Source organism: Drosophila kikkawai, chromosome 3L (assembly GCF_030179895.1).
Source record: "Drosophila kikkawai strain 14028-0561.14 chromosome 3L, DkikHiC1v2, whole genome shotgun sequence".
In the NCBI taxonomy this organism is placed as follows: domain Eukaryota; kingdom Metazoa; phylum Arthropoda; class Insecta; order Diptera; family Drosophilidae; genus Drosophila; species Drosophila kikkawai.
In genome coordinates, this window is record NC_091730.1 from 8,094,468 (window position 1) to 8,238,646 (window position 144,179).

The window sequence follows — 144,179 nt, forward strand, 5'->3', positions numbered from 1 at the left end:
GTTTTCGGTAACATGGCAAACACATGTCAAAGACGTTTAAAAGATTTATTGATTTGTGCGATTTTTAGGCGCAAATTCGTATTGAATTCTGAGAACGAATCAATCGGACATTGATTATGTATTTAGCACCCTTGATGCTGCTGTCGTCACTAGACTGGGGGAACCCCTTAACTTTATTCCCATAATTATGCACGATTATGGTTATTAGTTTTATGCCTCTAATTAATTCCATTTTATGAGCAGGCTACCTAAAAAAAGCGTGGCCCAAAACGTGGAATGGCTTTCATGTAGCAAAGTCGTCGTTTATGGGCACTTAAACTTAACCTTCAAAAATTTGATGAAATGTTTAGGGATAAATGTATATAAATCAAACGAATGTAGAATAAAAATCTTAAAATTGTATGTAATAAAGGAAAAGACCTAAATCTATTATATAAAAATAAGTCGAGTTTTCTGCGGGGATCAATTAACTCCAGAACGCACGAACCGATTTCCACGGTTTTGCATTCGTTGGAAAGGTCTCGGAATTTGTGATTTTATGCAGTAAAGAAAATTCAGGAAAAATTGCAACAGAAAGCGGGAAAATCATTTTTGCATAAAGCGCCAACACTGACACATAGCATGCCATAATTTTCTACTCAGTTTATTTTATGACAAATCGAAATTGTGTTCATTTTTTAAAAAAATAAGTTATTCGATTCATATCAGTGCAATTGGAAACCAGCATTTGTATTTAGGGTGGTAAGTTGAACTGTGTAAATTATGTGGATTATGTTAAATTAACCGCTCTGCCTATAGTCGAAAATGCCTATAGCACGACGTGTGAACATCGGTCTCCGCACAAGGCATGCAATCCAGCAACAAGTGTATTCACAGAACTTAAGCGAGGAGAGACGAAATGTAGTAAGGGAAAATGCCCGATTGAGACAACGCGTGGGCACACGAAGATCAACTGGTGTGCAGCATCTAAGCGGATCCCAACCAGCGTGGCAGTCTCCTAACAGCAGCCTTCCTGGACATAGCCATCGACCTCAGGACAAATTTCAAGAATCCTGAGATAGAGTGCTAGAAAATATTCGTTATCCGAAGGTGTCGCGGGTGAGACCGTGCCCCCGGTGTTGCCCATATCCGTTTTGTCCACTGGAGGGTCCCAACAATTGTCCTCTCAGAGCCCCAGTTCCCTACCAGGGTGTCAGGCCCGGACTACCGGCCGAAATTGGTAAGGCGGATAATCAGCTTACCTTGAAAAAACCCCTTATGGCAATACCACCAACGAGACAGTTTCATCTTTCCTCCATTGTCGGAACTTCCTATTTATTGAAACCATATTTCCACTATTCAGTTGGTCTCTAAAAGACTTTCGGATAGGGACCACTTAGTAGTTCTAGGTGATTTTAACATCCCAGGGGCTCTTTGGTCCCTAGATAATTCCATTAACCACAATACATCACAAAAAAGAACACTTCAATTAAACGGATAATTTGCCGAAGGTGGCGTAACGGAGTTCGCCTGGCTTACTAGTTTAGTTATAAAAATAATCCCTAAATACACGAAAAGGGTAAAGAAAAATTCGTTTTACCTAAATTGATGACATTTGATTCATTTGAGTGACTACTTAATAGCGATTAGCTTTTGTATTCATTTCGCTATTCAAAAATATATAGATGCAGCTACAGCAACCGAATTTAAACCCAATAAACTAGTTCCCAAAACTAATAATATTATTTTAAGCTGTCTTTTTATTTAGTTTTGTGTTTCCTCTTTTCGATACTTAACAAATTGGTTGGTCTCGCTTGGCAATGCGCGTCAATGGGTTTGGCGGTTTCAATAATTCACACCGATTCTGGGGCTATATGTATATATGTATAATCTCCCCGGGTTTCGATTCAGTTTTATGCAGATGAGACAGTGTCAATATTGGTGCAAGTTTTGTCAGCCAAAATCGAGCTGAATTTATAATTTATTTTTTCCCAAGTCAATCTTTATATTAAGTGTATCGCATTCATAATGGGAAATGTCTATATTTTGTGTGAAATCGAACTGGAGATACTCTGTGGGGGTTCCAAAATTTATAAGCAATACAAAAATAACAAATTTCCTTAAAAATATCAACCTTTATCGTGGTGATAATGTGATTTTTTTAGATTATCTAAGCTCAGTTTATGATAAATTATTTACCCTTAAATAGCTCTCAAACTAAGAGCAAATATTCAAATTACTAAAACCTTATATTTATTTCATAAAAGTATCCAAACTTCACTATAATCCCAACAAATATAGACTCGTTGTTGCATTGGCAACTCAACTAAAATATATTCACAAAATTAACTGCTCTAAAAGGTTGGCATGTGTCCAAACATGAAGACTTTATCCAAGAGTGTTTTAAATTAAATTCAAATTAATTGGACCGAAATCGTGTGCATATTAATTTCACTGAAACTGAAACTTAAACCGATACATTTAAATATTGCCAAATATGTCGCATTGACTTTTAGCATTTTCCAACGTGCGCAGCCACTAACCCGTTGGCCTTCCGGGAAGTCTGTCATAAAACGTCTAAATATTTTTATAGCCTAAACAGCAAATTGTGGAATTAATTATTATTGAAGTTTTCACAAACAAATTTAAGTAGCTTTTTATTTATGGGGTCCATTTTTAATTACTTATTAAGAAAGCATGCATAATTTTGGTAGTATTTTAAACTTAACACCTCGCTAATAAAAACTACCAAATCTATTCTTATTTAAATTTATTTTAGTTTAATATTCCTTGTGCATTGGCTATCCTTTAAAATTCATGTTTAACGGCCCTGTCTTAAAGTGGTTTGATGGATCGGGTTTCATTAACACGAGAATTCGTATAAAAACTTTGGCAAACTGCAAAAGAGTCGTCACTCAGAGTCCGTCTTCAATCAAGCCAAGATGTTCCGCTACGTAAGTCAAAAAGGATATATTTTTCAAGTAAAAAAAGATCCTGTGATAAGGAGATAAAATTATAAATAGATAAAATTGTGCTAAAGTGTTAATTGATGTCTACTAACTACAAAGAATAAATACAAATATCCTCAGCTAATTGATAATATACCCTTTGATTCACCAGTTGCTCGTCGCCTCCGCCTTCCTGGCCTGCGCCTATGCTGCCTCCAACTACAACCAGGATGCTGGTGCCTACATCACCAAGAGCGCTGCTGACATCCAGCCCGATGGCCACTATAACTACGCCTATGAGACCAGCAACGGCATTGCCGCCCAGGAGTCCGGCCTCGGAGGCTACCAGGCCAACGGTGGATACTCCTATTATTCGCCCGAGGGAGAGCTGGTCCAGATCCAGTATGTTGCTGACGAGAACGGCTTCCAGCCCCAGGGTGCCCTGCTGCCCACTCCTCCCCCAATCCCAGCTGCCATCCTGAAGTCCCTGGAGTACATCCGCACTCATCCCCAGTACGTTGAGCCCGCCTATCACCGCGGTTAAGTGGAGGTGACTGGATAAGCTGTAAACGCCTTTTGAAGCTTTACTAAGAATTGTAAATATGTATATTTTCGAGGAGATTAAATAAAACGAGAAGTTGTATATAAAATTAACATTGGTTTAAATTTGTTAAAAATGCAGTTAAGAATGTGTAAAATTGTGTGGTTTTAAGATTAAACGATCATTAATCAAGATAGTACGTTAAAAAAAATATAGGGACATTTAAGAGTTCAAAAATTATAATATTTAGGGTTAGAATTCAGCAGACTTTTTATTAGTTGTCACTTATGTATATCGGTATTCGAATTATATTTCAAACCCATACAAAATTGTAGGAAAGTTAAATTCTTAAAAGACGACTTCTGTGGACATACTTACCAAGCTGTGTAGAATTGCAAAATGGAAAAGTAAGCTTTATTTATTTATATATTTAACTCAATAAATACTTTTAACGGTTATAAGAATATATATTTTAATCTAAGAAAAACACTTTAAGAGTTAGCTACAAAGGAAACTAACTTCGAGAAGCCATAATTTGTATACCTTTGCAGTTTGCCAAAGGATCATGGAATCGAATAAGAAATAGATCATAACTAAGCCAAAAAAGCATACAATTCAATTCGGAAAGCTTTTCTATGCTAGTTTTTTCCTGGCTTAAAAAAAACTAAAATACTAGACAAAATAATAATATGGAAATTTTTAAGGAATCTGCCTTAACTTTAATAGAAGTGTTCCTAACTTAATTTCCAAATCAAAGCTTAAACTTCAAATCCTAACGGTTTTAATGAGTTCCTTTAGTTTCCGATAGGGGGCTTTTTCGACAAGTTTTCATCAGGATGGCAACGCCAATACCAATCGATTTATCCTTTCAACATCGATAATTGATAGAAATTTCAGTATTGCCAGTGATGAGCCCTTGAGCTGGCTAGATTCCGAGAAAAAGAAGTAAAATAAACTTGTTTTCTTATAAAATAAAATGTTGATGTCACGAATGCATTTATTGCTAGAATATGTTTCATAAAAATTAATATTTTTAAGCCTATAAGCCTGTGGCAAATTTTTAAAGCTTTCCCAATTTAAAATAAGCTAGATCTAGCTAGCCTGAAACAAGCTAGACTGGCAACACCAATGTTCGAGCAACATTGAACTATAAAATTAAAACACTTGATTTTACCAAATTTCGACCAGGATGCTGGCCCACAGGATGCAGCTATGGAGGACGACCAACACGGCGGTGGCCCTTCAATCCATCACTGGCCGTTGGGCCGCACAGGTAAGCTGGAAGTGGAGAATATCAGCCGGTTATCTGTGACATAACCTGCAAGTGGGCAATGTTTCCACCGAAAAATTCAAGCAAAATTCAATGAAAACTTTAAATTACAGAACTCCAGCGTGGGCAGAAGAGATCTCCACCAGCAGAGGTTCATTCGTGGCAGCCCCCTGCCGCTGGCAGTCAGTGGGAAATGGCTGAATCCCCACCAGTTGCGCTTTGCCAGCGGAGGAGCAGCTGCAGCAGCAGCGGGAGTTAACACAGCACCCGGCGGGGAATTCATGCAGGCTGTATCCACCACGAAACTGGTTGACCTTCCCGACATACCAGCGGCCCCGACGCCCCCTGTCCTGGGCACAAATGGAATCGACGTTATGGAGGCGGTCAATGCGGCGGGAGAGCCCACCTTCGCCTCGATAGGATTGGGCGGCTGGTCGCCAATTGGCATTGTCCAGAACTGCATGGAGTTCCTGCACTGCACCTGGGACCTGCCCTGGTGGGGAGCCATCGCCATCGGAACCCTTGTGGTGCGCACTATTATCTTCCCGCTGGTCATCGTGGCGCAACGGAACTCGGCCAAGATGAACAACAATATGCCGCAGATGCAGATGCTCCAGCTGAAGATGACCGAGGCCAGGCAGTCGGGCAATGCCATCGAATCGGCGCGTTATGCCCAGGAAATGATGCTGTTCATGAAGGAAAAGGGCGTCAATCCTCTGAAGAACATGGTAGTGCCATTGGCTCAGGCGCCGCTCTTCATCAGCTTCTTCATGGGCCTGCGACAGATGGCCAATACGCCGGTGGACTCTATGCGTGACGGAGGCCTCTTCTGGTTCACCGATCTGACGCTGGCGGATCCCTACTACCTACTGCCCATGATCACCAGTGCCACGCTGTACCTGACCATTGAAATCGGCACGGATTCGGCGCGCTTATCCGCCGCCAACATGAACACCATGAAGTATGTCCTGAGAGCCCTGCCCATCGTCATCTTTCCCTTTACGATGAACTTCCCCGCCGCCATCCTGACCTACTGGGCCTGCAGTAACTTTATATCGCTAGGTCAGGTGGCTCTGCTGCGGATACCCTCTGTGCGGGATTACTTCAAGATTGAGAAGATGCAGACGCACAAGCCAAGCGCCCTGCCTCCAAAGAAGGGATTCGTTGGTGGCATGAAGGAGTGTAAGTATCAGGGGGAAAAGTGGAGGAGTGCAACAGAAATATTTATCATTTCAATTTATTTTCCAGCCTGGGACAACATGAAGATCACCAAGGAGATCGAGGAACGGCAACGCCTGGACGAGATCAGGTTTGCCAAGGCGGGCAAGGGTCCGCTGGTCAAGACCTTCAAATACGATCCCACCAAGATCACAAAGACCGCTACCGCGGAGCCGCACATGCGTTTAAAGGAGCCGCCCAATGAGCAGCGATAGTGTTTGACCGCCGGAGCTGTGTCCTGTTACGTTAACTTAACCCATTTAGCCCATAGTAAACCCCCTGTAAACTTTGAAAGTTTTGCTGCTAAAAAAATATATAAAATTTAAAAAACCAAAACTGGGTGATTGATGTTAGATTCGGGTGGGAAAATGTAATATTGGTAGAAGATAAGTTTGTTTTAGGATATAGAAATGTTATTGGCCATAAATTGAAGGTTATTACTTGAGATAAGATAAACCAAGGAAGTCACTTCAATGGAGAATAATCTAACGACTTTTGTAAATACCACAAATGATGGAAAATCTATTAAACAGGCGTCTCGGAAAGCTGATCATCCCTGCAATCTTTGGAGAGTTAAAAATAGATAAGCTAATAATTTAGTTAAACAGCTTGTAATATCTGTAATTCTTGGCAGTTTGCTTACAACTAACTCTATAAAATCTATATTATTGTTAGAGAAACAAAGCGCAAGACACATCAAGGTGGAAAGCTTTAGAAATATCAATTAATTAGCATCAAGTACATCGAATACAAGCTTAACTTACTAAACATCCAACTAAATCCCAAAACAACTCTTTTTAAATCTCTATAAAATCATAGATTATTATTACTAAACTCAACAAGTGATAGAGGATAAAGCTATTAATCAATCAACCACTCGCAGAGATGCACTGGTTGATCACCTCGGCCAGGTGCTTGTTCTCCAGGGCGGCCGCCACTCGTTCCTTGTCCGCCAGCTGCTTATTCACCGCCTGCTCGGAGGCATGTGTTCCGGGCGTTATTTCCACGGTGACCTTGAAGCGCGGCGGCAACGAACGGAGCAGCTTCACCCGAATGGACAAGCCAATTAGCGTGGCCATCGAGCAGTGGGGAATCGTGGGGGTGAAGCTAATGTGCACGGAATTCTGGGCATCGTTGATGCGGATGAGCTCTTCCTGCACCACATGTAGCTGCTCCAGGGTCAGCGGATGCTCAGGGTCATTGATGTTCCTTATGAGATCTGAGAATAACCTCTTTTAATGTCAATTTCTTTAACTCTTCTTTGATGAACTCACCGAAAATCTCCCTTTTGTCAAAGGGATCCGACACGTTTTCGTCCTCATCATTGGCCGTTAGCACTCTTTCCTTGATCTTATCATAGACATTTGGGTTTATATTCTCAATTTCTGTGGGCATTTTGCTTTGTTTACTTCGTATTTACTTTGTTTTCACGTTTTTTATGGAAATTGAAGGAAAATAAACTGAAACAATGTGTCTGCCCAAAAAAAAATAATATACTTAATATGACCACTCTTTTTGTGAAGGCATGGCCACACTTTTAAGCGCGTTGTGCAAATTTAAAATTGATTCAAAATCAATTATTTAAACGATTTTTAGCATATTAGCGCTAATTAATTGTAAAACAAGATAATTCATGTATACTTTTGCAGGTTTTAAGTATAAATCACAACAGAGGTGCATGTAAACCCCAAGTGGCTGCTATATCTAAGTTGCATTTTCAAACGAATCGTTAACAAATTAAGCATACAATAAATTGTTAATGCCTTGTACAGACACATTTGATTTGAATTTTGATTTGTTATTAAATCAAAGCAATTTCTGTAGAATCCAGATCAATCAAATTGTCGCGCGAGGGAAGCACAGATTTACAGGAAAAAATCACCGGCAAATTGACATGTCTCCTCGGTGTTCGCTTACGTAAAAGGGCGTAATTACAGACGTCTCGGACGATCCATATTTATGTGCTCTTCAAATTAGCTACCTCAACGTTCAGATAGTTGACTCAAGTTAAGTTTTAGTCCATCCCCCGCCTGATCCGTTTGCTTCTTTGCAACCCGGTGCTAACTAGACGACACTATCTGGGGATCCGTGCTTGGCTCTGACTAAGCCTTGAGCCCATTTCGCTGACCGCGCTCTCATTTCATTTATTACTTCTATATATAAATATCATATATTTTTTTTGAGAAGCCGGCGCACTTGACGTCGATTTCCTCGACTTATAATTAACCGGCGACTTGTGAGTAACAACGTGGAAAAGCCGTATTTACATAGCGAACGGGTTTCCGGCGCACTTGGCGTGCATCTATTGGCAATTAGCACCGAATTACAAACTGGTTAACAGCCGACCGGCGGAGAGATGCCTCTTGGTTGGAGATCGCATAAAATGGGTTTGCTTCGTCGTTGGAAGCAGCAGTTTGGGTTAAATTACCAAGCGGTTAACATCTGTAGAGGAAAGGATATGAAGTCGGTTGTAAGTAGACGCATAAAGATCCCTTATCTCTCATTTATTTATTTGTATTCATTATTTACTCTTATTTCCAGATTATTCTTCTGGCCTTGGTGGCCTTCTGCCAGGCAGCTCCCCTGGATACCAAAGAGTCGTCTACTCCTGAAACCTCCACTGTGGGCGTGGGTCCCATCAGTCCCGATGTGATCAGTGAGCCCAAGCCCACCGAGGGCAAGGTCGTTCTGCTGAGGGATAGCCCTTTGAATCGCCAGAAGCGCGATGAGCATAAGAAGCCTGACAGTGTGAAGGCTCGTGAAGGATTGCAGCACAATCCCCATCGCCAGCCGGTGGAACCGCCAAAGCCCCATAGTGTGCAGGCAGCTCCCGTCAAGCCCGATAGTGTGAAGGCTCACGAAGGACACAATCCTCACAAGCGGGAAGCTCACCACGAGCCGGGTCATGAGGAACAGCCTCAGAAAGAGGAGTTGCCAGTGGCCCAAACCTTGCCAACCGCCGCTCCTGCCGTTGAGCTGGCCAAGAAGGAGAAGCGTGAAACCGAGGAGAAGCCCGATAGCGTAAAGACCAAGGATTCCCTGGCTCATATTGAGCATCCAGCTACCTTGCAGGCAGACAGCGTTAAGCCCCCCACAGAAGAGCATCCTGCTGAGAAGAAGGCCAAGCGAGAGGCTCACCATGAGGAGGGACACCAGGAGCAGCCTCAGAAGGAGGATTTGCCAGTGCCCCATGCTCTGCCAGCCGCTGCACCCGCCGTTGATCTGGCCAAGAAGCAGGAGAAGCGTGAGACCCAGGAGAAGCCCGACAGTGATCATGCCAAGGAAGCCAAGGTTGGAACTGCTGACGTTCACGACGTTGTGAAAGCTCTTTCGGGTCTGCATCCCGTCTCGGACTTGACCAAGAAGCAGGAGAAGCGCGATATCCCGGTGCCCACTCAGACGAAGGCCACCGCCGAGCCGGCAGGCACCACCAAGTCAGAGGGCGGCAGCACCACGCCCTCAGCTCCCCACTTCAAGCGCCCGGTGCCAGTGGATGTGCTCTTGCACCAGAAGCACGACGAAAAGTCCACTTCCAGCTCCGAAGAAAGCAAGGAGAGCAAGGAGAAAGTCAAGGCCTAAACTTTAAAAGTCGTTAATTGGACCATCACGAGATTTTTAGTCATCGAAAATGAACGAAAAAAATAAATAAACAATAATATTTACACACTTACATAAGCAACTTTAGTTTGATAATTAATCAATAAATAAGGGGGAATTATTTATGGGGCATTTCAAAAGAAAATTAGAGAAAATCAAGAAAGGAAGCTGTTAAGAATGGATTTATTTTAGTCAAGCAGACATAGTTTTTTTTGCAGATTTTCCTAGATCTACCTGATTTTTCTATAAATTGACGAAATACGAATTATTATTATCTTTTCTTTATTATCATGTTGGTTTTTATTAATTAAAAACCCCTTTTAATGTTATTTAACATCAAGTTCAGCACTTTAAAGTTTTTATAACCGTGAAGTTAGTAATTAGATAATTAATAATCGATTTATAAAAATCGTAAAATAAAAAATATTTATATTGTCTCACGTAAGCTTTGTTTTGCTAATTCATCACTAAATATTTATGACTTTTAGAAAGTTAAGAGACAACTATGGGACTTAAGTAGTGTTCCAAAGTTAACAAAACAACGAAAAAAAAAAAAGGAATAATATATCACGAGGGATTTTTCTAGGGGTTTTTCCATTAAGCCTTCCCTAATTATTACAATTAGCGCTTCAAGTTAACTAGCTGTATTTTTAAGTAATTCAAAAAGTACACAAATATTTACAGAAACTTTATTAAGATGCCCTATGGAGATGGAGGAATAGATGAATAAATCAATTGAGAGAAAAGATGATAGGAAATTGTTATTAAGGAAAGTCAAATTGAGGTTTTTATTTTATTTTATTTCAAAGTTTGACTAAAAAATATATATTTTATAATTCTATGTTAACTTCATGGAAAATTCTTATTTAGAATGTTATTCAATTTATTTTCTTGTGTTTTTAATATTAAACTTTGCAAAAAATCCAATAGATAATATAGAAATTCTTCCAAAAACCACACTTTCTTGTTAACATTATTATTAAGCAAATATTTATGAAAACTTATGAGGCTTCTCTACCTTCTAAAACGATCTCCAGATTGTTTGCTCTCTGTGCCAGGCACTAAACATATTAATTAACGACTTTATTTTCTATTTACCAAATAAATATTTACGATGTTAGCTAGACGAGGGTGTAACCAACACCTCCGCCACTGGTTCCTCCTCCTTTTGCGCTGCTCCAAAGTAATCATCAGATTTGTAAACCTCAAAAGGTTGATATTCGCCGTCCACCAGATTGGAGCGGGGCTGCGAGGCGGAGTTCAGGGGATCGGCAGCAGTCAGCTTAGCTTTGAGGGGTTTTAGTAGCAGTCCCTTGATGCTGTAATCCGTCACATGCAGCTCCTCCTCCGCCATGTCCACCGATCTCTCAACTTCGCTTAGGTTGGCACTCACAGCGGCCACAAACTGCTCCAGGCCATCGATCCGTGTGCGCAATTGGTCGAAGCTGTCGCTGAAGCCCAAGATGCTGCACACATTGTTGGCCATCATGCCATTGGACTCGGCACGCACCTGAAAATGATGAATTATTGTAAAAAACAATTGAATGAACGAATGGAATGCCCACCGAAGACAACAAAGTTTCGAATTCATCGAGTCTGGCCAGCATATCGTCTATATTGGTGCACAGCGGGTTTATCTCCTTGTCCAGATCGGCGCTCTGAATGATTTTGGCATAATCCTGCGATACATTATTCAGATTTACGGACATTTCTTGAATTTGTTTATATTTATTTTTATTTGAAGCAGTATGACCAGCTGGTAAAAAGTTTAGGGAAAGTGAAGGTAGGCAAGCCTGGTCACTCTGTTTCACTGTTTAATTCTTGCTATAAAAAGTTAAATATTACAAATAAATGCATGCTATATAAGAATACAATTATATTACCCAAAAAAATAACTAAAAACCATAAAATATGCAATGTCCTGCAATATAAAAAATTACTTAATCAAAAGCAAACAGATCGTGCTATAAAAATATTCCCTGAGAAAATTTGTCATTTTGCACCAGCATCCTCTACGGTCACTTTAACTATTGATTTGTGATTGAATTTTTGAAACTGTGGAAAAACAAACAGAATTGGAGCACAATGAGCGGCTACCGAGGCATGGGCGGCGGTGGATTCCCGTACCGCAAGCCAGCTAGTTCCGGCAACAATATGAACGCCGTGCCCCCGCCCCCGATGTTGAATGCTCGCGGCTATGTCGGCCGGGGCGGCGGCAGCGCATCCTTGTCCGCCGCCGGCGCTGGTTCCCGTGGAGGAAGCAGCACCAGCGCCACTTCCAAGCACGGCTATTCAACGCTGGACTCCATCAGTCAATATACAAACGCCACCAACTTTGTGGGGAAACGGAAACAGCATACGGACGACGATTACTTCGACGACGACGACGAACCCGCCCAGCAGCATCGGGACCTGGAGCAGGCCTATATACCGGCACCAGGCTCGCCGGGAGCTCCTCCTTCATCGGCGGCGGCTGCATCTTCTTCCAAGCAGGACTCTGATTCTGATGAGGATCCGCTGGAGCAGTTCATGGCCGGCATCAATCAGCAGGTGGAGAAGGAGAAGCGTCAGCAGCAGCCCAAGCCCCAGACGCAGGCGATACGCGGCGACATCGATGACGAGGACGACGAGGAGAGCTACTATCGCTACATGAAAGAGAATCCAACAGCCGGCCTGCGGGACGATGGCTCCGACCAGGAGGTGGAGTACGACGAGGATGGCAACCCGATAGCGCCGCCCAAGAAGAAGGATATTGACCCGCTGCCGCCCATCTATCACTCTGAGATCGAGTACGAGCCCTTCGAGAAGAACTTCTACACGCAGCACGAGGACATAGCGGCTCTCGACGAGGATCAGGTCAGGGAACTGCGGCGCACGCTGGGCGTCAAGGTGACTGGACCGTCGCCACCCAAGCCAGTAACCTCCTTTGGCCACTTTGGCTTCGACGATGCCCTGATCAAGGCCGTGCGCAAGGCGGAGTACACACAGCCCACGCCCATCCAGGCGCAGGCGGTGCCCACAGCCCTGTCCGGCAGGGATATCATTGGGATAGCCAAGACTGGCTCCGGCAAGACGGCTGCCTTCATTTGGCCCCTGCTAATGCACCTGATGGACCAGCGGGAGCTTAAACCTGGCGACGGTCCCATCGGTTTGATCTTGGCCCCGACCAGGGAGCTCTCCCTGCAGATCTACAACGAGGCGAAGAAGTTCGGCAAGGTGTACAACCTGAATGTGGTTTGCTGCTACGGCGGCGGGTCGAAGTGGGAACAGAGCAAGGCTCTGGAGCAGGGAGCAGAGATCATAGTGGCCACGCCCGGTCGCATGATCGATATGGTTAAGATGAAGGCCACCAATCTGAGGCGAGTGACGTTCCTGGTCCTAGACGAAGCCGATCGGATGTTCCACATGGGCTTTGAGCCGCAGGTGCGCTCCATTTGCAACCACGTCCGACCGGATCGACAGACCCTGCTCTTCTCGGCGACCTTCAAGAAGCGCATCGAACGCCTGGCCCGGGATGTGCTCTCCGATCCCGTGCGCATTGTCCAGGGCGACCTGAACGAAGCCAACCAGGACATCACACAGTCTGTCTTTGTCTTCCCCAATCCGCTGCAGAAGTGGAACTGGCTGTTGTGCCACCTGGTGAAGTTCCTTTCGGAGGGCAGTGTCCTTATTTTTGTGACCAAAAAGGCCGATGCCGAAACGGTGGCAAGCAACCTGTTGGTGAAGGAATACAACTGCCTGCTGCTCCACGGCGACATGGATCAGGCGGACAGGAACAAGGTTATAATGCAGTTCAAGCGCAAGGAATGCGACATCCTGGTGGCCACCGATGTGGCGGCTCGAGGCCTGGACATTCCACACATCCGGAATGTGGTGAACTACGATATTGCCCGGGATATTGATACGCACACTCACCGTATTGGCAGGACAGGAAGAGCCGGGGAGAAGGGCAATGCCTTCACGCTAGTCACCGACAAGGACAAGGAGTTCGCGGGTCATTTGGTGCGGAATCTGGAGGGTGCGGACCAGGAGGTGCCGGACGATCTAATGGAGCTGGCCATGAAGAGTTCCTGGTTCCGGAGCTCCCGTTTCAAGCAGGGCAAAGGAAGGAAACCCACCAATACTCACACCGGCTTGGGTTATCGGGAGCGAGAGCGGGGCAATGGAAGGGGAGCGGGAGCTGAAGCTAGTTCTGGGACGGGTTCTGGAGCCAAGTCACCCAGTAGGAGTACCTCAGAGGGACCTGCGTCCAAGTCGGCTGCCAACGCGGGACCAGCCACCGATCGGTATGCGGCCATGCGGGAGGCATTCCGGTCGCAGTACAACAACCAGTTCAGGGCTTCCAGCGATCGGACCTGGGAGAAGACGCTGCCCGAGGCTGGAGTATTTGCGGCACCAATGGCGCCACCACCAACGTCCACGCAGGGTGCTTCCTCCTCCTCCTCGTCCTCATCCGCCTCAACCAGCGCCCAGGACGCCAAGAGGGCCAAGAAGAGCCGCTGGAATTGAAAATGCACTCACTACGTTTGGGTTTATTTCTCTTCATATTATTTAATGTGTATTTGCTTTTGTTCCATCTTTTAAAAGTACAGCTTATCGACTAAATTTAAACATATATATATATATATTTATTCCGATATATATTGTTCATTCATAAATATTACGTTAGTTAAATACTCGTATGTACAACTCTCTCTCTCTTCCTTGATCCGATCGATCGATCCCGCAAATCCAAATAAAAATCATTCATTAATTGTAATCTTGGTTATGTGTATTTTATTTTGAATAAAATCACATTTGCGCATCCCAACTGCCTATCGATATTTTGTTAATCGTTAAATTGTTACTCGTTACTTGTTAATCGTTAATCGTGTATCGTGTATCGCGTCGTTTTCTTTTCATTTAAGCGAGAGAAGATATCGAACTGGAAATTGTCGAAATCTTGAAGCTAAATTGTTCGTTAATCGTTTTTTTTTATGAAATATTGTTTTACAATGAAACCACTACGAATTTTGTTTTCTTTTCCTCATTTTCGATATATATATATATATCCATATATGTAGGTGTTAATATAATATAATTTAATTACGTGTGTGTCCTTTGATAACATTGAGAAGAGATTGAGATTCATTTAACTACCACATCGAGGCGATTTTTGCGTAAATTTGTCTTGTTTTTTTTTCGTTTTCATTTTTTTTTTAGTTTTTGTTTCAAGCGCTGAACTGGGAATTAGCCTGGGCAAAGCTTAAAAATTTCGCTATATTTGAATATCATATCATATATATTTTGTCCTTTATATATAGTATATACTCTATTCAAAGACTCGTCGGTGTGTGGGTGTTACATATTTTTTTGTATATAAAAATTGGTCCATGTTAACCACATCGTACGAAAAACATATGGTAAGGCCAAACTGAAAGGGAAAATTCTGGACAAAATCAAAGAAACTGTGTGGGGGGTTAAAAAGTAAAACTCAAAGAAAACATAACGCTTTAATTTTAGTTTTGAAATACTTTTTGTTTTTTTTTTCTCATTTATTATTATCAGTATTTAAATGTATTAATTAGCTTTGTGTGTGTGTGTGTGTGTGTGTTGGGGGAGGGGGTGTGTTCTTGTTGCCGCATATATAACATACATATCCATATATACAATATATTTAAGATCTAGCATTAAATTTGATTTACACTTTTAATAGTTTGTTTGTTTCTCCTCCTCTAATTATGCAGTTTTTCTTGCGTTACTTTTGTCACTTAATTGTACACATTTACGGTTCTGTTCATTATAGTTAATAATTCTTAATGTTTTTTCTGTTAAATTTCGTTTTAATCCGTTTATCTTTATATGTAGATAGGCTTTAAAAAATAATTAAAATTATGCAACAATTAAAATGTAAATGTTTTCATTTTATAAATGTAATAAAATTGTTGGGATTTCACTTGTATGTATTTTTTTGTTTTTTGTTTTGTATTTCTCATTTTTTGCGCTTTTATTTTTGTTCCTTTGCTCAATGCTTTTTTTGTTTTTCGTTTTTTTAAATATTTGTAATACTTTGTAAACTGAGGCCAGGAAACATTTTGCAAATAAAAAAACAAATTAAGAAAAAACAAAATGAAAAAGAAACAGAAAATGTAACGAACTGCATCGGAAATTACACATTTAAATTCGTAAATTTCATTGAAGGAATTTTTTATGCTCTCAACTGAATTGTTTGATTTCTTTAATATTTTTTATATGGTATAATGACTGATTTTGTTATTTTTTTACGCTTTCTCTATGTATTTATGTTTTTTTTTTCGATTTTTGTGGGTTTTTTTTAGTTAGCTTTAAATTAAATGCCAATTAATTTAATTAATTAATTTTTAAATCACATTTCATTGTTTTTCAACACGGGCAAATTTAAATTTCCGCTTCGATTTTTCATCTTCCTTCTGTGTTGTTATTGTAATAGTTTTCTTCCTTTTTTTTGTGTGTATTTTTGTTGTTGTTTTTGCTGCTGCTGTTGGTTTTGTGTGAGGAAACGAAAATGTTGTTTTTGTTGAAGTACGCAACTTTCTTCTAGTGCACATTTCATTAAAATTAATAATACTATATACAATTTATGGTATTTCTGCCATTTTTCAATTATCCATCATCTCTCTCTCTCTCTCTGTCAGCATGTCGAAGCCCATTTTTTAATAATTTTTTGTAGGGGGCTTAGTCAAATAACGTGGCCAGCAAGTCGTCGCTGGCATTGTTGTTGCTGCTGCCACTAGAGGGTGGCGTGTTAAGATCGGGCTGGGGATCCAGATAGGATAGGATTTCCATGGGATCCACATCCTGCAGCAGCTAAAAGAGATAGAAGGGATTTTATTAATACAAATTAAAGGGATTTGTGGATAAAATTTATAGAAACTAATTTAAAAAAATAAATTAAAAAGCTAAAAGAAATGTTTTTAAATCTGATAAATTAATATTTGTATAAAAAATTAATTATAAAAACTTAAAAATATACAAATTAAAGGGATTTGTGAATACAAAATAATTTTAAAAAATAAATAAAAATGGAAAATTAATTTTTTATAAATCAGAAAATAATTCTAAAATTTTAAAAATAAATAAAAAGGAAAAATAATTCTTTATAAATAAGATAAATTAATATTTTTATATAAAATAATTATATAAACTCAAAAACATAAATAAAATATAATAAAATAATTCTTTATAAATCAGAAAATAATTATAAAAACTAATGAAAATCTTCCAATTTTATTAAAATTTATTTCTTAATTTCTTAAATATATTTTTCGTAATTTTTTTTAATACTTACATCGTGTGCCGTATCATTTATTCCCGCTGCCGCCGCATCGAAACTCTGAAGCTCGGCGCTCAGATCACTTTCACTAAACTTCAGCTGCGTTTGGCTGCTCATCAGCGAGTTGAGCAGCTGCTCCTGCTGCTGCTGCTGGCTATCTGCTGCTCCTCCTCCGCTCGACATGCCCCCGCCCATGCGATTGGGCGTGCCCGGTGTCTGTGGCGAATTGTGGCCTGTGCTGCTGCTATTGTTATTATTATTATTGCTGGTGCCATTGCTGCTGCCATTGGCATTGGGCGTGCCCCCACTGATGGGTTCATTGTGGGAGCTGCTGACACTGGGCGGTCCGCCAGGTGTCATTGGATGGCTGGCTGCACCAGGAGTGTGCGGAGTGTGGGGCATCTATAGGTGAGAAAAATATATATGCTTTAGTTTCTCTCAAAGAACAAGAATTTTCTTGAGAGTCTTACCTGATCGCTGAGCGACTTTTCCATGGCATTAAGCTGATCTAGGGAATTGACGCCGCCATCGTTGCCGGCCAAGCCGCCGCTGCCGTCGCTGTGGTTGCCACTGAAGCCATCATAGCTGCTGCGATTGCCACTGGAAATTAAATAAATAAATTAATAAAATATTTAAAAAAAAATCTCCTCTATAAAGGATACTTACTGCTGGCTGTTGTTGCCACCGTTGCCCATCATATTGCCGCTGGCAATGGAGTTCATGTCGTGCATGTTGTAGGGACTCATCGCCTGCGCGCTGTCCCAAGTGGGCAGCTGCGTGGAGCCCGGCGACATGACCTCCGACTTGGCAATATCGTCGCACAGTTCCTGCTTGATGCTGGGCGGCATGCCGGAGCTGGGGCCACCGCCGCTTCCATTGGGATTCGGATTGCTGCCGCTGGGATTGCTGCTAGGAACATTCGAGGGGGGCGGGGCATTGGGCATGCCGCCATTATGCTGCAACGCCCGCCAGTTGGCCGAGGAATCGATGATCACCTCGTCCACGTCCGAGTTGCTCAGCGTATTGAGTATGGCCCAGATGTACTGATCGATTTCCAGCGTGTCGGTGATGGCCGACTTGCTGCACTCGGGACACCGCCAAGAGCCGCGCTCGCTGTTAATCATCAGATACGCCTCCAGGTCGAAGCACTGAACGTGCTTGCACTCATGTCCCCTGGCCGGGAGTCGTATTCGAGACTTGGTGATGGGGCACTTCAATGAGATCTTGGCGCACTGCTGCCCACCATTCTGCTGGCTTGCCGCATCCGATCCAGGTGTCTGGCCCTCGCTGGGCAAGCTCAGGTTGCGCTTGATCTTCTGCACGCTGTGCTCCAGAGGCAACAGGTTGCGCTTGTGCAGCGTCTGGAGCACCTGGCGCACCGATGGTCGATGGACTAGCTGCAGCACGAACAGGTGTGACTGTTGGGAAGAGAGAGAATATATTTAATTAATAAATAATTCTAGGAAACATTAATTTTAAAAGCTACTTACACAACAGCAGGAACTGGCGGTCAACTGAAGCGTATTCCTGCCCGGCTGGCAAACGGCCTTCAAGTAGAGGGGACGCAGGGCGGTGCTGTTCTTCTCGGACCGCTCGATATTCAGGGGCGTGGCATTCGCGGAGACGGTGACCGTGTGCGGCCAGTTGGTGTTCATCTGCCGGTCATCCTGGTGGAAGCACTTTAACTGCAGCTCCAAATCGGTTCTGAAAATTATGAAAAATATATGTAATTAAGGGAAAAGCTTAAAGAAAAGTTTATTCTTTAAGACCTACCGGCACATGAGCGTGTTGTAGACATTCTGCTTGAGATGGAACACGTGATTGCTGACCGAGAGATTGTGCAGCAGGCGGAAAGGAGCCAGGATGATGCCGTCGCGCACCGGGAATGTCAGTCTCATTTCTTCGCCTTTAAAGAAAAATACAAAAAGTTAATTACAATTTTAAAATTTCTAAAACATTTTGAAACTCACTGTTGTCCATGGGTGGCTTAATGTCCGGATTGGGGCTGACATAGGGCACACTGCAGGCGGGTGTCAGCGGTGGCGTGGGATTGCCAGGAACTGGACTGTGCTGATAGTTTTGCTGGAAACTATAAAAGAAATACCATTAATTACTATTCCCTTATAATCCTTGAGATAATCAAACTCACCCTTGATTCTGGTAGGGATTGCCGGTGGTGGCCACGCCGCCCGGACCCGCCGGGCACATGCCACCTGCCTGCTGCATGCCGCCGCCTTGACCTCCACTGCCGGGATAAAACTGACCCTGATGCGAGCCGGGTCCGCCGGCACCGCCGTAGCCCACTCCGGGCATACCGCCGCCACCGCCGGATGCCTGGGGCATGAAGCGCTGCTGGCTCATGCAGCCAGCAGGACCGGGACCCATGCCGCCGGCTGTCATGCCGCCGGGACCCATGGGTCCCATGACGGGACCACCGTTTGGACCCATTCCATTGCCGGCCGACATGCGACCATAGCCACCGTTGCCGGCGCCCATGGGTCCGCCACGTCCGCCATAGCCGTTGCCAGCTCCACCCGCCTGCATGGGCAGGGGAACTCCTCCGCCTGCGCCGGGATGCATCTGCTGGTTGCCGTACATCTGCGCCTGCTGTTGCTGCTGCATGGGATTGCCGGGATACATGCCGCCAACGCCCACGCCGCCTGCTCCGCCCGCCGCCGCCGCTGCCCGCTTCTGGGCCATGTGCATCTGCGGATGCGGATACGGAGCCATGCGACGCTGCTGCTGTTGCTGCTGCTGTTGCTGTTGCTGCTGGGCTGTGAGCGAAGGAGGCGCCTGCTGTGGGTAGCCACCGTTGGCCATGCCCTGCATCTTGGCCATTGGATTCATGCCGCCCATCTGCTGCTGCGCTGCCTGCTGTTGCATGGGATTCATGCCCATGCCATTGGAGCCACCCACACCGGGGCCCATTGACATGTTTTGCATCTGATTCATGGGCGTCATCTGTAAGGGAAATTTGAGATTTAGATTAAATTTTTCAAGGGGGATTCCCCACTATAAAGTCAGTTCTTGGTTATTCCATATCTTGGGCATTTTTTTAGAGCTTGTACTTTGATCAAACTTAATGTGCTCTCAGCAAAGTGAAACTGCGCACTTAAAAGCTGTAATCTTATTTTAAAAGAATTTTAAGAAATATAAATAGATCTTGGAAATTGTCAGCTCAAAAATTATCAGGAAATATAAAGTACTATAAATTCTTTGAATATTAAAAATTACAAAAATATCTCACATAAAAATTCCAAGAAAATCGAGCTCTCAAAAAGAGATAATTAGAATAAGTTGAAGTCCCAAGAGAAAAGTCTCTTACTTTCCCCTGTGACTGAATTTCTAGGGAATAACTCAAACCCCGGGAAGCTTTGGCAGATGATGCCATTCCCCATTAAAAAAAAAGAAAGAAACCAATTAAGCGTAAAACTTTTCAACGTTTTCGCGTAGCTACTGGGGAATCGCCAGATTGAAGGAAATAATTCTGCTACTGAGCTTGAGCGGATTACTGTCGCTCTGCTGGCAGTCACAAATTTGTCATTTCTGAAGCCACAGCAGACTTCTGTTTGCGTTTTTTCTGGGTGCGATTCAAAGTGATTCGATAATGGGCCAGACCAGGCGGCGAAATCTGTTTATGGCCGCCAATGAATTGTCAACAGCTGGCTATATACCAGCTACACATGTGTGTGTGAAGTCATTCAATCATCCAGTTAACCCATTATCGCCATTATCCCCTTGGCTACTCACTTGATGATGCCTCTGGGGTCCGATGTTGCCTCCACCGCCGTAGCCCATGCCCATGCCTTGGCCATTATAGCCACCTTGGCCGGAACCGCCGTTCATGTACTGGGCATTCATGTTGCCCATCATGCCGCTATTAGGGCCAGGATGCATGCCGCCGCCCATCTGTAAGATATAAGATAGAAGAAAATTAGTCATTAAAGCAAGATATCAAGATTAAGATCGATTAAATTCGCTTCAAGATCTTTTAAGATCATGTTTCTTTATATTTTCATATACTATACGAATCCTCACCTGACTGTAACCACCCATGGCATCCATGCTGGACATGTGTGACTGCTGCTGGTGGTGCTGTTGCTGTTGGTGGTGTTGCTGCTGCTGCTGGTGATGCTGCTGACTGGCAGCCACCATTCCCGGATATCCCTGACCGTTGGAACTGCCGCCGCTAAGGCCGCCCAGTGATGTGGTCGAGTTAGAGCTGCCGGCTGTGAACTCCGAATTGGGTCCAAAGGTGTTGTTCAGGCTGCGCAGGCTGTCGCCGCCGACAAGGTCATTGCCCAGCATAAAGTTTGCCCCACTGCCTCCTGTTCTCTGCTGCTGTTGCTGCTGCTGCTGTTGGTAGGCCAGGAAATTGTCACGCTGCTGTTGCTGCTGGTACTGGTGTTGCTGCTGCTGGTTGTAGTACTGCTGCTGCTGCTGTTGCTGCAACTGTTGCTGCTGCTGCTGCTGTGGATCCACGCCGGCTGTGCTGGCACCTGGCGGTGAGATTTGGCCCCCTGTGGCTGGCGCCCTTGAGGAGCCCGCCTGCTGGTTCATTTCATCATTTTTCCTGCAAGAGTCGCAACAGAGACAAAAACTCGGATAAGTAACCTTTAACGTGGTGATTATAAAGCAAGGATTTAGTATATAAATAGGAATAATCCTTTCTATCCCTTGGTTAAGCATATTGTCCCCGTTTCATAAGACCGAGTTGTGCAGAAGAAATGTTAGAAACCAAAAAGGCAACAACCAGAAAGTGGGAATTTAAAAGGCAATTTTGATGATAAAAAAGTGACAAATTAAGCAAATATAAGATAATTGTATTTAATTCTACTTTATATTTCTTAATATTTAAAATAAATAACATATAATCTGCATACATTTTATTAGAAAATTAAAGTATTTCCTGTGAAGCTTATCTAGGAAATATTTAAAATATTTGTATCTCTCTTCTAAAAATTTAATTTAGATTATTTTCCCAGCATTTTAATCAATTTTCTTAGAACATAGCTTTCAAAAAATTTCAAATTTTTTGATGAATTTTAGTTTAAATTCAACTGATAATTTTTTTTTGTGATTTTCCAAGAGTTTTTCGGTTTACTAAGAATTTAATTCTATTTCTGTTGGCAGCTGTTCTTTTGTTTTTTGTTGTTTTAGGTTCTCTTATCTTGTGAGACGGTTAGTCACATCACAGAACTGAGAGTTGATTCTGATTTTGAGTTGGTTTTCTGCCCGCTTGGAATCATTATTCGACGACCTCCTCCATCGATGATGTCAGCCCGTGGTGGTGGTGGCCTGAGGCTTATGTTCGTGATTTTACCCCAGTATCCCTGGAACACCCGCTTCTTGCCCGCTTCTAACTACCTTCTAGCACCCCAGCCAAGTGTGCACCACCCAACCATATCTCCATCATCGTCATTGTCAACGTCATTCATTGTGCGCTGTGTTGCTGTTGCTGTGGCAATTGCAATTGCATTTTCCATCTTCTCCATTGCTTATATTTCCCATTGCACTTGTTCGCTCATTGCTGGCGACGCTTTGCCCCTCGATTTGCTGTGACATTTAAGCCCGAAAATGTCAAATGGGCTCAGGGCTTAGGTTTGTTTCCACCTCCTCGCACCTCTTCTCATTTTATATTTTTTCCTCCCCTTCGCACTCAATCCATTGAAATTGTTTTCGCATTCGCTTTGATGGCGCGACTTTTAAGGTAAAAATAATTAAGCATATTTGCCAGGCAGACAATAAACAATATGAAGCATATATGAGCGCGAAACGCAGTGCGAATGCGAAGCAGAAAACACATCAAATGGAAAAGTGTTTTGAGAGACGAAATTGGCAATACTCTAGAAAATCTCATTTAAATATAATTGAATTGTTTAATAATATAAAATAATATTGAGTTTATTAAAATTATTAATTCGATTGATTAATTGAACATTTAATATAAAAGTGACCACAGGGCGTATACGTTATATTTGGTATATGTGATTTTTAGCTTGATGCTTGTATATCTTATATTTAAATGATTTAATTTATTGCAAATGACACAAATTTTCATATATTTTCTATATTTTTAGATATCGACGACCAACACTGCGTATGCGTAATTTTCCCTACATTTATCATAGAAAATATTCTATAAAATATTCTAAATAAAATCTAACTAAAAATGTAAATAAATTGTGTTTCTTAATAATTGAACCCCTTTTTAAGGGTAAAATCCTAACCGTAACACCAACAAAAAATCGCACATTAAAAATATAAAGTAACACGCTCACAATAATTGCGCATCTACAAAAGCGGCTCAACGCAAACACACATAGCACAGCGCACAACACAAAGGCAAATAAAGTTGGAAACAAGAAACAAACGAAAAAAAAAGAAACATAAATAAATAATACAACAAAAAAACGTAACGAAACGTAACAAAAGCAACAACAATTGCAGCAGCGAGCGAAATGCAAATAAATGGCACACTAAGCGATTGGCTGATAATCGCATGACGAAAAGCCCGAGCCGGCAAAGTCTACAAAGATCGCCATAGAGATCGAGTGCGGAGAATTGGCGGGGGAGAGAGCAGGATCGGTAGAAGATTCATGGTCGGGGTGGCACAAGGGGGTGGAGCAGGTAGCCAACTGAACCTGTGATTGCCGCGAGACTGTGACGATAAATTAGCATCGAGCCGCCAGCTAATGCCAACTGCGGAGAGTAGAGCGGGAAGAGTATAGAACGGAGGTAAACAGAGCAAAGCGGGTCATTAGGTCGAATGGGAGACAGAGAGAAGGAGATATAGAAAAAGATGGAATATAAACAAGACATGAGGGGGATTTGGCGGGGTAATAACATAGACTACAGTGGTCACTCGTTGAGTGGAGAATTGGAGAGAATTTAAGAATAAGAAAATTTGTAGACTGTCAAGAAACACATACTTTTTTTTAACAAATACAAGTTAAAAGATATATTTTATTTATATTTTTCTACAAATTTAAATTTTCTTATTTTTTTTAAGTAATTCTCTAAGAGAGATTCCTGTGTTTAGATACCCCGTATGGCCTTATGTTTTATCAACAAGAATATATGCACTTAGAAACCGAGTGACCTTCGCTGAGTTCGGTGATAAAATATCACCAGATGTTTTGGAAGTTATAGAAACCAAGATAGAATACTCATGAAAAATGTACGGGAAAAAGAAGTCAAGATACGGTGAAGATAACCAGGCCAAAACCACTAAAACAATCTGAATAATTACTGGAAAAAGAGCAGATATACATGTATTGGCGAATGGAGAGTTCCAGCAGGCAAACACAACCAAGTTGTGCACTTGCGATCATATAATCTTGTCATTATGTGACTTGCACTGCAAAAACAGTTGGCAAAAAGCACATAGAAAAGGGGTTTCTCCTCCTCTGAAGGGGGTGTGAGAATACAGCAACGATCTCTGATGACGCCGCTGTGCGCTTTTGTTTCTCAGTTTTCCCCCTAGATCGAGGCGAGTTCTCGTCGCCGCCTTTTGTACTTTGATTAGATATAAATTTCTTCATTGATTAGATAAAAATAAAGCAAAACAGGTAACTCGCCAGAGAGAGAGAGATAGCAAGGGAGAGCAGACGGAAGACATGCGAGCAAAGTTTAGAACCACTAAAAAATATCAGTTCAGAGGCCAGGCGATACACGTGCTCGAAGATATAGCTTCATATCGGAATCAGTGCACGATCTCTGGCCCCCTCTATCACGCCCTCTCGGTACGCCACCGTCTCTATCGCTCCCATTTAGTTTGCTTGTGTAATTGTAAATGGTGCGCACTTTGATTTGCTGTGGTAATAAAAATTATTTCTCATTTGGCACACGAAATGATTTCCGTATGTCAACCGGGGGCATGGGCGGTGTTTAAAGGTTTTATTCAAGGGACAGCCGCTTTTTTTTGCTACATTTTTCTTTAGTTTTTTTCGTAAGGTCTTATTTTACATATTTTATTTTTGAGTATATTTTCGCAATTTATGTTCATTGTTTGGGTAGATTTTTGCCAATATGAATTATGGGGCTCAGACGGCAATGCGACACTCGGCTTTGGTTTGAGTTTGAGTTCGGGGGATACATCCTTTCGGAGGACATGTGTCTGTCTGCTGCTAGTCTTTATTATGCTTTACAAAAAATATACAAGAAATCTAACTTTTTTATTTATATTTTCTCCTCTACTTTTATTGTTGTTTGCGTGTGTTGTTTTTTTTTTCAGCCCGCTTTTGAGCTTTCGTCTTGTTTTTCTTTTTGTACTTTTTTTTTATAGTAGACGACAGTTGGCGTCATGTAACAAAACAAGTAATATATACACAAAATGTGAGTGTGTGTGTTTTAGAGGCCATGAAAAATTGTGAGACACGTGCGTGGAGCCAATGACAGAACAAAATGTTTGGAATAAGTTGATTTTCTCATTGGAAAGAGGCAGGTTTAAATTTGTATTATGCAGGGGAAAAATAAATATGACATTCCAGGATTAGAAATAATATAAATTGGAATTTTTAAATCTTATTCTCATATTTTTAAGTGGATTTATTGCAATATGAAAGTCAAAGGCTTGTTTTATTTTTGAATTACTTGATCAATAAACTTCTTTCTTTATTTGTTTTTAAATAACAATATACCACTAATTTTTTGTCTTGCTATTTAGTAAATTTAATATATTTTATTACCAAAAAATATCACATTTTCTTTGCCTGCATTTATCCCTTTTTTGCAAAAGCAATAACACATCAAAAATTTTTGATTTGTTCTCTTTGCCGTTTTCTGTGTTGCCATTCTATCCGCTGCCTGTTCTGCCCCGTTTTTGGGCTCATCATTCACTCAAAACTCCATGCCGCCCCATATCCTGTCATATCCTTTATTTTCCCCTTATTGTTTCGCCGCCGCCGCCGCTGCTGCTGCTGGACTCCCAACCCTCTCGCACCGCTGAAATGCGTTTGACAGTTGTTTTTCAAGGGTGTTTGAGCCACCGAAACCACCCCCAACTCCTCGCGGGGCTGCACTTTTCGCATATAAAAATTTCTTTCGCTCTTTCCAGTACCAATTTTGAGTTGGCAGTTGTCGTCTGTCTTTGTTTTTTCTCTGCCCCCCTGGAATCATTTTTTTCCATATTGCCTTATGACGGGGAGGTTGCTGCTGCTGCTGCCTTTTTTATTTGCTTGGTTTTTTTTCGGAAATTTTTTTCTAGTGGAAACGGATGGTAATAATTTTTTCCGTTTAGTTTTTCAGGACTTTGTATGCCATTCGAATTTTGACGGCGCCTGCTGGTATGCAACGCTTTTTGTCGCCTCGAGCTCGTGTGCGCTCGAAAATTCTTTTGGCAAACTTCTCTCTCTCGCTCTTTCCCTACCTCCCACTTTGATTGAATTTCCCGCCGCTGCCGAGTTTTCCTTGGCCGATCCGATCGCTTTCATAATTCATCTCTGCCTCGCATAAATTGCAATCTGAATGAAAATACAAATAAATCAGCATAATAGACTCGACCCCGGCAAATAATAATAATAAAAAAAAAAGAAAACGCTACCAACCACCAGGAGCTGCCAGCCAGCAACCCTCCGTTGGAGTGGATTTTTTTTTTCGGGGGTTGAGGGGTGAACACAATAAAAATCGAACTGTAAACAAAAAAAAAAAAAGAAATAAAATAAAAGGCAAAGAAAGAGCTGCGGCAAAAAAAAAGCGAAGAAAAATCGCACAATTTTTGATTAAAAATCCAATGCAAATAATACAGATGGTCAGCAACTCGCCATGGATGGAGAGAGAGAGGGCTTCGAGGGCGGGGTACTTTTTTGAATATGTGCAAAAACATATTCCGCACACACACCCTGCACAGCCCGACCGCTTTTTCCCTGACAAAATGTTTGCCTCCAACTTTTGTGCTCGGTTTGCATTTTGCGGATTTGCAAATTCATTTTTATAAATGTTTTGCCGCTTGTGGGCTGTGCTGCTGCAGGAGGGTGGCTGTCCCACATGTGGTATGAGTAATATTTGAAATATTCCACCCATCCTCCTCCCTCCTTCTCTGCCTTTTTGTGCATGTTTTCAGCACCTGTAACTGGCTTTTATTTATTGGCCAGCCAGAACGGTTAGCTGATGTCTGTTTTCTCTATTTTTCCCTTTCTTTTGTTTGGCTGGAAATTGCGTATACGCAACGTGCGCCGGCCCTAAAAATATTTGCAATACTTTTTAGGCGTTGTATTTGTTGTTCTGTGGTGCCGGGATTTGGTTTGTTTGTAGCTGCTAATTTGCATACTAAAATGTAGGATTGCTTGGGATTATAGTTTAGGGTACAGTGGGTGACGTTGTTTCAATGATAATTTATGGCGACACTTTAAACTTTGGCAAAAAAATTGGAAATTATTCTAAACGTTCGAAATTCTACTAATTTCTCTCTGTGCAAATGCAATATTATTTAACGTTATGGCATAGTTTGTGGCCACTGTGATTGGCAGCACTCAGAATAAATATATATAAACAGGTGTCGATGCATTATTCAATTCGGAAATTACATTTCACTGTTTGCTTGTTCCCTCTTTGTTTTTGTTTGTTATTGTTGTTGCTGCTCGTGGTTGTTGCTGGGTGTCTGCTAGTTTGTCCTTGTGGTGTTGTAACCAAAATCGTTTTGATGGCTGACTGGCTAGTGTCGCCGTCGAAGTCTGCTCGTGTTCGCGATAAACAAATACAAAAAAATAATGTAAAAAAAAACCCTAAACAAAAAGCGCCGTGGTTGTTGTAACACACGCGCTAATCAGGTCGCTAATGGATGCCCTACCAACACACAACAACACCCCCTTGCACCTGGCCATCCCCCCGTGACTATCAATCAGCTGCGAGTGTGTGTGTGTGTGGTTTTTGCACACCTTACGTAGCAAGTTTTTCTTTTTTCGATGTTTTGGGTTCGATTTGGCTGGCAAGCGAGTCTGGTTTTGCTTTGCTTATCTTATCTATCGCGTTTTGCTCAAACTAAATTTATGCCAGTCAACGGGGTACAAAAAAAAAAAGGAGGAAAAATGTGTATAGAGAGAGAGAGGGACATTTTAGTGCTCAGTGCGATCTATTCCATTGTCATCGGCTTCGTTGCGTTTTTGGCATTTATCTAATCGCCAATTAAGCAAGAAAAAACCCAACGAAAATCATAAACAATCGGACAGACATAAACATTAAAAATAAATCGAAGGCTGCGACTGTCAACGTTCGCAACAAAAACAGCAACAACAAAACGAAATCCACAAAAATAAATGTACGACGAGAAAAAAAAAAAAGAAGCTGCAATAATTTTGTTCAAGTATTTTTGCGCACACTCACACATTGAGGAACATGCATAAATCACATTAAAAATAAAACAAAACAAAACGAAAATTGCAACAGCAACGAGCAAAACTTGAAGCGACTCAAAACCCAACGCATAAATCGTTGACGTCGACGCCAGCGTCGTACTTGAAAACCAGTTTCGAACAAAAATGTCTACTGAAGTACAGCTAAATGACAACAGAAATAACAACAACATCAGAGGTAGTAGCACCAGTAACCAAAATAAACTCAACAAAATGTGTTTAAGAAAATGCTAACTAAAAATATTTGCCATCGAAAAAAAGGTTAGACAGAAGAGATATGAAAATGGGACAGGAAGCAAGGTGATTGATAAGGCCTAGTCGCACTTAGCTGATATGTTGAGAAGCGCAGAGAGAGGCGCATTCCGCAGGTAATGCCACCACCAACAGGTGGAGCCACCTACATTATATATCAGTTGCCTCTCCAGGAAGTTAACAAAGATTTAAGAATAAATTCAATGCTAATTTAACCATAATAAAATCTTTCCGATTTCAATGCTTATCACGTCACCTTTTAATGCACTGCCTTGTTTCACAACCCCTTCAAGATTATTCCAGAAATGCGACTACTTATCAGCTGTTGTACTCAGTTTTATAGTGCCTAAACATATGGTTTAAATATATAAATTCCCCTGACTTGCACTCACCCACTTCCTGAGCCTAATCAATTCTTTCCCACACCCCCCATACCTTCACCTTGATTACTTTCCATTCACAAAAACCCGAGCGACCATTTTGCGTCGAATTAGTGCTGAATGCAGACGTACTGACGTACTAAATGGAGGCACTACCTGGCCGTAAACAGCGATAAGCAATTATCGATAACCAAGAACCATTTCTGCATACCTAAGTGCGATTTTATGTCGGCCAAAAACCAGAGCAAAAAGCAGCAGCAGATGGCCAGTATTGAAGTACAGGTAGTAGGTTCGGTTCGGTTCCATTCAGAGAGTGAAAATTTCCATTGTTTCCATTTTCGGTTGCAAAACTAGCAGAGAACTATGGAGTTTTGGGTTTCATGGCTCTTTTTGTTATTTTTCCCTATAGATATAGTACGATCTGTGGTTATAATTAGCTTGTCAGTCGTCCCCCCTTCCAACCAAAAGGCTGATAAGAGCTGGTTACCTCTGATTTGGGTCTCGGTGCGGTGAGTTCTGGGCCCATCGATTGTGATAGTACCTACAATGGTATGGTATGGTATGGTATGGCATGGCATTGTATTTTTTCGGTGATTGTCGGTCGCCGGGAATGCGGTGCTAGTATAGTTATCTGTGCGGTTGTTGTGGCTCTGCTAAGCATATATTTTACTATATCTATGCGAATGTGTGGGTTTTCAGTGCGGTCTAGTTTGATATCAGGTTCGTTCAGGGGCTTTTAATTGGGTCGTTAAATGTTTTCGTTCGTTTTCAGTTTTTGTTGCGTTTTGGGAACTTTTATCATGTGACTAAAACGAACTCTGAATGGAAGCGTATCGAATCGAAGCGGATTGGAGTGCCAGGGCGAGAGTGCGACTCTTCAAGGTGCCTTGGCGAAGAGCCCGAGGCGAAAAGTCAACTGCTTAACCCATTAATGCCCAATCAAATTCAAATTGTATGATTAGATATGCACACGAGCAGAGTTTGCTCTCGGCTTCTCCCGGTCTGCCTCGGTCTCGGTCTCGATGACCTTCAGGTCTGCCTTGATGAGGGGTTAAAGTCGCCTTGCCTTAGGGGTGGCTTCGGCTTACACATGTAACTATTGGCATGCCCTCGAGTGTGTTACGAGGGTTGCTGCTCAGTTTCCAGCCCCCGTTCTGATGGGTTTATTAATACCCAGACGCTCCTCCACTCGCTAAATTGTTCCATGTATGTTTCTGTTTGTTTCTTTCGGGGTTTAATCACCGAGAATACAGAATGTGCCGACTATATACACTCTCACTCTCCCTCCTGCTTTACCTCTGCCCTCTTCCCTCCCCCCCTCTTTCCGCTGTCTAATGACTGAGGGGTTGTTGTTGCAATCGCAGCCTTTTGCGATTTGCAAATGGTTTTCCGCGTTTAGGTTTTGTTTTTCTGTCATTTACTCGTTTGTATCACATTTTTATTTCCCGTGTGAAAATCGCAAACAGATGAGCGAGCGGCAAACAGGAAGTGGCCAGGATGGATGAATGGATGGAAGGAGAGTGAGCGAGTGAGTGAGGAAGTGGAGGACTTCCCTTACTTCCTTACTTTTTAGGTAGCAATCCAAGCCTCTGAAGTCTAAAGTCTCTGAAGTCCTTTCGGTGGTTGCTTGATGGGTTGTGATTTGGTTGCCTCGGTGGTTGATTGATGATTGTCTCGCGCTCTGTTTCCCCGAGTTTCTGTGATCCTTTATTTTTAGTTTTTTTTGCCAGGAATGAGGTGTCGAGTGGGGTGCTGGTGGGTTGATGACATTAGAGGGTGTTTACGATAAGCTCGGGGCGTTAATTAACCGTTAGATTGATCTGGCAACCGGAATTTTAAACTGTTTCGTTGCTGCGGAAAATTGAGAGAATTTTGATTGAAGAGACAAATAGAAAGGAAGCGTGAAGTGATCATCCCCATTGTAGTTTTTTAATAGGCAATTGAGATACATTGTGGCTTGACATTATTTGAACAAATTTAAAAGCAAATTGCTGACAGATTTTCCTAGTTCTTTAATTTTAAATAAGTATTTTACTACAACATCTCTTCCTTCTTATTTCATAGACAAATTTTCCTTCAGCGGAAGTGAAACAAAAAGACATTGTACATCACTTTTGCTGAATGGTTTGCCTACGGCTGATCTTCCGAGAAGGTTAATTCCCATCTCATTGGCATATTTCGAGATCATTTTCCACCGATCTCGATCTATTATTCTTCGGGAATCTTCCAGGCAAAAATATCTACATTTCCCGTTTCATGGGAACGCCCGCTCGTCGACGGCCTACCTGTTCTTACTTCTTTTGGGTTAAGCGGAGCTGCGACTATTGCAAATGGGTTAAGGTTTACCTGGGGTCGGCATTTTTTATTCTTCTTCTTCTCGCGGTCTCTGTACTTTTATACCGTAAGACGTTCGACCTTTTCTTTGTTGCTTTCATCTTCTTCGCAGCGATGATGAATTACAAGCGAACCGAAAAAATGTCTGCCGAGAAAACTCCCATTGTGTGTGTGGTTGTTGTTTGTCGAGGGGAAAATGGGGAAAAATGCGTGGCATGTGAGAAAACGAAAATCGAAAAACGGCAAACAAGATACGGGAGGGAAAATTTCTGTAAGCTGGAGTGGGGGAGAGGTCGTCGCTGTGTATGGGTGTGTGTGCGCGCGAGTGTGGAGTGACCTTTTTTTGGGTCTCTGAATTTTTTTCCAGCACCTCTGCCCCTTTTTCCCAAGTCACACAAACTCAGAAAAGAAACCGAAACAGAAACCGAAGAAGACGCAGCAAACATACATACAAGAAATGGGCGAAAACATTGTCGAACTGAAAAGTAAGTGACAGACTTGAGTTGTTTTTCAGGCAAACGAAGCGGATCGTTGGGAAAATTTCTTTCTTGGTATCGATATACCCACTTCCAACTGCAACTATAAACAGCTGAAGTCAAGATATTGGTACTTATTAGGGGAATTTTTGAGGAGTTTAAATACCTAATTAAATTAGTTTGAGAGTAATTGAAAAACTAAGTTTTAATAATTATTTTTATATTTTTCTTTAGCTCTTAAATAATATTACATGAAAAAATACAAGATCTTTTCTTATAGAATATATTTTCAAACACTTTAATTGTTTGATGAGAATCGATTTATTATTGTTATCAGAACTTAAAGTAACAGTTTTATTATTTAAGACTTTAATTGTGTAATTAAATATGGTATATATTTGTATTGAATTGATAAGTAAATTAAAAAAATTTGTTTATAACAAATTTAAAGAATTAAAAATTTAAAGATAATTGTTGTGAAGCTTGAACAGCAATGTAAAGAAAAAAATATATTCTTTAAACATATAAAATACACAAAGTAACCCCATAACCTGTAGATATCTTTATATCTTAAGATCTATTATCTTGACCGCTACTGTACATATACCCCAATGGTACTTCTAGAAAACGCTTCAATGGAAAACTCCAGATACAAATACCTATGTGCGTACTACAACAAAGCAACAGCAGTGGGTCGAAATGTTTTTTGTTTTTTTTTTTTTTTTGCCTAAATATCTTTGAGTCTCTGAACTGAATGGTTTCTTGGCTTCTTCCCTTCAGATACATTTCATGGTGTATCTGTGTGTGTTTGTTTGTGTGCGTCGTGTGTCAATTATGGGTCAGCTGTGCGTGAGAGCGAGAGAGGAAGCGAGACAGAGAGCTTAAGCGAGGGGGCGGTTGTTGGGAGGCGGTCGAAAAAACAGCTGATTTGGGAATTCGGCATCAGAAGTCGGTCAGGAATTAATCTTTCGATTGTGTATGTTTAAAGTGTCTGGGAAAGCCCGTGAATCTTGGGGGAGGATTTCAATTTTAACCAATTTAAATTAAGTGGAAAAATTTGTTTCTATTGAGTGAATAAATATTTAGCTAAGAAATGTAATATCAGAAATATTTACATTCAATTAATGAGAAGCAATTGTTAAGATTACAAAATATTTACAAATTGGTAAATAAGATGTATGTATGAGTATTTAAAAATTTTTCTATCAGAAAATTGTGTGGAAATTTATGTTTTAAACTGATTTTAATTTAAGTTATAATTATTGTTAAATACAGTAAAAATTTAAAAATCTTGTAGAAAATGTATAAAAATATTTATTGTAAGTTTATGTAGAAAGGAATAAAAATTAATTTATTTAACACATTTTCAATCACAACTACGTATTTATAAATTTAAAAAAAAATTATAATTTTTAAAACCCTCGAAAATTTTTGTTGACTTTGAATTATTTTACAAAACTAATTTCTTCTCACGATTATTCCCCTTAAACTATATTCACGAATCTTACAAACTAATTAAACTACACAACTATTATTATTAATATTATGTATGATTCAACGAACAACAAACAAAGCATAAGAGACACGAAAAAAATTTACATAAAATATCTAAAAACAAAAGCACATTCCATTTAATTATTTTCTGGGTTTTAGTTTTTCCTTTTTTTGGTTTTTATAATTTTGATTCAAGCACAACAATTAAAAGTTTTCTAGTGGAGAAGAAATAAAATTGTTGATATGGCCATAAAGAATTTTAACTTGTTGTTTTTGTTTTGGTACTTTGTGTGTGTGTTTATAAATTGTTTTATTTTTAGCCCAGGTGAAACATTATTTTTAGCCGGGGCAATTTTATTGACTGTCGAGATGAGGAGATACTCAGAGACACACAAAGTTGAAGTTGAAAAATTCTTTTGGCTCATTTGCTGTGATTATTTTTGTTTTCATTTTTTTTTTTTTTTTTTTTTATATTTTGTTTTCTTGTTTGGTTTAAGTGGAATTTATTTTTAGATATTTTACCTAAGTTTTCTTTTTCTTTTGGGTTTTATGGCAACAGCGCGTGGTGTATTAATTGTTGTTGTTGGTTGTTGAAGTTGTTGTTGGTGCTGTTGTTGTTGCTCTTGTTGTTATTTAAGGTGGGGACAGGTGCACGTTGCAGAAGAAGAAGCAGCAGCTGCTATGTGCTATCTCTTTCCCGCTAAAGTTGTTGCTGTTATCAGTTTATCACTAAAGAGTTTTTCCTTTTCGGTTTGCTCGCACTTTTCACTAGTTCTTTGTTTTGTTTTGTTAATTTATAGAATTTAGGGGTTCTTTAATTTTTGTTTATTTCTTTGGAAACTTACTTTTTGGAATTGCGCTTCGTTGTTTGTTTGGAATACATGGGAATTTTGTCAACAATCAATTGCATGGCATCAACAAATACATGGGACAACAACACTTGTGTTGTTTTTTGCAGTAGATTTTAATTGTTGCTGTTTTTTTTTTTGTTGTTGTTGTTGTTAATTTTTATTAAGGTTCACTGCAGCATTTTCAAAACACACTCTTTCTCTTACTTTTCACTTTTATGCTGATTTGTTTCTTTCTCTATTTTTTCTTCGTTGCGTTTTTTGTTTGTTTGTTACGCTTTCACATTTGTTGTTGGGATGTTGCACAAGTTTCTTTTTGTATTTATTTATTTACTTTTTGTTGCTGTTGTTTTTTGGTTGCCTAGCAAAAGTGTTGTAGTTTTAAAAATATTTTTTATATATTTTTGATGTTGTTGTTGAAATTTGAAGATTTTGTGCTAGTTTTAAGCGATAATACTGTTGTTGTTGTTTAGTAGTAATCCAAGATGTTGCGCCGCTAACAGGAACTTTGGGGCACTTAATCCAAAAAATGTGTGCTCTATGCGGTTTGTTTACGTTTTTTTACGCTTTCTTGTATCTTGTCACTTGTCACTTAAACATAAGTTTTGCAATTCTTGTTTGTTTCTTTTGTCACTTGTAGATTTGCGTTTTGTCACTACTTTTGTTGAGTTAGAAATTTTCGAAAAAATTACGTTGGATTTCGCGACTTGTGATAAAACTCTGGTTGGTTTCACATGAGCCGTGGCTTTGAGATTTTTTGGCCTGGCTTCGCTTCGATTCGATCCGTTTCAACCGAACGAGACGACAACGTTCGACGGGAGCCAGAAAGGAACTGAATGAAGTTGGCAGCTGAGGCTGACATCCGGCGACCGACTGAACGACTGTGCAGCAGCGGTGGCCAGCAGCTGCCGCTGGGCACCGCTGCTCGGCTCGGAGCCGAACTCACCCACACGGCAAGCCGAACCGAACACGAAGTACAGTTCGCTCTCGCGGCGAGAACTCTCTATCGGGTTGATTTATTTCAGGTTGGTATTTCGTATTTCGTATTCATTTCGGTCTGTTAAGGGGCGACGACGCGCGAGCACTTAAGTAAAATAATAATTATGTATACGTATGTCAATTTGTTTGACTTCTTCGCCTCGCGCTTCCCTACCTTTTCTACTACCATTTCAATTTGGTAGGGTAGTAGTAGAATTCACTACCTTTTTCGAGCGTCACAGCCTCTTCAGCCTGGCATTTGTGGGGCGCTCTCTCGAGGGGGAAAAAAGGTAGTTTGGTAGTAGATCTGCTGCTACTACCTTTTGGTACAAAGCGGGCAGCTGACATTTATTGGGTTTGTTTTGAAAGCGCTTAATGGGTGCGAGTGCGAGTGTGCGTGTGTGTGTCAGTGTTGGCGAGTGTGTTTGCGTTAAGTAGATTTTTCAGCACATTTGTCTTAATTGTTGTGATTTGTGGTTGATTTTTGAATGATTTACGGCGTGTGCAGTGCCAAGCGGGATTAATTGTTTTTTAAATGTTAGCTAAGGAGACCCGATAATTACTATATTTCTATATTCATATTCTAAAAATATATATTCGGAACAATAACTAAATAAAGTTATTTTAAGAAATTATAATTAATTATAAATGGGTAAACATGTCAGCTTAAAATTGTTATTTAATTTGCTCCACTTTAACCCTTTAAGAACTTTGCATTTGCAGTGACCGCACAATTGATATACTTTAATTACCCGAATAAAAAACATTTAACAATTTAATCTGAGCATATCAATTGCCCACACTCGTACACACACACGCACACACTCTCTCACATTTCACGCTCTCGCGCTCTCTTGGCAAAATCCACTCCCAATTTATCACTCAATTAGCACGGAAAAATGTAGTAGTGTATTTACTACGCTTCTGTCTCGCGCTCTCTCTCTCTCTCCCAGTCTCTCCATCTCGCTCACACTCGTTGACTGTGCGGCTTATAGCTATCTCTCTCGTCGCTCTTGCACAGCGTGAGAAACTCTCTTTCTGGTATCGGGTGTTCATCTCAATGAAATTGTAGCATATTTGTTGCCATATCGAGATTAAATTTTCAAAACACAAACGAGCACAGCACGAGAGAGAGAGAAAGAGAGAGAGAGAGAGAGAGTGTGAGCCAGAAAGAGATGGGGAGCACTACGCTACCAACCAAGCGAAAGAGATGGCCTTAGCCCGAGAGAAAGAGAGAGAGCGAGTGAGAGTTCGTTTGTATGCGTGGCTTGTAAGCTTTTGTATAATGCTCGAGGTGGGGATAAGTGCGGGGGCGGTAGGAGGGGGAGATGGGTGGTTGGGTGGCTGGGTGATTTTGTGGGTGGTTCGTTTGGGGTCGCGATTTATTGATGACGCCAGCGTCGACAGAGACGCCGCCAGCGACAGCGACGGCGACCGTGTTAATGTGTTTGTTGCTCTCTGGCATAAAATTATGTTTTATTTTATTTAACATGCTCTGCCTCGATTTTTGGCAGTCCTTGTCATAATTCTGATAAAATGGTTTTTCCCCCTTTGCGGACGGAGGGGGGAGTTGGGCAGAGAATATCCTGCCTCTCTGCCCAAAAAGGAAGTCTTTTTATTTTCCAGGCTCGAGTGCTGAGAAACAACAACAAAAATGGCAACAACAACTCATCGCAATAATGACGATGATGGAAGTAATGATGATGTTGGTATGTTATGTTGGCAGCAGCAGCAGCTTCATTGGGTTATGCTTATATGGGTTTGTATTTTCATATTTTTTTGTTGTATTTTTGTATTTTCGTATTTTGTATTTGGGTTCGAGTTTGAGTTTGAGTCGAGTTCAGGCCCTCAGTACACACATTCACTTGGTGTGGTGTGCCGTGTGTGTAGTACAGTGATGACTCGTAAAAAATTAGCAAGGATATTTGGAGGAAATAATAAATTCGCCAATTAAAACTATAATTTAATTATAAAATAATTCGAAAGAATTTATTGAAAGAGCCTACAAAAAGGGTTATAATGTTTACCAAGTTATTTTTTTCAATAAGGCATTTAAATTGCATAAATTTCTTACAAATTAAAGGAAAATTGCTAGTAACTGTTGAGGATGCTTGCAACATTGAAAGGATAACGTTTGATTTACAACAGTAACCAAAACTCATTAAACCATTTCTTTTAAATTAACTTCAATGTGAACTGCATTTGATGCTTAAATTATGCTATTATTGGAGGCTTCACTGTGCTTACGGTTGTGCGTTTGGGTACTGTGTGTAAAAGGAAGTGTACTGCGTTGTAGGCCGTCGTCGTCATCGTCATCGTCATCGCTTTCCGCTGCTGTTGTTTGTGCTGCTGTTGGTGTTGTTGTTGAACTGCTGCTGTGGTTGTTGTTGTAGTTGTTCCCTGTGTGGTTGTTATTGTTGGTGTTGTTTTTTTTTTTTTTTTCAGCACGTGTGTGAGTGTGAGTGAGGGAGGGACAATGGGTCTGTTTGTCGCTCAGTCCTCTGCCACTTCTTCATCATCGTCCTCGTCCTGCGACCTCCTCCCTTCAGCCTACTCCCTCCTATCCTTCCTTGTCCCTTCATCCTGCGGGTATCTGCATCTGTATCTGTATCCGTATCTGTATCTGTGTAAATGCGTTGGTTGTTGGCTTGTTTCGCCACCGTTCCTCCCCCGTTTCCAACATCCTCGATCATCGGTTCCTTGCGGCTGCCTACGTGCGTTTGTTCGGGTGCCGTGTGTGTTGTTGTCGTCGGTTGCTGTCCCTCTGCCTGTGCCTGTGACCGTGCCTGTGTTCCTATTCCTGTTACTTTGGCTGTGACGAAGCACTGGAACTGCCAAATTGCTAAACAGCCATAAAACAGGGTGTCCCCGGCATGCGTGTGGGGGTGTGAGTGAGGAGGGGATTTAAGCTAATCGCAGGTTAGCTAATCAGAGAATGTTTGGGCTAACAACAAATTAAATAAGAAATTACCACAGAAAAAAGCTAACCAGAGATTAAGAAATTATTATTATTTGAGGAAAGAAAATTTATAAATTATTTTAAGTCTCATATGGGATATAAAAGTTTCATTATGTTATTTAAAATGAAGTCTCCCCTGTCCCTTAATTGAATTAAAATATAAAGTCCAAGTACATTTTCACCGAGTTGTCTCAATTTATTTGGGACTCACCCTGTTCCGGTGGCCAAAAACGGCTGTAAAAACAATTTAATGGATAAAACGACAAAAATCTGGTTTTCACAAAAACCAAAAAGCCAACACAGCCAACATCCAGGAGCAACAACAAAAGCAGGCGACGAAAGCGCTGAGGGGGGATAAAGGGGGCTGGAAAAAGGGGGGGGGGGGGGGAGTTAGGAAGTTGCTGTTGCTCGGCTGGAAGAAGAACACTCATGGGAACAACATCAGCAGCAGCAGCAACATACGTAGTCGCAGCAGCAGCAGCAGCAAAGCCAGCAAAAGCAGCAGCAAATGTTGAGATTACACTAAAAGTAACTGCCAACAGCAGCAGCGACGTCAGCAGAAGCAGAATGCAACGCAATGAGAGAGTGCAGCACTAAAATCAATTATGTAGCCAGCGCAGCAGCAACACCAACAGCAACAACATCAACAGCAGCAGCAGCAGCAACACCAAAAGCAACAGCAGCAACATCAGAGCGACTGCAACAGCAGCAGCGTGAAAATAGTAGTGAACAAATAGGATAAAAACAAAAAGAAAGAACCATGCTGTCAAGTGTACAGACTATGAGATACCCTGTGTTATAATTATTGTTTACTAGGTATAAACATAAACCGAAAAGCATGCTTGACCTTATTTAATAGCAAATATCCTTGGAAATATTTCCATTAAAACAATATGGTTAGATATTACTTCTTATAAATTTTGTTTTATAAATAAATTAAATTATATCCATATTAACAACAGTTCCCCGAAAACATAATACCCCTTAACTGACTGAGTGCAGGGTATAAAAAGCAAAATAGTAAAGCAGTAGACGATAGCAAACAAAAAAAGGGGTGATGGGTGGCAGTGGCACAAGTAGGGATAGCTGAAATGGGGAGATGGAAGTGGGAGGTAGTTGCCAAGGCAGGGTGGAGTAGGTGGATAGGCGACGGAAGGCCGAGGGGGCGGCGGCACACAAGTGTCTGTTTGTCGTTGCGTCGGTCAGTCGGCGAAAATATGTTGCGCATTTGCAAGCGAGAGCGACAGAGATGGAAGCTAACGTCAACTGCTGTTGTAACTGTTGTTTTTTGTTGGTGTAGTTGTAGTTGTAGTTGTTGTTGTTGTTGGGTGGCTGGTAAAATGCGTGCAAAAGCAAAGCCAAAAGCAAAGAAAAAAATAAATAAAAAATAAAAGAAAATAGGAGAAAAGCCTTAGAGCGAATCTTGGGATACACTTATAATGCCACTATAATGCTTTTCTGAGGATATATAAAAAGTAAGTTGTTAATATTTCAGTTATATTAACACCTTCAGAAAGTTTAACAATTTCATGAACATTAATTTTTTAGTTATTTCAACAATTAACAAAATTTTAACAGTCTCAAAATTGTTAATAAGTTAAAGATTTTCAAAAAAATAAATAAAAAGTTCAACTACTAAGGATATTATTATATATATTTTTTGTTTAATTTAAAATTAAAATAATAACTAAATTAAATAAATAAAAATATACAAAGTCAATATCAACTACGCTCAAATTAATTTCAAGAAGACACCTAAACCCTTAATAACAAGTGCTAATCAGGAATGGATGGAATATGAGAGACTAAAAGGCTTTAAAAATTAAAAAGCTTACATTTTTTTTTGGGAGGGTACCAGGTAAGTGTAAACAAAAACAAAAAAACAAAATACTAAAACCAAAAGCAGCAGCAGTAGACGATGAACTTTGCTGGCTGCCTTTGTTGTTTGCTGGCTTTTGCTTCTTGCTGTTGGCTGGTTTGGGTCTAAGGCAAAGACACCTTTCCACGTGCAGGTCTGCACCACCTTGCCCCTTTCCCCATTGCCACTACATACCCCCTGGCAGAAAATAATCAGCGAAAAACGTAGGAGAAAAAGAGCGTGCAAAATTATGCTGAGTGCTTGGCTGGCTGCCACACAAAGTGAAAGAAAGGCAACGACAACGACGACGTCTTCGCCGCCTCCTGCACCGCCCACCTTGTTCCCCGTTTGGCCCACCAAACTGCAGCTCTGCACTAAGAAATAAAATTATTAAAAAATTAGCCCAGTAAGAAAATAATTTACGATAAAATAGTTTGCTTTTTACTAGAATATAAAAAGTTATATTTCAAGTTGTAGACTTCTTTTCCATTTAATCATTTGTTAAAAATAGCATAACATCGATATCTTCTGAGATTAAATTGAATAGATTAAATTTGTAATGCAATTTTTTATAAAAATAAATATGTTTTAGAATTTTATTAACAATTACAATTGTGGGTTTCCGAAAGAGAATTCCCTTTTCTTATAAATTAATGATTATTATAATCTTTTCTTTAAATAATAAACAAATTTATAGGCAGCTGTAATTTAATATTTATAATTTAAATAATTTTAACATTTCTTTAGGTTTATTTTCTCTGTGTAAACTCATCCCCCCTCTTTGCCACTCTCTGCATCTGGCTAAGCGAGAGCATAAATTCGAGTAAAAAAAAGGCAGTGAAAGAAGGAAAAATCAAGGAGGGATTTTGGGTGTTGGGGCAGGGGCAAAGTTGGAGGCGGCGGCGGTGGCCAAGAGGGTGGAGCAGGGGGCGCTTTGCCGGCAGATACTTTGAGATTTCCCCCCCTCACCACCGCCACCGATGGCCGCCTGTTTTCATGCATTTTATCAGTCGACGCTGACGATTTTCTTGGCGTTTTTATTATACCCTTGCAGGGTATTATAATTTCAGTCAGAAGTTTGCAACGCAGTGAAGGAGACGTTTCCGACCCTATAAAGTATATATATTCTTGATCAGCATCAACAGCCGAGTCGATCTAGCCATGTCCGTCTGTCCGTCTGTCTGTCTGTCCGTCTGTCTGTCTGTCCGTCTGTCCGTCTGTCTGTCTGTCTGTTTCTACGCAAACTAGTCCCTCAGTTTTAAAGCTATCTGAATGAAACTTTGCATATAGTCTTCTATATGCTCTCACTGCTATATATGTCGGAACGGGCCGGATCGGACGACTATATCATATAGCTGCCATACAAATGTTTGATAAATTTTTAGAAAAAAAATTATAACTTTGCTGTTTTTCAACATATTTGCACTATTTTTTAAATATGACCATTTTATATTATTCCTGAATTTTGGTAAAAATTTTATGAATATCGGACGACTATATCATATAGCTGCCATAGGAACGATCCGGAAATTAATAGAAAAAAAATTACAACATCTTTGTTTTTCAACGAATTTTTATCTTTTTTGAGATAGTGTCATCTTGTATTATTTTATAATTTCATATTTAATTTTATGAAAATCGGACAACTATATCAACAACTATATATAGAAAAAAATTATAACTTCTTTGTTTTTCAACGAATATTTATCTTTTTTGAGATATGGCCATTTTGTATTATTTTAAAATGTAATATTTAGTTTTATGAAAATCGGACGACTATATATTATAGCTGCCATAGGAACGATCGAAGAATTACAAGAAAAAAGTCGAACTTCGACAATTATCAACATATTTCACATTCTTCGAGTATGGCATTTTTAGGATTCTAAAATTTTAATATTGATATTATGAAAATCCGACAACTATATTTTATAAAGGGCGTATTAATATTTTGAATATAAATTAATACTTTTTTAGTATTTCATATATGGGCTTCACATTTTTTATATTACTAATATGTTTTGAATTTACATATATAGCTGATGTAAGATATATCTGACCAATTCTGCAATTGGCAATTGACTTCTCTTAGCCTCTGCTGAATTGCAGACTCTCCAATAAAATTAAAAGGTTATCGCAAAGGTTAATATTTCAGACCCGATATACATATATCTGTCACCTGTTATTAAGTTAAGAAACGGTAACATTCGAGGGATACATGCTGAAGTTGGTGTCAGGTATAAATGCAGCGCTCGCATAACCCTTAAATCATAACCTGATACCTGTTAGCAACATAACACGTGATCAATGTTGCACAATTGCATAAGCAAACAGGTATCAGGTATAAATGCAGCCCTCGCATAACCCTTAAATCATAATTTGATACCTGTTAGCAACATAACACGTGTTCAATGTTGCACAATTGCATAACCAATCGTATTACCTGATATATACCTGAAGTAGAGTCAAAAGGGTTAACCCTAAAGGTTGTTAACAGGTAATATAAGGTGCCTATTTATTTGCGCACATTTATAATCCGCGGATTAGTATTATCACGACAGTGACAGTGACAACATATACCAGTGCATCGAGTATTTTTATATTGTGTGAATGTATACTTTTAATCAGTGTAAAGACAAATAGTGTGTGTGTGTGTGTGTATATATATATCTCTATATATATAAAAGTGTACAACTATTTTTGGTAAGTTATACATTTTGTTTTTAAATTGTTAAATTTGGCCACAATTTTAGCAAGTTTTGGTTTGGGCATGTTTTGAAAAATTTGCCTCAATATATTTCGATTTCCTGTGGATACCATCGTTAGAGGGATTAGCTTTTTCAGCGTATAGTTTGTTTGAGTTTTAAAACGCCGTTAAGTTTATAGCGGCGTTTTAAATCTCACAAGCTGAACCCCCTAAAAGAATCTACGGTGGAAATCGAAATATAATGAGAACAATATTAAGTAAGGACATGGAGGCCCGGAGCACAAAATCGATCTTAATACATTTCAGATTTTAGAAACATACATTTAACCATATTATCTAACCATTTTTTAACAGGAACGAAAAGAAAATGCCACGCACATCTTCTTTATCTCAGGAGCAGCGTCGCCAAGCCGCACTTAGGAGAAGTCGCGCTCAATACGCTCGAAATGCTACTCAAATTAGAGCCCGAAATGCCGAGCACAATGCCTTTGTCCGCTCAGTGAATCCGGAGGTTGCACAGGAGGCTCGCGCTCGAGATACCGCAGTACGCTCTCAGAGAAGGCGTAGTGAACGAGTCCGAGCGCGGGAACGATTAAATGATGCAGCATCTCATGCACTCGCCAGGCAGAACTCTGAGGAGCGACGACGACAGCAGTCGCAGGATACTGCGGCTCGGGCTACCTGGAGATCGCTCGAGGAAAACCGCGGTCCAGAACGTGCACGGGATGCTGCAGCGCATGCACTCGCCAGGCAGAACTCTGAGGAGCGACGACGACAGCAGTCGCAAAATACTGCGGATCACGCTACCTGGAGATCGCTCGAGGAAAACCGCGGGCCAGAACGTGCACGGGATGCTGCAGCGCATGCACTCGCCAGGCAGAACTCTGAGGAGCGACGACGACAGCAGTCGCAAAATACTGCGGATCACGCTACCTGGAGATCGCTCGAGGAAAACCGCGGGCCAGAACGTGCACGGGATGCTGCAGCGCATGCACTCGCCAGGCAGAACTCTGAGGAGCGACGACGACAGCAGTCGCAGGATACAGCGGCTCGGGCTACCTGGAGATCGCTCGAGGAAAACCGCGGGCCAGAACGTGCACGGGATGCTGCAGCGCATGCACTCGCCAGACAGGACTCGGAGGAGCGACGACGACAGCAGTCGCAAAATACTGCGGATCACGCTACCTGGAGATCGCTCGAGGAAAACCGCGGGCCAGAACGTTCACGGGATGCTGCAGCGCATGCACTCGCCAGGCAGAACTCTGAGGAGCGACGACGACAGCAGTCGCAAAATACTGCGGATCACGCTACCTGGAGATCGCTAGAGGAAAACCGCGGGCCAGAACGTGCACGGGATGCTGCAGCGCATGCACTCGCCAGACAGAACTCTGAGGAGCGACGACGACAGCAGTCGCAGGATACTGCGGCTCGGGCTACCTGGAGATCGCTCGAGGAAAACCGCGGGCCAGAACGTGCACGGGATGCTGCAGCGCATGCACTCGCCAGACAGGACTCGGAGGAGCGACGACGACAACAGGTTCAAAACACCCTCTCTCGCTCTAACCGGAGGGCACAAGAGGAAAATAGGAGGGCCGAGAGAGCACGAGACGCCGAGGTCCACAGAATCACGAGGAACAACCCAATAACTCGGGCACGGGAACAACAAAGGAACACAATGCATCATCGGAACACCAGACTTCAGAGGAGACTTCGGGAGCAGCAAATTCAGGAAATGGCTGAGGAGCGGCTCCTCACATACAGGTCTATTTCCCAAAATCGCCAGGCTGAATCTGCAAGGCAGTCTCAGCGGAATATTGCTTCTAGAGCCGAACTTTCCATGGATGAAAGACAGGATCAACGGGAACGCCAACGCCAAAGGAACCGAGCCACTGCGAGGGAACAATATCGACGGAATATCAAGGATGGACCAACTGAATGCTGTGTATGCTGTGGAGGAACATGGTTTCCATCGCAGGTAAGTGGTTTAAACAAAATTTCTATATCTGCTAAGTATCCTGCTTTAGATGTTGACAACGCATTTTATTTAAGTAGGAAATTTCCAAGTCCGTCCGGCAAATATCAGTTTTGCAGCACATGTCGTCAGAGTGTTTCAAAGGGTAAATTACCTTCCCTTTGCCTCTCTAAAGGCTTTGACTTCCCAGATATCCCCGAGTGCCTTAAAAATTTAACATGTCTTGAGGAGCGCCTTATTTCTCCACGAATTCCTTTTATGCGCATTATCTCCCTAGGATATGAAAGGCAATGTGGAATTAGAGGTGCAGTAGTAAATGTTCCGATTTCGGTACCTGATACTGTAAACGCGCTTCCTCGTTCCTTTGATTCGACTCATGTCATACAGGTTCACCTTAAGAGGAAGCTAGAATATTCTCATAATTTCATGACAGAAACAATTCGACCCGCTCGGGTCCTTGAAGCTGTTCGTTATTTAGTTAACACTGAGCTTTACAGAAAGCACAATATTGCTTTTAATGGGAGTTGGCTTACTCAAATGGGAGATCGAGAAGAAATCCCTTTTATCGCAGATGAAGCCGACCGAGAGGAGGTGGAACAGCTATTACGCCAACTACCCAATTCTCAATTAAATCGACCAGAAGAAGATTTAAATCCAGGCGGTCATGAAACCCTTTTAGAAAATAATGACACTGCTCTTCAACGTATAGCTTTGGCCCCCGGAGAAGGGCGCCTGCCAACTAATTTAACCCTCGATGAAGATGCAGAAGAACTTTCGTTCCCAACAATCTCTTGCGGTGCTGTTTTCAAAGCAAAAACCACCTACGCAAAAAAAGCAAGATCGCAAATTCGTTTTTACGATCGTCGTTGTGCAGTAGTACCTAAGGTACTTTATATGTACAAATTTTACGAAATGCAGCGAATTCAAAATTCAATCTCCATTGCCCTTCGTAAAAAATCAGGTTCCGTAACTGCTGCCAATGTGATGGATAGTTCGTTTGTTGACAACCTTGTACAGCATGACGACGGATATCACATTCTAAAAGGTCTTCGATCCGCTCCAGCTCACTGGGAAGCTGAGAAAAAAAAAGTCATAGCTATGATAAGGCAATTTGGGCTGCCTACTTTTTTTATAACTTTTTCCGCAGCGGAATCCAAATGGAATGAACTTTTGGTGACTCTTTCTCGTCTATTGGATAATAGAAATATTACAGAAGACGAAGCGGCATCTCTTTCTACAGCCGAAAAAGCTAGATTAATAAGATCTGACCCAGTAACATGCTCCCGATACTTTGACTTTAGGTTTCGACAATTAATTAAATTGTTCAAAAGCTCCGAAATTTTTGGCGAGTTTACTCTGGTCCATTATTATTGGAGGATAGAATTCCAGCACAGAGGATCGCCCCACTCTCATGGAATGTATTGGTTTTCTGGCGCTCCAAAGCTAGAAGGACCAGAAAATTCCGATCAAGTGGTGAGTTTCATTGATCGTTTTATTACAACCACAGGGGACGATCCTGAATTGCAAGAAGTAATTCAATATCAGCGGCATAAACATAGTTCTTCGTGTTTAAGAGAACTGCGTGGCCAGGAATTCTGCAGGTTTCAAATGCCATACCCTCCAATGCCTGAAACAATGGTTTTGTTTCCGTTAGAAGACAACGAACCCAATGTTGAACATTTTAAAGAAATGTTTAAAAAAATTAAAGAGCTTTTAAAGTCAACTTCCGATGAAGAAGCAGCCGTCTTTAATAATTTTGAAAACTTTCTTACCCATCTACAGATAAGTTTTGAAGAGTACAAGTTCGCCATCCGATCAAGCTTGAAAAAGCCTCAGGTATTTCTTCGCCGCAAATTTTCCGATAGGTTGGTAAATGCTTATAACAGGGATATCCTGGGCCTACATAGGGCAAACATGGATATACAGTTTATCTTAGATGCATTTGCCTGTTGTAGTTATATAATTAACTACATAAACAAATCGAACCGTGGGGTGTCGCAACTGCTTCGAGAAGCCATGACTGAAATAAGCCATGGAAATATTTCAGTAAAAAGAAAGTTGCAGCATCTCGGGAGCAAATTTATTAATGCTACGGAAATATCAGCCCAAGAAGCAGCCTACAACATTTTAGGCTTACACATGTCTGAGGCAAGTGAAGGAAATATTTTTGTAAACACTTGCCATCCAGATAAAAGAGTTCGGATAGTGCGATCTAATAGAGAATTAGAGCAGCTTCCTGGGAACTCAACTGACATTTTCGAGCAAAACTTGCTTGATCGGTACGTACAGAGGCATGGAGACTTAGAATCGATATGCCTTGCAGAATTTGCAGCTTGGTACAAATTTTCCAAGGTAAACGCACCATCAGAACCGTCCAACGAAGATTATGATGAAGCGATCGACTTGGAACTAAATGAACAAAATCCCATTTCTAACCAAAGCTACCAACTGCTAGATGGAACTGGGAGTGTCAAAAGACGCAAGCATGCCTTAATTCTTAGATGGGTTCGCTTTAGCATAAACTCTTCCCCTTCTGATTATTTCAGAGAGCACGTAATGCTTTTCTTCCCATGGAGAAATGAAGAGACTGAACTTCTTTCGAATGACAATGAAATGACATTCAGAAATAATCATGAAATCATTAAGCGCAACAAAGAGCAATATGATGTGTTTGATGATATGGAACTAGAGAGAGTTCTTCAAGATTTGCAAAATTTTGAAAGAGAAGATAATGGGCTTCTACCTCAGGAACCTGCCTCTCAATATCTAGATGAAGAATTTAGGGCCTTGGCGGTACCAAACGTCGGACAAAACGTTAATATACTCCAAGATGACAATGCTGTAAATAACACAGAAGATGGCGAACTTCAACTAATTAGACTTCCCCCGTTAGTTTCTGATGATAACCTTTGCTCGCTGTCCAGGTCGCTTAACGCAAAGCAACGTCAGTATTATGCCCACGTAATGCATAATATAGCAGCCAAAAAAACATTTTATGAATATGTTGGGGGAGGTGCTGGAGTTGGCAAAAGCAGACTGATTTCAACTATATATCAGTCTATAACTTGGCGAGCTAATAAGCTACCGGGAGCAACGGATTCTGCAAAGGTCTTACTTTGTGCTCCTACTGGAAAAGCAGCTTTTGGAATTGGAGGACTTACACTTCATTCCGTTTTCTCACTTCCAGTGAATCAAACATCAGGTCCTTTAAGACCTTTAAGCAATGACTCCATAAACACAATGCATTGCAAGCTAATAGACCTCCAATTAATTATCATCGATGAAATCTCGATGGTCGGATCTAAAACGCTAGGATATTTAGATCAAAGACTTCGACAAATTTTTAGAAGCCAAGACGTAGTTTTTGGCGGTAAGTCTATTATAGTGTTTGGAGATCTGAAGCAGCTGTGCCCAGTAGGAGATCGGTGGATATTCCTAGAGAATATCTCAAATCCGTATAACATTCTGGCTGGCACAAACCTGTGGAGTAATTTTAGGTATTTCGAGCTAACAGAAATAATGAGGCAACGGGACGATCATGCATTTGCTTTGGCTTTGAATAACATGTCAGAAGCTAACATGACAGATGCAGATGTGGTGCTTTTTAGGCAAAGAGTTGTCACGCCAAACGACGTTCCGGATGACGCAATCCACTTATTTGCTTCCAATGACGAGGTTAATCAGTACAACGCCTTAAAGCTCGCTCAAATCGCCACAGAAGAGTTTGTTTCAACTGCCATAGATACTGTGAAATCAGCTAATATGTCAGTAAGAAATAAAGAAACAACTCTCAGAAATGCCCAAAATATGAAAACGTCCGAAACCCAGGGACTGCCATATATTCTGCATCTAAAAACAACAGCAAAGTATATGGTTACCGTCAATATAGATACAAATGATGGACTGGTAAATGGGGCAACAGGCCAATTAATGCAGATTGACAACTGCATGGTAAACAACGTTAGGTTAGTAACAAAACTTTGGATTAAGTTTTCAGATCCTACAGTTGGTGCCATGGCCAGGTCAAAAGTTCGGAGAAATGATCATCCAGATTGGACTCCAATTGAAAAAACAGCTCGAGTATTCCAATGCGGAAGCTCAGGACATTCTTCGGTTGATCGAAAACAATTCCCTGTTGTTCCTGCTGAGGCTATAACTATACATAAAAGCCAAGGAGCAACCTACAGCAAAGTCGCAGTGCACCTTAAAAGGGGCATTAAGCGAGCTTCGCTTTACGTAGGTTGCAGCAGAGCAACAAGCGCATCGGGTCTTTTCCTTTTAGGAGACTTTGTTCCTCCAACTAGATTTGGAGCTACAAATGTCCAAGCAGAGCTAGAAAGCTTAAGAGGTGAAAAGGCCTTGACTACGCAGTATGAATTATTGATCAATGGGGATAATGCCATCTCCATGTATTATCACAACATTGAGTCTCTTCGCGCTCATCGCGAAGACATTGCCAATGACAACATTATTTGTTCTGCAAACTTTTTATGTTTTGTTGAAACCTGGACTCTTCCCCAGGAAGAGTACAACTTAAGGGATTTCGACATTATCAGAAGAATTGATAACAATCGGTTAAATGGTATTGGGAAAAACGGAATACTCATATATGCTAAACAAAGTATTTCGTCAAATGTGCAATTTCTTTTTGAGACAAAGAAATCGCCAAGTCCCAGAGCAACCTATCAATCGATTGTTTTTAAATATCTTGACACGTCATTTATAATTGTGTATAGGAGTCCCGGATTTCCTATTGCAAGATTTCGAAATGAAATTAAATCTGAAGTTGAAAAAGTACGCAGAATGGATAATAATAAAGTGGTAATATTAGGAGATTTTAATATCTGCAGATCCTCAGCGAGCGATGTTTTGGAGGAATTTTTGAATGGACATAATCTTTTGTCATTGAATAATTCTGCAACGACAAAACACCAAACCCAAATTGATTGGATATTTTCTGACTCTCGAGTTCCAGAAGCTGTTGCCCTTACATATAAAACACCTTATAGCCATCATGATGGTATTTTTTTTAAATATAGCTTGTAAGAGTGTATACTTAAGTTATTTAACAAATTATGGCTATAAGTAGAATTTATTGTAAATATAGTATTGTAAATATATAAAAAAAATTGAAAATATTAACAAATTTTCCAATATATTTCATATTTAGCTATAATTTCCCCCTCGTGGATTGAGACCTTGTCGTGGTGTGGGGGCTTAGTACGTGAATTTCGAAAAAAATAAAATTTACTGAAACTAACCGCAATCCTTACTTAAACTTAAACTCTTAAACTATTTTTTATTTTTTTACTTACTGCAAGGGTATTTCAACTTCGGCTAGCCGAAGTTAGCTTCCTTTCTTGTTTTTATTATTTTTTTTTTTGTTTCTCTCGCTCTTTGCTTGGTTTCGTTTATGATTTTTTCTAGTTGTTGTTGCTGTTGTTTTGTTTCTCCTCTCTGGTGTTTGGTTTTTGTTTTTATTTGGGTTTCGTTTTGGGATTCGGTTCGGTGTTTGTATCGGGCAAATGTATCTGGATCTCTGTATTTGTATCTGTATCTTTATATGTGGCGCTGCTGCTGCTGCTGGTGGTGCTGTTGTTGTTGCTGTATCTCTTTTGTATCTTTTAGCGCTGTTTTGAGTTAAGCAATTGATGGATATGGTTTATTTATAACGCTTGGCGACCGAAACCGAACCGAACTGAACCGATCCGAAGGAAACACGGCGGCGGCGTCGTCGCCCGAATATCATCCACAAGCAACCGTCATCATCATCATCGGCTTCATCGCTTCGAAACGCAATCATCGGCATCGGAATTCCGACGAGCACAATGAGTGCGGACGTGTATCTGAGTATCCGTAAGATACTTTACTCACTCACTCGCAAAGTTCGCTCGCTGGCGGCGTTCGATAAATGTAAGCGTAATAATATTTTATTGAAATTTGTTTTCTTGCCTGTACTTGCCCAGCTCTCTCTCTCTCTATATATATTTTTCCCTTTGCGCTCTGTATTTTCTTTTCTTTTTTGGGAGCACCGGGAAAAATTGTAGTTTTATATTCTGAATTATGATAATCATTTAAAGTATGTTTTTTTGTATAATTTAATATATCTATAGGGAAAACCCCTGATAAAGATCACTTTACAAAGTTTTAATTATCTTTTAATTAGTATTATTTATAAATATTAACTTAATGCCTCAAAATAATTTTTAAAAAATTATTAGAATAATTATAAAAATTTCCTTGGAGGTATTTAAAACACATCCTCTAAGTAATTTAAAAACTAATATCAAATCAATGAAATTGGTCAATGAAATTATATATTAAATAAAAGCACAAAGTTGGTTATTCGAATATGATATATATAAGAAAAATTATTGATTTAAATATCCAATTAATTAAATTTAAACATTAAAATAAAATGAATACATTTAAGCTTTTCCCAGTGCATTTGGTAAGGGGTACTGAGGGGCCTTTATTTCTTTTGTCGTTTCTTTGGTTTTTTTTTTGCGCTCCGCCATAAGTATCTGTTGGATAAATATGAGGTTAAAGCGCTGCCTGCTGTCTGTAGTTTCCTCACTTCAGTTCACTTGCATCTGTATCTGCGTCTGCCTCTGCTTCTGCCTTGCCTCTGCCTCTGCCTCTGTCTTGCCCCTGTCCCTGTATCTGAATCCGTACCTGCAGCTGTATCCGCATCGGTATCTGTGGCTATAGATGTTGTTGTATCCGTATCTGCATCTGCATCTGTATCTGTATCTGTGGGTTTGGGTCTGGAGTCGAGTGCAGCGCATTTTGATTGTTCGCCTGCTCTTTTGATGAAAACATAAATATCACAGCGCCGCCGAGAGAACGAGAGCCCGAAAAAGAAGCCTCAAGACATCCCAGAAGTGGATGTGATGACGATGATGACGATGGAGGGGAAAAAGAAGCACCATCGGCATTCCTAGCCCAGCTCTCTCGATTCCTGTTCTTGCATTTGGAATGAATGAAAATGTTTTTCCCATTTTCCACCGCTCACGCTCTCTCTCTTGCCCTCCCTGGTTTCTTGTTTCCCTTCGAGAGCTACAACTTCTGGGTTTTCGTGTTTTCCGTGTGCGGTAAATTGATACGGCCATGCTGGCTTAACACGGGGCGTATGACTTCTCTATTAATAAGCCTAATTAAAGCCACGAAAAATGCTATTAGTCCACACCGGGATAATGCCTAAGGGCGAATCGGGGTTAAATTGAAATTCATTGGGGATTAAATTAGATTAAAATTGATTTTGAAGTTTCTGAAAAATAGTATCGAATATCAAAGATTTAATCAGAATATCAGGGTTAGCCAGTCAATAATGATTTGATTTTGATTTTTGGCGGGGTGCACTATGCTTGTATTAAGGGGAACAAATTGAATAAATAAATTTGTAATTAACAATTTTAAAAATAGCGTCATGTATGTACATAATATAATTTTATTTCCCACTGAAAATCATCAGATTGCCATTGTTTTCGATTAACTAGGTATAAATGCTGCCACCAAAGAAATGATTGAACAATCCTATAAATAAACCGACTAAAAATCAGGGAGAAATCCAAAAATTGTTGGATGCCAGAGCGAGGTACTTCCCCCTCTTACCATTCCTCTCGCCCCCAATACCTCCCCCCAGTCTCTCCTCTGCGTACAGCCCTTGTTTATGACCTCTCCTCGAATAACTTAATAATTATTCATGCAGTTTACCCGACGCAATTACAACAACAACGGGGAAAAAGAGTGGATGCCACATGCCCACGCTTCAAAAAAGAGCAACCAGCAACAACAATACATTAAAACAACGATCAACAACAAACAAACAAGCAACAACAGCGATTACACCAACAACTACAACAATAAGGGAAGTGGAAGTGCGTCGTTGTACATAAACGAAATCGAAACGAAACGAATAATAAATAAATGAGTACAGCCGAGGAAGAAGGAACGACAATACTTTTTATATAGTTGAATGACTGATCCAACCCGTCAACCAACAACAGCAACAACCAAAAAATTAACACACAAAAAATACTTATGCGCAATAACAACAACAACGACAACAACAGAAATATCAACACTGCGAACAAACAACACCAACAACCACAATTACCTTAAAAACACCAAACAAGAGCTGAAAATAAGTAGAAAAAAACTTTGGAAAATAAAAATACATTAAACGAAATAAGATGAATACCAAACAAATAAAAAATTTATGCGTTGCATGGTTGGGACAGAGACAGAGCGAGGGATTGTATAAATGGAGGCGAGCGAGAAATTATGCCACAATCAAGTACAACACACAATAACAACATCAGCGGCGCACAACAACTACTCGACAGAGGGAACAACAACAACCACAAACAGAGAGAGGAAAATTCCCCCCAGAAAAGTGCGTGGTAGAAATGGGAAATCCAAAAGTTAGAGATGGAAACGTGATTAAGTTTACTCAGGGGGTTTAAGATGATAAGCAAATAAGATCATCTTTAATTATTAAAGACCGAAGGGAAAGTTCTGCAAGGTTCTAGGATCTAAGAGTTTATTTCTTATTTATAAAATATTAAACATTATTTATAAGGGTATAAATATAGACACTTGAATATCGATTATCATCTTCTAGATCTAATAAAAGAGATCCAGAAATTTCCCACCGACGAAGAGATCACCTGCCTCACCTGCATTGTAATCCACTCACGAAGTCATCGCTCAAATAGATCAGATAATATCAGATCGGATCGGAGAGGGCAGAGTAGATCACCTCCAAAAAAACAACAAAATACACACAGAAGGCAGATGATGAGCGGTGATGATGATTCTCGGTTGACGATGGCCTGCCCATGGCGATGATGATAATCATGATCAACGGTCAATGATAATTCCATTTTGTTTTGTTTTTTGCGTTTGCATCTGAATCTGTATCGGAATCTGAGTGACGACGACTGCCCAACTGTTTGTTTTCTATATCTCTGGCTGTGCATCTTTGTATCTGCTCTCGAATGCATTCCATAGATACACAAAAATAAAAATGCGGCTACAATAAATAATAAAATTCAATGAAGACGAGGGCGAGATACTTTTGGAAATGGAAATTTGGAAATAAGACCAATGCAGCAGCAACAGCAGCTGGATGTAGGTAAAAAACAACACGGTCCACGGACCCTTGCCCTATTTTCCACTCTGTTTGATGATGATGAGTCCTCACCCCGAACCAGAAAAACATTATCGCTCATCACAATACGCGGAGATAGCACTTAGCTTGAGCAATTACCAATAGGCGGCAACACCTCGACTTCACTTTGGCGTCTAATTGCTTAACAAAAGCTTCAATTAAACACTTCAAAGAGCTTATTACAAACCAATAAACCGCACCACTCACTGAAAGAATCCGCAGTTCCTGAGGCGGAACGCGCTTGACGACTGCGAGTGTCAAGGATAACACACAGATACAGATACAGGGAGAGAAAATGTTAAGGGTGCCTTATGGTATATAGAAAAAAAAAGATATTTTTTAGATACAAAATTGGAAATATGGATTAAATTTTGATTTTGTCTGATTAGTGTTATTTAAGGTTAAAATTATATTAAAAATGCATTATTTAATAACCAATCTTGACCAAATTTTCTTTCCCTGTTGAAATTCAACAGCTCACAGATACAAACACACACAGTCGCGTAACAAAAGAGAGCACGCTCCACACTCCATTCAAGTCCACTCCATCGATGTTCTGGATGGAATGGAATATCGCTTTACACACATGATAAGTGTCATGACTGCGTGGCCCGATAATTGTCTGTTTTGTCTCGTCTGCCTGCTTTCCTGACTGCCTATCCGCCTCTGTTCAGTCTCCTTTCTCTGTTCCTGCTGCTCCTGCCTGCTTATCCTGCTCATGATGGCACCGCAGTTGTGCCTACTTGAGGCTACTGTTGTTCCCTAGTTGACAAAAGGCCACAGGGCTGGCTGTCGGGGCAAGAGGCTCTTTTGATATGCCCCTGTGCGGTTCGGTTTTAGTGGTGACTGATCCTATCTGCACTCGAAAAAAAAATATATATAACAATTGAGATACTTTTATATTAATTGTGGCGTATTTTGAAAATATGTTGGATATCTAAGAGATATTTTAGGGAATTAAGATTCCTTGGAGGTTTAGCAATTGGTGTTTAAACATTTTTTGGGGATAAATAGATAATTTTTCGGTAATGACTAAAATAATGATAAGAAATATAGGATAGAACTGCAAAATGAATAGATTCTTTAAGCAATATTCAAATTTTTAATAAGCCGAACTTTGAGCAATAAACTATTAAATTTTATAAATATTTTTCAAAATTCATTAGCTACTCCAAATATTCATTTTTTACAAGATAAAGATACTTTTGGTGGTGTTTGGCCTCCCTATTCTCTACATTTCTGTATCTTTTGTTCATAGTTTTTTTCTCCCTTTGTGTGCGATCACTCCTGGATAGCGTTTTATTGGACTCTTAGCGGTTCCTAATGTGTATCCTGTTGCGCTGACGCAGGGTGTCTTATCGAGGGAACATCCTTGTTTGACTACCTGAACACAACTTCCGGCTTGGCTGAGAGGCCTCCTTCCTCCTTCTCCTCTTCAGTACTCCACTTCTCGCTCTCTCACACATTCCTGGACTCATTTGCATCAGACGGATGCAAAGTCGAGGGGTAGATCATGACAGTGAAACGGAATCTCTTTCAAGTCAAAGCTCAAGCTCGGAATTATTTGAACAACAATCATCATCATAATCACAATAATAACTTCCCTGCGTCGTCGCACATGTTTGTCCGGGTGTAAGGGTTAAATGTGTCCCTGGTGAGGTGTGGGTTGGTTGGTTGTGCACACCCCTTAACCCCTCCTTGGCTGCAGCAGCCCCGGCATTATGTTTTCTGGGTTCTGTGTTCTTGGTTCTGGGGTTACTTCGGGGTTCATAATGCCAGCCTTCTTTGAACTCTTTTTGCGTCATCGTTTGTGATTAAATAAAACAAAAAAAAAAAAAAAAGAACGAGGATACATGTGCCCGTATTTATATACACATGCTGGAGTGTATATAGGTATACCTAGAAATTTATGTATTTTTATTTGAGCTTTTACTTTTCATCAGCTTCGCTTGTTTTCCTGTTGTCGAAGAAATCCTTTTCTCTCTTTTCGCTTCCTTTTTATGGTGCGTACACAAAATGCTAACCTTTTTTGCCTTCTGCATGGGTCTTGGGGGTAGGGGGTGTCCCCGAACACACGCCAAATGTAACCTCAAAGGGTTAAACACGCAAAACGCAAAAGCTAAAAAAAAATTGGAAAAAATAAATACGAAAAGAGGAAGGCCAACACAAAAATATGAAAAGCAATAAGCGGCCTTGGCTGAAGGTGGGTCGAGGCAGAGGGGAATTAGTATTCCCGGGTCTGGGGGTTAGGGGGAGGTTGCCCAATTCAAACCTTATGTAAAAGGAAATCCCAGGATAAGGGATTAAGGGGTGCATGCCTGGAAATATTAATAAGCTTCGATTACAGCAAAGTACTCTGTTTGATTTACAATTCCTGTCGAGTACATTCCCCCAGGTTATTATCTTAAAAATTATGCGTAGCCCAAATAGCCGCAGGCACTTCTCCGGCAAAGGGTTAATTATTTATCTAGAAAACCACCAAAGAGGTGGGATAATATTTGTCTAACACATAAAATGCCAAACCCCCCCGGGAATATAAATTATTCATCTATAACAATGACCGATCTGGGGATCCGTCTCAGTTAATCCTCTGGCAAATTCCAATTCAAAGCTCTCCATTCATGAGGAATTCTGTCTAAACAAACATTTTGATTGGAATCTTTCGAGGAAGTCCCTAACCGAAAAATAAAGGGGTGTCTTGCCGTCTTGCCCCATTGTTGTTCCGCTTCTCTCGCGGCGAGATCGCTTCATTATCATTGAAATCGCACTGGCATTATCAGATAATTAGATGGAACAATTGTCTCATTTATCTACACCAAATAACGTGTTGTGTGTCAGGGTCTTTACCTAACCCGAAACCGAGACGGAGACCCGGAGAAAAAAACCCACCTCCAACCCCCTCTGCTTCGGTTTGTTGGGTTTTCAGTAAATTTGTTTGCTAATAGAATTTGAAAAGAACATTTGCCATGGAGGATAAGACATCGGGCCGCGCGGGGTGGATAAGTTGCTCCGGTATTACGCAATACCTTTTGTCAGGCTACCCGAATCCATGACCGACTTCGTCTCAGTCCCGTGTCTCTTGGAGATTTCTCTTGTATTGACTTGAGATTATCGCACGCCAGGGTTAAAAACTTCCAATTTAAATTCAATTTCCGTGCAAAATGGTCAAAAGACCGAGCGACAAGGGAGAGGTATATTCCGCGCTAAGTAAATACCAGGCACAAATAAAAAACCCACCACTTAAGGGTTTGCCAACTGAATCCGGAATGCCGGATCCTCAATCCTCAATCCTGAATCCCGAGTCCTGAATCCTGCCGCTGAATGCCAGCCGGATATCAGAGCGCAGACTGAGAGCGAGAGAGAGAGATAAACAAGGATGCCAAACAGGATGCATGACCATGCAGGCGAAGTCACTTCATTATCGAGATTATCGGCGCAACTTCCAACCCTGCCAAGGCATCAATCCCTCAGACTCTTCATCTACATCCGGGCGAGCACACAGAGAAAATTTCGTACAAAGGAGGTAATTTTAAATGTCCCAAGAAAATGCTTTTCTTTTAAGTTATTTTTTAGATTTAAAATTATTTTCAGTATTTAACGGGATCTTCTAAGACAGTCTGAGAATTTTAAGAGGAACTATTTATGGTTTCTTATCAAACCCAATAAATTATTAGCAAAACAAATATTTAAATTATGCATTTTTCACCGTGCACATCCTCATCAATCCTTCCAAAGCCCATCCACTTTATCGTCGTGGTCCACAGCCTTGTGTGCATACGTTCGCGCGTCAGCACAAATGTCAAACCACTCACTGAGCCCTGTGGTGGTGATACCGGTGGCAGTGGCAGTGGTGGTGGTGGTGGTGATGCTCGACTGACGGGGTTGGTTTGCCTCCTCGGTTCTGGGTTCTAGCCTTGCTGAGCGCCTGTCCACGGGTATCCTTGAGCCCTGCTTGCTGCCAGTTGTGTCGTTGTGCCCCCAGGACAGGCTAATAAAATTTGCCAGGCAAATCCGCAACAAACCCCGAGAAATCGCTGCTTAGAAAAGGGAGCTCGAGGCGATCCGCAGAACGAGATGCGATTTGTGCGACTTTGCCCGTCAGACGGCTAAGCAAATTAAAAGTGTTGAAAGTCGGCGCTGGGAAAATTGGAAAGCATAATGGAAGGAAATTGTTTCAAATTGTCGGGTGTCCTTGAGGAAATATTATGGGGTTGCACAGATACTGAGTCCTTATGTTGTGCCAGTTGGAGTTTGATTTAAATTGAAATTAGTCTTAATTGGCAAAGGTTGCAGGCAGTCTGTCAGGCGGTTTGTACTGCAAATTAAAGCTGATGGACTTTGATTGGCATTAATGACATTATTTTTATTTATTTAGAGCACGTAATATTTATTCATTATTATTTTTAATTACCAGAAATGATTAAAAGTATATTTATGTGAGTGCAGGAAGGGAAATAAATATTTAAAAATATTTTTTCACAAGTCGTAAAGGATAAATCATCATTTATTGGGTACAATAAATTGTATTTATTTATTTATGTAATTAATTAAGTTTTTAAATCATGATTTAATTATGATTTTTGCTATAGTTTCACCCACATTTAAAGATTCAATCAAAATGATCTGATAGGTAATTTTCAGGTTCCTTTTAAGCACGCATCAAATTGCCTAGAAAATTGAGGCCTCCTTCGAATTGGGGTCCTTTGGTTAATCGGTAAATTGAACCCACCGCCGCCTTCCTCGATTTTGAGTGTGATATTCAACCACTGATTGACCAAATCGATTGAGTATTTGTATTCACACTTCGGACGCCCCTTCGAGTATCTCTCGTATCTCAGGTTGGCTTACCTGTCGTCAGCCAGGTTGCCATTCAGAAATGGGAAGTAGTCATAAAAGTTAATTAAATGCAAGGCGAGGGGGAGGAAATAGAAATGGGAATAAGAGAACAGCAGCAATAACAAAAGCGACGAATCAATGGGCTAAGTGAAGGCAACGTAGCTAATCGATTCATTTGATATTCAATACACAAACACGTGGGACACAAAGCCCAGAGCCAGAGTTGGAAAATCAATATGGAAAGCATAAATGGCAACACGCTGGCCAAGTGTCAAGCGGCGGTATGAGCTCTGGCCCACCCCACCAGGCACCACCCCCTCTCTATCCACTATCGCCATCTCGCCTTGTTGTTGCCTGGGCGGGCCACCCCCTCGATTCTGGGCTGAACTGAAAATGCAATTGCAATGGAAACCGAAAAAGCCGTCAACCACCAGCACCAAACACACACTTACATAGAGCTCAGGCCCTGCAGAATGTTGACAGACAGTCAGGCAGGGACGTCGGATCGAATAGATATATACAATGGGGGTTAAAAAAATAGTTATATAATTTTAAATAAAATTTTAAAGAGAGAAATATTTGAAGAAAGACAAAATTAAATATTATGTCTTAAAATTTCTTATTAAAATATCAGAAAAAATTATTTCTTCACATTCTTCCTTCATAAAAAAATATAAATTATATTCCTGTTCTAATTTCTCTTAAAAACATTTTTTATAAATATAATATATTTATTATTTAAACATTTATAAATCGAAAGTAACTATTATTCCCACCCCATCTGTATGAATGCACTCGTAAAATGGTACAATACCTTCTGGTTACCTCTCGCCCTCACTCTCTGACGCTGCCATCGTCGGTCTGCCATTTTCAATTTATTGTTATTATTAATTTTGATGCCGAAAAAGGGATGCCAGGATGCCAAAGGAAACGGCAAGGGGGCAGGTCTGATGTGCTGTGTTGCACGAAAGGGGGTGTGCGGGGTGTGTGTGTGTGTTGTGTAGAATCGACTGGCAGTCGACGAGTTTATTTGTGTGAAATTCAAATGTAAATACTTGAGGGTGCTTAAGGGTGTCTTTAGGGGTTTAATGCTCGACTGCTACGCAATTTTTCTCTCTCTCTTCGCTCTCCGCTCGAGCATTTTTCGGTTTTGGTTTCGGTTTCTGGGATTTCCTCGGTGGTTGGACTTCCATTGTAACGCTGCTGCAGTCCCAAACTCCGACCTTAAATGCGAATTCAATCGATGCTCAAAGTGCATGTGGAGAAAAGTCTCGGTTCTTTCATCTCAAGGGACAGCGAAGGGGGTTGGGAAAGGTTGTGGGAAATGCTATGTCTCGTCCGGGAAATGCAGCTGGGAAGGAGCATGTCCTCAACAAAAAGGATCTCATAGGGATTAAGACTGGAGTGGATGTCGGTTTCAAGGTTGAGGGTAGTAGAATGTCAACATGCATTATTACACGATATTTTGTAAGTCAAATATTTGGAGAGATAATTTTTATTGCTTGTTTTTAGGAATTTCAAGGGATTTGAATGTGTCTTAGTTTTAAATTTTATAAAGGATTGTAAGTTATTCGTTATTTACAATATTCTGTATATCTTTGTTTAATATCCTTAGAAAGCTGTTGTTATATTTGAAATATTTATTGCAGTTAAAAAGTTAGAATTATTTATTTTAACCTTTCAGAAATATCTCTCTATTTCCAGTTGAGTTTAAAGGTAACTCCCTCGTCGTATATCCCAAAACCGAATACCTTCACCCCCTCGCTGAAGCAACTTTCCTTTGTTTCCTGACAATTCCGTTGGCAAAAGACGATGACGACAACAAAAGCCACCGTCAAAGATTAGTCATACGCAGTTGCCCCCGAATGGAGTGGGTGGTTTTGTAGGACGGGATGAGGGTTGCGAGATGCGGTATGGAGTCGGGATGACGAGGACAACGACTGCGGGACGCCTGGCGACATTCATTTCAATTGACACGTGCACAATCTGCCCCATTCCCGTCTCTCTGGTCCGTCTCCATATTCGTTTTCGTCTTCCAAAGACAGCGTAAAAATGTTCCAGAATCGGGCGAAACAAATGCGAGAAGCTGGGATTCCAAGGGGATGGTGAAGGAGAAAGAGAACAAAGCCGGAGATGGAGACTCATGAATATGAAAATGCCTGACAGGAGCTAAGTAGATGTCTTCTCGCACCTTGACAGGGGCAGCGGTGGATCCAGAGGAGACGGATACTGCTGGCGTCAGCATTAGCTCAGAATTTCTTGTTTATAAACATTTATACACAAAGGAAAAATGTCAACTCAAAAGTGGTAATTAAACATATAAAATTAAGACTTTTAAGGGGTGGAAAATTAAAGTATTTAAGAATATTTCAGAATTAATATTTTGTAAAGCAAACTTAGAGTCTAAAATAAATGTATTTCTTAATTCTTTGAATTGTATATTTTTCTAAATAAATCATTCAAAAAGTGTCAACTATTATAGAAATCTAAAACCACATTATTGTTTACAATTTTTCCGTTGTGCACACGACGCATTTGACATTTTTGTCACCCAAACAAAACAGCGGGTGGTCAGAAGCACCCTCCTCGGGCCTCTCTCTCGCTCTTGGTAGTATTAAAAAATTATATGCCAAATCGAAATTGCATGTTTAACATAAACAGCGACAAAACTAAACGAGGCAAACAAAACACACACCAACAGCTGGAGTCAGAGGGGTATTTCTAATGCCTTTTTTTGCGCAGATCACCCGCTGGGGCATTCGGCAATCTGCTCTTTTGATTCAAACTCCATTCGGGGAACACTTCTCCATATAGTTCACTTCAGTTCAGTTCAGTTCTTTTGAGCTTCTAACCCTTAAGTGCTGTGACATTTATTGCCATTTATGAGGCTCGTTTTGGGGGTTACGCGTCATTGTTGTCCTGCCATCGTTATTTATGGATATATGTATTTAATAAACTCCGAACACACACACACTCAGGCCAGCAGAGAATTGAAAATTTGTTCATTTGCTATGGTAAATTATATGGTTGAAGAGCAGTCTGGATTGGTAGGGGTGTTGTTAAAGGGATATCGCGGAGTTTATTGCAACATATTGCAGGGTTGGTCTTGAATTAAAATAATCCCAGATTAATAATCAAACGCTTAGGAATTATGAAATATTACACCCGTTTTAATATTCCTCTCGACTTTTTGCAAATTGAAAATTATTGTGTAATACATGTGCAGAAAATTAAGTAAAGCCTATGGTAGAAGCTTTTGAAGACGATGAAGAGGGGTTTACAAAACAGATCAAAGCCTTGATAAATCTGGGTTATGAATTTAAAATAAATATTTTAGCTCCTAAATGAGAAATTTTAACTTCTTAAGAGATTTATGAAAAATCTAAAGTAGCTTCTGGGTATTTAAGGTATTCATAATTGCTTATAATTTCTTATTAATAATCTCATGTTCCTTAAGTGACACAATTTGCAGCACTTAATGTCTAATGGATATTATGTCATCGGTCTCATTTCGCCTTAATCCTCTATATTGATCTTTAATCAAGGCAATTAATTAACATAATGAAATAACTGGCGACTAGCGAAGGGCAAAACTCAGTGTGTCGCCATTCTCCTTGAAGTTAAATACCTCTTAAAAAGTAAAATAAATGTATATAGGGTTTAAAGTTCTTAAAAAAAAATAAGATGTGATTAAGGAAATAAAATATAAACAACTAAATTGAATACTATAATTTAAAGAGGAGAAAAATGGATCTAGAAAAAACGTAAATGTTTTAAGTAAATGTTATAATATTTTGTATAAATATTCTCATTCGTTTCTTAATGTATATATACCTATAAGCTTATGTTTACAAATGCTTTTATTATGTTTACACTTAATATTTGTGCAATGTTTATGTTTATTCTATAATCTAAAGAGGTATTTTTGAGTCGCAATTTGTTTTGGAACTCCTTTTAGCGATCCCACTTGTTTTGTTTTTCGCTGGCTTCTGTCTCAGCCACTTTATGGCCCCACCACCACCTTCACCCTCACCCACTCTGCCTGCCACTCCCTCAACTGTTTTGTTTATGATTTTGTGCCGTCATTGGATTTTTAATTTGCCTTCCACCCAAAGTTTTGCCTCCTCCTTTCCCCCTGCAACTGCCAAGTGCAGTTAATTCCGCAATTGCAGTTGTGGGTGACTTGTGACTTGTTGTTGTCGTCATCGTTGTGGATTGTTTGTCCCCAGAAACCACCCGGAACCCCACTGTCCCTCTCTCTTTCCCTTCGGTGATTTGCATAATTTGTTCTATAATTTATGGCATGCGAAAGCCTTTTCTCCGCCTTACTATTATTATTGTTATTATTGTTCCATCGCTGTCACTCAGTCAACGTCTCCGGAGAGAGCCGCGTCTCGGGCCTGATTGAGATGGCTTAATTAACTAAACGATGCGCCTGGAATTTAATTGGAAACGCTCGCCGAAGGCGGAAGCATTTTTCCAGGGTTTTAGTTCTAGTTCTGGTACATTTCCATGCGGAGAGATTCGCCCACAGAGCACAAACGATCTGCTAATGCCAGATGGCTTTAATTTATTTTGTAAATTATTTCCCATATCAAAAGCTATGAAAATACATACATGCCCTTCTTTTTTTGTTCATAAACAATTTTGTTTTTGTTGGCCACCCCCGAAAAGAAAACACACAACTTGTTGTTACGAATCGAAGGAACATTTTTTTGATTCTTGATGGAAATCAAAGTGAAAATTAGAACTAGAAGAGGCCTCAAGTGAACCGAAAACAATAAATAAAGTTTTCTCCTTGGTTTATAATTATAATCATTCTGGGAAGGAGGAGTTGGAGGAGGATCTTAGGAAAGAAAAATAGCAATATGTTGCAATTGATTATGGGCTGTGGCAGACCATTAAAATAATGAGTATACAGAGGGAATGGTATTGGAATGTCTTGAGGAATTTTGGGTAAAATAAAACACAGATTTATATATTAAAAGAAAAATAAAGCATACATATATCTAGCATAAATCATAGCATACTCTTTGGGGCAAATTCCTTTTTTTTAGATTTTTTTAAATGCAAAATTTCTCAGCCATATTTTTGAAATGTCCCCAAACTTAATCAAATTTTCTTGAACCCAAGTTTTTCTAACCATTTCAAAGTCCAGAAATTAGTCGTAATTATGGTTAGGACTACTCCATCTCGCTCTTTCTTTCTCTCTTTTTGTGACAAAAAAATAAAAAGACAAAAGTTTCAAAGTTTTCTTGCCTTCTTGAGGCTGGCTGTGACTCCCATCCTCCTTCACAGCACTCACTCCCCGCTCGATTTCCCTTTGCCACCTCATTATCATTAACTTTGAACTTTTCCATTTCTCTCTCAATGAGGAAAAATTCCGCTTGCCACTCCCACCCACTCCCATTCTCCCCTGCTTTCCTCCATTTTAATTGCTCTGGCCGAGCTAGCGCCAAACGATTCTCGGAATAATTTTCCATTTTGCTGCTTTTTTGGTCTTTTGCTTTTAATTGAGTACACACAACCGAAAAAGAAGAGAGGACACAAAAAATTATAAAAAACAAAAAAACAAGAAAGGAAGCTAACTTCGGCTAGCCGAAGTTGAAATACCCTTGCAGTAAGTAAAAAAATAAAAAATAGTTTAAGAGTTTAAGTTTAAGTAAGGATTGCGGTTAGTTTCAGTAAATTTTATTTTTTTCGAAATTCACGTACTAAGCCCCCACACCACGACAAGGTCTCAATCCACGAGGGGGAAATTATAGCTAAATATGAAATATATTGGAAAATTTGTTAATATTTTCAATTTTTTTTATATATTTACAATACTATATTTACAATAAATTCTACTTATAGCCATAATTTGTTAAATAACTTAAGTATACACTCTTACAAGCTATATTTAAAAAAAATACCATCATGATGGCTATAAGGTGTTTTATATGTAAGGGCAACAGCTTCTGGAACTCGAGAGTCAGAAAATATCCAATCAATTTGGGTTTGGTGTTTTGTCGTTGCAGAATTATTCAATGACAAAAGATTATGTCCATTCAAAAATTCCTCCAAAACATCGCTCGCTGAGGATCTGCAGATATTAAAATCTCCTAATATTACCACTTTATTATTATCCATTCTGCGTACTTTTTCAACTTCAGATTTAATTTCATTTCGAAATCTTGCAATAGGAAATCCGGGACTCCTATACACAATTATAAATGACGTGTCAAGATATTTAAAAACAATCGATTGATAGGTTGCTCTGGGACTTGGCGATTTCTTTGTCTCAAAAAGAAATTGCACATTTGACGAAATACTTTGTTTAGCATATATGAGTATTCCGTTTTTCCCAATACCATTTAACCGATTGTTATCAATTCTTCTGATAATGTCGAAATCCCTTAAGTTGTACTCTTCCTGGGGAAGAGTCCAGGTTTCAACAAAACATAAAAAGTTTGCAGAACAAATAATGTTGTCATTGGCAATGTCTTCGCGATGAGCGCGAAGAGACTCAATGTTGTGATAATACATGGAGATGGCATTATCCCCATTGATCAATAATTCATACTGCGTAGTCAAGGCCTTTTCACCTCTTAAGCTTTCTAGCTCTGCTTGGACATTTGTAGCTCCAAATCTAGTTGGAGGAACAAAGTCTCCTAAAAGGAAAAGACCCGATGCGCTTGTTGCTCTGCTGCAACCTACGTAAAGCGAAGCTCGCTTAATGCCCCTTTTAAGGTGCACTGCGACTTTGCTGTAGGTTGCTCCTTGGCTTTTATGTATAGTTATAGCCTCAGCAGGAACAACAGGGAATTGTTTTCGATCAACCGAAGAATGTCCTGAGCTTCCGCATTGGAATACTCGAGCTGTTTTTTCAATTGGAGTCCAATCTGGATGATCATTTCTCCGAACTTTTGACCTGGCCATGGCACCAACTGTAGGATCTGAAAACTTAATCCAAAGTTTTGTTACTAACCTAACGTTGTTTACCATGCAGTTGTCAATCTGCATTAATTGGCCTGTTGCCCCATTTACCAGTCCATCATTTGTATCTATATTGACGGTAACCATATACTTTGCTGTTGTTTTTAGATGCAGAATATATGGCAGTCCCTGGGTTTCGGACGTTTTCATATTTTGGGCATTTCTGAGAGTTGTTTCTTTATTTCTTACTGACATATTAGCTGATTTCACAGTATCTATGGCAGTTGAAACAAACTCTTCTGTGGCGATTTGAGCGAGCTTTAAGGCGTTGTACTGATTAACCTCGTCATTGGAAGCAAATAAGTGGATTGCGTCATCCGGAACGTCGTTTGGCGTGACAACTCTTTGCCTAAAAAGCACCACATCTGCATCTGTCATGTTAGCTTCTGACATGTTATTCAAAGCCAAAGCAAATGCATGATCGTCCCGTTGCCTCATTATTTCTGTTAGCTCGAAATACCTAAAATTACTCCACAGGTTTGTGCCAGCCAGAATGTTATACGGATTTGAGATATTCTCTAGGAATATCCACCGATCTCCTACTGGGCACAGCTGCTTCAGATCTCCAAACACTATAATAGACTTACCGCCAAAAACTACGTCTTGGCTTCTAAAAATTTGTCGAAGTCTTTGATCTAAATATCCTAGCGTTTTAGATCCGACCATCGAGATTTCATCGATGATAATTAATTGGAGGTCTATTAGCTTGCAATGCATTGTGTTTATGGAGTCATTGCTTAAAGGTCTTAAAGGACCTGATGTTTGATTCACTGGAAGTGAGAAAACGGAATGAAGTGTAAGTCCTCCAATTCCAAAAGCTGCTTTTCCAGTAGGAGCACAAAGTAAGACCTTTGCAGAATCCGTTGCTCCCGGTAGCTTATTAGCTCGCCAAGTTATAGACTGATATATAGTTGAAATCAGTCTGCTTTTGCCAACTCCAGCACCTCCCCCAACATATTCATAAAATGTTTTTTTGGCTGCTATATTATGCATTACGTGGGCATAATACTGACGTTGCTTTGCGTTAAGCGACCTGGACAGCGAGCAAAGGTTATCATCAGAAACTAACGGGGGAAGTCTAATTAGTTGAAGTTCGCCATCTTCTGTGTTATTTACAGCATTGTCATCTTGGAGTATATTAACGTTTTGTCCGACGTTTGGTACCGCCAAGGCCCTAAATTCTTCATCTAGATATTGAGAGGCAGGTTCCTGAGGTAGAAGCCCATTATCTTCTCTTTCAAAATTTTGCAAATCTTGAAGAACTCTCTCTAGTTCCATATCATCAAACACATCATATTGCTCTTTGTTGCGCTTAATGATTTCATGATTATTTCTGAATGTCATTTCATTGTCATTCGAAAGAAGTTCAGTCTCTTCATTTCTCCATGGGAAGAAAAGCATTACGTGCTCTCTGAAATAATCAGAAGGGGAAGAGTTTATGCTAAAGCGAACCCATCTAAGAATTAAGGCATGCTTGCGTCTTTTGACACTCCCAGTTCCATCTAGCAGTTGGTAGCTTTGGTTAGAAATGGGATTTTGTTCATTTAGTTCCAAGTCGATCGCTTCATCATAATCTTCGTTGGACGGTTCTGATGGTGCGTTTACCTTGGAAAATTTGTACCAAGCTGCAAATTCTGCAAGGCATATCGATTCTAAGTCTCCATGCCTCTGTACGTACCGATCAAGCAAGTTTTGCTCGAAAATGTCAGTTGAGTTCCCAGGAAGCTGCTCTAATTCTCTATTAGATCGCACTATCCGAACTCTTTTATCTGGATGGCAAGTGTTTACAAAAATATTTCCTTCACTTGCCTCAGACATGTGTAAGCCTAAAATGTTGTAGGCTGCTTCTTGGGCTGATATTTCCGTAGCATTAATAAATTTGCTCCCGAGATGCTGCAACTTTCTTTTTACTGAAATATTTCCATGGCTTATTTCAGTCATGGCTTCTCGAAGCAGTTGCGACACCCCACGGTTCGATTTGTTTATGTAGTTAATTATATAACTACAACAGGCAAATGCATCTAAGATAAACTGTATATCCATGTTTGCCCTATGTAGGCCCAGGATATCCCTGTTATAAGCATTTACCAACCTATCGGAAAATTTGCGGCGAAGAAATACCTGAGGCTTTTTCAAGCTTGATCGGATGGCGAACTTGTACTCTTCAAAACTTATCTGTAGATGGGTAAGAAAGTTTTCAAAATTATTAAAGACGGCTGCTTCTTCATCGGAAGTTGACTTTAAAAGCTCTTTAATTTTTTTAAACATTTCTTTAAAATGTTCAACATTGGGTTCGTTGTCTTCTAACGGAAACAAAACCATTGTTTCAGGCATTGGAGGGTATGGCATTTGAAACCTGCAGAATTCCTGGCCACGCAGTTCTCTTAAACACGAAGAACTATGTTTATGCCGCTGATATTGAATTACTTCTTGCAATTCAGGATCGTCCCCTGTGGTTGTAATAAAACGATCAATGAAACTCACCACTTGATCGGAATTTTCTGGTCCTTCTAGCTTTGGAGCGCCAGAAAACCAATACATTCCATGAGAGTGGGGCGATCCTCTGTGCTGGAATTCTATCCTCCAATAATAATGGACCAGAGTAAACTCGCCAAAAATTTCGGAGCTTTTGAACAATTTAATTAATTGTCGAAACCTAAAGTCAAAGTATCGGGAGCATGTTACTGGGTCAGATCTTATTAATCTAGCTTTTTCGGCTGTAGAAAGAGATGCCGCTTCGTCTTCTGTAATATTTCTATTATCCAATAGACGAGAAAGAGTCACCAAAAGTTCATTCCATTTGGATTCCGCTGCGGAAAAAGTTATAAAAAAAGTAGGCAGCCCAAATTGCCTTATCATAGCTATGACTTTTTTTTTCTCAGCTTCCCAGTGAGCTGGAGCGGATCGAAGACCTTTTAGAATGTGATATCCGTCGTCATGCTGTACAAGGTTGTCAACAAACGAACTATCCATCACATTGGCAGCAGTTACGGAACCTGATTTTTTACGAAGGGCAATGGAGATTGAATTTTGAATTCGCTGCATTTCGTAAAATTTGTACATATAAAGTACCTTAGGTACTACTGCACAACGACGATCGTAAAAACGAATTTGCGATCTTGCTTTTTTTGCGTAGGTGGTTTTTGCTTTGAAAACAGCACCGCAAGAGATTGTTGGGAACGAAAGTTCTTCTGCATCTTCATCGAGGGTTAAATTAGTTGGCAGGCGCCCTTCTCCGGGGGCCAAAGCTATACGTTGAAGAGCAGTGTCATTATTTTCTAAAAGGGTTTCATGACCGCCTGGATTTAAATCTTCTTCTGGTCGATTTAATTGAGAATTGGGTAGTTGGCGTAATAGCTGTTCCACCTCCTCTCGGTCGGCTTCATCTGCGATAAAAGGGATTTCTTCTCGATCTCCCATTTGAGTAAGCCAACTCCCATTAAAAGCAATATTGTGCTTTCTGTAAAGCTCAGTGTTAACTAAATAACGAACAGCTTCAAGGACCCGAGCGGGTCGAATTGTTTCTGTCATGAAATTATGAGAATATTCTAGCTTCCTCTTAAGGTGAACCTGTATGACATGAGTCGAATCAAAGGAACGAGGAAGCGCGTTTACAGTATCAGGTACCGAAATCGGAACATTTACTACTGCACCTCTAATTCCACATTGCCTTTCATATCCTAGGGAGATAATGCGCATAAAAGGAATTCGTGGAGAAATAAGGCGCTCCTCAAGACATGTTAAATTTTTAAGGCACTCGGGGATATCTGGGAAGTCAAAGCCTTTAGAGAGGCAAAGGGAAGGTAATTTACCCTTTGAAACACTCTGACGACATGTGCTGCAAAACTGATATTTGCCGGACGGACTTGGAAATTTCCTACTTAAATAAAATGCGTTGTCAACATCTAAAGCAGGATACTTAGCAGATATAGAAATTTTGTTTAAACCACTTACCTGCGATGGAAACCATGTTCCTCCACAGCATACACAGCATTCAGTTGGTCCATCCTTGATATTCCGTCGATATTGTTCCCTCGCAGTGGCTCGGTTCCTTTGGCGTTGGCGTTCCCGTTGATCCTGTCTTTCATCCATGGAAAGTTCGGCTCTAGAAGCAATATTCCGCTGAGACTGCCTTGCAGATTCAGCCTGGCGATTTTGGGAAATAGACCTGTATGTGAGGAGCCGCTCCTCAGCCATTTCCTGAATTTGCTGCTCCCGAAGTCTCCTCTGAAGTCTGGTGTTCCGATGATGCATTGTGTTCCTTTGTTGTTCCCGTGCCCGAGTTATTGGGTTGTTCCTCGTGATTCTGTGGACCTCGGCGTCTCGTGCTCTCTCGGCCCTCCTATTTTCCTCTTGTGCCCTCCGGTTAGAGCGAGAGAGGGTGTTTTGAACCTGTTGTCGTCGTCGCTCCTCCGAGTCCTGTCTGGCGAGTGCATGCGCTGCAGCATCCCGTGCACGTTCTGGCCCGCGGTTTTCCTCGAGCGATCTCCAGGTAGCCCGAGCCGCAGTATCCTGCGACTGCTGTCGTCGTCGCTCCTCAGAGTTCTGTCTGGCGAGTGCATGCGCTGCAGCATCCCGTGCACGTTCTGGCCCGCGGTTTTCCTCTAGCGATCTCCAGGTAGCGTGATCCGCAGTATTTTGCGACTGCTGTCGTCGTCGCTCCTCAGAGTTCTGCCTGGCGAGTGCATGCGCTGCAGCATCCCGTGAACGTTCTGGCCCGCGGTTTTCCTCGAGCGATCTCCAGGTAGCGTGATCCGCAGTATTTTGCGACTGCTGTCGTCGTCGCTCCTCCGAGTCCTGTCTGGCGAGTGCATGCGCTGCAGCATCCCGTGCACGTTCTGGCCCGCGGTTTTCCTCGAGCGATCTCCAGGTAGCCCGAGCCGCTGTATCCTGCGACTGCTGTCGTCGTCGCTCCTCAGAGTTCTGCCTGGCGAGTGCATGCGCTGCAGCATCCCGTGCACGTTCTGGCCCGCGGTTTTCCTCGAGCGATCTCCAGGTAGCGTGATCCGCAGTATTTTGCGACTGCTGTCGTCGTCGCTCCTCAGAGTTCTGCCTGGCGAGTGCATGCGCTGCAGCATCCCGTGCACGTTCTGGCCCGCGGTTTTCCTCGAGCGATCTCCAGGTAGCGTGATCCGCAGTATTTTGCGACTGCTGTCGTCGTCGCTCCTCAGAGTTCTGCCTGGCGAGTGCATGCGCTGCAGCATCCCGTGCACGTTCTGGACCGCGGTTTTCCTCGAGCGATCTCCAGGTAGCCCGAGCCGCAGTATCCTGCGACTGCTGTCGTCGTCGCTCCTCAGAGTTCTGCCTGGCGAGTGCATGAGATGCTGCATCATTTAATCGTTCCCGCGCTCGGACTCGTTCACTACGCCTTCTCTGAGAGCGTACTGCGGTATCTCGAGCGCGAGCCTCCTGTGCAACCTCCGGATTCACTGAGCGGACAAAGGCATTGTGCTCGGCATTTCGGGCTCTAATTTGAGTAGCATTTCGAGCGTATTGAGCGCGACTTCTCCTAAGTGCGGCTTGGCGACGCTGCTCCTGAGATAAAGAAGATGTGCGTGGCATTTTCTTTTCGTTCCTGTTAAAAAATGGTTAGATAATATGGTTAAATGTATGTTTCTAAAATCTGAAATGTATTAAGATCGATTTTGTGCTCCGGGCCTCCATGTCCTTACTTAATATTGTTCTCATTATATTTCGATTTCCACCGTAGATTCTTTTAGGGGGTTCAGCTTGTGAGATTTAAAACGCCGCTATAAACTTAACGGCGTTTTAAAACTCAAACAAACTATACGCTGAAAAAGCTAATCCCTCTAACGATGGTATCCACAGGAAATCGAAATATATTGAGGCAAATTTTTCAAAACATGCCCAAACCAAAACTTGCTAAAATTGTGGCCAAATTTAACAATTTAAAAACAAAATGTATAACTTACCAAAAATAGTTGTACACTTTTATATATATAGAGATATATATATACACACACACACACACACTATTTGTCTTTACACTGATTAAAAGTATACATTCACACAATATAAAAATACTCGATGCACTGGTATATGTTGTCACTGTCACTGTCGTGATAATACTAATCCGCGGATTATAAATGTGCGCAAATAAATAGGCACCTTATATTACCTGTTAACAACCTTTAGGGTTAACCCTTTTGACTCTACTTCAGGTATATATCAGGTAATACGATTGGTTATGCAATTGTGCAACATTGAACACGTGTTATGTTGCTAACAGGTATCAAATTATGATTTAAGGGTTATGCGAGGGCTGCATTTATACCTGATACCTGTTTGCTTATGCAATTGTGCAACATTGATCACGTGTTATGTTGCTAACAGGTATCAGGTTATGATTTAAGGGTTATGCGAGCGCTGCATTTATACCTGACACCAACTTCAGCATGTATCCCTCGAATGTTACCGTTTCTTAACTTAATAACAGGTGACAGATATATGTATATCGGGTCTGAAATATTAACCTTTGCGATAACCTTTTAATTTTATTGGAGAGTCTGCAATTCAGCAGAGGCTAAGAGAAGTCAATTGCCAATTGCAGAATTGGTCAGATATATCTTACATCAGCTATATATGTAAATTCAAAACATATTAGTAATATAAAAAATGTGAAGCCCATATATGAAATACTAAAAAAGTATTAATTTATATTCAAAATATTAATACGCCCTTTATAAAATATAGTTGTCGGATTTTCATAATATCAATATTAAAAAAATTTTAGAATCCTAAAAATGCCATACTCGAAGAATGTGAAATATGTTGATAATTGTCGAAGTTCGACTTTTTTCTTGTAATTCTTCGATCGTTCCTATGGCAGCTATAATATATAGTCGTCCGATTTTCATAAAACTAAATATTACATTTTAAAATAATACAAAATGGCCATATCTCAAAAAAGATAAATATTCGTTGAAAAACAAAGAAGTTATAATTTTTTTCTATATATAGTTGTTGATATAGTTGTCCGATTTTCATAAAATTAAATATGAAATTATAAAATAATACAAGATGACACTATCTCAAAAAAGATAAAAATTCGTTGAAAAACAAAGATGTTGTAATTTTTTTTCTATTAATTTCCGGATCGTTCCTATGGCAGCTATATGATATAGTCGTCCGATATTCATAAAATTTTTACCAAAATTCAGGAATAATATAAAATGGTCATATTTAAAAAATAGTGCAAATATGTTGAAAAACAGCAAAGTTATAATTTTTTTTCTAAAAATTTATCAAACATTTGTATGGCAGCTATATGATATAGTCGTCCGATCCGGCCCGTTCCGACATATATAGCAGTGAGAGCATATAGAAGACTATATGCAAAGTTTCATTCAGATAGCTTTAAAACTGAGGGACTAGTTTGCGTAGAAACAGACAGACAGACAGACGGACAGACGGACAGACAGACAGACGGACAGACGGACAGACAGACAGACGGACAGACGGACATGGCTAGATCGACTCGGCTGTTGATGCTGATCAAGAATATATATACTTTATAGGGTCGGAAACGTCTCCTTCACTGCGTTGCAAACTTCTGACTGAAATTATAATACCCTGCAAGGGTATAATAACTAAAATTAAATTATGTGCAAAGAGCTCACAAAATCTTTTCTGGTGCCTTTTTCATTTGAATTTTTGGGAATGGAAGGCAGCCGAAGCAATTATGAAATTATTTATTAAATATTGTGAAATCGCTCAATGCACATGGGCCCATTTGGAACCTTGAAGTGTCGCCGTCGACGTTGCCGTCTCAGTATCCGTATCTGTATCTGCATCTGTATTTGTATCTGTATCTGCTTATGGGCATAGATGAAGGGGAGATATGGGGGGAGACTGGGTGCCGGCACAGGGCAACGCTTGGATTCTAATTGTCGGAGTCGTCAGTCGTCATTCGTCGTCGCTTTTTCATTGGCGTCATCCATTGCTGTCGTCGGGTGTGAGATTTAAGTCAGTTTATCGACAGCATCGTCGCCGATTTTGGTTGCGTATTGTCGCCTATATAGCTGGTCTCTACACAGGACAAAAATTTGGAGTGTCTTTGGAGTTAATTTTAAGAATCATTAAAATTTATTATGAACGGTTGCATATTTTATAAATTTAATTATCATAGTTCCTTGTTATCTTCTACAAAAGATCATATTTTTTAAATTTACAAATTGGTGTTTTTATTTAAAAAAAAAACGTTGAAAAATATTTCAATATATAACAAAATATTAAAAGAATATTTTTTAATAAATGAACTAGTTTTTATAGTTTTAAAAATGTTTTTCAAGTAAAAATGAAATAAAAATTTAAGGGCATGCCCAATGATTTATAAAAATAATTATCTTTAACTCTAATTAAAGCGTACTTATTTCTCTAACTAAAAATTTAAAGAAAATATTAAAGCTAAATTTATTAAAATATAAAATCTTTACAGAAAAATTTAATAAATATTATTTCCAGTTAATTTTCTTTGATTTGACTGTGTAAAATCCCCTAAAGCCACCCCAATCGATGATCATCATCATCATCATCATCGGAGGGGCCTTTGTTCGTATTTGTGCGGCTCGCGTATTTCTTCAATAAATTTTCAGTTTATTCGGTTTATTTATTTACTTATATTTGCTATTGCTCTTTAGCTGCGCCCCACCGCCACCGCCACCGCCACTGCCGCCCCACTTCAGTTCCCTTTCCATTTTGGCTTTTTGCGCCAGTGCCTCCTCCGCTTTGCTTTGTTTTCTCGCAGCTTTATGATTATTTTTCTCAGTTTTCACCTCACCCTCCCCCCAGCCCCCTCTCACCATCTTCGACTTTGCCTTTATCGTCTCCGTTCGTCGTTCGCCGTAATTGAATTTCAACTTGTTTGCATTGTCGACGATGATGATAATTCGTCGGGGTATTTTGCGTATTGAGATCAGGGCCTCATCAATTAGTAAATTAATTTTATGCTCAGCGCTTTATGGAAATAAAGTTTTGCAGCTCGAAAACCCGAGGGAAGCGGAAAATGTAGGGATGACAGAGTAGGGAAGCAGGAAGGAAATCAGGGGGTAGCAGCTTAAGATTGAAAGTTTTTCAATTGTTTACTCGGCTGGAAAATCGACTGGAATTTTAGAGACTTATTTCTAAATTTGTTTAAGATGTTTTAAGAGATCTTTTGGCCTACTCATAATTTATTCGATTTTTATTTAGATTTTAAAGATGGCAAATTACACTTTTAAAGTTATATTTAAAATATATTATTTTCCAAAAATGCTCTCTTTAAAAATCATCCAAAATCAATAACACATAAACCTTTAAGTTAATATTATTTCAGTAATTTTCCCACCAGTTTACACCATTTTCCCCCTCTCTATTTGCATTTTCCCATTTTGTGAAATGAAATGTCCGTAACTATTTTTGTAATTATCCGATTCATTTGTTGCACCATTTTGATGTAACAAAATTTCAATTATAATCAGCTTTGGTTCTCTTAAAATATGGCATACATTTTCTGGTTTTCCACTCACTATTTTCATCCCTTGCAATTATCATATTTGACTTTTTCGCATAAATTCACGGAATTATCTCACCACAACTATTTTTATTTATATTAATTATTGTTATGGTAGTGTTTGCATTTATGTATATATTTTTTGTATTCTGTTGTATTGAGTATTACAGAGAGACCGGACTAAATATTTGTGCTATTGATTCTTATTTGCGGTTGGCAAACCGAAGCGAAATGTGCAACAAATTATATCAGATATTATAATTTATTTATAGTGAGAAAAAAAAGAGAGAGAGCAAAAAGAAATGAGAGGGAAAAATCAATGGCAAAATATGAAATGTGACAATTCAATCACAAATTGCGATTAAAATGCAATCTTCATTATTTAATTTGTTTGAATTTTTGCCGGCAATAAATATTCATTTCTGACAGTTGTTGGTAGGAGCTGAAAATGTATGCAAATGCGATTAAATGCTTTCGTTTGAAATTTCCTCGATTTGATGGCTGCCCAGGGAAATGACAGAGAAAAAGTGTTATACTTGGCGTATACTTGATGGAATATATGAAAAGCTTGCGCAAAGTTCATTTAAAATGCCAAACAATTGAGCCGCTCCCTTATCCGGCAGATTAATTAACAGATACACACAGTACAGTATATACTTTAGGGCTTTCCTGGACAGAAGCCTATAGACTTTCTTGAATATTTGAAATATGCATTTGGCATTTCCTGGCTGGCATATTTTAATCTCCAGCCCAGTCTCCATAGCTGTGTGTAAATCAATAATAAATTCAAAACTTATTAGAACAAACAAGGATTCATTAGGCCCAATCCGTGCGGCATCCGTCTCTGGGATGTTATTTATATCGATATAACAAGGTAATAACTGCACACTTAAGTATGCAAATAGCCCTGGCCCACACCTACGGATGTGTCTGTGTGTGTTTGCACATGCAAATGTTATCATTTGTGATTAGTTACAGTCCTGAAATGCTAATGCCCCTTGACAAACAACAACGGCAACAGCAACCGCAAGACAACTCACTTTTGGTTTAACTTGGAATTTGAGGGAATATTCTGTGTGTGTGTGTGTGTGTGTGTGTTTGTATCCTTTTGATCCTTATGAATAAGCAGGAACCGGAGGCCAAAGCAGAATATTCCCTGCTCCCTGAATTATTTACACAAATCCAACTGCAATCGTTTGTCAATTTGCCAATTGACAGTGAACATAATTGATGGTGATTAAGGTTGAACAAATAAATAGCCAGCAAGGTGGCTTTGTCTCTGAATAAATTCTGGAGTTTCGTTAAAAGAAAACGATTGTTTATTTATGGCAGAAGAAACACAATTTAAATGCACAACAAATTACATTATTCAAAGTTAAGCACTCGATAAAAGAAATGTAGCCATTGAAAGGATGGCTTAATTTAATTTCCAAGGAATAAAATTAATGTTTCTTTACTTACTTGCCGCCCCTGAGGGCTTCCTGCAGCTGCTTGAGGCATCTATCAATTTTTCTCTCCCTCACTTGTGAGCCATATTTGGACGAGGAATAAGGATCGTACAGAAAGGGGTAATAAGGATGTGTATCGAAAGTGAACAAACACGAGGCGGAGTTTGAGCTTTCTTTAAGAACAACCTCCTTGACATCCTGATCCTGCTCCTGCTCCTCTTCAGTTTTCTCTGATTTTTCACTCATTTTGCAAACTTTCTTGAGTATACCGCGTTACTTATACGCCACGTTGACCAATAGAGAATATTCTCCTGCACTTCCGAACGCATCGAACTGGCAATGGCAACTGCCGGCAACTAGTACCTCATTGTCCAACTTTCGGAGCGATTATTTCTTTACCTATTTATTTATTTTACTTTGGCAGCACCTCCAGTGCCTGGTAGCAGTTATTACAGTTGGCCAGCACATCATCTAAGCTAGTCGCAGACTAATCACAGTCGCCCATCAGCAGCAGACATGCAGCTTTGCCTGGCACTCGATTGCCTTCACCGGCGTTTTTCAAGGCCATTCGAGTGGCTCTTTGCTTATTGCGTATACGTCATGTGGGCCGGGATCGGGTTCCATTTCATGGTAATATATGCAAAATTCCTGGTATAGCAATGTGATCCTCCAACTGATTGTCTTAATGGTTTGTTTGTTCAGTTTTTAGTCGACGGATAATAGTGGAGCTTTGTTTACGTAGGTTTTATACACAACATCGAGTTTGTTAAAGCTTGGATTTGAGCATGTAAGTAAATCCTCAAAGGTAAGGTTTAATTTTGATTTTTTAAAGAGTTTAAATACAAAATGTAATCAAGGAATTTGTATGATTCCCAGAAGTGTATGGAAAATATCAAGGAGTTTAAACAGAATCCTTTTACTAAATTCCGAAAGGTTTTGCAGAACCTTTCCTAGAAGCGTAAACAAAGTTTATTTTTCAGGAGAAACCACAAAGCCAATAATTCCTGGAAAATTTAATAAGCAGTAAAATGCTGTAATTGAAATCAGAGTGGACGAAATGCGACATTTAAGGACTTTAATCTGCACAAAAACAAACGAGATGTAACTTAATATTTAGTATTTTAGCTGGCAACTCTCTATGCTATGTTTAAACTTTTTCCCATTCATAATCCACCCACATTTTTGACTTTCCCTCGCAATAGGACACTGAGGTAATGCCTCAAATATTTTCATCATTCGCTGCTCCAGCTGCTAAAGTGAACGGAAAGGAAAATTACGGGAGTGAGAGGTGGAAAAAGTGACCTCATTTGGCGGAGAACCTCATTTCCCGAGCCCCCCGAAAATAACCAAAACCCCAGCCACTGGCATTTTTTTTTTGTGTCTACCACAGTTAAGTGTCCTTTCGCATTTCGTTTGCTTGGCGTTTCGTCCTGTTGTGGGCGGCTGATTTGCTCCTTGGCTCCTCCCACATCCTGTTTTTTTATTCCCTTCGTCCTGCCTTTGTTTTGCTTTCGGTTTTTGTGTTTTGCGTTCTGTGTTGTGCCCATGTAACTTGCTGGAAAATTAATAATAATAAAAAAACACCTAGCACGGGTGGGGGAGGGAGGTAGTAGGGAGTACACGCGTGACCCTATTAAATGTGTGCTAATAAAAGCTTGGCAGCTCCGAGAAAAAGAAAGAGGGACAAGCCACACGCAGAGCGGGAAGGAGCAGGCCGAATAGCTGACCAAGTGCGTAATGTTTGTAGATGGAAAATTTCAATACCCAAAGAGGGTGGTATATCCCATACACCGGGGGAAAATGTGGAGATCAAACAATATATATTATTACTAAAAGGACAATTTTAATTGCACTATTAATTATTTAAATAAAGCTTAGATCATTTATTTTTGATACAAAATAAAGTCCGACTCCTTTTAATTATTTTTAGGTGTATAGAAATTTTTTTACAAATTTCCAAAGTGGACAATGGAGAGAGAAATTACTTAAAAATTCAGGAAGTCCTGCGGAAGATGACGACGTCGACGAGGACGACGATGATGATGGGGAAAACAAAATCAACGCTCACAAAAGCGGAAACATTTAGAAGAGGATGGGTGGGATGGGTGGCCATCTCCATTCCATAGAGTGGGTGGTATTTCTATTTACGCCAAAGGTCAACTTTTTCCATTTGCAGCGTGGTCATTTATAAAATCTTTGGGTATTATTAAGCAAAGCGAGGAAAACCCCCCAAGGGTAAAGGTGGGGCAGCAAAGTCTAAGAAAGTACATAAAGAAAACCCAAGGAGGACCGAAGCCGAGTTGTGTTGTGCCCACGATTTATCAAATTAATGAGTATCATTTTATTTTCATTTCATTTTCCATGCGCCAGCACAAATAAAAAAAAGGACGAAGGACGAAAGACGAAATCTTCCACGAAATTCCTGCAAGGAGAGCTACGAAAATTAAGGTAACTTTCGGCCAAGCCAAGAAAAAAAAAAAAGGAATAGTGAGTGGAAAAAATGCACGAAAAAGAAATCAAAATAAATGAGAAAGAAAGGGACAAGGACAGGTCAAAGTGAAGACAGGGGGGCCAAGATGCTTTTCCATCTTAGGTAACAAAAAATAAGGATATAAGTTTCGGTCAAGGAGAGAGTGAAACCATACTCTAGGATTCAGAAGACATGGCATGTTCTTGTAGTTTGTTGATAACGAAAGATTAAGTGTATAAAATGAAATTATTTAGGGATTTTTTAAGAAGTCTAAGGAACTCTAGAAGATAAATATTCAATTTGATATAAAAAACACAAGATAAACTTTGATTCAGGAAAAATACTCTCAAAATCTAAATAAAGTAAGGAAATATTTTAGAATTAATATTAATGCTTTATAACTAAGTAACAAACTATTTTAGCAAGTAATGATACCTCCAGGAAGTGCACACAATAAAGAGAAGCAAACACATGGTCGGGCAGCGTCAGGAACTAATGTCGGCGATTACATAAACAGGACACATGAAAGGACGAACCCAGACGGAGACACGGAAGGAGTTGGGGTTGGAATATAACACACCCACACGCCAAATAGGAACTCCCAGAAAAAAACCAACATGAGCATAAATCCTCGCACCCGAAAGCCAAACCCAGTTGAACCCTCGCCCCCTCTCGATCCTTGTGCGATTCCGGCCAAAAAGGATACAAAACACTTTGCATTGGCAAGGTACAAACAAATAAAGTGACCAAACCCGAGGGGAAGCAGATATAGGAAGGATATAGGATATAGCCACCCACCCATACACACACACATACACATATAATAATAAATAAAATGCTTTTGCGAAAAAAAAGCCAAAAAAGAGACCCGAAAAAGGCATGAAGAAACCCAAAGGAAGCGCCAGCGACAAGAAGAAAGGAAACGAAACGAAAAGAAAGGAAGCCAAAGCGAATTGTTTTATATCCCTCATTTGTCCATTTAATGGCAGAAACGAGCCACATCCAAGGAACCAAACCGAACGAGCAAGCACAGCGTAGAGGACAGGGGACTGGACCGAACCCAACCCAACCCAAACCCAAACCCAAGGAGCAATCCAGGACATGAGCAAACAAAGCTGGGATGGCTGGCAAAGGAAGCGGCAGCGCAAAAGGATGGCTGGGAAAAACGCAACCAAGCAAAGTGAAAAAGAATATTGAAACACTAATAAAAATGAGGATAAGCAGGGAATGCATTAAGTAAAATATAGAATAAGTGCCCGTAGATGGGGGGTTGGGTGGTGCTTGGGATACACGGGATGTCCGTAAAGGTTAGGGCAAGGGTTCATCGTCGGGTCGCCCACCCATTATGGGTTACTCTCTAAGGGTTGCTCTTCCGCCCCCGTTCAAATATACGAATACGACTACGGATATAGCAATAATTTACCCCTTTTGCAAGAGGGCACACAAAGAACAATACCAGGTACACCCTGCGCAACAGATTTTCGTTCATATCTCGGGGGTTATGTCTGAATTTCATGCTTCCCCATTAAGGCTGTAATACGAAACGTCGTTGCTTTAATGCGGAAATCGAATCTCCCTGGAATGGACAGTTTGGACATACTTGCAGTGCTAAGTAGACTTTTTTCTATAATCTGACATATTTCATAAATCGACAGCAATCATAGTTGGAAAGATTATCTTTTTGTCCATTTGTTTCCATTCGAGCTTAGCCTGAGTGGGAGGATTTGGTAAGCGGGTTTTCTTTAATAAATAATAATAAATGTGACCTCTTTCTAGGGGAATTGTTCAGGAATGATTTGTTTTGTTTTATATAAATAAGGGAATCTAAAAGAAATTTAACAAATAATATTTATAAAATATATTAGGATTTAGTTTTGACCTGTAAATCTTCCTTTTTGGCGGAAAACTCTCTTTAACGGACACTTCCGCTTACTAATAACTTTAGCTATAAATATTTATATTGTTAATCCTTTTCTGCATTTAAATAATATTTAACAATAGTTAATTACATTCCTCTGATTCCCAGCTTAATCCCCAAAATCCTATAACTCTCCTCTTTTGGCGGACAAACTCCCCTGAGCGGACACTTGTTTCAGGCTTAATATCAGTTACTGGTCCTTGCATTTGCCGCTGCTTGTTGCGGTGAATGTTTTTCCAACTCAAATGTCAACTTTGTCACACTCCCACGCAGTGAACTCTGGCCGGGGGGGGGCGGACAGGTGCAGTGCTGAATGGGAGTTGTACAGTTTGTCAGAGACCCCTGACCCCATATATACAACTGAACTGAACTGAACTGAACCGAGCCGAGTCGAGTGAACGAGTCAACATTTTTGCAGTTTTTCTGTTTTTTTTTTTTTGCCAGGGGAAAGAGAAATGTAAAACAAAGTTGAAGCCAAACAGAAAAAGGACAAACAACTCTGCCGGGGGAGTGGGACGTAGGGTTAAAAATAAATTTTAAACGAATCAGAAAATGGCAAACGGAAATGGGGAAAATGGTGGGGAAAATAGTGTGTGGCGAACATATTTTAGCTGCTGCGGCTTTGGGGCAAAACAGCAAAATAAGAATGAGGGCAAAAAATATGAATGCAAAATGCAGAGAACAGTCCCAAAAATAGGGTTGCCAGGCTGCTGTGCGATGCACCAGAAGTGTGGCAACAACGCGAAAGTTTTTATTTTCTTCCTTCGAGGGGGGCTGCAACATTCAATGCATACAAATGGCATTTAAGCTGCCAAAAACGGACCTTCAACGGGCTAAGCGCAACTCTGGCTCACACATACAGTGATATTTGGGAGGAGAAGAACGCAATTTATATGCGTGGCTGAGAAAGAGATAGGGAGAAGGGGTTCGAAAGAGATAGAGGGAGAGAGACTCATACAAAGTTGAGGGGACAAGGCGAGCTTAAACCGAGTCAAACAGCCGGCAAAAGCTACTAACTTACGCACACAGATGCCCACGGTACATAAACTAATACATGCAGATAGCGCAGCATACATATGCACTTGAAATAATAATTTTTGAATTTTTAATATATATATTTTCTTTATTTATTAATTTGTAGCTAGCTTTACAATCTTCTCTGTCAGTCTTTTGTTTTGTAAACTTTTAAATATAATTAAATAAAATTTTCCTATAAAAATATTACCATTTCTTTCAGTGTTGTCACACTCTAACTACCATATAGTATTATTTCGACATGCCCTGCAGCTCGACGGCTCCTCCATTGTGCATAGGCATGGCTCTGTATAATAGTTGAAGCAACTGCCAAGGGGGTGGCGTGGGGTGAACAGGAGGTGTTTGGAGGATATAGAGTGTGCCAGGAGATGGGCATGGGGGGAGGGAGTGTGTAGAGGGTGCCGAGCCGAGTGTCGGTCGGGCTGTGTTGGTTATGGTCATAAAATAAACCAAACAAACAAGCCGGAACCATGTCAGAAGGCAGCATGTGTGATATGTGTGGGTGTCACGGTGTGTGCCCGTGTGGGTGAAAGTGTGGAAGTGTGAGGCGCTAACAGCAAGGACGAACCTCCGGTTAGGGACAGTGGAGTAGTATAGGATTAATAATAAAATTGTAAACATTTTAATTTGAGTAATAAATTTATTGCTAAAATTTTAAATAATTTACTAAATAAATATTTATTCTAAAAATTAGTAAACTTTTTAGAAATATAAAATTTTAGGAATAAAAGATAAAGAGATTTTGAGTGTAGTGTCCCGACCATTGAAAAGTTAATTTAACAAAAAAGCATTGCCTACTTTTCAGATGCAATCTTAAACTTTTATTTTTTTTAATTTTAATTATTTAGTTTAATTCTTAATTAGTTTAATACCACGGTTAAGCTGCCGGTTTTGACGATGGGTCAAGAAGGGTGTCTTTTTTGGTTTTGTAGGTGGTTATGTGGATAGTGGGTGGTGCCCTCGCGACCACGACTAACGGTGCGAGTTGTTTCATAATTTTTTATACACTTTCGTTGTGCTGCGCTGCGTTTTGCGGTTCGACATAGACACGGTCCAACAGCACACACTCAAACACACACACATAGTAACTTTTACAACTAGATAAGCAGAGTGTGAGTGAGTGTATGTTTGTGCGCTCGATTATCCCTCCCACTTTTCCCAGCCATTTTCCCCCCAAACCATTTTCCTCACTTGTGTTCGTATGTCTGCGCATTTATCAATAAAAATTCTCTTGTTGCCATTGTTGTTGCTGTTGTTGACTTTGCGGTTTTTTTGTTTTTAATATTTTCACCGCTTTAAGTGTTAAAAGGATATCTGGCATTTAATGTGTGTGTCCTGTGTGTGTATCCTGTGCACATCCTTTCGGCGTGTGTGTGTGTGCGTATGGGTTTGGTTGCTTATCGCCATAAATATCATATTTATGTCTCTCTCTTTCTCTCTGCGAGTGTGTGTTGTGTGTTTTTGTGCTCTGCCTGAACTCGTATATTAAGTATACGCAGTGTGGCACCGGAGTGAACAACAACGCGGGGAAAATAAGTGCACAGAACACAAAATTCGATTAAAAATTATAGTTGTTGTTATTTATTTATATTTTTCCATTAAAATGACATTATGTTGGATTGGGTTACGAATCCTAATAGGATTTTGAGATACATTTTTATTTACTTACTTTTTCCAAATATTTTAAATATTTATTTGTTAATGATAAAATGAAAAATGCTTTTTGTTTTTGAGTTAATTCTAATAAGTTAGTTGTAATAAATATCTTAGAATTTTCCTAAGTGTAGCATCGTTAGTTTTTTGGTATCCTGCGCTTTTTCATTAGTAAAGCTGAAACCAAAGGATAAAGTTAAATCGCTCTTTTTTCTCCAACTTCCCCATTCCCCCCCGTTCTATTTTCTGTTTTACAACTCTCTGTCTCTCTATCTGGGGGTCCGCTTTGGTACATTTTATTTTATAATCTGACTTTATTTCTCGAGTGGATGTTTGTCATAAAACTCCCTCAAGTTCCCTCCAAGCCGCCTCGTCCTTATCATTTTCCCCCATTTCTACGATTCCTACGCTCCTGTTTTCCCTTCTTCCCCCAGAGAGATTCGCAATTGAATGTGGGCCGCGATGCATTTTTAAAATGATGTGAACTTTGTTGAAGAGCTCTGCTCGTTCTTTGCTTTTTCACACAGAAATAGAGATGAAAATCGCTGGAATTATAAATTTATGATTAAGTGTGCAAGAGGGGAAAGCGAGCGTAGTGGGAAATACTGTTAAAACTTTGCGAAATTTATGTTGTTTAATTAAAGAAAATGAGTTTTTTACTATATTTTTTATATATTAAAACGTATAACAACATTTAAAGGAATTATTTCGTTGTGGTTCAGCAATAAATTTCATGGAAATGTTTAAAGAATATAAATTATAATAAGTTTAGTATTTCTGTGATATTTTAAGATAATTTCCTTGTAAAAGCGATAATTATCTGTTCTCTGAATTTAATTGAAAAAGTTTAAAATACTCGCTTTTCGAAATCCTTTTTTTTTTGAAGCAAACAAAAGCATGAACCCTACATCTTAATCTCGTTTTTATCGCCTCATTATTCTACCGTCCTTACATCGACACATCCTCACATTCCCTGCCAATTTTCCTCCTGTTTTTCAGCACAACACAAAAATCCAGGAGAGGAAAAAGCATCCTTTCCCATTCCTTCAGTCTGAATCCCTGGCAATCATCGTCAACGCATTGCTCAAGGTGTTATTTCCGGCTGCCCGGACGGGCATACCCCTGGAATCCAGAAAACTTCCCATCCCACAGCCCATCCTGTGCCTGATTCCATTCCGTTTCCAACTCGGAGCGGTGTCAGGAGCAGTTGGTAAGTAACAAAATTAATTTTCGTACAATCCGGCATCAACGAGGAACAACAGGAACAACAATGGGAAGCAATAGCGGAGCGTTAAAAAAGGTGCAACCAAGCGGAGAGGTTTATCTGAGGAGTGTGCCTTCCTTTTTTATTTCCTACTCCCCCCTCAAAAAAAAAAAAACCCCCCACACCCATACTCCTGCACCATCCTCAGTCATGTCCTTTTCTGCGTCTCTGCTGGCCTTTTGTCCAGTGGAGCATGGCAAAGCGGCTCCTTGACAGGGCCAGAGCAGGGAACAATCGCAGCGTTTTCAACATGTACTAATTTTCCACTCCACACCAAGGAACAATCACGCACACGCACACACACACAAAAGCGTAGTACAACGTGCACACCCTGGGAGAAGGGAGAACGCAGGACAAAAGCCATTGCAAGGACTTGGACTTGACGCGTATGGTCCCTGGCACTACAAGGGATTAACCTCAAAAAATCTCATCAAAGTCAAAGCCAAGAGGAAGACAACGGACACAAAAAAATGAAGATGGTGTCCAGGGAAATGGTTCGGGGGCCATGATGCACTGAAATAAGGTGGTTTTTAATTTAAAATTAAATTTAAAATATTTCAATTAACTAAAGATATAATATTTCATATTCTTTGGAATTAATATACAAGACAATGTAGTGGAGTTAATTAAAAAAACCCTTAAATTTATACTAAATAAATTAAATAAGTATTTTATATGTTGAATTAATTAAAATAGAACCTAAAATAATATTTATAAAATTGTTCAAAATATGGTTAGCAATATTCTATTGATTTTAATAACATTTTGGGTGCAATATTTATAAGTTTAAATATTTAAATATTGGTATTATTAATATTATCATAATATTTTTAAGGCTAAGTTTGTTAAAATAAATATTTTTGGAATTATAGTAATTATTATTGAGCTCAAAAAATAATTATAAATTATATAAAAAACCAACTAATAACATTTTAAAATCAAAAACTATATTTATTCTTCCGGTTTTTCTATTATAAATTAATTAGACCTCAAAATTCAATCCCAATTTTTATTTCCAGTGCACAGCATGTGGGTGTGAGCCTGCAAATAGCATAAGAATCCAACGCAGACACACACATACACACATCCCAGACCCAGAAGGGAGCCGGGTGAACTCTGGGGATGGAGCCATAAAAATAAACCACCCAAAAAGTGGGCTAAAATGAAGTTGTGTGTGCCAAGAACAATAAAAATGGCAAAGGAAGCTGCGAACGAAAAGAGCCGGGGAGGATGGGAAGAAACACTGAGGAGAAGCAGGAGCCGCAGGAGCAGCATGATGATGATGGCTAAAAGTTACAGCCCCGAAAGGGAGGCGGAAAAAAAACCCCAAGCTGGGAAAAAGAAAACTCGGAAGGAGCAGCAAAGGAATGAAGCAAGGAATAAATGAAAAAAAGACGTGCCGCACAGACACAACATCAGGGGGATGGGCGGCTGCACAAGGGGGTGGCTGCTGGCGAGGCAAGGCGACAGAAAAAATTATACAAATACAAAAGGAAGAAATCAAATGGGCAAAAAAAAGGGACAATGACAAAAGAAAATAATACAAGCGATTGGGCCGAGAGTGTGTGTGTGTGTAGGTGGTTTTTGGGTGGCAAGGCAAGGCAAGTAAAAAAAAGGATGAGGGGAAGGGTATGAGAATGAGGCATTTCCGAACGGGGGTTGCAATGACGAACGTCCGATGACAATGACGTTTTTCTCCATTTAGCCGGGGTATTCTTGGAATAAAACCTGTGCATATGCAGCTCACATTTATATCCGATATTTTCAGCAAAACGGAAGCGTAGCTGGGGCGAAAAATATCCTGGCAGCCTGTCAAGGGTCGCAAAAGCGAGACGCTTGGGGTTTGAGGGGCACTCCGGGGATGACAGACAGTGGCAAGCTTCTTACGGAATAATATCCCAAATATGCGTAAATTCATTTTTTTTGTTCCTCCGCCTGATTCATTGTCCTATGCAAATGAGGCGGAATCTGAATCGCAGGACCCGCGAGCTTGAAGGTGAAAGGACCAAGGGAAACTGGATAAATGGTAAATGGAAAATGAAAAATATTCAAGCGAAAACCGCAGGAACTTTGCTTCATACTATATATATATTTTGCCAGTCAAACCAAATTCCTGCCACTTAGCGGCAGCTTCGTCATCTTCTGGGTAATTCGAAACTCTTCCCGAGGGCTTTGCGCTGAGGGGTGTCCAGGGGGTATTTAGGTGGTTCGCTGGGCGGCTGTACTGTGGCATGTAAGTTGACTATTATTTTGACATGACTACACAATCAAAACCTGCAAATTTTCCAGAGCACCCGGACTTGGGCCCTTAAAGCTGCTTTGCTTATGGCCATCTCACTCTCTGCTTAGCCCACCAGAGAGTATGCCTCCCCCCACCAAACCACCCACATCAATGGCAAACGACCTTCGCTGACAAAATGCACAGTGGCATGAAAAATTGCTCTGATGCTGAGGGTGATTTTCTTGGGTAAGGGTAGAAAATATATGCAGAAAAAGAAGAGTTTACGAATTATGACAGCTTATACATATTTATATATATTTTTTAGAAAAGAAATAATTGTTTAAGACTATTAATATCGATCTTTGGTGATAAGAATTTTTTGTTATTTATAATTTATATATTTATTGATCAGTTTTAAGAAGTTTCAATGCTTAATTGCTATGGTAATTTACTAAACCTTAACCCACCTGTAGGGTTAACTCCAAATTAAATGCTTTTTTGAGGCACAGATTTGGCGCCGCCATAAAAATAGCTTAATTTGTGGTATCTGCTGAGCCAAGCTCTTAGGGATTAATCCCTTAATTTTCGACCACTGTGCCATGTCTGTGTTGACTGCCTGTCGCAATGGCTCGGGCTCTAAGCCAAACATTGTGTTGACGGCTTTTAGGCATGTGCGTGGCTCTGTGTGGGTGATGGCGGTAATGGTGATGGACTGGGGATGGTTCTGGGTTCCATTCCGGGCCCGGGTGTTTTATTCCTGCCTGGTTTGGGTGTGCCAGAGGGCTGTAATAACAATGACGACTACGAGGACGATGTCGCTTGGCAGAGTTGACAATATGCAGAGAGCCGACGCCACCCCGTGCCACCCCCAGAAAGTTTCAACCAAAAATCCCCATACCCTTGCCACCTTTCTGTCTCCAACAAGTCGCGTCAGTCTGTCAGTCTGCCTGCGCTGCCTTCTCATTCCCTTTCTTTGGCCATAAATGTCTTCAGCCGTTTGCCTTACCCATCCCTCCAAAAACCATGCTCATATTGCTGGCAATTTTCTATAATCCTTTTTGCCTTTTGCAAACATTTCTACAAGTTGTTCGTTGTCCCGGTTGTCCGTGTTGTTTTTGTTGCTCTTTGAGTTTTCCATTGTTGTTGCTGGTGAAAGTTTATGAAAAGTGACTGCGTTAGCAGAAAATATTATGCTGCCAGCGGCAATGACTCCACACAAAAAGGCAGGCCAGCCAGCCCAGCAGCCCAGCCTCAAAAAGTGAGTTTCCACCCACTGAAAGGCCGCCCTCCCCCAACGGCTAAAGCAGCCCCTACTCCAGCTCATTCCCTACTGAGTGCGATCCCCATAAAAGTCTTTTTTATTTCATTTTGTATTTATATATATAATATATATATTTTTTTTTCTTTTTTAAACCTTTTTTTCTGCGAGCTGGCAAAAGTTTTAACTTTTGGCAGCAGACCCAAAGTTGGCAAAATGTTTAAATTCAACAAGAGCACACAGAGAAAAATAATAAATATAGTTTTATTAATTGGAGAGTAAAAAATAAAATATTTTTAAATAATTAGAAGGCTTGAAAAGAAGACAAAAATATTTTTTTGTTCGAAATAAACTCAATTCCTACAGTTTTATACAATATTTCCTTCTTTCTTATCATAAAAATCATTTAAAAATTCAAGGTTTTCAATTATAAAACATAAAAAAAGTTAATTTCACACCTGATAAATATTCACAATTTACTAAATTTAATTTAAATTTGTTCACTGCAAGAAATACCCAAATACTCAAAGCTACAATGTTGTGTTGGCCTATCATGGGCCACAGTGCGTATGCGTGATATACTCGACTCCATCCACAGAATTTTCCAACCCAAAAACTTGCACAGCTTAAATCAAACTTTTTCGACCATCCTAAGAGAGTTTGGGGTGTGGGGATGGTGGGGGGCAACTGAAAAGTCCTTTTAGATCTGCACTTCAACTTTTGGGTCAACGTCTGTTTGCCTATTTGTTTGTCTGTTGCTATCTGCGTTTGTCTGTCCCTCTTGTTGTTGTTGTTGTTGGGGTTTCTCTTACCAATCTGTGTGTGTGTGTAATCCCCCCCAACCCCACGCACACTCAATGTCTGCTCGATTTGTACATTTCCCTCACACACATATACACTCTCAAAGCACACCACACACACCGCCCACTGAAAATGCTACCGAAAACTTTTGAGCTGACCATTGGACATTGTCCTTCGCTATCTCTTTTGCTCTCGGTCCTGGCGACCTTTTTGTGAATTTTTGCCTTGACTGACTTGTCTGTCCTTCGTCCTCGCCGGTCACCTCGCCTTTACCAAGCTGGAAGGAGGCCTTGGCCCCACATTCTACGACAACTGCTGCTGCTGCTGCTTCTACTACTACTGCCTTTCTCTATTAACTTTTCGTTTTAGCTACTTTTTCTTTGTCCCTTCTGTCCGCTCGTCCTTTTGTCGCCCAGTCCCCACAGTCCGTCCTTTCGGTCCGTCTGTGACCTGCAGAGACTGATGACCAAAAGGACCAAAATGGAGTAGGAGAATATGGGCGCATGGAAGGATTCAGGTTGGTAGTGGGCGTTGGGTCGGGTGGTTTGGGTTGGTTAGGTTTTCCATTTGGCTGGGAGTAGGGGGGGAGGTCGGTACGGTTCGGTTTGTCGCTCGAGTGTCGCCAGCTGAGGGGCGAAAAATGATTTGTGGATGGTTAACAAGAGGTTGAAACTATTTAGGGGATGAAAGCTTCTGGCTGAAGGGCCACTGATGAATAATTGGATGGAGTTAATGCCGGGCTGGCAAAAGGGGGCTGTACATTTCCATTTCCATTGCCATTTTCATTTTCATTTGTGTGTATTAATTATAATAAACATTAGTATATACATAGCCTTTTTTTAAATAATAATAATCTTGCTGGTACTAATTTAAATGCATCTATTTTTATATCAGTTAATTAAGCGTGGAATTTATATATTATTTTGCAAGCATCTACTTCATCTAGGTACTTCAGTTGATAAACACTTGATTTATGGAAATATTTTTTTATTGTTGCTATTTATTTTATGGAGTTTAAATAAGAACTACTCAATGGCTTAACAATTTAGTGTTTATAAATACTTCTATAAAATTTATAGTAATTTATATATACTTTTTTTGCTGAATTATAAGATTAAATATTAAATAACACTCTCTTCAAGTGCAACAGAAATCCAAGAACTAAAGCTTAACAAGATTTAGTTAATGACTTAAAATTCCCTAATATAAATCTCTTAAGAAACATATATATACATTTAATAACATTCAATTTAATATTCATTTTTTTACATTTAATCTTGCTAATTCCCCCTGATCTTCTTAGAAAAATCTATTTACTGAGTCTCTCTCTCTCTGGAGGGTTTGATTCCTCCTTCAACTAACTATACCATTTCGCATTCAAATTGCTTTTCCATCTTCAACCACTCCCCAACTTCAGGGTTCGTCTTGGGCAATCATAATCTATCATGTATTTCCCAAAACAGCGTATTATCATCACCATCTTATGAGGCATAGCCCCCTCATCCATTGGCCATATTGGCCATACTCGTCCTCGTTTCGTAGGACACCACCACCACCACTGCTACTACTCGATTATATTCCAGTTGGCAGATGACAAAACATCGCACCAAAGTCGACAGTCGCCGTCACAGTTCTGCCGGCTCATCCTGCGTCCTTCCGAATGTCCGAGCCAAATAAATACAGCCATCTGCACTCATAAAAATTTTTGCCTAAAATCGCCCTAGAAAAGCCGCTTTTCGCCCGTGTTTTTAGAAATTCGCCATAGAAACGGTTCCAAAGGCGAGTCGCTCTAGATTTGAGAAAATTTGCCCTAAAATTGAGGAAAGAATCTTTCCTAAATCTAGGGCGATTTTTCTTAAATGAAGAAACATTTTCTTGTTTATAAGGAGATTTGTCCTAAAAATGGGACAAATTTTACTCAAATTGAAGGTGAATTTTTTCTTACATTTAGAACGATTTTTCTTGAATGTAGAAAAATTTAAGGTAAGTTGCAATTGTTTGTTGTTGCTGCTGCTGTATTTGTAAATAAGCAATAATATTATTTTTGTTGTAAATAATATTGTTAATAAATAAGAAATAATATTATATTTGTTGTAAAAATGTTGTTAATAAATATTAATAATAATATTTTTTGTTGTTGTTTACAACAAACACAATATTATTATTGTTTATTAACAAAGGCGGCCAAAATGCTAACACTTTCGGTGTTGCAAGAGAGACTTGCTCTTACTAAGTGTTGGCCGGCCACCGTCACCTCATGCCAGAGACGTTTGAACCAGTTGGGAATTGTATGTGCACGCGTGTGGAATTTGCGAAAAGAATCCGCCATAGTTTTACGAAAAGTTGACCAGCAAAACAAAGAAAATTCTCCCGTAATTTAAGAAAATTCGCCCGTAATTAAAGAAAGAAAATGAAAGAAGCAAATCCGAAAATTTTGCCCTATATTTGAGGAAAATATGTAAATTAACCCTAAAAAAGTGTATTTATGGCGGCTATTCTTTATTTTACTGTGCCTTGCCTTAAATTCATGAAAACCTTTTCTTAATTCCAGAAAATTTTTCTTAGTTTAAGGGCGATTTTTTTTTATGGCTATTTTTCTTAAATCTAGAAAATTATTTTTATGAGTGTGCCTGTCCCACTCTCGACTGCCGACCATTTTCCACCACCTGATGCCCGCTCCTTGGGAAAAACCATAGCAATGCCATAGTCCACGCTCCAAACGGTCCGATGTCCTTAGTCCGCAAAAGGACATGCTATAATTTCCAGCAACAACAGGCAGAGCGGGGGGGAGATGCCAAATGAGAACTAGAGCTAGAGTGAGAGTGAGAGCGAGAGACCGAGAGAAATAAAGAAAACCGACAAAAGAAACCGAAGGAGGGAAAAAAAAAGCAACAATCCCAGCGGCAGCAACAACGGCAACAAACAACTTAGGCCAAGCCATGTCCCTGTGCGACCAAAAAGCTCGCCCATAGTTATCCTTTGCCAGGCTGCTTCACCCCCCAAAAACCCGAGGCATGCAGGCACGCAGAGAAATTGGGGGTATTTCCTTAATAAATTGGTAAGTATTAAAAATAGTTTTTGATTTAATTTGGGCAGGAAAAAAGTTTATATTTAACCTTTTCTTGTCAAGGAATATGTTTCCACCTTTTTAGTTAAAGTTCTAAAATTTAAATGATTACCTAGATTATTTTCCCCAGTGTTATTGTCCCTGTATTGGTATGCATGCTCTGGTATGCCATCACGCAAAATGTTTCACAGTCCCCACCTCCACCCGGCACCCACCTCTTAATGGGTGGCTTGACAGGGTTTAAGCTCTTTTACGGGGCAGATTGTGTTTCCACAACAGCAATAGCAACAGCTAGAGAATCAGGGCGAAGGACAAGGGTCCAAAGGTGGAGAAGGAGCAGCCAAAGTAAACTCGAAAAAGGTTGCATTTGATGGGCGGAAAGAGTTTGGGGGCAATGAGGGGGGCATAAAAGCTAAGTGAACTAGCGATGGGTCGGAGCATCAATTAAAATTCCAGGATAACTATTTAAACCATTCGGTGTTCGGTTTAAGAGCATAAATTTGACACTTTTGAGGTAGAAATATAAAGGATATTAAATCTAAGATTAAGTATTTTAAGAAGTTAAATCAAAAAGGTAATTAAATTTAGAGAAAAATATTTCCTTTTAATCTTTAATTACTTTTTTAAGTCTTATGAAACAAAAAAAATATATATATGAAATTGACAAATTAGTAGATCTTCTTATCCTTTTATCCCAAAAACCCTTTTTCCCCCTCGTGACACGATCCTTTGCCATCACTAAATTCGCCAATGGAAAAGACGTTGGCGGAAAATAAGCTGGCAAAAAACTTGATTCTACTTTGGCGCAAAACTTTCTTAGCTTCGACTTTTGTTAGTTGTTGCCTCCCACTTCTCATACTTTTCCCCAGCTCCTGGTCCTTATCCTGCTCCTCTTCTCCTCTTTACCCTCTCCTCTTTGCCATCACTTGAGTTTCTCCTCCTTTTCTTGGTGTTTTGCTGCTGTGTTGCTTTTGTAAATTGGTAAAAGTTTGAGTTTAATTCAATTCGGAACGGTAGCTGTGAGTGGTAGCTTCCTAAAGGATAACGAAAATGTTGCCACGACGGGTGGTCAAAGGGAGTGGCGGAGAATGTATATATAAAGATGTATGTGTGTGTGGGTGTAAGGGATATCACGCGCAAATTGCGGTGCCTGGACGAAAGGAGGGAACGGCCCCACATTGGGCGCCATGGAAAGTTAGCATTTCTGTAGGGTTAGTTCGTTGAAAGTGGAAGGAAAATGGAGGGAAAAACAAAAGGGGAAAAGCAAGGGGAATCGCGTTGGCTTGTTGCTCGGCGCACATGCAACCAACTCTTGGCACGTAGTCGCCCCTAAATGTGACATGTTTATAGGGGCAAGCGAGGGGAGCCAAAGGAGGGATAACAGTTCGAAAAACAAATGGTTGCAACAACAACAGCAACAACAATACAAAACACTTTTGGGACAACAGCTTTCCCCCTCGCCCCATTTTGTAGCCTGCATTTTATAGATTTTGGTAGAACCACCACCCACCTCCCCTTCCGTAGCATTTTATTAGCAATTCCACACCCCTTGGAAAAGGAAAATCCACAACACCACCACCAACGCCCGCCCACTCCTCGCACTCAACAGTTGTGTTTGTTGGCTTTGTTGTCGCTGTGCATTAAGTGTTGCCAACTTTATTTAATGGCATAACAGTTGACTGCCAGTCATTGGCCCCGCACTGCAGAGGCCGTGGCTTCGGAAACAACACACTGGGAAACCCTTTTCAATGGCACTTACTTAATAGATTAGCTAATTTATGAGGTAACTGGAGCTGGAAGCCAATTGAAAATTCATGAACCATAACTAACAGCGAAATTAATCAAAGTTAGATTAATTGAGGTGCATTGTAGAGAGCAGAAGGATCTACTTACAGGTAAGAACTTGTTACAAGAAATGAGATTAATTTAGTTGAATAATTTTAGAACTACAACTTAAGTTAAGATATGCAAATTTATAATATTAAATGTATGCATGATCGTGTCTTGACAATATTATAAGTTCATTATAAATTTTTGTAGGTCTCTCGAATTTCTAATAAATAAACCCAGGCATATTTTAAAATTAATTACCATTTTAACACAAATTTCAAGGAAAATGGAAATTCCCTCGATGATAGAACGAAAAGTGAAAACAGAAAAACGTAAAAGTTATTACTTTGTGTCCGTCCGTCTCACAATTTTTCTTTAATTCACAAATGTATTCTGTGGCTTGGTGACTTTTTCCGCCGTATTTCTACTCTCATTTTGTGTGTATGAATGTTTTTTTGTTTCTTTCTTAGCAGGGCGTAAATTGTCTATTAGTCAGTGGAGAAAAACGAGAGAGAAATTGCTGCACATTTTTATTATGTTTTCTTTTGCTTTTCGTTTTTGTTTTTTCGGCTAAGGGATGAAATTTAATTAAGATACTTTGACGTCTTGCAGATACACAAAACAGAAGGCAAACACACCCACACCTACTCAAACACACACATACACACCCAAGTAGAGAAACATTTGGTCCTTGGGATAATTCAATTTGTGTATGTATGTGTCTGTGTGTGGGTGTGGAAAATCATCAATATACAAAGACAGCAGCCAAGACGTTGACAATGTCATGAACCAACCACCCACCCACCCACCATCACCCCCACATAGCACACACACACAGAGCAACTTTTCCAAAGGAGGCGGAGGCATGGCGGTTCACTCACTTTCGTTTTGTCATTTCGATAATTTTCGCCTTGTTGGAGATGCCTTTGGATTTTGCTTTATTTTGCGGGGATTCCTGGAAGGAGGCGGGCCCTTCGGTAAATATATATCCAATTTTATTAGGGGAAGATTTGTGTTGTGTTCGGCAACGGCCACTTGTGTGTTTCCTTCGATAATGGAATTACTAAGCGATATATCTATGCTGATTTGGCACAGGGATCTTTAAGCTAATAGAATTTAAGGATGTCAATGAAAAAGAAACATTTCTTATAGAACTGAATGAAGTATCTAGGTTGAATTTGTAAGACTTGGAATAAATTAAGTTAACTTTTTATATAAATAGTATGGTTTATATTTTGTTTAGTTGTTTTTCTATAAACTTTTTCTTTGAATTTTCTAATAATTAAATTCTTTTTGGCTAAACACCAGTCTCAACTATGTCAAGTCTTATCTTAAATATTAAAAGATTATTACAAAATGATAATTAAAGTCAAAATATTTCTACTATATTATTTTTAGCAAATTGTAAACCAATAAATCACAAAAGTTAGCTACTAACAAGCAACCATAGAAAGTTCCTCCCGAGGAGTTCTTTGATCTGTCTTGGTCAATTTGCCCGGCAGGTCAGAAAGTCTCTTGTAGAACCACTTTGAAGGCCTCCCATCCCATTCCATTAAAGTTGATAGCTTTTCCAACTGCTACGGAGAGGATATGGGCTAATGGGGAAAGGAAGCGAGGAAGGGCGGTCGGAAAAGTCACTCGCATGACGCAATCTGGCAATTATCTGGCTGCCATCCTAAAAGTTGCTGCCCCACACCACCAGGAACCACCGGGAACTCCATCGAGGGGCGGCAGCAGCGTTTGTTCTATTGGAAATTTAATTAGGTTTACATCATTTTCGTGCAGATCCTGCCAGATGGGCAGAGCCACGAACAGAACACGGGGCGGAACAACAAAACAATAGCAGCAGCAGCAGCAGTTGGTCAAAAACAACTTTCACTTTGGGTTTCCAGCATTAACTTCTTGCCGGAAAAGTCGTAGAATAATGGGTCGGGGGGCCACTCAATTAGAGGCGCATCTACAAGTCAAATATTTTGACTGGGCACTGGAACAATAAGAGCATCGGTCGTCGATTAATTAAACTTCCCCCCCTTTGTAAGCAGTAAGGAAAAGAAAAGAAGGCTGTACCAATGACAGGGACAGCAACCACCACCCAATAAAATATTAATGGTTACAATTATGTGCTACGTGGCAAGGATAACAAAGTTCGCATCCTAACGCAATTACAACACAATCAAAAAAGCAGTAGCAGCTGAGCAAGTTCAACCAGAAACTCATACAATAATTGTTGTTACACCATAAAAAATGGAAGAATAAATAATAATTTTTATATGTATATGTTTTGGGGAGAAGAAAAGAAAAGGAAACCATAATGTTTAGAGTTTAGAATAATAAGTTAAAATATATAAAGTATATATACTTTTGATATTATAATAAAAAAAAACTACTAAATTGTATAGATAATCTCAACTTTGTTTAATTTTAATTAATTTTAATTAAACAAGAAGGTTTATTTGATAAGGCTTATAGGGAAGAATATAACTCTTTCTGACTAAAATCAAAATACCCCGTATTTCATGAACTGTAAAACATAATTTGTAATTTATTTATCCCCCTCATTGACTCCCCATTGACCCAAATTTTTGTTTCAGTGCAAATAAATGCTCGGCATGGTTGAAATAATTCAATGAACGCACACAAACAGGGCGGACCACCAACGAACATTCGCTCGCAACCCAAACAAGTGGGGTTGGATCGGCTGAGATCCCGTTCCCCACTTGCCGGGACCTCGAGCAGAGCCGAGAAGTGGAGATTTTTGGGTGGCACATTTTGCCCCACCCACCCCCTGCTGTGCGCTGAATAATTCGTAATGTATCTAACCTCGAAAACCTAATCAAGTCCAGTTAAGCAAATGTGTGCACAACAAGGCTGGGGTCCTGCAATTACCAGCACACCGAGCAGACAGGACTACGCTCGGGGTGCTCCAGCTCCTGCTCCTGCTCCCGGCTATTGGTGTTTCGGTATCGGTTTCGGTCTTGGTCCGATTTCCCCTTCAGATCCCGGCTCAGCCCGGTCCGAAGCCGCACAGAACGTCACACACGAACGCAACACGCTGCCGATGGAACAGGCGCCCAGAAGCTAAAGAAGGCAATGGATCCAAGTTCGAGTCCGGCTGCACTCCCGTGGCATTCTCACATGCGCAATGGCACGTGAAACCCCTGAATACAAACAAACACAAATATATATAGATATATAGGTTTGTGTAGCAAGTGGCATTGTGTCCGTGCGAACCAAGTCGAACAATCGAACCGAGGCACCCGGCGAGATAAAGACCGAGGAGTACCGAACTGCGACGAACCCGAATGAACACCACCCAAACGGGTGAGGGCGCCCAGTTCGATGGTTTTATGGAGGCTAGGGTAAAATAGGGAATGCTCGAAGGAGGTTTAACTTACATATCATAATTTTCATGGGAAACCTTACAGGTAATTTTTGAGATTTTCTTTTAATTCAAATTTCTTTTTAAAATATTTTTAGCTTATAAAATTATAGTTATTTAAGGAAATTAAACATTAAATTTAAGGACATAATCAGTTATTTATAATATAAAAATTAATTGAATTAATTCAGTCATAATTTTCTAAATTTTAAGCCCACATTTCATAATTTTAAAAAGAAAAACTTAGTGGGCATTGTTAGATTCGGGAAAAACATTGGCACCCCTTGCACCTCTCGCCTTGCGTGCTCTGTTCCCCCCGCCGCCGACTGCAGTCGGCTCTGAAAATTATTCAACTGGCAACCGTTTCACCCACCCCCCGGGAACCGCCGCCTCCACGGCAGAAAAGCAAGCGCCGAGCGGAAAATTCACTTTTCGCCATCGCTGAGCACTTGTGCCGAAAGTCAGTCGGGCACGTCCGCCCTCCGTCAGGTCCACGGGTCAGTTGTCAGCTGTGTGTAGCTGTGCGCTTTTCGGCTGGGCGGAAAAGTCAACCCCCCCTGTGACCAGTGGGTGGCGCTCTCTTTCTCATTCTCATTTGCTCGCTCATTCGATTTAATCGTTTAGTGCGCCCTTTTGCGCCTTATCAACGTTTCATTTAATTTAGCCCGAAACCTTTTTCGGTTTTCGATTCAATGAGAGTGTTAGGCGGGGGGCTGCTCCTGGATTCGGTTACGGATTTCGATTGGGATTCCGGAATCCGGATTCAGGATTCCGTTCTGCGGACTCTCCGCTGGATGGCCCGCCGAGTTGCGGTTGATTAGGTGTTATCGTTATGATTAGTGGTCGCTCGAGTGGCAACTCCGTCGTACCGGGAGGCTGCGGTTGCCGGTTGCGACCCTTTGGTCGTTGTGGGTTAAGCCAAAGGCGGCGGCACCCAGTGGGTGTGAGTGGGGGCGTTATTTGCGGTATGTGGGCGGCGTGCGAAAGTGCGGACAAGCGGATGATTAGTTGAGAGCAATTGGGGGGGATAAACATCTCAATAAATTGATTGTAAACTACAAAAGACTGAAGAGTTTAACCACAATTTAACTTTGGTCGAGGTTAACAGATGCTTTAACCCGGTTATACAGAGTTTAAAAAAGGATTGGGTACATAAATAGGGGTTAATTACGAAAAGAATTAGCGGGACAATTTTTTAAAGAAATAAATAAATATATTTTTTAGGTAAATTCCAAATTTTAAAGTTATTTTTAGGGGAAAACTTAATACTTTATCAGGAAAAAATCAATTTTCTACAAATCTATTTCCTAAAATTAAACTTTCTAACAAACTCCTATCAAAAATATTTTCTAACCATTTAAATATATATTTTTTATCCGAATATACAATTCAACAACCTCATCTAAATTCACAGTTAGTTAGAGTAACCTGATTTAGCAATTTTCATATTTTTCGCTCCCTTGGTTAGTATGTTTGCACGTTTTTATTCCTTGCAGATTGCACTGTTCTCGTTTTGCCCTCCTCACATATTGCTCATACGCCGTGTGTTTCGCGGAAAAAACGAGACGTGGTGTAGTCTGGGAAATTGGGAAAGGGAAACCGTGGGTATCCTTGTCCCACAGTAGTGGGGATTTATTAATATTTTTCCAGCGTTGCTGCACCTTCAGAGCCCCCCCCCCCCCCCCCTTGCCCCCTCGCTGTTTTCCATTTCCCAAAACTTCTCTTTTTTCCACCGGTGTTTCTTTTTTTCATTTTTGTAATATTTCCTTTTTTGTTGCATACATTTTGTAATTTCTTTGTGGAACTCTGTTCCTTTTGGCTCACCCTGCCACTCTGCGCTCTTCGTGTCTCGGTATCCTTGCTATCCTTGGCGCTTTTATTCATTCATTTATTTGCGCTTTTCTACATTTCTTTATATATTTTTTTTGTGCGCTCCTTCACTCCGTTTCCCCCACGCTCCTGTGCTCAATTTCTTTGGGAACTTTCCTTCACGACTTTTCTTACATTTTTTGTAATAATACCCACGCTCGGGGTATGGGAATTTCGATCGAATAGTGAAAGGGAAATATGGTTTTGAATACTCTTGAAAATAATTTTAATATTTGTATATAATATATGATATTAAAATATATTTTCCAGGTAAATATCAAAGAGTTTCATATCTTTAATTTAAGATATATTTTTAGGACATCAAAAAATATATTTATTAATATTCGGCAGTATTATCCTTTTAAAAAAAGGAGTTAATAAAGTTTAAAAATAATTTTCCCCCAGCAAAGAAGAGCATTTCCTTCTTCGCTTGCATTAATTTTCCCGACACTTTTGCTCGTTTCTTTTTCAGCTTTCTTCTACGTCTTTTTTCCAGGATTCTTTTAGCTTTCTTTTGCATTTTTTTTACTCCGAACAAAGTTGCCGCTTTATTGTTTCGATTTAAGTTACTTTGTATGCTGTCAACGTTGGGTAAGATGGTTATATAGCGAGTGTCGAGGAAGAGGTCCTGCCGGAGGAAGGTTCACTTGGGGTTTGGTGTGGGCTTTGGGGTTTCTGCTCGTTCGTGTTTTGTGGGTGGCAGTGGCTGATTCCTTGGTCCGACCGTCGAATGCCCGCATCGAAATCGCTTGGGAGCCGCTTTGGGTTTCATTGTTGCCTGGTTTTTATTTCATGGCAAGGAAATAGGGGAAAAATAAGGAAAAGGACTCCTCAGGCTTGTGTACTTTGATTTGTCGGGCCCCGCAATTTTCGTTTCGGGGCCCTGGCATCGAGTTTTATGCCCGTTTAATGGCTGCGAATTTACTCGCTTTATGCGTCTTCGATAAGCATTTATTAGCGCCATGAAAAGGGGACGGGGGGGGGGGGGGGGGGGGGGGAGGGGTTGCGAGGACGGCATAAAATCCTGGCCTGGGTGGGGTTGGGGAGGTAATGGTTACGGTATTGGCTCACTTTTTGTTGGGTGGCCGATGGGGCGTATGATTTATTTTATGTTATTCATTTATTTTTTATGCCTTGTCTTTCACTCGTTGGGGGGGCTCGTCTCCAGGGTATTTTGTTGGTATCCTGAAAATCCTTTTGGAACATATGCTGACAGTTTTTGCTATGGGGAATTGTTCCAAAAAAATATAATAGAGAATTAGCCAACATTTGGGATAGAGCAGAGGGAATAGACAACTACTATAAATCATAATTTTTTATTAATATTATTACAAACAATATAGTTTGAATTTAAATAAGCTTAATTAGATTAATAAATATGATTTAATTTTTTTTTATATTTTCCTCTGATTTAACTACATCCTTATAGTATTTCCTTACGTTTTGTTACAAAGCCGCTTCCGCTTTAAATTGGTTTCCCATCCATTTTCCATTTTTCAGCTCTTCATCTCGGTTTCCCTTCCCCATGTTTTATCCTTGTCACTGCCGCCATCCTCTTTTCCACGGCCATCAACGGCAGCCACCCCCCACCATATTTTTTTTCTGCACCCCACCCATGGCCACTTTTGGCTATTCCCTCCCATTAAAGACCCCAACTCAACCCACGCCTTGGGTATATTGCAATTTTTGCTGCTGTTGCCCATAAAACTTTTCCACAATTTTTCCTCTTCGGTTTGGTTTCCTTTTTTCCTTTATTTTTTGCTGGTGCTGCTGCTGCTGTTTCCTTGCAAATGCCACGCCTCCTTCTGGGGTCGGTGGGGGAGATAGGAGTGTGGGAGAGCAACAACAAGGACAACATTTACTTGTCTGCTTAACTGCAAAGACAAACCTTCCCCGGCTCCCTAGTTCCACAAGTCTCCAGTCCCCCTCAGCAAGCTGCTTTGCCTGTCATCTAAAATTCATTTTTATACTTGTATTTTCTCTTTCTCTCTGTCATTTTTTTTTATTTTTCCGCTTTTTTAGGTTTTTTCTTGCTTTTTTTATTTCAGTTCGTTTTTTGCCATTTTCTTTTCTTGAGCCATTTTTATTATTTTTGTCATAAGCTCGCTCTACATGTGTGTGTGTTTGTGTGTGGGAGCGGATGTGTTTGTGTGAGTGGCGGCTTCTTTATATATTTTTCATTGTGCCACACTGGCGCACATCCTGCCATCCTTCGCTGCTTGCCCCACCGCTCCCACAAGCCACCGTTTCATCCAAAACTCACAGAAGTCAAATACGTTTTAATATCTTTTCTCTCTTGACATTTTCACTACAGTTATGTTGCCATTTTTCCTCTCCTCTTGTGTGAGTGCACTGGGAAAATTACTTTCTAGAATTTTCTGTTTATATGTAAGTTCCATACAATTATTAAACAATTTTAAAAGGCTTATAGCGGAGTAAGATTTTGATTGTTCATCAATGCAAAAGCTTTAAAAATTACACAAAAATTATTCAAGATTATAAATAGTTGTGTTAAAGTTTAAATAAATTAAGATATTATATTTGTGCAAATAATTTATGGATTCCATTATTTTTTCTTTCCTTTTTTTCTCTCTCTGCTTGGATAGGAGCTCGTGTGCGGGGGGAAATATGTCTCTTAGGCGCTTGTAGAGTGTGTATGAATGTGTATGTGTATGGGTTTTCCTTCGCTTTTGAAGCTCACAGCTTCACGTAGTCGAAAGTCGCGCCAAGTTTTCCTTATTTTCCTTCTACTTCTTCGCTTTTCTTCCATCTGTGTGAAAGTATGTCGCTATGTGAGTATGAGTTTTTCATGGAAAACGCATCATTCGCCTTCTGACTATAATGTCCCATCGTTGTTTGTGTGTGTGTGTGTGTATGTGCGGGTGGGCGCAGCTTAATGCCTTTTGCCACCGTTTCAACCCACTCTGCCCGCCCCCCTTTGGCAACGTCCTTCGCCGGCTGTTGCAGGCTGCTGTCATTGTAGGAGCCAACATGTTCGCTCTCTCTTGCCTTGTGCCTCACTTCTCTTTTCTCCTCTTGACTGGGAAAAACCCAATCCTCAGTTTTTTCGATCCCTCCACCCTCCATCCCACACTCTTTCACATTTTCTCCTCCATTTCGATGCAAGCGTAACATTTTGCGCCACAATTTTCCTCCTTTTTTTTTGCTGGGTTGTCTTTTACGTTGGCAAGGAGAAGCACTTTTTACCCTAACTTTAAAGAAGATCTTGGAAAATCGGTATATAAAAGGGATAATCAGTTTCCTTTGTGATTTCAATATTATGATAAATAATATATATTATGTTTATATAAGAAAATGTTAGCTAAAGTTGACTAAAAGCTAGTTTATATTATTTTTAAAAACAAATATTAACATTTTTTTGTTTAAAATCAGTATAAAAGTTAATAAAAATAAGTATAATCTTAATAAAAAAATATATTTTATATTCCTAACATTCCTTTAATATTTTTAATTTCAATTATTAAAACTTTTCCCTTTAAAAACAATTTTAAATAATTTTAAAATATAGAATTCTTGACTTTATAAACCACTAGCAAGGGCATCTGTATATCCCCTTTTTACCTAGCTCTTTGCATACCTATTTCGTGTCCTTCTTCAGTGCCTCACCTCCTTCCACTATTTGCTATCCCCGCCATATCCTTTGCATCTCACTTTGTCCCTGTCCCTGGGCGGCATGCAATTTTTTGCCTCCATCTGTGTGCGCTCTGACTTGAGCTTTTAAAAATATATTTTTGCTGAATTCTCCCCCCCTCGCCAAAAACACACGGAAAGTTAACCAAAATGTGGAATTTACTTATGTACCAGAGGGTGTATATAAAAGGATATATACACATCCAAGGGCTACTCTATGAAATGGTCAACGGAATCGCCCACACAACAACAACAACAACAATCGTTCGTAGAACGTGTAAACATTATGCAAACATTGCTGTTCACTTTCAGACAGAGAACATTCCGAATTACAATCCCCAATTACCATCACCTGACTGCATAATTAAATACAAAACGATTTTCCTTTTAATCTGCGGATGGGCGAACATAGCGGGTGGAGATGACACGCCTCCCAAAAAATAAAAAGAAGAAGCGAAATGTAACCCCCCCACACAACCGCAAATAAATAATTAAAAAGGAAAATTCCGCAAATGCAAAAAGGTCAGCGCATAAAAATTACAAAAATCGAATATTAAATTACCAACAAAACAGGGAAAGCTGGGGAAAATGTTGGCCCTTGCTCGACTTAACCCAACTTAACTACTTGACAGCAAATTTTGTAAAATGTAATTAACCAGCGCCAGGCTACAGCCGAGTGAAAATGGGAAATGCCAAACAAAAAGGGAGAGAAGGAAGAAAAGCGAAGCGAAGCGAGGCGAGGCGGGTGAAAATGGGGCCAGAGACGAAGGAAGGCAGAAATAAAAGCCAAACGAAATGGGGAAAATCAACAGAACTCGTTGACATAATTTTCAAGCATCTCAGAGTGTGAGAGAGGGAGATACCACACACACACACACACAAAAGGGGGTGAAAATGGAAAATGTGTGTGTGTGTATGAGAGAGTGTATTTATCCTGAGTTTTATGGGCGGTGGCCTGCTGTCCAGTTCTGGGCGCCCAGTCGAAAGAGCTGGACAAGGAGATACCCGATACCCGTTTAACTCCACAAACCACCAAGAAATTACAGAAGCCCAGGGGAAAAATAAGTTAACAGAGCCCTAACAGATAGATATACGTTCAAATTAAGTGGAAAAGTTGGTTAAGTAATGTTAAGAGTCTAAACAATGGCTTAAAAAATAAGGGAAACGTTGACTTAAGACTAGGGAATTATAGGGGAATTTTAAGAAAATTTTATGGCTTTAATTAAAGGAAATCTATGAATAAGATTCCCTTTAAATAAATTAAACCCCATACTCTTTTCAGATAATTTTATATTTTCCTTATTAATTACTTTTACCCTCATAACATCTAAGGATCCTGCTCTTAACTCTCCCTATAATTCAAACCACTTCACCATAACCACTATTTGCCCTCATATCATTACAAAATAGTATATACGCCTGGGCTGTGTATTTTTCGGGGGTTTCGGTTTTTGGTTTCCAACCATTTGTTGAACCTTTTTCGGCCTTTTATTCGTGTTCTGTTTGCTCGGCCACAAAATTTGCGCCTCATTTTCACAGTGCCACTCACACACACACAAAGCCAAAAGCGAGACGGGCGAAGGACAAATATCAAGGCATCCTTCTCTCTCACACACTCGCTCTCTTTCGCTCTATCCGCACGTGGCTGTCAGGAAACATGCTAAGCAGCGGCTTCCACATGCTGAAAGTCATTTTGATGGCCCAACAAATTCATTCACTCCACCCCGTGCTATCACCATCACCATCCAGCCATCCCAGCCATCCCATCCATCCCTCTCACCTCTGGGGGCCACCTTTCTCCGGTTACAAACCACCCGAAGGGACCCCAGGGGCCTTCAACCCTCCAGGCCACACTTGGCCCACCTCAATTCAATTTAACTTTCAACTTTAGCTCTCGTTTTTGCCTCTCACTCGCTCTTGCGTGTCCTTTCTCTGCCTCTCTCCCTTTATTTCTCTTTCTCTCTCCGCCACTCTCTCTCTCTCTTGCTCCATACAGTGCTAAGCGCATTTTCCATTAGGAGGATTTTCCCACTCGATTCGCCTGCTGGAAAAGCTGGGCGCCCAGTCAACTCCCGCGTTTGTCGAACGCAACCAACGAGCGAACGAACCGAGCAACCAACTGAACAACGAACAGATGTTGAGCGAGTGCGACGAAGCAACAGCGAGTGCGACGAAGCGTCGGACGATTGTGGGATAGTGAATTGGGTTCGGGTTGGCTTTATTTGAGAGATGCACTGAGAGAAAGTCAAGGAGATTCAAGTTTAATAATGATTCCTTTTAGTATAAGCTAGTTTTAGCAATTTTTGTTGGTGTACAAAACGGGTTGGACCGAGTGGGTGGCCTTCTCTCGCTACTGATTGTTACTGTTGTTGGCAAACGACTGTGCTTTTATCGTTTATTTGTGTCTGAACCCAAGGGTTGGGGTTGGGGTTTGCCGAGTGAGCCTGCAAGAAAAAGGGGTTGGAGTTGGTCTGAGTGAGGCGGCTGTGTGTTCGCGGGATGTGCTTGAGAGCAAGTGGCCGTGCCGAGCACCTCGGCACAAAAGAGGATGCCAAGGAAATCGTTTAGCGGATAAAGTCCTTTTGGGGGTGGACCTACCCTCTGAAGGAAAAAATTTCATATAAAGCCAAGAAGAAGGCAAGAACTTGGCTTTTACCAAGGCAAAATAACAGGAGAACAGCGGAAAATATTGGAAAATATTTAATTAGATGGTTTAAACTAGAGAAACGAGTAAAAGGGAATACATTTGTGTAGATTTCTGTAACCATTAAATTTAGAAAGAGGCTTCTCTTCTATATGTTTTCTTTTTTTCCTACCTTTTCTATAAAGACCCTTGTTTACAATGTTCAACTAGATCAAAGGAAAAAAATTCAAAATAAAAACATAATAATACTAAATTGAGCGTCGCTTTTTATGTATGGTATCCCCAACAGAGCCCTTTCAGATTCCATTACAAACTCCATTAATCTGCCGGCAATCACAAATCGAACCCGCTCAGTGGTTCATTTAACTGTCAGGTCCAGTCTGGTTGACCGGGAAGTCTGAGTAGCGGCGGCGGCGGCAGCATGGACCGCCCTTAATCGACAAACAAATATTGTCTGGGGTTTTATTTAACGGACAGTTGCCAGAGTCGGCGGCAGTGCGAGTACCAAATTCAATTGCCACATCCGCCAGCGACTTGTCATGGGTGGTTGAAGCAAGACGCTTCTCCAACTCCAACTCCAACCCGGCTGTTTTCTGTTTTATTTCTGGGTGCGCAGTTTCCTGGTCCCTGATCCTTGAGGGTTGCTGAAACAGGCAGAGTTGTGTTGTCATGGTCACTCGATTGCTGCAATTAATATTAAAAATGAAATCATTCCCGGTGGCTGCGCCCCGAACCCTCCACAGAAGCAAATACAAAAAAAAAAAACCTTGCTCTGATCTGTTCCTGGCATGGAATGGGATAATTCTATTCCCTTTCCCATTGTGATGGTGATGGTGATGGTGGTGTGTTAATGCATATTTCAGACACGTGCTGGCTACGCTTCTTTGATTTAATGCACAAGACGGCGGACGGAGTTGAGTGGGACGTGGGGGATGGGTATGAAAAATGGTTAGGGAAATGGCTTGCCAAAAGCCCACTCGGCAAAGGTTGAGGGCAATGATGAGCGGCTTAAAATATTTGTAAGACCTTTTTATTAAAAACAAAAATCGGTTTTAAAGATTATTTTTGTTTGACTGGCGGCTGGGAAATCCTCGAATAAGTCTCCACCTTCCTTCCATTCTATGACGACTTTGCTTTGTTTGCCTGGGCGTGATATTTTAATTACGACCTGATGATGTCTGATGTAGATATGTAAATTCGAGTGTACGTGTGTTTATTGAGTGCTTTCAATCCCTGACTTGTGCTCGCACCATGAAGGTGTGGGTGGGAAGAGAAGGAGGTGGCAGCCGCCGGGGTTGTCCTGAGACATCACACACAAAGGGGTTAAATATTCGAACTATTAATGCCGGTGGAAATGGTAATTTGGAACCCAAAAAGTTTTACCGGAATACAGAATTTTCTGAGACTTGTTCCTTATCCTTATAAACTGGCAAACAATGAAAGGAAGTGAAAACTTTATCAAGCAATTCAAAAGGAAATGACTTAATTAATAATGAAAAATGTTCTTAAACTTTATTCGGTGGAATGATGGTAAAATAATGAGGATGACCACCTTGTTACCCTTGGAGCATTTGTGTTAAGTGGACAAAATTTTTGGAAATTAATTGGGGATTTCTTTCTTGGAGGGGAGGATTTCTTAAAGTGCTCTTAAGGGAAGACTATAATTCAATTTAATTACTAGTAAAGGTAGCTAGGTTGTATGAGGATTTCTAAGATTGATTAACTATAAATTAGAGTATAAATTTCAAACTTTCTTATAACTTGAAGCAAAAAAGCCAGAGTTTAGAGTTAAGACTTCTTAAAATGTATTAAGAAAACATATCACGTTTCGTCTAGTAAAGGTTAAAGTTGACCCTAATTAACGATTTATTGATAAATTAAAGCCAAACCTTTTCTTAAATCACATTTAACTCTGCAATTATTTATTCAGGATTCTAAGAATTTTATTTCCCATTAAAACAAAACTCACTTATGAAGTCCTATCAGGTAAGCTTTAGAAATTAAACGAGGCCCTAATTACGCAAACGATTTATTGATCCCTGGAGGATTTTCCACACCTATTAAACATTCTCAAAAGTTATTTTATTTCTCTGCCATTATCCTTAGCGATTTCTTGTTAAATTCCTTTGCTTATTCTGCGGGACATATGCTTCAGTGTCCTCCCCCTACCTCATGGGTATTCCCCGGGCATATGCTCTCCAGCTACATATAGCTGGGGCCATAGATGGGATCTAGTGAACCTCTCCTTCTAGCATAACCCCTGTTATATATATTTTTTTCTACCCCTCTGGGCTGTGTTTGGCACTTGCAAGTGCGTTTTTTATGCCATGTTAAGGCCACTTTATGCGCTTTTTATGGGTCCGCAGCATCGTAAAAAAATTCTTTTCTCACCCATACACAGAAATATGTAGTTACACACACACACAGACAAATTCATTTATGATTTTTTCCACTCACTTGTATATTTTTATATTTATTGATTTTGTATTAAAAATGTAAGTGCGGGCTTTTAGTTTGGGTTTCGACCACGGTTGGCGTAAAGTTTTTTATGGTATTGAAATAAAGCGATACACATTCAATAAATATAAACATAAATAAATAAATAAAGTTAAACAGAACTAAAGGTTTTGAGAACTACATTCCGGCTGGAGCGAGAGTGCGGTGAATCAGAGGGCTGAAAGGGTTAAATCAAATAGTTTTAGTGCAGACATAAAGTGGCCGGAATTTTTTACTAGAGATTCTAGAGGAGGTATGACAGGTTCGTTAGGAATTTATAATGAAATTCTTAAACTGATGGCTTCTTAAAAAATCTATAAAATAACAAATTTTACTGGAATTAATTTGCGATTTTTAGGAATTTTTCAAATATGTACAATACTTTTTTTATATTTTGAGTTGTGCAATTGGTATATTTTTATTTATAGAAATTTGTATTTTCATTTTAAATAGTTTATAAATTCTACCTAATTTTCTAAACAATATAAAATTAAATTCAACAAAAATAAATTGTAATGTAAGCATTACAATATCACCAAAAATTGTTGTAAAATATTTAGATTCAATATATTTTATGTGAAATACTCCTTAAAACAAATTGTAAGTTAAAGGAGTTAGAGAATTTGTATTATATAAAATATAAAAAGTATTATTAAAGGGTATCAACCAGTTGCAATCACATATAACCTTTCTATTTTACTTTTTTTTATTATTCTTCTGAGTGGAGCATCGCCAAAGGGTAAAAGCAAAAATTTATATACATCATATATACGTTTATATTTTGATACAAACAGGCGACGATTGCGACTCGATTATTTACAATTTGATTTTATTTTTACACAGCCATTGACACACAGAGAGAAGGGGGTAAGGGGAAGGCCCGGGAAAGACCGGTGAGTGTGCGTGGTGTGCATGTGCCCGGAGGGCATGTCCCGGCAGTGAGAAAAATCAATCAAAATCGATTTAAAAGCACAACTTCCGTTGCGGATTTACCAATGTCCGTATATACATATACATGCATATGTGTGTGTGTACTCTGGGTGTTTGTGTGTGTGTTGTGAAAATGTTACCAATTTATTTGTTTTTATGCCCTCGTGTGTGTTTTATTGCCTGTGCTTTTGTTGCTGTCATTGTCGCTTTGTTGCCTTCATCCGAGTCCATTTCCATTTCCCTTTCTCTTTCCCCTCGATTTCCCACCATTTCCCACCCAAAATAAAAGAAAATAAAAAAGCAAGCAGGGGAATCACTTTGCATGTCCTTCTTCTGCTTTCACACACATATTTGGTCAATTTTCAATAACGGAATTGAAACACAAACACCCTTCCGAACTCCCAGCACACACACACGCTCACATTTACGCATTTACAATTGGATTTTCGTGTTGTTTTTGTTGGTGTTGCGAAAGGATTTGCTTGGGGAAATGGAAGGCCGAACAATAAAAGAGTGGAAATGGCATAAATACGTAATTCAGGACATTTGAATATTTCATAAGGACATGACCCACATACAAAATAAAGCACACAAAAATTATTACAATTCTCTGGCTCACACACACACACACACACATGCGTCTGTGGAAAATTCTTCTTCCTTTGGGTGATGGAAATTTGCTTTTATTGCTGATAGTTTGCATTGTAATTGAGTGGGAAAAAGGACACAGAGAAAAGGATGCCACTGCTTGGATTCTGTGAATTACCATAAGATGAATGTGAAGAATTTTCCGTGTGGCCCAAATTACTTGTTGGAAACTGTGACTTGTTGGAAGTCTCGAGAGGATAATAACTTGAAGAGGAACAATTTGAAATGGAAAAGACTTTCACTAGGAAGGGAATTGTTTATTAAAAGAAAATTATTAAATGAATCTAAGCAAATTACTAAGTGAGAAAACATCATGTTTTTATAATATCTGAGAGATCACTAGAGTACTTAAAGTCCTTAAAATATATCTTAAGAAATTAAATGACATTTTTAAGAATTTTTCGAATTTTTAAAACTCAGTTATACGTAACCCATTTAATACCCAATTCCCCATCGAATATTTCCCCTAAAACCCTAATTTAAACCCAAACTTCAAACTCAATTTCCTAAGAGATAATCTAAACCCAAAAAAAAAAGGTGACACCCTCAACTTGCTCAATGATATCAAATTTCAGGTATAAGCAATAAATCACAGGATGTCCATAAGTCACACCTTCCTCCCCTCAATCATTTCCCCTTGACTTCGATTAAATTGACACCGAACCCGATTTTCCACACCCATCCAAGCTGACCGATATATCGAATGAAATAGATAGCAATCACAGTTGGCCAATTATGGGCCATCCTGCTTGCCTTTTGGTCATTCCCTGCAACACCACCCAAAAACCGAAATTGTTGACTGACATTTGGCATCACTTGAGTGCCCGTCCACCTGACAAATGCCTCGAATATCATTCACGCTCGGCACTCATTCACGTTCGCATTCACATTCACATTCACTCATACTTCACACCGCCCCGCCACTGATTGGCATTGACAGACGGCGACGGTTGTCGCCGGGTAACTGCAATTTTGTATCTTGATAAATTACTTATGACTGGCCCAGACACTGATGAGTACTTTGTTGGAGGATGGGGGAGGTGGACGGTGGCACGCAGCAGAAATCACTAAGTGCGCACCTGAAAACATTTAACGATAACCGATACACTCAGGTGAAAATGGCTAAAGGATACTCTTTATAAATAATTTTTATAGAAATATAAATTACAAAGAAAGAAGACACTATGAGGCTTTAGAATTCGTTCTTAATAAATACTGCTTTCTTGTTATTATAATAATTATTATACAATTTTAAATATTTAAAAAATATATTTAAGTACACCCTTAATCCCTTATAAATTCCCCAAATTTCTTGGCAACTTCCAAATAAATACCCCAAAAAATATCCTTGCCCAGAAAGAGTGACTATGAATGGAACCAAAAAGAAGCTTGCAAAGTCGATTTTGTAAAGAAACAAAAAAGGGTGCAATGAAAAATATTCTCGAATGAATTAGTAATAATATTTGTTTGTTTGCCTTTGTATTGCCATGCACTTTTCGTGTTCTTTATTTTTCTTTTCTTCTTATTATTATTATTTTTTTTGTTAGCCAAATCTTTTCTCTCTCTCTCTTGGCCATATAACGATTTCGTTGCCTTTTCTGTTTCTGTGTTTTGGCAGCCAACAAAGGCGACAGGCGAAATGGGTTATCGTGAGGCAGGAGGGGAAATCGATGAGACGACAACTTGTGATGGCAATGGTTGCTGATGGGTGGCACTGCCACTGGCACTGGGCCCTGGTACTGACTGTGGCTGTGGAGGCGTCGCCGGGACAGTTAATGGCGACAACGGCGGCGCGCACGTCTGGAAGACCCAAGAGTTCGGCGACGATCCGGTTGATGGTAATGGTGACGGTGTCGTCGACCAGACGACGAAAATCAGCCAGCCCAAGGGGGACGGGGACGGGCAGAAGACAAGAGAAAATAGTGGGCCATTCTAGTCCTTTTAGCCCAGACGACAGACTCCTGAGAGGACGGGGGGACAACACCCCATCAGTTGAGTAAATCAAACCAATTTCCAAACTCAACTAACCAAGTAGACAATAACAAATCACGGCAATTGAAAAAGGGGATGTGATGGATGGTCAATTTGCTAGATGTTATTATAACACTACGATGGAGAAAGGGGATTTGCAAGCAATTTTCAGGGGTTTTTCAACCACCTTTCAGCTATGAAATAATCCTTTTAGGCTTTAAATTGATTTAATAAAAATAGTAAATGTATTTTTGGAGAGTAAATAACATCTTATAAAAGGTATATTGTTGGTAAACTAAAATATTTAATATAATTCCTAACTAAAAATATTTTAGTTCTGACTTTTCAGAATTTTGTAATCCTAAAAACTTGTCAATTCCTTGAACAATAACTCCCAAGAAACCTTAATTATTTTTCAGAACTCTCACATTTTAATTGAAATACTTAATCATTGCATTTCAGAATTCGTTAGATGAATAAATATAAGATTTCTTTGGTCGGCAGCCGTTGATCTGTCAACCTCCGTCAAGTATTTTTTTTATGAACTCAATCAAATGAGAAACGTTAGAGCTTATTCATCCCTTTTATATCGAACTGATATAGTACTATATCAGCCAGAATCGAAATTACTTTTGGTTGAGGTTCGAGGTGTGGTCCCTTCATCCAGAAATTCTTAATAACGACTTCCGAGGGGCGCTTAAACTGTTTGCTTTTGCCTCATTGATTGTGTTTTCTGCATTTGTTTGTTGATGTTTCTGTTCCTGATTCTGTGATTCTGTGATTCGGCGGGATTCAATGCACACGCGCCCACAGTAAACACACTTGAAAAGCGATTCAGTCAACACAGACGAGAGGCGAAAGGCAGTTGACTCTGCAGCTGACAAAAGGGGGGACATATCAGACAGTCAGACGACGGATTCCATCCACGACACTACGCCGATTTTCCACCCGCGCATTGTTGTTCTTTGGCAAACACGCAATTTTCCACTTTTTTGGCCCCCGTTGCACGTGCTGGAAGCTCCGGCAACAACAATGCCAGCAATCAGTCAATAAGTAAAATTAAAATAATAACAAAATTTTTTTTTTTTTTATGAAAGAAGCACCAAGACAAATATATAATCAAGGCAGTGAAAAAAGAACAAAAGAAGGAGATACTCTTTGTTATTAAATTTTGAGGTATTTTTTGTAAGAAAAGATGGTTTTTGTGAAGAATATATAAGATTTAATACTAAAATTTAAATGGAAATTATTTATTAATTAAATTTACAAATTTTGGAATAATTTGTAAGTTGATTTTCTTAATATTTTTATACTTTTCTGAGTTATTCTACTGGAGTTTTAATTTGTATCCCATTTTAACAATTTTCCTTCAACCTTTTAAATATATATTATATATATTTACAACAAACTTCTAGTCATATTTGAAATACCCTCATCAGTTTTACAAAAATAAATCCCAAAAATAAAACTGTTTGCAATTCAATGGAAAATATTCTTCCATTTAACTCATAAAAATAATTTCATTTCAGTATTTGTTTAGAGCTGCCGTTTCGCTTTTTCGGATCCCCGAATGAATATTAAGTAATGTGTGTGTATCCCCTTGGAATGTTCCGCCAAATGTTTGTTTTGTTTACAATGCCCGGCAACAAGTTGATGGCTATTGAGTGGGAGAGAATAAATATGTTTAATGATTGTTTTTATAATTCTTCTTGGCCAAAAAAATTGCGCAATTCCCTCAATGGAAAATGCCCAAAAGCAAACAAAATAAATATATATATACACTTGCCCTTTGTGTGGAAATAAATCAATACAAAAAATCAAACCTATCATATCTCCAGCAACAAATTGCTCACTTTTCTTTATTGGTGTGTGTATATAAAGTTCTTTCTTTGTGTAAATGTTCCAAGAGAACCGAAAAGAAACCCAGCCTGTCTTTTATCCTTTTCGTAGGCACTCCATACTGCCACCCAGAAAATAAAAAAGGATGAAAAAAAAAGAAAAGCAACGCGAATGGAGGAAAATGTTTTGCCCACTCCTTGGCCTGGCCCTAATCAAGTAACCCGAACACGTCCTTTGTTAGATTTATATGGAAAATATATATTTTTATACATGCAACCCAATGAATCCCGACCCAACCCTCTGTTCACGCCCACTTTTGCCACCACCCGCAGCGCGAAAACTGGCTCCTTGGGGGTGGCTAGACTTTTCCCGGCTAGTCAAAAGTGATATTTTACATATTTTCCGACAGTTTTCCTTTTTTTTTCCCCAGTCCCTTCTCGGCTGCTCCTTTTTTTTCGCCCAGCTTTGCTTGCATTTTATTACTTAACGCTTAAGTGTGCCTTCTTAGAGGAAAAAAAAGGAGAGCAGGGAGGAAAAATGGTTGGGCATTTTTCTATGTATTTTTCTTCCAGAGTTTTCTGTTTTAAATTGAAAAGTTGTAAAAGGATTTCTTGGGTTGCTGCTCCTTTTTTTTTTGCAAATTAAACACTTCTTTTTTTGGGAAATGATCAAACAGAAAAGTTTTTATTCAACAAATATGGTGGAATGGAGCTTTAACAAAGAATGGAAATGGAGATGTGGACAATGACAATAATGGAGGGATGGGTATGGGTTGAAATATCACAATTACCAGCTGCCGGCACCGCCCTGAGGTGACCAGCCGCCGCTGGAAGCTCCACCCGAGGACCAACCACCGCTGGAAGCTCCACCCGAGGACCAGCCACCGCTGGGAGCACCGCCCGAGGACCAACCGCCAGAGTCACCAGCACCAGAGTCCGATTCCGAGATGATTTTGATGATCTTCACAGCCGTGGGGGCATCAGCAGCACCGCCTCCAGCTGACCAGCCACCGCCGGATGAGCCACCAGAGGACCAACCGCCACCAGATGAGCCACCATATCCACCGCCGCCGGATGAGCCACCATAGCCGCCTCCATGACCGCCAGCCGAACCCTGCTGTGAGATGATCTTGATGATTTTGACCTCCTGGGCGCCACCGCTGCCATGGGAACCGCCACCTCCGTAGCCACCGCCTCCTCCAGATTGCCAGCCTCCAGCGCCACCGCCTCCTCCTGATTGCCAGCCTCCAGCGCCACCGCCTCCTCCTGATTGCCAGCCTCCTGCACCACCAGCTGGAGCGGATTCGTGGATGACTTTGATGATTTTGACGGGCGGGGAGCCACCACCGCTGCCATGATGATGATCGGATCCGTGATCAGAGCCTCCACCATAGCTGTAGCCTCCATCGCCGCCGCCACCATGGGGAGATCCACCGCCGTAGCCGCCGCCACCACCACCACCACCGCCATAGCCTCCGCCGCCGCCACCTGCTCCGCCAATGAATCCTGCATGGGCCACAGCTCCCAGAGCCAGCAAACAGACGAAGATTTTCATGTTGACCTGATGGAGATGAGCCAAAGCGTCGAACTGATGCTTTTGCCAGGTCGTGGCTTCACTTTTATAGAGCAAATCCCCCACAAAACTCAAAAAGCGGCCTTGTCCGGAAGCCAACGCAATGGCTGCAGTGCACCACGGACCACGGACACCCCCGGGCCAGTTAGAGACATTAACACACAAGGCTCGAGTGGCTCCGGCGAAAGCCTCCGGTAGGTTTATGTCGAAAGACTCTCCCCTAACCACAATTGAAGGCTATAGTTGCTGATCGAAACAGTTGGAAAATGGATTTTGTGGAAGGGTAAATGGAGTTGGAGATACGTTTTAACATTAAAGAGAGGTGTATATAATATAAATAGGGAGTTTAATAATATTAATATATATTTTTTATGAATTTTAGTACAATATATTGTATACATTTTGAGTATTCTATTAACAATATTATTTATTTCTGAAAATCAGGTATTCTATTATCTATTAGAGTATCTCATCAGCGACTTCAATCAAAATTCGTTATACTTTCTCGTGATTTGTTTGGATTATGTAATCAAAAACATAGCCAACAAACAAATAAGCAAGCAACCAGCATATTTTTTAACTCATTTTTTGGCGCTTCGAGCGCACTTGAACAGAGTTTTTCCCCCTGATCGTAAGCCAAACCATCTGCCTTTGGCACTCTCTCTCTCTGTGAGCACTCCAACCCAAAGCCATGATTAATGAGTGCGCAGAGTTCAGATCGCAGGTGAGAGCGAGTGCAGGTGAGAGGACAGACAGGCAGGCCAGGTTCGTGCGTTTTCAACTGTCCCTGACATCGATTTCTGGGCTACCAAGTCGAGACGTTACGCAGGCGATTCAGATAAGGTCACTCCAGAAACCACTGAGAGAAAAATCAAGATAGGTATTTGAAGAAAGTAAAAGAGAAAAGTCTAAGAAACTCAATTATTAAATATAATGATTAAGAAACCAATTACTATAGACTTATTTATTACTTTGTTGACCTTTTGATATATTATTTTATTATTTCTTCCAGTGCACAGTCTCCTGTTGTTTTTTTCTCAACATTCCCTGCACATTCATTCATTCATTCGTTCGTTCCAGCACCTTTTGCATTCATTCATCGATCATCTGGAATGAAACTGGGGGCAACAGTTCTCAATGAGACGTCAAGTTCTCATTAAGACGAGAGCCGCATGCAAATGCCAAATCAATTAATCAATTTGTTTTGCCAATAAATACGACTAAATATGGCCAACGATCTCTGCCAATAATGATAAATGGTTTCACCAACTCGGCCTGGCTCTAGTTCACATATTGCTTTATACCATTTTATCTCTTTACATTTTCACTCGGCCAAAATGAATTCAATTAAGCAAAAAGCTACGAAAAAGATAAAAGAAAAGATCAAATTCCCCAAACACAAAAACTGAACGTGGGAATATATTTTGGCCACGCATGACAAATATGTCCAGCAAAGACTTTGCTAGCCTGCTTCATGTCTAAATAGACCACGCATGCAACATATTGCCATTGGCAAATGATTTTTAAATAATTTCATACTCTTTTTTGAGACTTGAGGCGGAAAAGACTGGCTTGAACGGTAGATAAATTAATGGTCATTCATTTTCATTCAGTTATAACTCTATTGGGGGTCCGATATGGATGGACAAGACAGGTGCAACAAGTAGGAAGTTTGACAATCTTTTAAGATAAGAGTGAGGAGGATTAATTTAACTGTAATTAATTCTATTAAAATAAAGTCGTATTACTTTTGTTAAACAAATCATTACTTACTTTTGTTGTAAACCCTGAAACCCCCTTAAAAAATCCCAAAACTCTTCCTTATGACCCCTGACTGTCCCTTCTCTTATGTCACATTTGGCCGGTCTGACATTTGGTGGAAAAATATTGTTGAAAATAGTTGCTGGACGAAAAGTGAAATAAAGTTGCAATTCCAGCAAGAGCTGTCAAAATGTTGCAGTTGCAGTTGCAGTAGATATTGCTGCTGCTGCTGCTGCTGGGCTCGGCAACCTGCTGACTGTTGACTGCTGCCCGTCGTTTTCCCATGTGAATGCTCAACCGATTGCAAGTGTTTACCCTCTCGCCCCCACTAACCCCCTTTTGGGCAGCTGCCGTTGCTACTTGGTTGATATTTTTGTGTATTTTTTTTTTCTTATTTCCAGAAACAATTTCGACAGTCGCGCATTTTTCACGCTGCCTCATTTGCAGCGATTTTCAATGCGATATTTGTTGCTGTTGCCAGTTGCAAGTTGCATAGCCTCATGTTATTGTTGTTGCTTGTTCACATAACCATAACTCCGCATGGCACCTTCCAAAGATTTGACTGAGCTTTTCCGATACCCTTAAATGGGGGCATTTATACATGGTACAATTTTTTTATAAAAGGTTAACGGAGGATTTTTTCTGGAAAAATTGTAAGTTAATATTGTATGTTAAGAAGTTAATTTAAACATATTTTCGGAATATTTTATTTGAAGTTAATTTTAAATATATTTTCAAAGGATAAAATGTTAAATTTGTCTAGAATTTATTGAATTTATTTGAAAATATATTTAAATTAACTTTAAATAAAATGAAATACAAATATATTATAAAAGAAAATATATTATAGTTTCTTCTTCTTCTACACATATTCCTTAAATGAATATACAGTACTATTTTTAAATTAGTTTATAATTTAATTATTTAATTTAAGAGTATTTCCTCTACTCCCAATATTTATCTATTTTTTTCTGTTGGGTTTTCCTCACATATGCTCCCGCGACGACTTTTATTTCGTTTGATTTCTTTGCCTTCAGGATCGTGACACACGGCAATGGATGTTGCAACTACCAACGGCCGCTGCTGAGTGGCAACAACTGTAAAAACTTGGCAGCAAAGGCCCGGCGATTAGCTTGGCCTGGCCCTAAATGAAATCAACGGCCATTGCAGTTATAACATAAATGGCAGGCAGCAGCCAAAACCTTTGCTAATATGTCATGAAAGCCCATCGACGAGCGAGGCTTGGGTCAGCTTGGTAGAGACATTGGGCAATTGGCATTTGTCAGATTGTGTGTTAGAAATAGACTTGAAAAAATATTACAAAAAAGATTTAAAAATCCTGTTTAACATTTAAAATGATTGAATAATTTTTAAATATTTTTTGTAATATAAAAAACTCTTTTTTAACAATAATTTAAACCTTAAAATAATTTCCTATACAAAAATGTCAAATTTTCTAAGTGTACTCTGTCTTATGCCTGTGTTTGTACAGGGTGTTGTTGTGCGATCCATTGAAACCAGTTTACCGTTAGCACACACATCTGTCCCAACTAGTACAGTGGTGACCCATTAAAGCAATCAGCGCCAAACACATGTAAGTCAAGTGGCAAACTGCGGGGCACACACATACCATATGTATGTATTATGCTCTCGGTTACGAACCCCAAGCGATTCCCCCTTCGCTTTCGGGTTTTGGGTTTTCGATTTTGGATTCCGATTCGGTTACGGTTGCGGCTCATTACGCAGCTAGCTTTGATTTGCATAGCAATTGAATGGAGTTTGGCCGAAATGGAGTTGGCCCCTTCGGGAGTTGGCCACATTTTGGGCCGGCTCTTTGATTTGTGTGACATGTGCAACGAGAATTATTTGCTTATTGTTAAACATTTGCGTTTGAATAACTTGTAAACTGTCAGGAGCAACAACCATTAACCCCCTGGAGAATTATTGTGGCTGTGGGAAGTGAGTGAATTAGTACTATTTGGGCTCAAGGATCAAGTCATCTTTTTGGGATTGAGTTGAAAATTGAATTAATTTAGGGAAAAGTAAAAGGTACTTGATTAATTGTAACAAATCAGTTGAATTAAGTGGAGGAATAATAGAGGATACTTTGAATTCTACAACGTTTTAAAGTATAAAATTTAATATTTAAGGATTTCTTTTAAAGATAATCATATTTACTAATGAAAAAGTGTTTTTATAATTAAATTAAAAGAATTTTAAATCATAGGAAAAAGGACTTATCTTCCTTAACTAGTATCCTCATATCTTATACCCTCTCTTATTGCAAGTTTCCAATGGGTTAATACCTCAAGTCCGAGATACAGTTAACGTTATTCGCGATTGTCATATTCGGGGCGGCATTCCTGCACTGTCAATGGGGCGATTGGCGATTGTCGTTTGTTGTGGCCATGCAACCAACCACCGGCTTATTACCGGCTCTATCTGATCTATCAGTTGTGGATAGACACACGCGGCGTATGCGCAATTCCCATTCAATCCGATCCCCTTGCATTCTCGGCCGCTTTATTGCATTTTCCAGCAGCGCTGCCAGCACTGACCATGTCACATTCGCTTTTCATCTCAATTGCAGTTGAGAGACAAATTGCGCACCTTTGACAGCTTGGAATTTGACTTTTTGATTGACAACTGCAGCGATCTAAGATCGGCAAATCGAGACAAAACCAACGATCGATTTCGCAAAGCGGTAAAGTTCAGTTTCAGGCTTTTTCGATGACCTCGAAAACAAACAAATTCAATTATGCAGAAGAGGAAAAAGAAAAAAAATCACTGAATTGGCCAAATTCGCAAGGCACCTACGCTCCAACTCCAAAGCAATTTGCCAAAAACCCAAAACACGGCAGCCGAAACAGCGACAAATATCAGAGTGTGACGAGGAGACCCTCGGCTTAACCCCCGCTCGCCCGATTAACCCACTCCCTCGCTCCCTTTCCCAGCTAAAAAAACAAAGAAAAACATCAATGCCAAACACTAAAGTGAGCGACAGGCAAGGAAAACGGGGCAAGTCTATGGCACTCTTCTTCGCCGCTCTCGAGAGATCTCCAAAATGTTGGAGAAAAAGAAATCCGAAATCCAAGTGAAAATCAATTGCAGCTGCCAGAGAAAAAGTTGGCGAGATTGGGGAGCTGGGGCAATTCTTTCAGTTTAGTTTCTTTCAGTTAACTCGTCAACTTCTCCGCTCTAAGCCAGAAAAAAAAGAAGAAAAACGGAGACAGAAACTGCGACTGAGGCTCGGACACTGAGCCAGCTGACGTTACAGGTTTTCAAATCTGGCACATTAATTTTAAAGACAAATGAAACGAAAATAATACAAGATGAAAGCCTAGTTTAGATAGGAACGAACGAGGAATGCTCTTGGAAATAAAACTGATGGTAATTAAAAGGTTTTTAGTGAAAGAATATGGCTAGATAGTTTTATTTATATATATTTTGACTTGAATAATAATTTATTTATAAATCTAATTTTTGAATTATAATATTTTAAACTCCAATAATTAGTTCTTGAAGTATTTTTCATATTACAAATTTATATAGACTTCACAAAGATCGCTTTTTACAATTTGTTTAAAGAAAAAACTATTTAAAATCTCTCTAAAGACTTTAAAAATAATCTAAAAACATCACCAAAGATCAAACCAAGTCAAAATATTAACCTAGACTCGTCTAAAAACTCAAAAAGCTAGAGTAACGATAACGGCTCACCTCGATGTGGATGGTGGACCACCTTGTGCGACCTTCTTTTCAGATGCCGACGTCGGGCAAAAACAAAAACAAAAACCGAAACAAAAATAAAAACAAAAAAACCGAAACAAAACAGAGGAAAAATAAAAAAAAAAAAAAAACTTAAAAACGACAATAAAACACAAACCAAAAAGCGGCAACAATTACCAGCAACAACATCAGCGGCTAACAGAAAGAGCCAAGCCAAGAGATAATAATGGGCAATAGTCTTGCGAGTCTTGGCCAAGCTTAGAGCCAGAAACAAATACCCGATACTCGAATTTCAAAGCTCACTGCAAAGATCGCCAATGGCCAGGCCAAGTCAGACTTTGAGTCTTAGCCATTTGAAAGTCTCTGTGCGAAATGAGCGTCAAAAAGTCAGATGGAGATGGGTGCGCGAGGAGGGGTACCATATATATGTACAATATTATAAAGCCCCAGCGCAGGCCTTTCCTTTTTGTTATTTCTCCCAGTATGTTTTGTGTGTCACTTGCTGCGAAAGTCGCAAAAATGTAAGTTGAAAGTTGAATGGAGCGAAGCGGCCAAATCGATGGCAGATTTTCACACCACATGAATAGGGGGAATAGTGGGAAAAATAAAATATAAATCATAGATGGTTGTATCATTAGCCTTGGTTTGCTTATCCCCCAGGAGGTCTTACCAGTTATTTTTAGGGCACAAATGGGAATGGGAATCTCAATTTGTTTGCTGGCAATTGACCGCAATTAAACACGGAGAAGTGAATGGATTATGAATGTTTTGGGGGCACTAAAGAAAAGATGCTGAATTAAACACATTTATTAATAGGAAAATTAGGAAAGTTTATAGAGGAGTGTGAAAGACTATAAGATACTCCCAGGTACCTAAAGCACATTGACTTACGGTACTTTGAAATGCTCTAATCAAGGCGAAAATGGTTTTTTAAGCGTTTCAGAATAAAAAATAGTCATAAAACCACACACAGTTAGTTAGTTAAATCAAGCAGATAGTATTTCCTCAACCTAGCCAGGATTATAAAGTAGATTTATCGTTTTGGTTGGCTTCAGAATGGAATGTTATAGATTGATAGTCAATTAGAAAGATACATAAATAAGAGGATGCATTAGCCAGAGATGGACAGATGGCACAGAGTAAAACTCCATTATCCATTTTCGCAGCAAACAGCAAACTCAATCATCGTCATCATCATGGCCACATTCTGGACTTCTGCCCCAAACGATACCCCATACCCCATACCCCATATACCCCTCTCACCAAATCCCACCGTCGACTTTTAACTCTTATTCCACTGTGGCACAGATAATTTGCCATCAGCAGCGCCAAATGTAATCCGCCATATAACCGTCTAACGGTAACTCAAAGCCAACATAAATATGCGCAAAGCCAGCAACAACAAACACAATCAGGCGTGCAAACATTTTGTTGTTGTTGTTGTTGTTGCCGTTTTTCGTTAACAGCTTCTACAATTTTTCATCCAAGTGCAGCAGCAACAATAAAGGTGCACGGAGAGAAAAAATATTTATAAATATTATTAAATATATTATATAAATATTAATTATGCATGCAAACGACATAAAAAATTTTTTAAATTGAATGAGAATTACTTTAAGTATTTATTTTTAGATAGTTTATTTTATATATTTATTTAAATCCTGAATTTATTTATTTTTTTATAAAAAAAAAGTTGGAACCTTCTTTTGTAAAGCTTTAAAAATTAATTTCTTTTTATTTATTCATTTTTAAATTCAAGTAAAAATACCTTTTTATTCAAAATAATACTACAAAATTGTAAATAGTAAAATAATTAAATTAGCTGTGAACTTGGTGCCTAAAAAATCGTTACTTTTAAACTCATTTTAGATTCTTTTTCTGAGAGGTTTATAAAAAATTCTATCACCCCTTTTAGAATAATTTTGTAAGGTTACACATATTTTTTAGTGAAACATTAGTGTATTTATTTTCTCTCTTGAGTATTCCAGAAATTTATTTATTAAAATTTCTAAACAAATTTCCCTATCTATTATATATTTTCTGTCAGTGCCCCAGGTTGGGTAGAGGTTTTTTTGAGAAGCCAAGCGATGCCAGGCAAACAAACAACTTCATGGGCGACGTGCAAAAATTCAATTGCTACAACATCCACGTTGTTGTTGCTGTTGTTGTTGTTGTTGTTGTTGTCAGCAGCAAATCACTGGCAAAATGCTTCCAGCTTCAACTTCAACTTGAGCCCGAGACTGCATCGCCGCATCTCAGTTCCCAGTCTCTCGGAGGAGATCTTCATGATCAGTTCCCGTTTCCCCCCATACATACATACACATATATCTCTCGGTGAGCTTCGAGTTTTATGCATTTGTCAGGCCACACTTCGGCCTGCGTCGTCATCAAAAATAAAATATAAGAAAAAAAACTAAAACGAAATAAACCATAAAAAAAAGCGCAAAAAAATGTCAGTCAGTCAACGGCAGTTGCCTCGGTCTCCTGGAACCCCTCTGGCAGCCGCAACTCCAAGCGCTTTCTTCCGTCACATTTGTCTGTTTTTCCATGCCCAAGACTCGGCCAGTGCCTGCTTTCTGACAAGAGCTGAAATGTATCTTTCACCAAGTCCCAAGCATCTAGAGATGACAGCGTGAATGATTAAGATATTTTTAAAAATATTTATTGAATTGGAAGAGTAGAAAATTGATTAAGCTTAACATGCCGAGTATCTTTAGCTATAACTTAGTGAGTAAGACATCAGTTTGTTATGCTTTTTAATTAAAAAAAAGTTCAACAATATCTTAAAAGCTGTCAAAAGATTTTTCTAATTCATAGGATACAAACAACTATCATCTCTAAATCAATATATCGATTACGGGGGCCAACTTCATCACCTTTTTCCTCTCTTTGTTACCACGCTAATATGATAATGGTCCATACATGTGTCTGGGCCAAGGTTCAGACATCTCCTGAGAAAGCTAAGCCCCGTTCTCGATGCACACAGAGTCAAGCACTCCCTCTGGCCGCCATATCATTCTATAAAACCCATTCCATCCTTGTTCTCACTGTGATGGAAAACTATTTTCTCTGCAACTCCAATCGACGCTCCACTTTTTTGTGTTTTTTTTTTTCTTCTTCTTTCGCTGGCTGTTGTTTAGGTTTTGTATTATTTTTTTTCGTTGTTGTGTGTAGCTAACATTTTTTATGCTCCAACTCCAACTAAACAATCAACTTTTCAAACTGTTTTTTTCTCTCCTCTCTCTCTCACTGTTTTTCCCTGGCTATTGCTTTTCCTATTTGCTGTTGGCTGCACTTTTTGACGGCTTTTATTGTTTGCCAATTTCTGGCCCCCGAGACCAGCGAAGCATTCCATCCTATACCAAACCAAACCGAACTGAACCGAACCGAAGCATACCACTCCATTCCGCGACGCACTCTCTGGAGTCTAATCCAGGCCCGCCCTCCTCCTCGCCCCAACTGGTTGGTTTACACGGAGAGAAAGACTTTTTAAAAATATTTTTAGGTTTTTAAAATAAACTTAAAATGTAGGTTATTGGTTTAACAAGACGAAAATGCTTATTTATTTCATTAAAAAACCCTTTATAAATTTCCAATTTTATTTCTAACATTTTTTATAATTTTGTTAAGTGCCTTCTACTGCCCCCTATCCCACCTCCTGGCTGCGCATCCATTGTAAATCCGCTAGGCAGTTGAGGAAGCGTTTTGTTCGGCTTGTTTGCCGATCGAAGGAGGTTCGCTGACAGACGGCTAAAAACAGAGCCACAGAGCCCGAGAAAGAGAGAAAAATTGAGGGGAGAAAAAGGGGTTAAAACCAGGAAAAACAAGGGGAGTCAAGAGGCTTTTCCCGCTTTTCTCTGCGCACTCTTTTTACCCACACGATCTCTCCTATTTATTTGACTTATTCTCACTGATCTCTGCCTCCTCCAAGAAGAGAGTTTAGCTTCGGCTTGGATCGGCGGCTTGGTTCGATTTAGATGGCATGTCTGGGCATTTGTTGACGTAAATTGGCATTAACCTTCTCGGCGACCTCCTTCCGCACTGCACAATCAAAAAAAAGAGTTCCGAAAGTAGAGCCACAAGGGAAAGGCTGCATTTGGTTACTGCAATTTATAGATCTTTTTTTTATGGGTTAATTCCACTTTTCAGGCATAAATCTCAAGAGCATAGCAGGCAAGTGCTGTTATTAAGGCCAGGGAGACCAGTCTTGGAGATAAAGTTAAGGGAAAAGAGTTGAAAAATATAGTATATAAACAAATAAATTGTTTTATAAATATTTTAAATAAATATGAAACATGTACAAGAGCTAACAAAAGGCTTTTATAATTTGGAAAGGCTTCTAGTTCTAAGTTTTTTGTTTAAATAAATAATTTAACTATTTTCAAAGGTAACTTTATGGTTTTCAAAATATAAATATTTATGTTTTTAAGCTTTCCAAAAATCTTGGAAAATTATAATCAAGTTTAGAACTAAGTAAGCCTTTAGTTTACACATTTTTTCGATTTAAATACATGATTTCATAAACAATTTCTAGCATAATCCCAAAAAAACAAATCCCAGACTTAACACATTACGCAATAGATTTTTTAAAGTCGCCTCAAAATTGGTTTCGGATGATCTAATTGCCTTGTCGGAAGCTTTTTTGACCTTTAACATTCCGCTTCAGTGCAAAAAAATAAACGTAAAAACGTTGTTTGTTTTCAGCGTTCGTTTATTTTGGCCGCCAGTCGTTTATTAATTAGCGAGTGTCGAAAATATGCAAATCAAACATTTCTTGTACATTTCCGAGGCGTGGAGACAATGAGACAAAGTCTCGTGAGAAATCGAGAAATAGAAAATTATAACGCGTCTTAGAAAAACAAAAGAAGAAGTAGTGAAAAAAAAGATGAAAACAAAAAGTATTTACAGTTAGTTGATTGTGCCCATTTCATTTTTGTTGGCTTTTAGATGGTTACCAGTCCAAACTTCCCCCTTTATACCCCGCAAAAAAAAAAAGAATAAAAACAAAATAAAAAAACTCACAAAAGAAGCCAACGAACGCAATGTCTCCAAAGACGAGAGGAAGCTGAAAAAAACGCTGGAAAATACAGTAAATATTGGTTTAAGTGAGCTATTTAAGGGTTTACTGTAATGAGTAGGTTTTATAATATTTTTAAACATTTTTTCTTTGCTATTTTTAGACTTTTTAGTCTTATGTTTAGCTTAAATTAAGGCAATACTTTGGCATTTTAAAAATGTCTGAGGATTTTATGGGTTTTATGGTAGATTTAAATATTATGGTTTATGAACAATAAATTAAATAAATACTTACATTCTAAAATCCACTTAATGTAGTATTTACTGTAAGAAAAAGTAGCCAAGAAGTTTTAAAAGAAGAAGGCGGGTGGGGCTGCCAAACAAACAAACGAATTATGAACCAATTTACAAATTACCAAAGCCCCCAGAAGGGAAGCCCAGACAAAGGCAGCGGCCGGTGGATTGGTGGGGTAAAGAGATACAGTGAACTACGGACACAGAGACAGTCTGTCTGCTGCTGCTGATGAAGCTGAAGCTGCTGCCCCTCGAGGAGAGATTAAATCCAAGCCTCTTCTAGGCGGAGAAGCCATTGACCAAGTAACGAGTTTCGAGACCCGATTTCGAATCCGCCAATCCACTTGCCATGGAATTACTGAACTTTTTGCCAAGCTGATGAACTTAATAAATAGTAGATGAAATGGGAAGCGAATAATTATTGAAATACTTTTAGAAATGTGTTAAAAAATATTTTATGAAATATAAAACAATGTAATCCTTTACTATAACAATAATTTTATGTAAGGAGTACCAGTTTTTTGATTTTTTAAAATATTTACATTTCCTGCTTCTTATTAAATTCCCTTCCAAATAACTCATTAAAGATAATCATCAATCTTCTTTGTGCCTTTCTCTAACTGGAAAGCAAACTGTACAAATATTCCCCACCCACTTTTAAAGAAACCCCTTTTTTTCCCATCCTTTTGGCAGGCTCCTCTGGCTTCTTTGCTCATTATTATTTAGCCGATTTGCTCATTTTGCTTCCTTCCTTCATTTTATTTGCTTGCGCGCCTGTCGTCTCGTTTACGGTCCGCTTATGCCCCGTACTTGGCAGATACAAAGATACAGAGATACACTCGCCTCGACATGAGTAAGTAAATATATCTTCTGTTCGGCGGGTTCTTGGAAATTGTGGTCCGCCATCTGCTCCCTCCCCTCCCCCACCTTCTCGGACTCTTTTTTTTTCCCCGCTCTTTCTCTGTCTGTTCACCTCGCGAATTCAATTAAAATGCCGCTCTCCAAGCTACGAAGCTCGAATCTCGGCTCTGGTCGCCGGTCTTTGGTCTTTGGTCGCGGCTTAGTGTGTTGAACCCGGACGATGCTCCACATCGACATCCAGAGCCAAAACCAGAGCCAAAGTGTTATTAATTTGTGAAAGTTCTGGTTGCCACGCCCCCCAAACATCACAGAACACACCTGTCCGGGGCCTGAACTCAGGTGTCACAAATCAAATGCCTTGGGAATTTGGGTAAATAAAATTCTAGAAAATTTGTTAAAGGTTCTACAGGATATATAAATTTGTAATATATTTATTTTAAGAGAAAGAATCATATTAAACTTTATAAAAATTTCAATGAAAGTCAAAAGAAACTACAAAGCCCATTTTAATGTCTGGTTGATCACAAATTATCCCCTTAAATTTATTTTAAAATTATTAAAATCTATCCTTATCCTATTTAAAACAAAATAAATGTAAAAAAAAGAAAAAGAACTTAAAGTATCAACAATCTTTCAACACCTGGCGCCGTTTGAAATACAGCAAAACGTTTTCGCTTTGCCTTAACTTGAACACAAGTGCCACAAATCGCACAGCATCGACATGAACCTGCCACATTTGAATTACAAAACGATTTGGGTTGAAAATCGTATGCGATCTTGTCGCATTAATTACGTTAATTTGCTCACGCTCAAGCTTTTCGTTATCCGTGAATTAGCATTTTATTGGCCATCGCGTCGATTCGGTTATCAGTCAAGGATATCGCAATGTGATTCTATATTTCATTAAAACCACGTAGCCTGACTCAGCTAAAATTCTTCGTCTTATCAGAGGAAAAAAACGTTAAAGATACTCCTAACCCCGCTGATAAGATTCATCGAATGATTCAACAGTTTTATGAAAGTATAAGCGTTGCATAAATCGAAACTTGTTTCCCTTTCTCGATCTCTCGATTTTCAATTTCGGATTTAATAATCTTCCTAGAGAGAGGCTGAAATTAATTTGGCAAAAATACAACAAAAAACACAAAAACAAATAGCTTGGTTCCCCGTTCGACAAAAGATACAAATAGTTGCAGATACAACTCGTGTGTGGTTGTTGCTGCTGCTGCTGCTCATTGCGCAGTTAATTTGTTCAAGCGCTCAATGCGTCAATACCATTTGACTTTCACTTATTTGCTCCACTCGCCACGGCAGCGACGGTGGCGGCGGACACCCAAATCTGAACAATGTTGAGGGAGGAGGAGGAGGAGGAGCTGCTTAGATATAGATACAAATATAAAAGACAGATGCAGATATACAAGGAAGCTGATTATGCAATTTGAGAGGGAAAATTGAAAGAAATAGTAAATTGAAAAGGTTTAAGTTCTATAAAAAAAAAAAAATTTATAAATTATTACTAATTTACAATTTAATCTAAAAACTTTAAGAAATTATCTTAGTCATATCAATCCAAATATTATTTATAAATAAGGTTCCAAAAATGTTTGACTTTAATAAACGACACCTTCATAATATTCCGACTTTAACAAATAACCAACAGATTCCTTGAAAAGGAAAATATATATTTTCCAGACAAAAAAATAGGAAAGAAAATAATATTTTCTATGTAACCCTGGGATAATGACCTCAGATTGATACTGTCACTTTCAGATATAGTTCTTTCACCCTCCACACATTTCTTGGGGGAATACATGTTGGAATATACTTGGTGGTGTCCCCTTAGATATTTTTTTTCTTGACTCATATGTGATTCATTCTATGCAGCAGTTTTCCCCCATATATAGTGGCGATACAGATACAGATACAGATACAGATACAGCGGCAGCAGATACAACAACAATCCGTGAGATACGATTTCTTTTGGGTCGCATTTGTTGCTGTTGCTGTTGCTGTTGTCGTCTGGCGCGCGCAATTGATGTTGTAACATGGCTACCACGAGTGCAACATCCCCCCAGGTCCCCCAAAAAGCCACCATCCCCTCGGCGGAGCGGAGCGGAGCACTCCCCCAATCCGAAAATGTGTGACATAATCTGTGCAGACTTCGATCTTGTTGTTACACTGGCAACAATTAAAATAATAGTTGAATGGGTAAAAATAATTTTTAAAAATATATGGTTACTATATTTTAATTATATTTAAATTTAAAAAAAAGTTTGAATTGTTTTTATATATTTTTATACCCTTGCAGGGTATTATAATTTCAGTCAGAAGTTTGCAACGCAGTGAAGGAGGCCTTTCCGACCCTATAAAGTATATATATTCTTGATCAGCATCAACAGCCGAGTCGATCTAGCCATGTCCGTCTGTCCGTCTGTCCATCTGTCCGTCTGTCTGTTTCTACGCAAACTAGTCCCTCAGTTTTAAAGCTATCTGAATGAAACTTTGCATATAGTCTTCTATATGCTCTCACTGCTATATATGTCGGAACGGGCCGGATCGGACGACTATATCATATAGCTGCCATACAAATGTTCGATATATTTTTAGAAAAAAAATTATAACTTTGCTGTTTTTCAACATTTTTGCACCATTTTTTAGATATGGCCACTCTATATTATTTAAGAATTTTGGTAAAAATTTTATGAAAATCGGACGACTATATCTTATAGCTGCCATAGGAACGATCGGGAAATTAATCGAAAAAAAATTATAACTTCGTTGTTTTTCAACGTATTTTCATCTACTTTAAGTTATAAGCTTTTTTTATTATTCTAGAATTTTGGTATAAATTTTATAAAAATCGGACAACTATATCATATAGCTGCCATAGAAGCGATCGGCAAATGTATAAAATATGTAAAGCTGGGAATGTAAAACTGTAACTGTCAAACTGTAAACATAATAAGTATAGGTAAAATGTAATGAAACTCTGTTTTGTGAGTGTTTTCAGCATTTAAATCTATAATATAAACATCGAAACCAATCTGCAAGGGTATAAAAACTTCGGCGTGCCGAAGTTAGCTTCCTTTCTTGTTTTAAATTAAATCTATAGAAAATGTAAGAAAAAATATACCTTTTACGGTTTTTTTCTTCAAAAAACCATATATTTTTTAATGCTTCCTTTTTTACTATTTCTTTAATATTAACTTAACTCTTTTCCAAGTGTATTTTGCTGCTTTTGGGGCTGCTGCTTTTGCTTGCAGTCTCACTCATTCAATAAGTCAGTCAGAGTCCAAGACGCCGGGGAGTTCAATGAACCAAACCACCGCCACCACTGTTGGCTTTTGTGTAAAAACAAAAACCCAAGCTAGCCGTAAGAAAAAACTTAAATATTTTTTGTTGCCTTTTTGGTCGAATATGTTACAAATTTTGTTTCTCTTTTTATTTGTATTTTTTTGTGATTTTTTGCCAACAATGTTTGTTAGTTTTGCTCGCCCCGCTCGATGGCAGGCGACTCTGTGAAATCACTTACTGGTTTTTATGAGACCAGCCAGCAGCAGGAACAACAACAACAACAACAACAAGCGCCTTATGAACAACTGTAAATTTGTTGGCAGCACGTTACTCATTTAGCCGCTTCGCACCTTTTTTTACCAGTAATCCTCCACTTAAGGTAAAAATATCAACTTTATCAGAGATTGCACAAAAAAGTCAACAAATATTTTAATTTAATTTGTAGGAGTACTCGAAAAAATGGTGAGATCAAGTTGAAAACTATGTAGATATTCAACATATTTGAGTTTATTTAGGCAGTAATAAGGCCTAGTTGGGTCTTCAATTAAGAGAAATTTAACACGTATTTAAATAACTCGCATAAATACGTAAAATATTTCAAGTTAAATAGGTAAGTTATTTATTTTCATCTAAAAGTAACCTTCTCTTTGTTTGTTTTAAAGTTGTTAAGTATTTTTTCATGCTTCTTTTTAGTGTTTAAGTAACTTCCAACGATTTCTGCCCAATGAAACAGCATTGAGACGTCACCCGATCACTCTCGAGTCTTAGGAGACCTTATTGACTATATAAACTATGTGCGCACATAGAGATATTTCTATAATTACTAAACAAATGCCAATGTCAGGCCAATGCAACGACGACGACGACGACTGCAGCAGCAGCAACAATCACTTCAGGTATTACAACAGCAAACAATCATAATTATATGGCAGTCTTGAGTTCAGACCGATCCAAGCCGAGTCGGTTCAAAGCGGTTGCCTTGTTTCACACTTTTGTTTATGGAAAACCTAATGCAAGACGATCTCTGGCGACCGCAAGATTGAAAAGCATTTCGTAAAATAATTGTTGAGAAATTTGTATGGCCAAGAGAGCAATTACGAGGCGAACCAGACCAGCCCAAAAGCTGCTGTAGCCCCCTTTTGAGTCTGGCAACTCCACCCTTCACCCCTTCGCCCGCCCCTGCACCTTGGAGTCGCCCCCTCTTCGCGCTCAAGCTCACACCATGGGCCGCTTAATGACCCTATTTTAATTTCAAGCATCGCTTGTCCATCGCACTTTGCGGAATTTACATTATACGCATACATATTTCTCAGTCGCTTATTTCGGTTTTTGTTTTTTTTTTTTTTTTTTGCTTTTCTGGTTCCTCGTTTTTTTTTTTAGCTTTTGAAAAGCCGCCCTGGAAATGGAGTACAGTGGAAGGGAATGAAAAGCCGAAGGGAAATATTTAAAATATATAAAGAAAGGGGGGTTATTTTTAATATTTAATTCGAGAAGAAAGTTTTTAAATACTTAATATTCAATTTTAAAGAGACCTTTTTCTCAGAGATCATTAAATATTTCAGTTTAGATTTTTGGGTAAATGAAAAGTATCATTTAGAAAACATTTAACTTTAGAATCTGGCATTGAAAAACATATAACAGAAAAATTAAAGAAACTATAAGTATTAATATAAACTAATTTCCTAATAATTTATAATGTTTAAAAGAAACACTTGTTGTACCAAAAAATCTATCTTACGTCTAATTTAAAAGTCTCATGAGCTCTTGACTAGTATTTTCACAATTTTAAAAGAGTTCTATATCGTATTAAATCCCAAATTTGTAACCCATTTTCATAGTTTTCAAACCACTGTACAATACGTTGCCTTCCCAGTGAAGAAGCGACGAAGCCGAGTTGACTTTTGGACGCTAATATGACGACGATCTTGGCCTTTGGGTGAGGCAACCATCAACGGCAGCCACAGCAATATCAACAAGAAACAAAAAATGAAAACAATGAGAGCAGCAGCAACAGTAACAAGAGCTAAGGAAGCCAGAAAAAAATACATATATATATATATTTAAGACAATGGAAATTCATTTCATACGCCGGGCCTGAGAGACAGACTTCTTGGCCAAAGGCAAGGTCTTTGGAGGAGAACCCCCTTGGCACCTTGGTAGGCTCTCCCTCTGAGAAATTAGCTGCCTCAGTTATTATCATTGTTGTTGGCCAGACGTTTCTATATCTATATAAGTGATCGTCGTCACTGGCACTTCATGTTTGCCTTTCAACTTGTCTATCCTCTCTTCTCCACATTTTACCCTATACTATATATAGATTTTTTTTTTGCATCCGCTTCCGCAACAACAATTATTGTATTAGCGGCAACAAGGAAAATTTTGTTACCCAAGAGCTATCTTGGCTGTAAAGCTTGACCTCAAAAATGAAAAGTTGAAATAAAACAAAACAAAAAATATTTAATCTAATGTGAAAATCGCTGGAGCGTCATCGGCTTTTGTTCACCTTTAGAAACTGATAACGACAACACGACAACTAAACGCTGAGAGTGAGAAATTGTATCACTCGCTGATATTGTTCTGCCCTTTCTAAAACTCTTGAAACTCCTCCCCGTCACTTGGATAATTATATGAATTTAGAAGGTACGTTGGGAATGCTTTTTAGGAGCGGGGTATATAGTCGTTTAGGGTAGTATTTTTATTCTTAAATGTATGGTTAAACAATTGAATTTGTTACTTATTCAGGTATATAATCTTTTAAGGTATATAATAATAATAATATATAAATATTAAAATATAAATCATACCCCATAAAACCCAAAAATCACAACAAACCATAATAAAAACATTTTACTTTTATACCTTTTCCCATAAATCATAACAAATTCACATAAATGTAAACCGATTTAATATGATCGCTTTTGATTTGTGACAATTCTCTTGATGACTTTTGATTACTCATAGAGGCATTAATATTTATTTACATTGGATTATCGGATTCGAATTCCAAAGAGAGAGAGATACATATATATAGGGAGAGAAAAGTTCAGACAAAGATTCCAGCTCAGTCACATGATCACAGCACCCGCACAATGCACTGAACTGAATTGCTCATGATCATGATCATCATCAGTCGATCTCGGCTTGCACATCTGACTGATTTATAAAAACTATGGGGACTCGAGGTGGGGCCTTGTGCATCTTGTGCAATTTTAATAAATATTTACATTTGTTTCAAACCAATTTGCGCAATTTGTGCAGCTGCCTGAGAATTTGCAAAGTCGTAGAAATGAGGAGACCCAGAGAGGGGGTAAGGCCTGTAATACTTTTAGTAATATGTGCGAGGTTTGTTAGGAAAAGCTGTCATCAGTATTTGGTTTCTATTTGAATATATTTTACAGCTTAATGTTTAGCTTAGAAGCCTTTCCTAACTCAGTCTCAAATTTTACTTTTACTTTAATAATATATTTTTTTTTTCTATATTTTAAAATTTTCTAATATTTGTAAAAATAATTGAAAGACCAATCAAACTTTACTGGCAACCCCTTGTCGCATTTTTTGTTTAATGTTTTGTCATCGTTTTTGATTTGGCGTGCGCTGCTCATTTGCCAAAACAATTTATGAGAAACAATTGCGATGAGTTTTACTCAAAGGGGAGGAGGAGGTGTACAAGTATGGGAAGTATTTTATGAGAGCCAGAATATCCATTAAACGTGGCCAAGACCAGCTTCAGCTCTGAGACAATGCACACGTGCGACTTCAATGACGACATGTCACCCCACCAGTTTCCCCAGTTCCATCTTCATGTGACAAACAGATGTGCGATTAGCAGATAAGTTTCAATTTTCGCCTCGATTCATCTCATCTCCCCCTTTGAATCGAAACGAAACGCAACGCAACAAACTCCACACCAAAATGGCAGTCTGATGGATCTCCCCATTGATATCTCCCTGACAGAGACAGAGTCACAGAGCAGTGGAGAGATTCTAGAGGGGGAAGAGGATGATCTCTCTCCTCTATTTTTATCAATGGCTTGCCATCATTGGCCATAACCAAAATTGGAACAATCAAGACATGGATGCCCCAGCAAAAACAGATGCTGGGGCAGCATCGGAAATAGTCAGGAATGTGACTAAATTTAGGCAGAGACAAGAGATACTAGCTGGAAAATATAGGGATGAATGCAGAGAAAGAAATTACTTATCAAATTCATAGTAAAAAATATTAGAAAAATGTTTTGAAGACAATGAAGTGGTTTTTCAAAATGTAATTCAAGTAAAGTTTTAGTTTTTATCAAATAAAGTTAATTTCTTGTGTACCCCATAACTTGCTTCTAAAAAATCTACGAAAATCTCTTTCTTTAATTATAATTATTTAAAATTTCAGTATTTATTTTTCTGTGTAAAGAAAATGCATTGGTGCCTGGGCACTTACACATGTTCCAGACGAACTCAGAGGGCGAGTTCTCGACTTCGACTTCGCCTTCGCCTTGTTCTGAGTGAGCGTATTAATAAAAGAAAGTGCAATGAATTCCCAAATATCTTAAATTGTCTACCAAACAAAGGAACCAAAAGGCAGAGAAGTGATGGTGGTGGTGGAATAGGAGGGGAAAAATGGGAGGCAGGGCCCCCCCCAATAACATATGTGCAACAGATACTGCCTGGGATCGCGAGAGGGAGTCTCACTCTCAGCTCTTACTTATCCACCCCCGATTTTCCTCCCTCTCTCTCTCTGTGTCTTTCCCTTTTCCCGGAGTATTTTCTTCTGGTTGTGGATCGTAATTAAAATTGAAGTGGAGGCACTAAATTTAACAGCCTTCAATGATGATCAGCAGGAGAAGGAGGAGGGATTGAAAATAAATATTAAGGAAAGAATTACAAAATATAAATCTAGAATATTTAATCAGTGAAAGCAGATTTTATATAGGGCAAAATAATCCTTAAAATATATAAATAATACCAGCTCAAAGTTGAATCTTCACAAAAACAACCTGTCTCACTGAAGCCTTCTTCTATCCATTATATATTCCTTTGTTTCCTTTTTTCGATCCGTGTTTCAGACTCATTTGCCGAAAACAAACTTTCCCATTCATGTCTATCAACTGTATACACACATTATGCGATATGCCACGCCCCTCTACAGCACATTACATGGCCCATCATGCAATTAGTTGGACTAACCCCTTTTCCCCCATATACCACACTTGCGATTATACCAAAAACTTCCTTGCTAGCACATACATATGAGTGTAACCGAGTAAATACAAGTGAGTATAAGTGAATATGGTGAGTCTATACAAAGCCAACTTAAAGCCAAGGATGGTATGGCTCTGGGCGGGGGTAAAAAGAAAAGTAAAAACTCAAATGAAAAATCATACAAAAGGCGCATAAATTAGCAATGGTCTGTAATTCCAAAAAGGGTCGACTGCTGGCAGGGAAAATTTTCATAAATATAATTTTTTTTTTGCTTTCCTACAGGGAGCATTGGTCTAAGAAGGCAGTTACAGTCGGCGTGCCAGCGACGCATTCATTAGTTTAATATTAAAATAGTCATCATAAAATGGTAGCTAAAAGTCTGAAACAATGTGCAGCAACAAAACATAAGAAATGTTTATAAAAAAAAAAGGGAAGAAGGTGAAGAGAAAAATATCAGCAAGTAGCCAGGGCCAAGATTTATGAACTGCAGTCAACGAGTCATACTTGAATACAATTAAGGAACAAAAAATAGCATAATGAGGCTTTAAAAATTAATTTTAAATTTGTAAAAAATAATGCAAACACTTACCCAGTGGTAGATTAGCTGTAAATAGGGAATATTTTAGATTGGTAACAAGAAATAAATTCTTTAGAGTAAAAATATATAAATAAATACATAATAATAGTTTTATAAATTCCATTTTTATGACCACAACTGTATGCATCTATGCGAAACATTTTGAGTTGTATCTGTAGGTCTTGGAATCGCCCCAAAGTCGCCACTCGTCGTCGTCGTCGTCGCCTTGCAACCCCCCGATATTCCCTACAAAACCATATCGCCCTAAGCGGAGCAATGAACTATTAACGAATGTGGCCCAGCCACTCGACTCTCTGCGTTCAGATTCAGACTCACTAATAGTACATATACATATATAGTAGTGTGTACTCCCTCCCTAGGGCATATGTGTGTAGGTGCTAGGGCGGGTTTTGTTGAGTCCGCGATAAGTATTGTAATAATTTAATATGCTGCCATATCAGGCATGCATATTTATGGACTGTGATGACCTTGAAGCAAACCGAGAGAGGCAATGCCAGAGGTTCTCAGGTGTACACAGGATGGGATAAAGAACTACAGACTAACTAATTAACATTTAAAAGGGATTTTTAGGAAATTATGTAGAGAAATTGTAATTCTATAATCTAATTAAATTAATTAATGTTTAAATTTAACAAAACCCGTTTAATTTAGTTGATTATTCATATACTTACACTTCATAATCCCTGTTTTCTAGCAAAACCCCATAACCATTTCCCACAAATAAAATCCCTAAATTATCCATTTTTATTCCTACTTATCTCTCTTTTGTTTCCTGCCCACACTTTTTTTTTAAATAATTTTTGTATAGAAGGTTGCTGCTACTCTAAGTCAACACAAATCAGTTGTCAGTCATCGCGGGAAACCCCCATCTTCTCATAATTATTCAAATTTGCATTTTTGAGAAACAATTAAACCGAGAATAAAAAAGGAAGGAAGCAAAAGGCAGAAGAACCCCTTTTTCAATTGCAAAAACAAAAACGAGACAAGCTACACTCAACAATTTCAATGTGATAGATCAATTGTCTGGGTTCCCGGGGAAGGAAACCGAAGAGGAAACCTTGCCCGGAGCTGTCTTCCTGTCCTCTCTATTTCTGGGCTGTCTTGGTGGCATTCAAAATTGCCCAGACAAAGCGTCAAATCTGTTGACTCTTTTGCTATTTTACAGAAAACAAAAAGAGGAAGCTTTATTATAATTAGATTTAAATTTAATATTAAAAATAAATACCCTAATTTGGTGTCCTTAAAAAGCTGACAAAATTCTGTTGATTGTGAAAACTTGTAAAATGTGTAAAATATACGTTTTTGTTTCTAACAAAATTATTCTATAAATATCTTGTATCTATTTATCCTCCTAATATTTATTATTATTCCATTTTCTCTCTGTACCTTAACCCACAGCCCAGTCAACACGTCTCTCCAGTGCGCACCCATTCCTATTTAGTTCCTTTTGGGTTTCGTACCCGGTTTCTTTTTCTTGCTCCAGTGAATCTCTCTGGTCTTGGTCTTGGTCTTGGTCTGGCTCTTGGTGCTTGTACTTGGGCTTTGGTCTTGGGTTTTAGCTTTAGTTTTAGCTTGTAGTTTTCTTTTACCTTGCTTTTCACCTGTCCGTCGTGTGGAAATCATGTGAAAACATGTGGCCGCCAGTCAAGCAGTCAGTCAGTCCAGTCACTCACTCACTCATCCACTCATTCACTCATTCAGTTAGCCAAGTTTCAGCGAGAGCCGTAGCAACAATGGGGATCAACAAATTAAAGTAATTTCCTACCGCAACGTTTCCACCATTTACACTTTCCGAAAGGTTCCCATCAAATTGTTAACTGATATTTAATCTTGGTGGAATGTCTTCATAGAGAGTATTACTTTATTCGTCTTTCTCTAATTGATTTTCCTTGGATTTCCAATGCGTTAATTGGAGCTTTTCATATGCCAAGTGCATGGCCAGTGGCCAAGATATGTAACTACCAAATTACAAGACAAATGCAATTCAGTTGAATTCGTTTCAATGATTCGCAGAAAGTTTTAGAAATTACACACCTTCAATATCCTTTATCATAATTAATGTATAATGGATTTTAAACTACGTCACTCTGAAAAAAGGCCACAAAAAGTTACCTACTTTAAATGGTTAGGTAAAAAAATCATCCAGCCTTACGTGATTTAATTTGCATAGTTCTTTTAGCACCCTGCCGGGCTTAGAGCCGTATAAACTATTCTCGAGGCTTCGAGGTGTCGTCATCTCGGCGTCATCGCTGCCTCAGCGAATGGTGTCAATCTCACGAGCCATTGGAAATTAATAAAGCGAGTCAGCGTCATCTGTATCTGAAAGATACATTTGCTCATAAGCATAAATAATGCGATCGCAGTGGAAAATCTAGCTGTGTGACAGCCTAGCTTTTCCAGCTATGCGTCAGCCAATAAAGGCGTCCGCCCGGTGGGGGATTGAGGGAGGGGGCGTGGCTGGGTTTGCGGCTTTTGACTGACATTTATCGCCAGCTTCAATTGTTGCAACAGAGTTTGTTTTTGTTTTGAGTCTTTTTTTTTACTGTTTATCGGTTTTTCGGTTTTGTATTTTCTACACTTTAAACTTTATATTCAGTCTAAATATATAAAAAATATCTAAGAACCTGTAAAATATTTCCAAAAATTTAAATGCTGTAAAAATTAATTAAAATATAGTTTTCTAAAATATTTAAAAATATTTTCCTAGATAAATCATATTCTTTCCAAATCTATTCTCATATTCTTCTCAGTGCATTTTGCATTTTCGGTTACTGGCGACGAATACGAGGCTCAACGTTTTGGAAAATTTAGCACAAGGTTTCCACAAAGCAGCCAGCAAAATGAGCAATTGTGGCAATACAGCGAGCCGAGCCGCAGCGCCACATCGAAGTCGAAGTCGAAGTTGAAATTGAAATTGAAGCTGCAAAACGCCAATACACCACCAAAGTTGTTGCTGCATTCAAATCGTAGTTGTTGCCCAAAATTGTAAATAAATAAATACTTAATTATGTTGTTTTGGCCGCACCGCATTTGGCCCGCCAAAGAACTGGAAGCTGAGGCAGAGAGAGAGAGAGAGAAAAATATAAAGACAAGGCACATTGCGCATACGCCATGTTCAACGACACGATCAGCATTAGCGGCGAGGTGAGAATCGAGACCTTTTCTCAGCCAGTCACTCAGGAGAAGGAGCCAAGCTAAGCACTTGTTGCCAATTAATCAGGCACTTGAATAGTTAACTCGAGAGCTGTTGTCAACATTGCGTATACGAGATGTTGGTTTCAGAGAATATAATTAAGAGTTGGGAATGTAATTGGTGACATTTTAATGGAGGTAAATTAATTGTTAGAAGAAAAACAAAAATTCTAAGGGCTTAATTTAAAAATAAATAAAATTTGTAATATTTTTTTAAATTTAAAAAATAACAATCCCTTTTGTACTTCCCTTGAAATCGATAACCCCAAAATAAAACCTAATTAAATTGAAGCTACCACAACAGTATAAATGATTTACAGATCTCCCAGGGCATTTTTGCTTACAAAACCGCACTTAATCTCCCATCTAGAATCCGATGAGCAACACTTTCGGTTGCGAAATGCCATTGAGGCGACTCAGCAGAGTGTGGCATCCACATCCACGTCCACATCTCAAGTCCGCATTTATACTGACAGCTGCTTACAGCTTACTGATGCCGCTTACTGCTGCTGCTGCTGCTGCTGCTTATGTTGCAGCAACAACTCCACCTACAGATAAGCATGGGGAAATGCGGGGGAAAACAACAGCAGCAGCAGCAGCATCCGTTGTTGCGGCAGAACAAAATGCAAAAACAAATGCGCAGCGAGGCTGAGACTCAGACTGAAGCCAACGACCGCAAACGTGCAGCGACAACAGCAACAAAGGCAGAGACAGCGCTCCAAAAAATGCAGCAGCCAAACAAACCACTCGACTGGGATCGGAATTCGTTTCCTCCCCCGTTTAGCCACAATGCCGCAGAAACCCCTCACGAGCCGGAAGTAAAATCGTGCAAAGAGAAGATGTTGCTGCTCTTGCCGCTGCTGCTGCTGCTGATGTTGCTGCATCTGCATTTGCGGCGCTCGCGAAAGCAGGAAAACAGCAGCAAGTGCCAGTCGCACAGCTCTCTGCATTCTCTTGTCCAAGAAAAGAGGGAATGCACTGGACAAAGTTTATAATTTTATGAAAGAACATAAATCAAAGTCCTTGGAAAAAAATGCAATCAACAATGTCCCTCAGTGAAGGGGGACAAAGAATCAACTCCAGAATATAAAATGCTTTGAATTAAATATTCAAAAAACCTATGCAAACTCAATCCCAATTTCTTAACCCTTAAATTCTAAATTAATAATTAATGGTATACAAATTTGAGATGAATATTTTCTCTGAGTGCCTTAAGCTCTCTTTGGAAAATAGAGTTTGGCAAACACAAAAAACTTTCAAGTCGCCGTTGCACTTCCCTCCTCGAAACTAAAAACGGGAAGAGCGCCGCCGAGTAATTTCCAGAGAATCATCCATTTGGCACTTGTCTCTGCTGCTCGACCCTCTCGGTCCCCGCTGTCTCACTCTGATTCTCTGCGGATTTCGCATACACTTTCATTGTCGCTGTTCGCCTGTTACGATTTTAAGCTATTTTTATTGAAAATGAGCGATATTCTCAGCCCTGGAAAGAGAGACACAGACACAAAAGGCTGGGATGAAAACTGTGTTAAGTGCATACTTTGGCTTTCCGCGATAAAGTAGCAGTTTACAAAAACAACAACAAAAGTATGTAAAATATATATAAACCCCTACTGAAAACCTCCTCTTGAAACTTCATTCTTGGAGGGTTCCAGAATGGCTTCATTGTCACTGAGTTGCAGCGAAAACTTTACTCCCAAAGAAAACTCGACAAATTTGAATGATTCCCTCAGATATACAGAGCTTCTATCTATATATATATGTATATGTATAATTATATATGTATATATGTACCTATATAATCCCAGAGTGCAATCTTGAAGTTCCCTAGTTTACCCCCGGCATTCCTCTTTATCTCTATCAGAGTGTTTGTCGTGATTTTTATACTCTCACTAAAGGTTTTATAATTTTTGGGAGAAGTTAAAGAAATTAGATATATTGCAACAACAAATACATTTTATATACTGTTATAAGCACTATTTAAGACAGAATATTCGATTTAATATAGAAGAGTAATTAAAATTTATAAAATAATAACTACAAGGGTATTTAAACGGCGACTATACTTCTATGATAGCTTCCTCCTTCCGCCTTTCAAACAAAAACTGCGCTTATTACGCTCCAAAACAACAACAGCAACCACGATGCATTAGAAGCTTCTCTCGGGAAGACTGGGAGGGAAAAATAGAGAAAAGAGAAAGGAGGGGGGGTGGCTCTTCTATGTGTATGCAAAAGGGGATGGGGCCTGAGGGGTGGCAGACACTGCTTTTTAAGCTGCTCACACTCAACTCAGCTCACACAGCTGCCAAGTGGCCGAGACTAAAAACTGAGTACCGAAACAGCAACACAGAAACAGATATGAGGACAGAGACAGACACCAATGGTTGTGACAGTGGCTTTTATATACAGTAGATACAAACTAAGGAAGATTTTAATTGCAATAAGTTAATAGGGAGTCTAGGAAAATTCAAGAAAAATATTAAAAGGCTTGCAAATGATTTCTTAGATTTAAAAAAATATTATAAAATATATTTCTTGGTTCATAAACCATTTTATAATTTCTAGGAATAACCTATGTACTTAATATTTTAATAAACAATTGAGGAATTGCCCGTCCTTTTCCTTTAGATTTCCTCTCAGAGTCTCCTATTTGTAAGCCTACCTGTCCAGAGAGTCAGCTTACATTTAAAAGCTTAAAATAAATTTTTTGGATTTTTAAAATAATTATAAAACTGTGTAAGGATATTTAGCATTCAATATATGTAATATAATATTATATGCATAATATAATAATTAAGGAAAATGCCATACTTATCCCTAGATTTCCCTCTATAAGTTTCCTCTCAAAGTCCCCTTTTTGTAGACCTGCATGTCCAGAGAGTTAGCTTCTGCTTTAGCTGCCTGTTTCTGTGACTGCATTTCGCCTCATTTCATTTACTTTTGTCCCTCCAACCTCCAACCTCCTGGCTCCTAACTCAGCTCCGTAGTCCCGCTCCGGGCCTTCATTCTCCGGAGCTTCCTTTGGCTTTTGATGGCCATGCGTGTATGTGTGAGTGTTTGGGTTTCCCTGTGGCTTTTTGTGTTCTGCAACTCAGCTCCTCCATTACCAGTTTTCGCACGTTTTGCTCTTCTGTATATTTGGCAGCCAAAGAGAGAGAGGAGCCCGCTCCGCCCGAGAATCCAGAACCGAGAACAGAGAACCGAGGAGCTAGAGACCCAGAGAACCCATTGGAAGTGAGAACCCAGAACCGAGAGAACCCGAGAGCTGCGTTTTATACTGTAGTAGTATTAGTACCCTCCGCCGTCGTCCGCCCCCAAACCCTCCGGTCACTTTCGCACCCTCCCCGATTTCGGTGAGTGGAGTGAGCTGCTGGATGTTGCTGAACGCCTGTTCTCAAACGACTCAAACTGAGAGAGAGATAAAAGCATGCTGTGCAAGATGATGCTTCTGTGTTGATAAGGCCCCGGAGTGTCACGGTGAGTGTGTGTTTGTGTGTTTGTGTGTCTGTGGAAATTGAGCACAATTCCTATACGCACGCACGCACACACAAAGCGGCGAAAGTATCTCATGGATAGCCCGCCGCCACCTACTTATGTACTTTGTACTTTGCGATTCATCCGTAGGCTGAGATTTGGATTGAGACGCCGCCGTAGTCGTCTTTGGAAGAAACTTCTCTGAGTGAATTATGAAGTTGTCTTCGGCCGTTACGTGGGTGGTTACTCCGCCTGTTTCCCCTTCTAAAAAAAGAGACCCCTTCATCCGGGCTAGACTCAGCTCCTTAAGCCTCTCGATTTATCGTTGTACTTAAAACCAAGTCACTTCTCTTAAATGCAGAGGGAAAAAAGAGGTAGTTTGAGGATTAATTTATTTTGTAAAGCATTAAGCTTCTGAAGTAGAATATAAACAAAAATTAAATAAACATATTTGGAATATGGCTAAGAAGTATCTAGAAATATAGCACTATATTTCTATTAAATTTTGATCGAAATAATCAAACTCCATTTGTATTTCTTTCTCTGTAAACCTTTACAAAACAGATTAAAACAAACCAAAAACCAACAACATTGTAAGTCTAAGAAAGAGTTTTCATCATTGGAAAATGCCCCAAAACCGTTAGCTGGATCATAAAATAAAAGTCGAGGCAAGATATAAAAAATAACAACAACTTTGAAATGCATCTTATTCTCTTCTTTTTTTTTTTGTCGTAGCTGTAAATGCAACTGACACACAAAAGCAACAGACGCACCGCGATCACGAGCTGAAAATGGAAATGCCTGTGAATGTGACTCTGACTGAGACTCAGACTTGGATTGAGGTTGGGGAAATGGAAATGGAAATGGAGCTGCTGATGCTGGCCACATGCAAATGCATTCTTCTGGGCCAGTCTAATGATCGCCACGACATCACAATGATCGTGATGATGATGCCAGTGATCAATGCCAATGACTTGCTCTCCGTGGGTCTTTTCCCAATAAAATCTGAGATTGACATCGTTTATCACTCACTTTGCTCGCTTGGTGTCGTGGCTACGGGTCATATAAAATCAGTTTATTTTTTTATATTGAACGAGATTTTTACATTAGGAGTTGAAAAATTGGTTGAGGGTTTAGAGAAGTTGGAATGAAGTAAAGCTATATTTTTGAGGTTGAAACTCTAAAGAAACTCTGACAGAAATTATAGCTAAATAAGGAAACCATCTCTATTCTAGATGTATCAATCATTATCCCATATGATTTGTTCCCCAAACTCAGCTTCAACTTAAAAATCAGGAAACATTTCTCAAAAACCATCTTTTATGACCTCTCTTTAGCATTTCTCATCTGCATGTCCGCCAATTTCGAGCTTGCTCCTTTGACATCTAGTCATGAGACTGGAAGAGATGGTGAGATGAAGCTGGATATAGCTAGATGATCCCATCTTGGGTTCAGCCTGGACTTTCACTTTGGCCCGACGCTGCAGCGGCCAACAAATTATAGCTAATTATGCAGCATCTTAGCCGAGATTGGGCAACTCCTGGCAGTCTGCAATTTGGCCATGTTGGTTGGGGGCTAATGTTGCAGATCTGGGGCCGATCTGGTCATGTGGGTTTCTCGCCATGAGCCAGAAAGGCAAACAAAGCTTGAGCTCTCGGTGCCTCATAATAACTCCGTTTGAGCCGGCCTGCAGTTTACTTTTTGAGGCCATTATAACTAAATTTTTGTTTGCAACAAAATATTCCGACTTTCATTTTCAGCCTGACGTTGCGACGACGACTGTTGTGAGCTGCGTTGAAAGTTGATTCGCAGATACTATATCTTTGGACTGATCGCATTTTGTGGCCGTTACTC

The 144,179-nt window shown here is 39.6% G+C and overlaps 9 protein-coding genes and 1 long non-coding RNA gene across 14 annotated transcripts in view; 5 read left to right on the forward strand and 5 right to left on the reverse strand.

Annotated features, from left to right (window-relative positions):
• The first annotated feature begins 2,780 nt into the window (after positions 1 to 2,780).
• Positions 2,781 to 3,509, forward strand: LOC108073350 (pupal cuticle protein Edg-78E-like). The gene is made up of 2 exons (XM_017164914.2): positions 2,781 to 2,933; positions 3,100 to 3,509. Exons 1-2 carry the CDS (start codon positions 2,922 to 2,924, stop codon positions 3,469 to 3,471), a joined length of 384 nt encoding a protein of 127 aa, XP_017020403.1. The 5' UTR covers positions 2,781 to 2,921; the 3' UTR covers positions 3,472 to 3,509.
• A 209-nt stretch (positions 3,510 to 3,718) lies between these two features.
• On the forward strand, positions 3,719 to 6,292 carry OXA1L (OXA1L mitochondrial inner membrane protein). Its single transcript, XM_017165232.3, has 4 exons — positions 3,719 to 3,875; positions 4,657 to 4,741; positions 4,852 to 5,920; positions 5,987 to 6,292. The coding sequence occupies exons 1-4, from the start codon at positions 3,868 to 3,870 to the stop codon at positions 6,169 to 6,171; spliced, it is 1,347 nt and encodes a 448-aa protein (XP_017020721.1). The 5' UTR covers positions 3,719 to 3,867; the 3' UTR covers positions 6,172 to 6,292.
• Positions 6,293 to 6,750: 458 nt separating this feature from the next.
• galla-2 (MIP18 family protein galla-2) lies at positions 6,751 to 7,446 on the reverse strand. Its single transcript, XM_017165233.3, has 2 exons — positions 7,231 to 7,446; positions 6,751 to 7,175 (listed from the first exon to the last, which is right to left on the reverse strand). Exons 1-2 carry the CDS (start codon positions 7,349 to 7,351, stop codon positions 6,826 to 6,828), a joined length of 471 nt encoding a protein of 156 aa, XP_017020722.1. The 5' UTR covers positions 7,352 to 7,446; the 3' UTR covers positions 6,751 to 6,825.
• An 838-nt stretch (positions 7,447 to 8,284) lies between these two features.
• LOC108073311 (fibrous sheath CABYR-binding protein) lies at positions 8,285 to 9,631 on the forward strand. The gene is made up of 2 exons (XM_017164872.3): positions 8,285 to 8,426; positions 8,498 to 9,631. Exons 1-2 carry the CDS (start codon positions 8,313 to 8,315, stop codon positions 9,533 to 9,535), a joined length of 1,152 nt encoding a protein of 383 aa, XP_017020361.2. The 5' UTR covers positions 8,285 to 8,312; the 3' UTR covers positions 9,536 to 9,631.
• Positions 9,632 to 10,332: 701 nt separating this feature from the next.
• Positions 10,333 to 11,320, reverse strand: Blos4 (biogenesis of lysosome-related organelles complex 1 subunit 4). The gene is made up of 2 exons (XM_017164885.3): positions 11,119 to 11,320; positions 10,333 to 11,063 (listed from the first exon to the last, which is right to left on the reverse strand). The coding sequence occupies exons 1-2, from the start codon at positions 11,260 to 11,262 to the stop codon at positions 10,671 to 10,673; spliced, it is 537 nt and encodes a 178-aa protein (XP_017020374.1). The 5' UTR covers positions 11,263 to 11,320; the 3' UTR covers positions 10,333 to 10,670.
• Positions 11,321 to 11,558: 238 nt separating this feature from the next.
• LOC108073380 (ATP-dependent RNA helicase DDX42) lies at positions 11,559 to 14,312 on the forward strand. The gene has a single exon (XM_017164959.3). The coding sequence runs from the start codon at positions 11,639 to 11,641 to the stop codon at positions 14,060 to 14,062; it is 2,424 nt and encodes an 807-aa protein (XP_017020448.1). The 5' UTR covers positions 11,559 to 11,638; the 3' UTR covers positions 14,063 to 14,312.
• Positions 14,313 to 15,800: 1,488 nt separating this feature from the next.
• Positions 15,801 to 76,662, reverse strand: tna (tonalli). 3 transcript variants are annotated; one of them, XM_070285955.1, is made up of 11 exons: positions 76,415 to 76,662; positions 20,883 to 21,417; positions 20,595 to 20,753; positions 18,994 to 19,805; positions 18,815 to 18,933; positions 18,618 to 18,750; positions 18,335 to 18,548; positions 17,511 to 18,262; positions 17,315 to 17,444; positions 16,860 to 17,246; positions 15,801 to 16,378 (listed from the first exon to the last, which is right to left on the reverse strand). In XM_070285955.1, exons 1-11 carry the CDS (start codon positions 76,645 to 76,647, stop codon positions 16,247 to 16,249), a joined length of 3,606 nt encoding a protein of 1,201 aa, XP_070142056.1. In that variant the 5' UTR covers positions 76,648 to 76,662; the 3' UTR covers positions 15,801 to 16,246. The 3 variants fall into 3 exon arrangements, with proteins under 3 accessions (XP_070142056.1, XP_017020446.1, XP_017020447.1); XM_017164957.3 differs by lacking the exon at positions 76,415 to 76,662 and adding an exon at positions 33,977 to 34,848; XM_017164958.3 differs by lacking the exon at positions 76,415 to 76,662 and adding an exon at positions 33,654 to 33,923.
• A 23,085-nt stretch (positions 76,663 to 99,747) lies between these two features.
• On the reverse strand, positions 99,748 to 100,130 carry LOC108080486 (uncharacterized). The gene is given in 3 exon segments (XM_017175244.2): positions 99,748 to 99,951; positions 99,953 to 100,042; positions 100,044 to 100,130. Coding segments are annotated over 3 exon segments (381 nt in total).
• A 13,920-nt stretch (positions 100,131 to 114,050) lies between these two features.
• On the reverse strand, positions 114,051 to 114,906 carry LOC108080475 (uncharacterized). The gene has a single exon (XM_017175222.2). The coding sequence runs from the start codon at positions 114,897 to 114,899 to the stop codon at positions 114,132 to 114,134; it is 768 nt and encodes a 255-aa protein (XP_017030711.1). The 5' UTR covers positions 114,900 to 114,906; the 3' UTR covers positions 114,051 to 114,131.
• A 15,026-nt stretch (positions 114,907 to 129,932) lies between these two features.
• Positions 129,933 to 144,179, forward strand: part of LOC108080480 (uncharacterized) — a 14,962-nt gene continuing 715 nt past the window's right edge. Inside the window, exons 1-5 of one of the 3 annotated variants that reach the window (XR_011444909.1) lie at positions 129,933 to 129,951; positions 130,064 to 130,251; positions 130,318 to 130,482; positions 130,566 to 130,768; positions 131,711 to 132,262. This is a non-coding gene — a long non-coding RNA (uncharacterized lncRNA). Of the gene's footprint in view, positions 129,952 to 129,996; positions 130,252 to 130,317; positions 130,483 to 130,565; positions 130,769 to 131,710; positions 132,263 to 144,179 lie in introns of those variants that run through there. The other 2 variants (XR_001770912.3, XR_011444910.1) reach the window with 2 other exon arrangements.

Bases quoted from the DNA above. Each gene is read 5' to 3' on its own strand.
- LOC108073311 (XM_017164872.3), top strand. From the start codon at position 8,313: ATGCCTCTTGGTTGGAGATCGCATAAAATGGGTTTGCTTCGTCGTTGG. The intron at 8,427-8,497 runs GTAAGTAGACGC...TCTTATTTCCAG, and splicing joins GAAAGGATATGAAGTCGGTT to ATTATTCTTCTGGCCTTGGT.
- Blos4 (XM_017164885.3), bottom strand. From the start codon at position 11,262: ATGTCCGTAAATCTGAATAATGTATCGCAGGATTATGCCAAAATCATT. The intron at 11,064-11,118 runs GTGGGCATTCCA...CATCATTTTCAG, and splicing joins TCGAAACTTTGTTGTCTTCG to GTGCGTGCCGAGTCCAATGG.
- galla-2 (XM_017165233.3), bottom strand. From the start codon at position 7,351: ATGCCCACAGAAATTGAGAATATAAACCCAAATGTCTATGATAAGATC. The intron at 7,176-7,230 runs GTGAGTTCATCA...GGTTATTCTCAG, and splicing joins TGACAAAAGGGAGATTTTCG to ATCTCATAAGGAACATCAAT.
- LOC108073380 (XM_017164959.3), top strand. From the start codon at position 11,639: ATGAGCGGCTACCGAGGCATGGGCGGCGGTGGATTCCCGTACCGCAAG.
- LOC108080475 (XM_017175222.2), bottom strand. From the start codon at position 114,899: ATGAAAATCTTCGTCTGTTTGCTGGCTCTGGGAGCTGTGGCCCATGCA.
- OXA1L (XM_017165232.3), top strand. The intron at 4,742-4,851 runs GTAAGCTGGAAG...TTTAAATTACAG, and splicing joins CTGGCCGTTGGGCCGCACAG to AACTCCAGCGTGGGCAGAAG. The intron at 5,921-5,986 runs GTAAGTATCAGG...TTTATTTTCCAG, and splicing joins CGTTGGTGGCATGAAGGAGT to CCTGGGACAACATGAAGATC.
- tna (XM_070285955.1), bottom strand. From the start codon at position 76,647: ATGAGTGAAAAATCAGAGAAAACTGAAGAGGAGCAGGAGCAGGATCAG. The intron at 19,806-20,594 runs GTGAGTAGCCAA...TTTCCCTTACAG, and splicing joins GACCCCAGAGGCATCATCAA to ATGACGCCCATGAATCAGAT. The intron at 17,247-17,314 runs GTAAGACTCTCA...TCTCACCTATAG, and splicing joins AAAAGTCGCTCAGCGATCAG to ATGCCCCACACTCCGCACAC.